This window comes from Microcaecilia unicolor, chromosome 7, assembly GCF_901765095.1.
Source record: "Microcaecilia unicolor chromosome 7, aMicUni1.1, whole genome shotgun sequence".
Lineage (NCBI taxonomy): Eukaryota > Metazoa > Chordata > Amphibia > Gymnophiona > Siphonopidae > Microcaecilia > Microcaecilia unicolor.
The window spans coordinates 253,196,390-253,340,568 of NC_044037.1; the positions used below are offsets into that span (position 1 = coordinate 253,196,390).

The 144,179-nt window shown below is 42.7% G+C and overlaps 1 protein-coding gene across 1 annotated transcript; it reads left to right on the forward strand.

Moving 5' to 3' along the window:
• Positions 1-51,806: 51,806 nt before the first annotated feature.
• On the forward strand, positions 51,807-82,495 carry RND3 (Rho family GTPase 3). Its single transcript, XM_030209420.1, is given in 6 exon segments — positions 51,807-52,152; positions 52,492-52,510; positions 52,513-52,578; positions 70,452-70,561; positions 75,741-75,875; positions 80,788-82,495. Coding segments are annotated over 6 exon segments (732 nt in total). The 5' UTR covers positions 51,807-52,002; the 3' UTR covers positions 81,040-82,495.
• Positions 82,496-144,179: the final 61,684 nt, after the last annotated feature.

Below are 144,179 nucleotides of genomic sequence, written 5' to 3' on the forward strand. Positions count from 1 at the left end.
AAACAGTGTGTGGGTTTTCGGCATAGACAATGTAGGCATATTGTTCTCCACACTCCTTATGAAACAGTAGTCATGCTGCACACTGTATAGAGAAGGCAACTTGATCCCCCTCCCCCCAATACCCTGTCACCACTGCCATCACTACCTGCATTTGTGCAGGAATGGAAATTAGCAAAAAAATAAATGGTAAACAGAGAGCTGGCTAACATCAACAGAGAAAGAATGGTTTGCAAATGATTGACATAAGGCAATATATTGTAGATTAGAGGTTTTCAATCCAGTCCTCAGGACACACCAACCCAGTTTGGTTTACAAGATATCCACAATGAATATGCAGGAGATAAATTTGCATACACTGTCTTCATTGTATTGAGATCTGTCTCCTGTATATTTATTGCGGGTATCCTGTACATACGACTGGCTAGGTGTATCCCCAGGAATGAATTGAGACCTCTGCTGTAGCATATGAATCAAGGATGCTAGAACTGGATTTTACCCTGGTGGAAGGTTCTTTTGCTTGGAAATGAAACACTGATGATATGAGTTAATTAAACTTTTTTTTCTTTCCTTTATCTGGGTCAGTATGCCAAAACCATTTGTTTATTTATACACAGGCCATCTGTGATTATGTTTTCTACTGAATGTGGCAGTAAAACAGTTAGAAGTTACCCTAGGCCACTGTAAATACAAGCTAGGTAGTATCAGTGTGCCCACGGCAAGGAAGACGCAACACTAATCCATTGTCATTTCCTTAGGGAACATTAGTGATGACATCTCATAGTAATTTAGGGGGATGAAGAAGATTTAGAAGCTGAGGTGCTAAAATGCGATAATGAATTTGCCATGCAGTAAATGAGATTACTGTATAGACAATGTATCATCCTGTATACTATTTACTCTACCCATTAAGTCTCAATATACGGTATTACTGCAGTCATGTTATATATTAATGAGACTATCCATGCTAATGTGGTAATTGGGGCATGCTAATGAAGGATAATGAGCTCTTTACTTATTCATACTCTGTCATACTAAACTACCATTAAAATTATTTAGTTATCTTACCTAATCAGTGAGGTTTTAAAAATTTACCCAGTTGCATTCAGGAGCGTCTTAAGCCGGAATCACTTCATGTGTGGCTTGCACCCAAGCGTTCCTGCCCCACCTACTGCCCCAAAGCCATCACAGGGGAGACAGTGGACAGGGGGCCATTTTGCAAAGCTCTCAGGATGGTCCTAGTTGTGTTTATAATAAAAGCACATTATTTATTTAAAACATTTATATGGTGCATTGTTTTCTAACTTGGGCTCATTTTAAATATCTCAAGGTCCTCATGCCACTTTTTTTTTGTGTAGTGGGTGAGTGCATGACTTTGTGCTTTTAGTATGGGGTTAATTTTGATCTTTATGAAAAGGCCTGCAGTTTTGCTGGATGACTTTGTAAGAGGTTATGAAACTTGTAGAGTCAATACACTCATAAGTTGCACAAACTTTCAAAGAGAACATACATATATACTTTTCCATTGGGAGTTATACCACCAAAACTACGCAGACACATTTACAAATTCTATTTAGGCTGGAGAAAATTCTTAGGAAAAATTATGTGCATACTCTTCAAAAATGCAAAACGATGCACTTCAGTCCAAACCCCATCTCAATTCTGTCCCTGGGAGTAATAATTATCCAGATGTGAAATAAACTCTTCAGATGTTATAAGAAAGGGGGGGGCAGGAGTCCCATATGCAAAACCCCAAGTTATATAGAACGTAGAGACTGGAATTGAGACTTCCAGGTCAGGAAATGCTCAATCCCAGTTGTAATTTTAAAAAAGTTTCTAACGACATTGAAACCTGCAGGAGCAGCCATTTTATGTCTATACACATTGAAAAACTGAAAGGTATGGATCCGGCAGCTTCCACATAGCTTTCCCATTTTACAAACCTATACATATAGGGCTAGATTCTATATATGGTGCCTAAAACATTGGTGCTGAAGAAAACCCCATGTAGGTGGTATTGTATAAGCCATACCAAAAATTTGTCACAGTTTAGAGAATTCATGCTTAAGTGGAGAGCTCGTGTGAAAATTTAGGTTGGGCTATTTGCACCAACAAAAATGTGGTACAAATGCCCACACCTAAATTTACACATGGAGCACCATTATTCTACAATTATGAGCATAACTCAAAACCACGCCCCTGATCTGCCCCATATGCCCATGACCCCTCCCATTTCCATGCCCCCTTTTTTGGACCTCGTGTAAATTTTAGGTGCAGATTCCACACCTAACTTTACATGGGTAAGTCCCCAATTAAATCTAATTAGTGCCAATAATTGCTTGTTAAAAAGCCAATTATTGACACTAATCGGCTCATGTTTCTACTACTACTACTATTTAACATTTCTAAAGCGCTACCAGGGTTACGCAGTGCTGTGCAAATTTCTAAGCAAATCAGACACACTCCGAAATCTGAGCAATTGTTTGCGACCTTTATAGAATCAAGGGGCTGACTACTGTCAATTAAACAGTGAGGCCATAATTTTAACATAGTTTCATTTTCAGCTGATGTTGCCTCTACTGCCAGTCCTACTTGTCCAATTAGTCATCCAGTCATTTTTTGAATTCCATTATCCTTTTTCTCTTGACCTCCTCTGAGAGAGAACATTCCAGGCATCCACCACTCTTTCGGCAAAAAAAAAAAAATGTCCTTATGCTGCCAGTATGATTTCTTAACGGAGAAGTTACACAGTGCCTAATCTTTGTTCATGTTTTGATAAGCATCATAAAGTGGTTGTGTCCGAATGAGGCTAAGAAGTTGAATATTTTTATATAGTAGTGAAGTTAGTCTTTAAAACTTGAATAATCAGATGCATATGTGAAACAGATACTTTTGTGTCTCTGTTCAGGAAGTATAAAAAAGAGTGGTGGGGAAACGTTTTCCGGAATAAGCAGTATAAAATGTTTAGTACTTTTTGGGGATCTTGCCAGGTATTTTTTGACCTGGATTGGCCACTGTTGGAAACAGGATGCTGGGCTTGATGGACTTTTGGTCTGTCCCAGTATGGCAATACTTGTGTACTTATATATAACACTAGAGACACCCATAGGAATATATGGGTGTCTCTAGCATTTAGCACACTCTAATTTTAGTGCAAGTTAAAAATGCTAGCACATCTTATTCTTTGTGGCTTGTGGTTATGCAGCTTCAAGCCATGATCTTGACAAATGTATTCAAACAGTCTGGCTTGCATTCTTCACCTGAAAATCATGTGTGAGCCTGGTCTCCAAAAAGGCAGAAGGTGCTTTCATCACTGAAAAGTACCTTTCCCCCACATCTTTGCAAGTCCATCTTGAATACTTTTTTGCTCACTCAACTGTACTTCCTCTGTGCCTCAATCTACAACACCTTCCTGCTTTACATATCCTCAGTCCACATTCCAGGCACCTTCTGCCCACTCTAGGGGGTCCTTTTACTAAGGTGCACTGAAAAATGGGCTGCGCTAGTGTAGGCGCATGTTTTGGACGCATGCAGATCCATTTTTCAGCGTGCCTGTACAAAACGCCTTTTTAAAACTTTTGCCAAAAATGGATGTGCAGCAAAATCAAAATTGATGTACATCCATTTTGGGTCTGAGACCTTAACGCCACTCATTTACTTAGTGGTAAGGTCTCACACATTAACCGGGTGGAATGGTCAACGAGCGTACAATGTTGATTACCGCCCGGTTTTCACTGCATGCCGGAAAATAAAATATATTTTCTGACGCGCACAGTGGACGTGTATAAAAAATGAAATTACCGCCCAGGCAGTAACTCAGAATACGTCGGGCATGCGTAGGCGCTTACGCGGCTTAGTAAAAGGACCCCTAGATAAAGAAACTGTCACTCCACAGTTGTCAAACCACTGCCTGAGAAGATGAGTTGAGGTGAACTTGTGGTCAGAATTATGTAACTCTGATTGGGTGAAGTTGGATCTACTTCTATTGCAGGATCTGATTCTGCTTATCTTTGCAATTTGCTAAGCAGCAGACAATATGAATGGGTATGGGTCATTCATTTGATATATCACCTTTCTGTGGTACAATCAAAGGAGTTTACATACTATATACTGGTACTTTCTTTGTTCCTAGTTCATATACAACATACAAAATTAATTGCATACTGAAGCTTCAAAACAGCATTAAAAGCTGCTTATTCCAGACTTTTGCACATTACTGTAAGCCCGGGCAATGCAAAGCGATAGTAGATAATGCTGAGTCCTAGTTATGCTTTCCAAGCATGTTTAGAGACCATTACCACTAATTTGCATAATAGAAGAAAAAGAAATCACAAAGGCAAATGCTTTGCCCCTCTTATACCACTGTCAAAGTCAATTTATCATCATCTAGAAGTGAAAAGCATTTTTTGTTGTCAAGCTTAGAGCCAGGAGCTTTAATATTACCAAATTATATAAGCGGCTATCTTATCTTTAAGAGGGAAGGCAGATGGCCACTGGGGAAGGTGAATATCTTTAGAGCATGTTTTACCATGGTTACCTGAATGAAATCACACAGCTTCGGCCCAAAAATGAGACTTTAATAGGCTTTGATGAATGGAAAATTTCTATATTACGTAGGAAAGTCAGAAACTGGTTAAGATTTTGTTTCTAGGTTTTAAAATAAAATAACTAAAGCTATTCTAGAAATGCATTGAGAAGGGTAGTTACCAACTTGCATTAAGGGGAAAGCGTGGAATTTTTGCAACTTAGTGCATATTAAAAGGAAAAACCCTGTGTCACTTGCTCTTAACACATATTAGTTCATTGCAATACATGCTACATAATAAAAAGAAGCAAAGCATACAAATGCATGCAAACACCTTAATATTATGCAAATCAAATGATACAGCTTGTGTTGAACTTTGCAAGCTGTGTCATTCGGAGAAAAATAATGCCAGGTTTGAGCTGGTATTATTTTTCCTTTCCAGGAGCATCAGGCTACCAACATGCAGTTCCAGGGGCATCTTAAAGAAGCAGAAGGTAAAGTAAGTGTTTCACAACATCCCCCCACCTCCCAGCAAAGACTCTGCTACCCCAAAAGATACCCATGGATCCCCCCTCCTACCAAGCAAGCATCCCTCATCCCACCAAATATAAACCTATACCCTCTTGTCTCACAACAAAGTCACCCCACCCCCACATAGACACCCCTAGACCTTCTGGCTCAATATGGTGTGTAGTGGTGGTGGGGGTGGGGGGCAGTGGTTAATTCCAATCACTCTTGCCTTCTAGACTTAAAAATAGCACTTGCTGATCCCAAGCAGTAGCCTTGTAGTACTACCACTAGGGTCATGCTGCCAAATAAGGGTACATAGACTCTAGCAGTAGTACCACAAGACTAACACTAGGGGTTTTGACTCCAGCAGCTAAAGGGGTAGGAGTGCCTGGAATCACTCCTATCCCCTAGAGATAGACACCAGTGATTGTACCAGTAGGTCTCATCTGGGGGATGTCTTCAGGGGGAGTGGGAGGTTTTGCTTGGGCTGGGGGTAGGGGTTCTACACAGCACTTACTTATCTCAAGCCCCTATTAGATGGGTAACTGTATTACATTTTTAGCCTTGGTACCTTTTGGTTGTCATGGTGATCAGCTGACAACCAAAAGGTACCAAGTGGAAACCAAATGATATTCTCAAAGCTGGCCTGTCTCATATGTGAAAATATGTGACCATCTGTAGATAATACAGTTTCTGTCTTCACTATAAAAGGACACGATTGAGGTTAATTAAGTAAAAGCATTAAACTTCTGTTGTCCTCACACTTCCAAACTTGAGATTTCCAAGGATGTGTAAACTCTCTTCAGTCTTGGGTTATGAAAGCTGATAAACTTATCATTAAAAGAACCAGACTTTTTTCAGAATGTGTGTATCTTCTCAGTAATTATATACTACTAGTAAAAAAGTCCCGTTTCTGACACAAATGAAATGGGCGCTAGCAAGGTTTTCCTCGGAGTGTGTATGTTTGAGTGTGTGTGAGAGTGACTCTGTGAGAGAGAGAGTGAATGTGCGAGTGTGTGTGTGTGACAAAGGGAGAGTGAGACTGGGTGCGAGTGTGTCTGTGAGAGAGAGAGAGTGTGTGTGTGAGAATGAAAGTGTGCCAGGGGCCTCCCTTCCTCCCTCCCAGTTCCAGGGTCCGTCCCCCCCCTCCGAGTTTCAGGGTCCCCCCTCCCTCCCTCCCAATTCCAGGGTCCCCCCTCCCTCCCAGTTCCAGGATCGTCGTCCCTCCCTTCCTCCTTCCCTCCTTTCCAGTTCCAGGCCCCCTCCCTATGAATTTTAAAAGTCATCTTCACTTACCTCGTTGGGTCGTGTCTCATCACTCATTAACTGAGAGGGCGGCTAATTTAACTCAACTCAACATCAAATTTTAATGGATCTGATTCTTTGTTACAATCAAGTGATTCAAACAACACTAATACAGTGCTTTAAGAGATCATTAAACCTCTTTTACAGGGGTGCTCAATGTTGGTTCTTAAGGTCCGCAACCCAGTTGGGTTTTCAGGATTTCCCCAATTAATATGCATGATATGTATTTGCATGCATTGCCTCTATTGTATGCAAATTGATCTCATGCATATTCATAGTGGAAATCCAAAAAACCCGATTCGGTTGAGAACCAACATTTAGCACCCCTGTTCTATTATCACTCACGTGCCAAAAATTATACAAATAGGAATATTATAAGGTGACATACTTTTCATGCACGAATGTAAAATCCAACCTGTAATTATGAAAAAACCCACTAAATTCTGACCTTCTGAGTGAGATTTATTTAAAAAAATGTCTCAACAGTGATCACGGATTTCTAGCGCTCCTTTAATTACCTTTTACACTGCACTGAGCATCTTTTTCAAGACAGCAAGTGCTCCATACACCCAAGGTTATTTATTCACGTTAAGGTGCTTTTTTCAACACTAAGGACCCTGAGGCAGGCACTTGGACGAAACACGGTGCCGTGTCTGCCATTACTACTAAAGTTTTTTCCACTGTTATTTCGTCTTCCTGTTGTCATTGATGGTGCCTTGCTGGTCACACTACTCCCTTGCTTGGTCTTTTCTCACGTAATGGATCACAGTCTTCTGCTTTTGCAGCCTTCTCCGTTGTTTTGAAATTATTTTTAAAAATATATATTTAGCCCCAAAGAAATAAGAACTACAACCCAAAGTAGCCCAAAACAATATTAGTAATCAAGAACCCTAGTATGGCACAGTTGAACTGCTTGATCGCAAACTTTTGGCCATGACTGTAGATGCTATTGTATAAATTGCTTGAGTATCTCCTACAAACAGTTAGGCACATCCACCTACACCTGTCATTGACACACAGTTTCTCGTTTTGATTATGTTATCCCTCTCCTTTTTCAGCACCATTAGCCCCCTTTCCTTTTCATTTGCAATACAAGATTTTGGTTTTAACTCCCAGAATTCTTCATACTAATCTTCCTGCCTATCTCTCCTCTCTTGTTGCTCCTTATTGGCCTTCTTGTGCCCCTCGCTCAGCTTATGAGAATTGTCTCGCTCTACCCCCTGTGCACAGTTCTTGTCTTCAGTCTACTCGGCACTCTGCCTTTTCTGTATTGCCTTTTCCCTTTGGAAATATCTCCCACTTTATCTTCGCTGGGAATGTTCCTTCCCTAAGTTTAAAGTAGCTTTGAAATCCCACTTATTTGCTTTGCCATTTACTGATTTCATTAGGCCAGGAGACCAGTAGCCTGAGTTGACTTATTGTTATTGTGTGTGTGTGTGGGGGGGGGGGGGGGGGGGTTGCCCTCTCCTTTCTCTTTTACTTTTCTGTGATATTTTGGAGTTCCTTTCCTTTTCTGTTTTAGATTTACACTGCTTTGATTTTATGATTGATAGTTGGTTTAGCAAGAACTCAATAAAGTAAACTACCATTAGGCGCGCCAAAGTGGATTTACGCTACTATTCTATAATGGCTTGGGTACAACCTGAAGCCATTATAGAATTGGTACTAAGGGGTCCTTTTACTAAGGCGCGCTGAAAAGTGGCTTGCGGTAGTGTCGGCACGGGTTTTGGGTGCGCACAAAATCATTTTTTAGCGCACCTGTAAAAAAGGCCTCTTTTTTTTCCCCCTTTCCAGCACCTATTTAGTAGACGGAAAGGGCTCACACACTAACAATGTGCTAATCGTTTGGCAATTAGCACTTGGCATGCCTACTCTCCACCTCCCAAACATGCCCCTGGTGCTAAAAAGTAAAAAAGTAATTTTTAACACCAGGAAAGTGTGTACAGACGCCTGAACTACCATCAAGCATCTGAGCGCGCCCCACGGTAGTGCACTTTGGTGCATAGGAAGCATGCATTAATGCTTACCACTGCTTAGTAAAAGGACCCCATTAGGTGCTACTTTACAGAATTGCCCACCACAGACTTTTATTCTACAAAAGCCAGATGTGTTCAAAGGTTATGCATAGCAAGACATATTTGTAGGAATGTGCTAAATATTCTCAGAGTCAATCTGATTATCATTTTTGTAGTGTAAATAAAAATCATTATGATTAAAAAATCTTCAGGCACCCAACCATTTACTGTATGTCGCTCAGGGGTTTTGTAGGCTGCAATGTGAGTTCCTTGTGCTTTCTGCAAAATTCCTCTGACTATAGAAAGACATTTGCTAAGTGGAAAGGATTTAAAGAATTATAAAAATGTGTGTTTTGGAAACAGAGCATTCCAATTTGCTTTGATCTAAACCAACTTAAATTCTGCTTAATGATCACTGCACAAGTAAGCCCAAACTTGTTTGACATAATTATGAGCTTACTAAGGTATGATCATGTTTAAAAACTAACACATGTAGGATTTAAGCCAATAAAGTTTCTCTACTCAATAGAAAAAGAATGAGGGAAAGTCATTTTTTTTCAGAAATCCTACAGTTTAGGATAGAAAAGCAAATGAAAGTTACCTAAAATGTTTTTTAAAAGCTTAGTGGTACACAAAAGCAAACTATTCTTTCATAGAAGCAGTATATGATGACAGCAGTGCAACACAAAGAGGATCCTTGGATCCGCACCAACAAATAGATACAACACAAAGAGGATCCAATAAAAACAAATATCATTATTAAAATATCACCTGACGTGGTCGACATTTCACCCACACATGGGCTGCCTCAGGGGTATGATATACTAAGGGACCCTTTTACTAAGCCGCGTAGGTGCCTACGCGCACCCAACATGCGCCAAATTGGAGTTACTGCCCAGTTACCGCGTGGCCCTTGCAGTAATTTCAATTTTGGCGCACGTCCGCTATGCGTGTCTGAAAAATATTTTTTATTTTCTGGCACGCGGCAGCTACATGTGTCAAGTGGCATTTGACACACATAGACCATTACCGCCTGGTTACCGCTTGCAGTAAGGTCTCAGACTCAAAATGGACGCGGGGCAATTTTCATTTTGCCGCATGTCTGTTTTCGGCAAAAAAAGGCATTTTTTGTAGGTGGGCTAAAAAATAATTCTGCGTGCGCCCAAAACATGTGTCTACACTACCACAACAAACAATAGGACGATACCACTACATTTGAAACAAATGAAATTTTACCATCCAAAGTGGCTCAATCAATTAACAGTTGCTATTCAACTTTTTTTTATATATATATACACCTATTTTTTGAAATATTCAACTTTTTAAAACTTTTTAATGTGTGTAAAAATAAGGAGGAAAAAAGCCTCTGTATTCCTGTTTCAGTACATATTTGTGTCTGTTAACCGGGATGGAATCTTCATAGGCTAAAAAACCTCCTTATACTTTTAATTAAAAAAAAAACAGATCATTTTTGACGAACACTTACCTTTTAGTGCCGTCCTTGCCGTTGCAATTTGGCTTCACTCTAATATGCCGACGGGGTCCCGTTTCGCCGTGCAGGCTTTCTCAAGGGAAACATCTCTTGCTACGATGTAAATCTGCTTTAACAAATAAAAGCATGAATTAGCCCCTGCTCTAATGCCATACTCCTGCTCTTAATAACACTTCGTAATTTTTCTCTTCTTCTGACCTGCTTGCTCAGCCCTGCCGTGCTCATTATCTGAACATCGCTATCCTTGAAAATGGCGCCTTAACGCTACTCTACTCTGACGTCACTATTCTGTGATTGGCTGGCCCCTTGTCTGAAAAACTTAAGACTAAATCTTAAAGGGCCCCTGTTATAAAAACCTGGCCCATTGAATCATGGTGTTCAAACCATTAGGTTCAAGAGACTTGAGTCTAAAGATCCACCTTTGTGCTGCTTGTAAAAGTAGTTTAGCTCTGTGGCCCCCCCTGATGTCCACCGCAACCTGATCTATTACTATACATCGGAAATCAGCAAACTCATGCTTAAAAGTGTTGCAATGGGCTACCAGGGGGGAACCTAATTGTTTTCTTTTCAAGCAGGATTTATGTTCTAAAAGTCTTGTGTGCAGTTGTCTAGTGGTTTTGCCTATGTAGATATTTCAAAAAATAGGTGTATCTACACTACCACAAGCCATTTTCAGCGCATCTAAGTAAAAGGACCCCTTAATGAGCAAATTACTTATCACTGCCAACAGCTGAATATTTCACAGTGATACTATACATTGACTGCAAATGCCAAAAATCTGGCATACAGGATATCAATCCCACTTCAAAAAGCAGAGGAGCTGCATACAATCAGTGCACGGCTCTATGCTGCTCCTCTGCTTTTTCAGGTGCAAAATTACTATACATTGACTTTTGGCATTTGCAGTCAATCTATAGTAATTTGCTCACTTAGTCAGTGTATCATACCCCTGAGGCAGCCCATGTGAGGCAAAATGTGAACCACGTTGGGTGATATTTTAATAAAGATATTTGTTTTTACTGGACCCTCTTTGTGTTGCATCTATGATGACAGATAAGGCCCATTTAGCCTGCCCAATTTCCTTGTGATTTCAATACTGTACACCCTCCTTGATCTCTTCCTTCACACCTTCACAAGAGTGGCTCACATAGACTTATCTCACACACTCTTGAATTCTGGTACAATATTTGTCTCCACCACTTTGGTAGGCTTTGCTTTGCATCCTCCAACCTTTCTTTGATTAAATATTTTCTAGCATTACTTCTGAGTCTATCCCCTTTGAATAGGGCCTTTTGTTCTTGAACAGACCACTGGGAAATGCAATGCTTGCTTCTTGTGCATCCTTTACAACTTTGTGGTATTCAAATGCCTCTATAATAATTCTGAGCCTCCAGACTAGATTAGCGCATTACCTATGACATGGAGTCAGTGGGCAACATTATTCCTAAATTTAATTTCATGGGGCTTTAAAAGGCAATCAATTCAATAATCTGGCACCTAAACTTAGGCATCAATAGTGCACCTAGTTTATACAACACATACATGCATGATTGGTGTCAATAATTGGCATTTATGTGCATATTAGGTGCTATTCCTTAAACTCTATCTTGCACTTTTCAATCTCTTAATGACAATAGACTTGTTCTATCCCATCCGTCTAAAGTGAGATGGGAATTGACACAATCTAGTGCTTTTTACTACCTTGAACTTGCACTTTGGAATTCTCTTCCTCATCATCTTCGTCTAGAAAACATATTCATACTTTTGGGCATCTTTGACAACCCATTTCTTTTTATCAAGCATTTGACAGCTGTTAATATAGGCTACTGTTACCTGTGTGGGAGGACCAGCCCTGGGTCCAGTGGGGTTCAGTCTGGGAATGTTTGACTTTTTTATTCTTTGTGACTGAATGTTTGTTCTTTCCTGTCAATCAATGGAGTATGATTTTATCCCTGTACACCGCTTTGATTCGATATCAAATGAAAGGGTATAGTAAATGAATAAATGATATTCTATAAATAATACACTTAAATCGTTTTGCACACAACTGTCAGGGGGGTGTATATATTGGTGGGTCACCAAGCAACACATGCTTTTGCAGAGTGGCAAGGTCCTAGTGGATGAAACCAACTAATTTGTGCATCGCCATGGCCAGCCCATCTATAGTGACCCTCAAGTCCCGGATCTCCATTACCAGCTCCCAGGCAACAGAGGGCTGAGCAACAGTGCCACCACGAGGGACTGGGCATGGTGGGCACTGGGATGCCCTTGCCTCTGTGGTTCCAAAGCTAAAGATGAATCCAGATGTCTAGTGTGCTTGTGGCTAATTTGCATATATGCAGCGCACTCTCATCATTAGTTTGTACCCTTTCTATCTGTGCATGTATGCCTGCTTCTGGCATCTAGAAGGTTTAAGGTGGTCTCTCTGCGCAAAGGCAAGCACACATGTTTGGGATGCACATGGCTTTGCCAGTACAACATATTAGGTCATTGCTAATGATGCCTGACCAGCCACACAACTGAGGGGACAACAATAGTGGGACTGCAGCAGTTAGCTGATAGTATGCAGGTTCTTACACTTGCACACAATGGCCTCAATATTCAGACACTGCTGGGTTTGAATATTTTAGCACCCAGGTAGTTAGCCTCCATCCTTTTGCACTTAATATCAAGCTGATTTGGGTGCCTGACTTTTTTGCTGAAGTTCATCTTACTTGTGGAAGAGAGGTGAGGATCCTAAATTATCACCTGACATTTCTAAGGCTACATTTCTGACCCTAATTGATGAGACAAGTTGTGCACATCTGTGCTGAGTTCTAAATTTTTCTTCCCAGCCCAGTCCCCACCCCTATTGTGACTCACTGTTTAAGCTCTTCAGGTGTTTATGCCAATCTTCTAAAGGGACAATTTAAAGGAACATCAATGAAAGTTGGAAAGGAGAATCTCTTGATTAATTGGTCCACTATGATTTACACAACCTGGGTATTGTGAGGCCTAAATGCACACCAGAGGTAAAGGGCGTGGCAATATATTTTACCTCTCAAGGAAGCTCTAGAACCTTCTTCATAATTTATTGGAGGTTCACAGGCCAGCCCTCCGGTTTCTGGGGTATAATTCTCCCTCATGTCAGAAGGTTAGCCTGCACAGCTCCACTGCCTACTCCTGTGAGAAATTTGGGAGCCTCTTTCTCCCAGTCATGTTTCTGCACTGAAGCTGCCAGCCACAGAGGGCACTAGTAGAAAGGCAAGCAGATTCTGCGCTGCATATACCCGATTATATAGCTAATACATCCAGTTTATATACATAGCCAGTTACCCTACAATGTTCAAAGTTGACCAGGCACCATATTGCTGTTTAGCCCCTCATTTTCAGAGTTAAATGGGTTCAAGAATGGCAATTGGAATATTCAGTATAGTGGTTAGGTTAGTTTATGGAGTTATGTATTCTGAGAACTAAGTGGCAATATTCAGATATATAACCGGTTATCTCTGGAGCTTATAATGCATGACCAAGTATAGGTGGTTATTTTTAATCAGTTATCACTGAGCTGCTCACGTTTCTGAATATTGGCTGGATTGTGTCTGGTACCCCCAATCATTTTTACTTACCCAGACGGGCTTCCTCCTTTTTCAGTTATTCAAAGCTCACATGTAGTGAAGGAGAGGAGAGGACCAGAGTCAAATAAATTCTGAAGAGTCCTCCGGGGTATGAGCTACCCAATGGACTATCCTGAGATGAGGTACCGAGTCCCTTACAATAAATAATTTCTCATTTCTAGATTATATTTGTGTAGTTAGTATATAATTGCTTATTATATCCCATTGGGACATTCACGTGTAGAAATATTTTTTCTTTCTGAGTATTGATGAAGTAGCTTTATATGCATCCCTAATCATTTATGATATCATGCTCAGATTTTACAGGTGCTGGTGAAGCCAATCATTTTTTTCCTAACACTGTACCTGCAGGTTACTGTATATTCCTTATAGCTCCTCCTGCTCATATTTCCAGAGGAGGGTGTATGTCATAAAACTACATGGAACTAGGAAACTTAAGGGTCTCTTTTACCAAACCATGCTAGCAATTCCCACTAGCGCAGTTTGTTAAAAGAGGTTCTAACAGAATTATCTATTTTCAACTTTTTTTTTGTTGCAGTTCATATATTGTTACAGTATCATAAATCAGTGGGAATGTTCACTATAAAATGGAAACTTTTTAAGCTACATAAAAGGGTGATAGAGTAACTCTCATGATTTTGGGGTGACAAACATGGAGAATATTAGTAAAACAAACATATCACAAGATAATTTAACCCACACAATCATTTTTCCAAAGAGGCATAAAAAAATTATGATTACCTGTATGATGGTAAAATTGTATATTACGTATGCTTTTCATAAACTCATTTCCTGTGTACCTCATTATGAATTATTTTTTAAAATTTTCATTCCTGATGTTTTAAATATCCTTGATAGGAATTTAATTTCCCTCTTTAGCAAAGCAATCACATGGCAGTCTGATGCATAGTGGGGGTTCTACTCATGAATGATGTATAACACCAGTAAAGTTCATTTATATGGAAATTATATATAAAAAATGGAAGTATACAACTGGCCCAATTTATAAAATAAATCAGCATTCATCAACACTGGCTATTAGGCATCACTGTAGGACACTTAAACTCTGTGGAAAATGTGAGCTCCACAGGGCAGGGACACAAGATTATCTGTACTAATATAGCAGAATTAAAATGTATTTATACAAATATTAGAAAGCTGTCTGGTGTCTGCTATGCATCTTAAAATGCCCCAGGGAGCATAATTGGCAAAACCAGAAGCTTCACAGCAGCACATAATCCATGCAAACACTGGTCTTTAATGTGTTTCATAGGCATTGATTCAGAAATGGTGAACATATTAAAGAAGAAGCCAAATCTCAATCAAAAAAGTTTTTAAAACTATTTTGTGCAAGCAGTATTTCATAATCTCATGTTAGTTCTACTTGTTTTCCAAGTATTAATGGTTATTGTGAGACTCTGGCCATCAATTAACTTTTTTCTTTACCCTGTCCATTAGTCATATTGTGATGTCACAATCCATGTTTTATGACACCCCAAAACATCTACATTAGACCTCAGGATCACTCAATTGGATAGAAAGGAGTGAGTTTCAGATGAACACAATTTTACAATAAAACTTTTTCTCATTTTTGAAATTTATAGATTTATATTTGTCTGCCTATAAAGAGAGTGTAACTAGTTGCTATGCACACTCTATCCCATATGCCATTGATTGAAATGACTGAGCAGGGAGAAGAATTAGAGATACGATAAAGTGTTGCAGACCAGTCATAAAAATATCACAGTGAGGTCAATATATCAATGTGATTGTTAGTTATCATCCTTGCTAAATTACTATTAACTTCCCAGGAGACAGACCTAATCATAAGACTATCAGGGAGCCAGACTCACCCAAATTAAGGATTTTTAACAATTTCAAGCAAAAAGATATTCACCCAGTTTGCGGATTGCAGAGCACATCAGTAATATTAGACTCTCTAAGGAGGATGCTCCACTCACCAAACATTGGCGTAGTAAGGGTCTCATAATACATGGTTTATGTTTTGTTGTACTGTTAAGTGTTAGGGTGGTGATGTCTCCATGAATATTCATACAGAAAGAACAAAGATTTATTTATTTGTTGAATATTGTCCACGTGAAGGGGGTTAAATAAGAAGGTACGTTGGTTTCAATATATGTGGTGGCCTTTTGGCTTGATTTGTTATATTTGAACCAATTGCTAGATAGTTGGGAGTATGATGTCAGCATGTTGAACCTTTTTGACGGGCTTGGCGTTTTTTTGCCTGTTACAGCGGCCGAGACAGCTTTGGAGTAGTATTCCTATAGGTAAATGGCCGTATAAACTTTTGTATTTCCAGATCAGAGCTGAGGATGAGGATGTGAGGGGATTACACATATCAATATAAACACTTTTTCAGCAGACCAAGGACCCTGTTTACTAAGGTGCGCTAGTGTTTTAGTGTGCTCTAAAATTAGCACATGCTAAATGTCATATGGATGTCTCTAATGTTTAGCGTGCACTAAAAACGCTAGCATGCCTATAGTGCAGCTTAGTAAACAGGGCCCCAAGCTTTATGAGGGGTATGCTATATGTTCATACTGCTTGAATCTTATGGCATTGAACTGTCAGCTCTTTACAAAAGAAAAGAAAAGTTAAATATATCTCTATGTCTTACATGATTGACATTGGTTATATCTTATGAATGAGGAATAAGAACACTGTTGTACCATGATGGTTCTCACAATTTAGTCTCACGCTAGTGTGACTGCACTTGGTGGAACTGAGCACATCATTTTATTACATATGTAAACCCCCTGGTGGCAGAGCAAGGTATAACAATGATGGTACCAAATATGTCACAGTGTTTCCCCAAAATGACTCAACACCAGCCAGGGAGTTTAACAATAAAAAGAAAATGGTTTTTTTTTATTATTTGAATTATATTTAAATGCTAATGAAATCTTACCAACTTGCAACTTTTACATATGTATTTCAATTACAGGTTTGCAACACAAATCAGTTTAGTCTCTAGAAATATTAAGAGCATTTTCAGATAAGTATAAATATTAGTTACATAAATCATTTAAGTACATTCAATTTTGCAACACACTAGATTCTTTAAAGTTTCTTTTCTCCTGTCTTTCAGATTTCTGGAGACCTTCAAGGATCTCAACATGTAAGTTTTCCTCTACTCTTTTTTTCCTTCTTTTAGTTATCTCTCACTTATTGTTCAGGTTTCCTTGACTATTTTCTCTTATGTGCACTTTTTAAATAGTTTGTCACTTAGCTGCTCTCTTTGTTTTCTCTCTCTGGCTCTCTTGAACGGTGGGCACCTTTTCTTTCTTTCTCCAGCATCAACTTTCTTCCAGTCTTTTCCTAGTAACATGTTCTCACCAATACAGCTCCTTCCCAACTGCCAGGCTGAGCTGTTTGTCACTCTCCTGAGAGTTCCATCAGCATGCGGAACACTCAGCGCATGCACACAGATCACTCAGTTTCACTGCACTGCTCACTATCTCTACACCAGATCTAGAAGGAGCCAGGTAATCTTTTAAAATTTAACCCATAGGGTTACATTCAGGCTGGCAAAATAAAAAAAAATGTATATAATAAACTTTTTTTTTCAAACACCACCCCCTTAGACAATCCATATATCCAAACACACCATTCCATCTACATTTGTCTAATGAATACATCTTCAACTATCCCCAACTTTACAATTTCCATGCACTTTACCCACATATACATTTAATTTTTACATGCCACCCTTTTTTAACTTCAGTTTTTTTTCACAATTTTTTATGTGGTGAATATGTTTCAATATACTCTTCTTTTATCACAAGCACAATAACTAATTACAAGTTACCTCATGTCTGCACAGCCTCTAGCAAAAACTGACAAGGTTGTTTCTGGGTAACCCCCAGTCCTCCCCTCAGGTCAGAGTCACCTCTCAGTCACAAAATGTCTCTTCTTTTTCCTCTTCTTGAAATCGTAGGACTTTCTTTCCTTGTGTCTTCTTTCATGCTTCTCCGCCTTACACTCTCTGGCTGGATCTCTCTGACTGAAGTCCAATTCTCCATCTGTACCTTTTTGTCTCGCAGGCCAGGAAAACAGTTGCAGTTCTTGCCCCACAACAGACTCTAGCTGCATCTCTGTCCATTTATTCTGGCCCCTTAATTCTCTTTGCTTTATTTCTTTATTGTCTTTCCAGATCACAATTTTCTTCAATTTGTTCTTGTGTTTATTTCCAGATTCTGGTAACTTTTTCTTCAGTACCATTTATTTTCTTACTGAACTGACTGTCCATCCAATCTCTTCTGAATGTGCTGATTCACTTATTTCCGACCATATTAAATTTTCAGGACCATTGCTCTCAGGATTTTTTTCCTTTACCTCATCAACATCTGCCCGGAGTTTTCTGTTTTCCACAAGGGGTTCCAAAATTTCCTGCCGCTCCAACATCTCCTCTTCCAGAGAATTCTCCACATGGAGCTCTTCCTCTTGCACAGGTTCCCTGTGTGGTTGTATCACCGGAGGATCCTCATCTACCACTTCTCCTTCTGGCAGCTCGACTTCTTCAGAGTGAGAGAACAATATTGCTTTAGGAAGTGATTCCACCAACTCAGGAACTGAGGCTTCTTCATTTCCATTCCCCTCTGCCACTGACCGCTCTTCTTCAAACACCAGAACTTGTGACTCCACGTCTTGCTGAACACCCAAATTTTCTACAACTTCCTCTTTTTTCCTTCTTTCTTCCTCAACCAACTTTTCAAACGCCCTCTCAATCTTATCTAATTTCTCTTCCACTAGTGCTAGTAGCTGAGCTTTCTTCTGTCTTTGAACCAATTCCTCAGACGAGAAGGTCAGGACCTCAGTAGTCTGATAGACCTGGTACCACTGTGTTGGACTAGACCTGGGTTGCTGGACCCTTTCAACTTCAGGGCTTGACTCATATTCCCACAGGCCTAGGTTGCTGCTTCTGGTTGCCATGGACCTCGGCATCCTCTCATGATGGAGGTCTTCCACTGCCCACTCAGCTCAGCAGTGTCACCAGACATGACCTGCTTGACCACACTTGTGACATACTAGAGGCCTCTGGTCCTCTCGAAATGAGAACCTCCCAGCATTCTCACACCACTGTCCATGATGCCAAGCTGCATTTTTCCTGCAGTATTCTTCTTCTTCCCAGTAATCATCTCTATTATAATCTGCTCCTTGATCCCAAAATCTCCTCTGTTTTTCCATTCTGTGACTGGGAGTGAACTCAGACCCTTGGGAGACCTAAAAATTAGCCAGAAAGAACCCACTGATACACATTCCACAATACAGTTTAAATTTACATACAGGCAAGGTCATCCCCAGGGTGTTAAATGGGGTGATTTATCCTGTCCGTGACACTAATTGTAAACCCCCTGGTGGCAGAGCAAGGTATTACAATGATGGTACCAAATATGTCACAGTGTTTCCCCAAAATGACTCAACACCAACCAGGGAGTTTAACAATAAAAAGAAAATATTTTTTTTATTATTTGAATTATATTTAAATGCTAATGAAATCTTACCAACTTGCAAATTTTACATATGTATTTCAATTACAGGTTTGCAACACAAATCAGTTTAGTCTCTAGAAATATTAAGAGCATTTTCAGGTAAGTATAAATATTAGTTACATAAATCATTTAAGTACATTCAATTTTGCAACACACTAGATTCTTTAAAGTTTCTTTTCTCCTGTCTTTCAGATTTCCGGAGACCTTCAAGGATCTCAACATGTAAGTTTTCCTCTACTCTTTTTTTCCTTCTTTTAGTTATCTCTCACTTATTGTTCAGGTTTCCTTTACTATTTTCTCTTATGTGCACTTTTTTAAATAGTTTCAGTCACTTAGCTGCTCTCTTTGTTTTCTCTCTCTGGCTCTCTTGAACGGTGGGCGCCTTTTCTTTTAGGTGATGATCTCCAGCATCAACTTTCTTCCAGTCTTTTCCTAGTAACATGTTCTCACCAATACAGCTCCTTCCCAACTGCCAGCCTGAGCTGTTTGTCTCTCTCCTGAGAGTTCCATCAGCATGTGGAACACTCAGTGCATGCACACAGACTACTCAGTTTCACTGCACTGCTCACTATCTCTACATCAGATCTAGAAGGAGCCAGGTAATCTTTTAAAATTTAACCCATAGGGTTACATATAAAAAAAATCTTTTTGGATAGTTTGTGTTTTTTGTATAACTTGTATGCAGCAAGATGGCGAAAATGTCTCAAAAGTGAGTGGACAACGCTCCAAATAATTAAACAGTTTATTAAAAGATAGTTGTGATGATCAAGACTCGACACAGCTGTGTTTCAGCCAACAAGGCTTGCCTCAGGAGTCTCTTAGAATAAAGTCATCCACTTGAAAAATTAGTTGTCAAGATTATGTGAAGATAAAAGAACATGCACTCTGTGCAACTAAGTAGACCAAAAGCTTTGAAAAGCAGTAAAGCTTGAACTCTCAGCAGCCATTTTGAAGCGGCGCCGGGAATAAGTTAGGTCTGCAGCCGCACCGGGCAGGAAAGAGGGGGCTCTTTCCTGCCCCAAAGAGGCCACTAGTCTACCAGGGCACTACAAGAAGGTAAAGGAGGGGAGGTAATGGGAGGATAGGACACCCTGAGGTCCACCTGTCCATCCGCCAGCCTACCCGGGCAGGCTGGTAAAACCCGCCCGGATATCTGGCAGTGTCCTCAAAAAGGGGACATAAGAGATAAGACATAAGCATCGCCATGCTGGGACAGACCAAGGGTCCATCGAGCCCAGCACCCTGTCTCTGACAGCGGCCAAAAGAACAAGCATTTCGTCCTGCCCATCCCAGAAATAGTGGATTATTCCTATGTCCATTCAATAACATTGTATGTCCTTTTCCTTCAGGAAGCCATCCAACCTTTTTTTAAACTCCGCTAAGTCAACCGCCCCAACCACCTTCTCCGGCAACGAATTCCAGAGTCTAACCACGCGCTGAGTGAAGAAAAACTTCCTCTGATTCGTTTTAAATTTACTACACTGCAGCTTCATCGCATGCCCCCTTGTCCTAGTATTTTTGGAAAGCCTAAACAGACGTTCCACATCAACCAGTTCCATTCCACTCATTATCTTATAGACCTCTATCATATCTCCCCTCAGCCGCCTTTTCTCCAAGCTGAAGAGCCCCAGCCTCTTCAGCCTTTCCTCATAGGGAAGTTGTCCCATCCCCTGAATCATCTTTGTTGCCCTTCTCTGCACCTTTTCCAATTCTGGCCAGTTAATAGCAAGCAAAGACAGAACTGCTATTTAGACCATCCGATTTGCTCACTAAACTTAGCTAGCCAGTGCTTGAATATTCACAATATAGCCGGTTAGCCACTATGCACTACTAAGCGCTAATATTCAGCAGAGGTAACCGGCTATCTCGCTCTGAATATGAGTGCTTAGCCGGCTAAGCGCTATTTAACCGGCCAGGAGCCATTCCTGGTCAATTAAATAGTGCTGAATATTTGGCCCAAAGTCTTTATGGAACTGCTCATTAGCTTTACAATGCACTGTACTACATTGCAGCCTTGAAAGTGTCCCACTAATAAAGCAGAGCATCTCCTGCCGTGTCAGTAGTTAGAAAAAAACCCCCAAATCTGACCTAAAATTAGGTGCTGTTTACACTGCGGTTTAATATCTTAAAAGACATGAAAACGCTCAATAGAAGACCTTATAAATAAACTAAAAATATAAAAAAAATTCAGGTCACTTGTGCTCCACTACTCTTCCCCTACTCACACGAATGGCCACTGGTTTGATCTTGTCATCTTCTCCAACTGCTCATTCTCCAATTTTCTCCACCTCAGTTCTTCCCCTCTCTGACTATCATCTAATAACTTTCACACTTAATCACCCCCCCTCCAGTCTCGTCCAATCTCCACCAATACATTTAGGAATTTTCAGGCTAATAACCCTTGTACTCTCTCCACCACTGTTTCATCTCTCTTCTCATCCACTATGTTATCCAAGTCTGTCAATGAGACCATCTCTTGACCCTCTAATGTCTCCAATTTCCCGTTCTGTAAGATGTACCAAACCCCAGTCTTGGCAACCTCCAGAATCCACTACCTATGTTCCTGTGCTTGGTCTGCTGAGCGCTTTTGGCTAAAATCCAGTGCTCATGTGCTGACTTCATACATTTCAGTTTCCTGCTGACCTTCCAATCTGCTCTTTTCCTTGCCAAACAAAACTACTACATCCACTTGACAAAACTCTCTTGGCTCCAACCCTCACCGTCTCTGACACACTGAACTCTCCTCAAAGTGCCTTCACCTCAACCCCCCACCCCTTCATTTTCTCCCCAGACTATGACTGAGCACATCCATGAAAAGGAAACTGCACATCTTCTCTCCTCCTTCAAACTCACTACTTGTTCCTCTTTTCCCATTCCTACCTAGCTATCTACTCAGCACTATCTCTCCTACTCTTATCCCGTCTGTCATATTCTCAATCTTTTACTTTCCACTGCAACTGTTCCTGATGCCTTTATATGTGCTGTGGTTACACAACTCCTCAAAAAAATGTTAATTGAACCCTACATGCCCTTCCAACTATAGCCCCATTTCCTTCCTCCCTTTCTTATTCAAGCTACTGCCGTTGTCTTGACTTTCTTTCATCTCAAGCTATTCTTGATCCACAATAATCCAGCTATAGCCCTCTAGATTCAACAGAAACAGACCTTACTAAAGTCTCCAGTGACATATTCCTGACCAGATCCAAGGGCATTTAGTCTATCCTCATCCTTCTTAATCTAGCTGCCTTTGATATGGTTGATAAGCATCTAATCCTTGATACACTGTCCTCACTTGGATTTGGGGGTTCTGTACTGTCTTGGTTTTCTTCCTATTTCTCCCATTTCACTTTTTATGTATGCTCTGGTGGATTCTCCTACACTGCTATCCCCGTCAGTCAATGTACTCAGGGCTCTTTCTGGGGACCTCTTCTATCTATACTTATTCCCTTGGTGCTCTAAACTCCTCCTATGGTTTTCAGTATCATCTTTATGTTGATGAAACCCTGATGTACCTCTCCACACCAGAAATTTCAGCAGGAATCCAGGCCCATATCTCAGCCTACTTGTCTGACACTGCTGCCTGGATGGCTCACTGCCATCTGAAACTAAACATGGCCAAGACTGAACTTCTTATTTTGCCCCCTAAACTCTCCTCTTCTCTTCTCCTCTCTCTCTCACTGCATATATCCAACAAACTAGTAAAACCTCTCATTTCTTTCTGCATAACATCACCAAAAGTCATCCCTTCCTTTCAGAGCACACTACCAAAATTCTTATCCACACTTATCACCTCACACTTAGATTACTATAACTTGCTTCTCACAGGTTTCCCACTAAACTTTTCCCCCGTCAATCTGTTCAAAATTGTGCTGCATGACCTAGATTATGCCAGTGTTGCTACGCTCATTACTCCTCTCCTTAAGTCACTTCATTGGCTTCCTATCTTTTCCACTTACAGTTCAACCTCCTCTTATTGACTTACAAGGGCACTTATTCTGCAGCTCCTCAGTATCTCTTCACTCTTTTATCTCTCTATACCCTCCCTGGAAACTGTTAATCAGGTAAGTCTACCCTATCTGTACCCTTCTCCTCCAGTGCCATCTCCAAACTCCATTCCTTTTATCTTGCTGCATTATATGCCTGGAATAGATTTCCTGAGTTGGTACATCAAGCTCCATCTCTAGCCATATTCAAATCTAGGCTAAATGTCCACCAAATTGAGGCTGTTTTTAACTCCTATTCATCTGTTCAGTACCCATGTCTGTTTTATTCATTCTCACCCAGTGTGTGGCGGCGGCCAAAAAAGTAAACAGGATGCTAAGAATTATTAGGAAAGGGATGGTAAATAAGACCAAGAATACTACAATGCCTCTGTATCGCTCCATGATGCGACAGCACCTTGAGTATTGCATTCAGTTCTGGTGGCCGTATCTCAAAAAAGATATAGAAGAATTAGCAAAGGTTCAAAGAGCGACCAAAATGACAAAAGGGATGGAACGTCTCTCATATAAGGAGAGGCTAAAAAGGTTAGGGCTGTATAGCTTGTAAAGAGATGGCTGAGAAATATGATTGAGGTCTACAAAATCCTGAGTGGTGTAGAATGAGTACAAGTGAAATCGCTTTTTCAAAAAGTACTAGGGAACACTCAATGAATTACATGAAAATACTTTTAAAATAAATAGGAATAGATATTTTTTCACTCAACGAATAGTTAAGCTCTGGAACTTGTTGCCAGAGGATGTGGTAACAGCGATTAGCGTATCTCAGTTTAAAAAAGGTTTGGACAAGTTCCTGGAGGAAAAGTCCATAGTCTGTTATTGAGATGGACATGGGCGACACCACTGCTAGCCCTGGCATTGGTAGCACGGAATGTTGCATCTATTTGGGTTTCTGCCAGGTACTTGTGACCTGGATTGGCCATTGTTGGCAGCAGGATACTGGGCTAGATGCACCATTGGTCTGATCCAGTATGGCTATTCTTATGTTCTTATCACAGCATACCATACATATGCATGAGGGGACCCCACAATTGGAGACCCTAATATACTCACACAAACCTTTGCTACTTAGTCTGATCTACATTCTGTCTTGTTGCTTCAACTTGGGTAAACAATGATCAATGACCCGCATTTTTCATATTTTTAGTTCATGTTCTGTTGAAAAGATATTAAATCACGGTGTAAGCAGCATCTAAGTGGAGCACTTTAGGTCAGATTCATTATTTCCTATCAACATGACATGAAAGTGTCACGCTAATGAAGCGGTGCACCTCAAGGCTGCAATGTGGTACAGCATTGTAAAGCTAATGAGCAGTTCCTTAAAGACTTATGTGTTTTGTAACCTTTCCAGAGCTCATTTATATGTTTAAAGACACCTTTTGGTACATTTCAGCACACAGTTGAGCAACACATTGAATTGTCTAATGTTTTAATTTGCCGCTTTGTTTCAGTGCTTAGAATCATCCCACATGTTCCTTGCTGTAAGTTAGGATATGCAATTTATAAACTTTTTAGGAGCAGCTCTCTGCCAAGATGGAAGGCAGGGGTTTCTTTTTTTCTTGTTCTGAACTAGAAGGCACTAGGCACAGAAAAGAGAATGGAAATGCATCTACAAATAAACAGCTCGAACTTCACCCCCCAGAGTTCCTGTTTGTACTCCATTTAGCTTGGCAGTCTGAATTCATAAGTCTTACTTTCTCTGTCACTAGGTCCCTCATTATTTTATTTGCTTTGATTTCCACTCATGGCTCCGGCTCCACTTAACTCGTAATTGCTACTGGACACAAAATAGTGAAAGCCAAAAAGCTGGAAACCAGCAGGAAAAAAAAAGGCAGTATGGTGTATAATACTTTAATGACGTACTGTCCAACATTTTATTTATTTATTTAAAACATTTATAACCCACGCAATCTATAGAGCTCTTGGCGCTATACAATAAGTACATTCATAGTGATGAAATGACAAATCATAACAAAAACATCATCATCACGTACATACTACACCAAGGACTCCACACACAGTAAGCAAACTAAAATCAACTATACATTACTTTCTAATTTACCAAAGGAGATATGACTGATAACTAAACAGAGGCTTACTGATCGCCAAATGCTTCTAAGAATAGCAATGTTTTAAGCTCCTTCCTAAATTGACCTAAAGCCTTTGAAGAGCCTATGTACATAGGCTATTCATTCCACAATTTTGGCCCCTGAACTTTAAAAGAAGACTTGCGATAATCATCTAGCTTGATAACTTGAAAAGATGGCACTTCCAAAAGGTTAGCATTAAAAGATCTCAAAGCTCTTGCAAGTTGGTATTCTCATAAGGAAGAGGATAGAAGAAACCAGAATATTTCGCACTTTGAAAACTAATAATGTTTTAAAAGCAATGTTTAATAGGGAGCCAATGTAATGTGTTTAAAATAGGAGTGACATGCGTTTATCGGGAACAGCCATAAAGGACTCTGGCTACAGTGTTTTGAGCAACCTGCAAGGCTTTTAAAATATTCCCATGCAAGCGCAGAAGTAGACCATTACAGTAACTGAAGCATGGAATAACTATAAATATAGAAAAATTACCTTGTCCCCCTTCTCTCTCAGGTCATGCGGGGGGGGGGGGGGGGGGTGGAAGGGGAGCATTTCCAGTAGCTGTGGAAGCTGGGGGAGGGCTCCCCAGAGCTAGCGGGCATTGCAGCAGGGTGGGTTATGGCACCCTCCGGTGCCAAAGTGAAGAGGTGGAGGCTAACCAGCACATCCCCATTAACCTGGAAGAGTCGTGATTTGTGGCTGCACTCCGAGTCATGAGGAGGGAGCATCTGTGGCACTGGGGGGGGGGGGGGGGGCTGGAAGAGGCCTCCAGAGCTTGCAGGCAGAGTGGGAGTGTAAGCCATGGCACCTTCCGATTCCACAGCAAAGAAGTGGGCACCGACCAGCAAACCTTTGCAAACCTGGAAGTGCCGTGGACAGTGACTCATGGCTGCATTCCAGGTTGCGGGTGGGGGGAGGCAGAGGTAGAAAACAGCCACAGCAGCCATGACTCCCCATGGGGTGCCACAGTGAAGGAGGGATTTCGTGCCAATCAGGCACTGAGAAGCAGGCAGCTAATCAGGGGGGGGGGGGGCAGGAAACACTCCGAGCCCTAGATTGGTGCAAAATTCAAGCCAATCTCAGGGCAAAGAGGGGTGGGACAGCCCAGGAAGGTTGTGGAGCCCAGGGACAGGCTGGGACAGAGGAGAACAAGCCTGGACATAGAGAGGTGCTGAAAGCTGAAGAATAAAGAAGAGTAAGTCCAGGCAGGAGTGTGCTGCAGGCTGGGACAGAGAGAAGGGCAAGTCCAGGCAGCAAAGCGGAGATAAGGAGGGCAAAAAAGGACTTTGAGAAGAAATTAGCGTTGGAAGCAAAAATACATAGTAAAAATTTTTTTAGATACATTAAAAGCAGGAAACCGGCCAAAGAGTCGGTTGGGCCGCTGGACGAAAATGGTGTTAAAGGGGCGATCAAGGAGGACAAGCCGTAGCGGAGAAATTAAATGAATTCTTTGCTTCGGTCTTCACCGAGGAGGATTTGGGGGGGACACCGGTGCCGGAAAGAATATTTGAAGCGGGGGAGTCGGAGAAACTAAACAAATTCTCTGTAACCTTGGAGGATGTAATGGGTCAGTTTCAGCAAGCTGAAGAGTAGTAAATCACCGGGACCTGATGGTATTCATCCCAGAGTATTAATAGAACTAAAAAATGAACTTGCGGAGCTACTGTTAGAAATATGCAATCTGTCCCTAAAATCGAGTGTAGTACCGGAAGACTGGAGGGTAGCCAATGTTACTCCGATTTTTAAGAAGGGTTCCAGAGGAGATCCGGGAAATTATAGACCGGTGAGTCTGACGTCGGTGCCGGGCAAGATGGTGGAGGCTATTATTAAGAATAAAATTGCAGAGCATATACAAAAACATGGACTGATGAGACAAAGTCAGCACGGATTTAGTGAAGGGAAGTCTTGCCTCACCAATCTAATGCATTTTTTTGAGGGGGTAAGCAAACATGTGGACAATGGGGAGCCGGTTGATATTGTATATCTGGATTTTCAGAAGGCGTTTGACAAAGTGCCGCACGAAAGACTCCTGAAGAAATTGCAGAGTCATGGAATCGGAGGTAGGGTATTATTATGGATTAAGAACTGGTTGAAAGATAGGAAGCAGAGAGTAGGATTGCGTGGCCAGTATTCTCAGTGGAGGAGGGTAGTTAGTGGGGTCCCGCAGGGGTCTGTGCTGGGTCCGTTGCTTTTTAATGTATTTATAAATGACCTAGAGATGGGAATAACTAGTGAGGTAATTAAATTCGCCGATGACACAAAATTATTCAGGGTCGTCAAGTCGCAGGAGGAATGTGAACGATTACAGGAGGACCTTGCGAGACTGGGAGAATGGGCGTGCAAGTGGCAGATGAAGTTCAATGTTGACAAGTGCAAAGTGATGCATGTGGGTAAGAGGAACCCGAATTATAGCTACGTCTTGCAAGGTTCCGCGTTAGGAGTTACGGATCAAGAAAGGGATCTGGGTGTCGTCGTCGATGATACGCTGAAACCTTCTGCTCAGTGTGCTGCTGCGGCTAGGAAAGCGAATAGAATGTTGGGTGTTATTAGGAAGGGTATGGAGTCCAGGTGTGCGGATGTTATAATGCCGTTGTATCGCTCCATGGTGCGACCACACCTGGAGTATTGTGTTCAGTACTGGTCTCCGTATCTCAAAAAAGATATAGTAGAATTGGAAAAGGTACAGCGAAGGGCGACGAAAATGATAGTGGGGATGGGACGACTTTCCTATGAAGAGAGGCTGAGAAGGCTAGGGCTTTTCAGCTTGGAGAAGAGACGGCTGAGGGGAGATATGATAGAAGTGTATAAAATAATGAGTGGAATGGATCGGGTGGATGTGAAGCGACTGTTCACGCTATCCAAAAATACTAGGACTAGAGGGCATGAGTTGAAGCTACAGTGTGGTAAATTTAAAACGAATCGGAGAAAATTTTTCTTCACCCAACGTGTAATTAGACTCTGGAATTCGTTGCCGGAGAACGTGGTACGGGCGATTAGCTTGACGGAGTTTAAAAAGGGGTTAGATAGATTCCTAAAGGACAAGTCCATAGACCGCTATTAAATGGACTTGGAAAAATTCCGCATTTTTAGGTATAACTTGTCTGGAATGTTTTTACGTTTGGGGAGCGTGCCAGGTGCCCTTGACCTGGATTGGCCACTGTCGGTGACAGGATGCTGGGCTAGATGGACCTTTGGTCTTTCCCAGTATGGCACTACTTATGTACTTATGTACTTATGTAAGAAGCAGCTGCAGGCTGGAGGAGGGATGAAGACTAAGCCCAAACAAGAGTGTGCTGCAGGCTGGAAGAGAAGGACCTTCAGGTAAGCCCAGAGGGGAGAAAGAGAGAGAGATCTACAGAAGGAAAGCTGGGCAGCTAAGAAGTCAGGGACAGAGAGAAGAACCTGTAGACAAGCCCTGAGGGAAGAAGGAAAAAGGGGTCCAGAGCAAGCCTGCAGAAGAGAAACTGAGTGGCAGGGGAACCGGTGAGCTAGAGCCAGGAAGAAGAGTAATAGCCACAGCGACCGAGACCAGCACCAGATGGACAGCGAGGCAGAGAAGCCAGTGGGACTGTGCTGAGGAGCTGTGCTGCGAGGACTAGGGCAGATCTGTACTGGGAGCAGTGCAAAGTTGGGTTGTGGAAACAGTTGGCCGTGAGCAGCAGCACAGTTCCGGACAGCTCACAAATGGGGATAGTGTGTCAAATGTCTGAGTGGGTGCACACCTGGGAAGCAGTGACCATCAAACGGTTTGGTTTGATATGTCGGCTGAAGTGAAGGGCGGCCACTCTAAACTCAAAGTTCTGGATTTCAAGCGTGCTGACTTTAGTAAAATGGGGGAATACCTGAGGAAGGAGCTGATGGGCTGGGAGGACGTACAAGAAGTGGAAGGACAGTGGTCCAGGCTGAAAGAAGTAATAAATAGGGCCACAGATCTTTATGTAAGGAGAGTAAATAAAAGCAAGAGAAAAAGGAAACCGATATGGTTCTCCAAGAAAGTGGCTGAGAAAATAAAGGCTAAAGAGTTAGCATTCCAGAAATATAGAAAATCTCAAGAAGAGGAACACGGGGAGGAATACCGGGTGAAACTGAAAGAAGCCAAGAGAGAGATACGTCTGGCGAAGGCGCAAGCGGAAGAACAAATGGCTAGAAATGTAAGGAGGGGAGACAAAACTTTCTTCAGGTATATTAGTGAAAGGAGAATGACTAAAAAGGGAATTGTGAGACTAAAAGATACAGCGAAACGCTATGTAGATAATGATGAAGAAAACGCCAATTTGCTAAATAGATACTTTTGTTCTGTTTTCACTGAAGAAAATCCTGGAGAAGGACCGAAAGGGACTGGCAAAAGTACACCTGAGAATGGAGTGGATAGAGCACTGTTCACGGAAGAGAGTGTGTATCAACAACTTGGAAAGCTAAAGGTGGACAAAGCCATGGGACCGGACGGGATCCACCCCAGAATATTGAGGGAGCTCAGAGAGGTTCTGGCGGGTCCTCTTAAAGATTTGTTTAATAAATCCTTGGAGACGGGAGAAGTTCCGAGGGATTGGAGAACGGCGGATGTGGTCCCTCTTCACAAAAGTAGTGATAGGGAAGAAGCTGGAAACTACAGGCCGGTAAGCTTCACTTCGGTTATTGGAAAAGTAATGGAAGCCATGCTGAAGGAAAGGATAGTGAATTTCCTGGAAACCAATAAGTTGCAAGATCCGAGACAACATGGTTTTACCAGAGGGAAATCGTGCCAAAGGAATCTCATTGAATTCTTTGATTGGGTAACTGGAGAATTAAATCATCGACATGCTATAGACGTAATCTACTTGGATTTTAGCAAAGCTTTTGACACGGTTCCCCACAGGAGGCTCTTAAATAAACTCGATGTGCTGAAGATAGGTCCCGAAGTGGTGAACTGGATTAGGAACTGGTTGACGGACAGACGACAGAGGGTGGTGGTAAATGGAGTTCGCTCGGAGGAGGGAAAGGTGAGTAGTGGCGTGCCTCAGGGATCGGTGCTGGGGCCGATTCTGTTCAATATATTTGTGAGTGACATTGCCGTTGGGTTAGAAGGTAAAGTTTGCCTATTTGCGGATGATACTAAGATTTGCAACAGAGTGGACACCCGGGAGGGAGTGGAAAGCATGAAAAAGGATCTGAGGAAGCTAGAAGAATGGTCTAAGGTTTGGCAATTAAAATTCAATGCGAAGAAATGCAAAGTGATGCACTTAGGGAGTAGAATCCCAAGAGAGACTTATGTGTTAGGCGGTGAGAGTCTGATAGGTACTGAGGGGGAGAGGGATCTTGGGGTGATAGTATCCGAGGATCTGAAGGCGACGAAACAGTGTGACAAGGCGGTGGCTGTAGCGAGAAGGTTGCTAGGCTGTATAGAGAGAGGTGTGATCAGCAGAAGAAAGGAAGTGTTAATGCCCTGTACAAGTCGTTGGTGAGGCCCCACCTGGAGTATTGTGTTCAGTTTTGGAGGCCGTACCTTGCAAAGGATGTTAAAAAATGGAAGCGGTGCAAAGGAAAGCTACGAGAATGGTACGGGATTTGCGTTCCAAGACGTATGAGGAGAGACTTGCTGACCTGAACATGTTTACCCTGGAGGAAAGGAGGAACAGGGGTGATATGATACAGACGTTCAAATATTTGAAAGGTATTAATCCGCAAACAAATCTTTTCTGGAGATGGGAAGGCGGTAGAACGATGAGGACATGAAATGAGGTTGAAGGGGGGCAGCCTCAGGAAAGATGTCAGGAAGTACTTTTTCACAGAGAGGGTGGTGGATGCTTGGAATGCCCTCCCGCGGGAGGTGGTGGAGATGAAAACGGTAACGGAATTCAAACATGCATGGGATATGTATAAAGGAATCCTGTGCAGAAGGAATGGATCCTCAGAAGCTTAGCCAAAATTGGGTGGCGGAAAGAGGGGTTGGTGGTTGGGAGGCGAGGATAGGGAGGGTAGACTTATACAGTCTGTGCCAGAGCTGGTGATGGGAGGCGGGACTGGTGGTTGGGAGGCGGGAAGTACTGCTGCGCAGACTTGTACGGTCTGTGCCCTGAATAAGGCAGGTACAAATCAAGGTAAGGTTTACACATATGTTTGTCTTGTTGGGCAGACTGGATGGACCGTGCAGGTCTTTTTTCTGCCGTCATCTACTATGTTACTATGTATGTTACTATGTTACAGCGTCAAGAAGAACCGGGCCACAGCGAGAAGCCAGAGGGGAGAAGTGTGGCTGGAGCGCCTGAATACCTGAGAAGTCCATCCTGTGCATTCACCAGGGTGTGTGCCTGTCTATCCTGTGATGGAAAAGCCTGTCCTGAAAGGGAAGAAGCCTCACTAAGAAGAGGGCCTAGCCTGAACTGAGTGCCCTGCCCCAAAGAAAACTGACTTCGGAGTGGCTGTCAGTGTGAGTGCCTGCCTGTGGCAGTACCCAGTGTAACAGCCTGCCAGTTTGCGTGCCTGCATCAAAGAGAGTTTGCCCTGAGAAGAAGCTGTCCAGCCTAAGCTCCCAAACTAGAGAGTGCCTTCACCTAGAGGCCTGTCTCTAGGGGTTTAGTTTAGTTGACAGTTTGAGTAGTGGACATAAAATAGGTGGGGAAAAGGGAAGACAAAAAAAGGGGGGTATGAGTTGGGTGGGCTAGTTAGGAATTTCCTTCGCTCATCTTTTTACTTAAATCTAGTTAGTTCACAAGGCTCTGTTACCAAGGAAAATACTGACCAAGGTTAGATTGCATATGCTGAGGTCAGGGAGTCAGGGTTTTCCCCTTTTTGATTTCTTTTGAGTCAGAATAGTAGGTACCCTGGAGTTACTGAGCCAATGAGCTGACACCATTACCCAAGGAGATATGGATGTGGAGGCAACCAAAGTACCCAACGCAAGACAGCTGTGATGCTAGCGAAGACCTGATATACTGGTAATATTGTGTGCACACAAATTTATCCCAATAAGAAAACCTCAGATCTGAGTACACTTAACACCATACAACCACCGCAACATACTTATCTGAGGGAAGCCTGGTGAATTTGTTGAAACCTGTAAAAGACAATTAAGATTTGAGAACCAAGGGGTCTGGGTTCTTAGGAGACAGAATTTAAATTACATTAAGGGGAAAGAGTAGCTTTGTGTACTTATCTGATGCTGTAGTCCTTTGAAAGTTGCTGGTTTTAGTGTGACTGAGCTTTAGCAGTGGAAATATTGAAGGAGCAAAGTAACAATCAAGTTTGTGTAAATGTCTGGAATGTCTGGTGTTATTGCAGAAGTCAAATTGATATCTTGGTGATTTTAATTGTAAAATTTAACATCTTATTGCCTTTGTAATTTATTGCAAAACTAGTAAAAAAGGCCTGTTTCGTAAACAAATGAAACGGGCGCTAGCAAGGCTATAGAGAGAGTGAGAGTGTGTATATGTATGTGTGTCTGTGTGGCACAGAGAAAGTGTGTGTGTGTGTCTCTGTGTGAAAGAGAGTGTGCACAGGTAGGGTGAAAATGAAGAGACAGCAGTGAAATTTTACATAGGACAGCTGAACCATTGAGGCGTGTTTGTGTGTATGTGTGCGTCTGTGTGAAAGGGTAGGGTGAAAATGAAGAGACAGCATTATAATTGTACATAGCACAGATCAAACATTTGAGGCAGTTCTTGCCTTATCTCCCCTGCCGCCCCCTCCATACCCAACGATTTGTTCCTTGTCTTCCATACCCTCTGTGTCCCGTGTGTATGTGTGTGAGAGACAGAGAGAGAGAGGTGCTAGCAGTCCCTGTGATAGTGGCAGGTCAGTTGCTCATTATAGCCAGTTAAAAGTGATAGTGTGTGTGTATGTGCTGGTTTTTTTTTCCTTCCCTCCTATGCCCTCCGTGTTCCGTTGTTTTGTGTGGAGAGCAGTGATCTATATGGGTCCTTTTAGAGTTGCTGTTGACGTCGCGTAGCAACTGTGTGCTGCTGGTTTTCATTGTTCCGCGATGTGTCTTATTGTCACTTTCCGTCGCTTAGTAACGGGTTCGTGATGCGATTGGTTAAGTGTCATTGGTCCGCCCTCGACATCATGACGTTTGACGCGGGGGGCGGGGCCAGCACTCATGGGCGATTCCGGGTTTCCACCACCATGCATTTAAAACGTTGGGACTTGTGGAGGCTTCAGAATGTTGGATGTGCGTTTTAGTATATAGAGATATTCAACACCTTGTACTATTTCTCTTAATACCATCAAACTTCATAATTGATACCAGCTTAAAGAAACATACCCAGGTGTTTCTATGTATTTATTATTTAATAAACATCTAAACTTTTCTTGTCAAATGCCATGGTCATGTGGAATTTATTTGGGAGCCCTACCCTAAACCCGTGACACTTCTACTCAATTATTATATTTATTATAATTCTCCACTCCACCACTAGGGGGATTACTCTGAATACCGTATTTTTCGGACTATAATATGCACTTTTTCCCCCAAATTTGGGAGAAAATGGGGGGTGCGTCTTATAGTCGAAGGTAGAGATTTAGCAGGCCGCGCGCCCTCCCGCCCTCCCTCTGAGTTCGGGATCGCCCTCCCTAGGGTTACCTCCCCTCCCCCCGGCCCTGTCACCACCTCTCCCCTTACTCACGCGATCTTCCCTGATGGTCTAGTGACGTCGGGGCAGGAAAGAGCCCCCCTCTTTCCTGCCCAGCGCGCTGCTCTGCATCCTCCTGTGACGGTCTCAGCGAGATTCAAAATGGCTGCCGAGAATTAAGTCTCGCGAGGCCACTTCAATTCTCAGAGGCCATTTTGAATCTCGCCGAGACCGTCACATGCAGCATACAGGAGGATGCAGAGCAGCGCGCTGGGCAGGAAAGAGGGGGCTCTTTCCTGCCCCGACGTCACTAGACCACCAGGGAAGATCGCGTGAGTAAGGGGAGAGGTGGTGACAGGACCGGGGGGAGGGGAGGTAACCCTAGGGAGGGCGATCCCGAACTTGGAGGGAGGGATTCGGACAAGACACACTGGAGCACCTAGGTATTAGAGGAGGGAAAAAGTGCGTCTTATAGTCCAAATTTTTTTTTCCTATTTCCCTCCTCTAAAACCTAGGTGCGTCTTATGGTCCGGTGCGTCTTATAGTCCGAAAATACGGTAATTAAATGGACGTTCAAGAACGTAAGAAGATTTTGCAGACGCCCTCGTCAACCTTAGCCTGTAAAATACTTGTTTAATTACTTTCTGAACATGCATCTTCATTGTTAGCTTAGAATCTAACATGACACCTAAATTTCTAATAGAGTTAACATTTGGGATAAACACATTGCCAATGACAAAGTCAGGAGGAATAATATCATGGCCATGCATTATAGGCATGCAATCACATTTATAAACAATAAATGGTTCACATATAAGAATACATTAAAAATTATATGGACTACAAACATTTTTAATATGATAAATAATAATATACATCATATTGCACAATGAAACCATATACAACCCTGGTCCCACTTACCCAGTTTGGATCAGGCAACCCTGGGACAATGATGTACAAAGCAAAGTTTGATGATGTCGAGCTAGGCACAGGCTGTGGTTGGGCTAAAGCCCAGTAGGCCAAAGGGTACTTTTTTCTGGGCACTCTTTATTTCATTCACATACAAAATAGACAGCAGTCTCCATGTTTCAACTTCAACTTGCCTTACTAAAAGTAACTTGAAAAACAGTTCATAAACTTGTCATGTTGGTCTGTAGATATCAGATCTCTTCAATGGTCAGCACAGCATCAAACACAATCTCAAACTGGTATCAGGGCATTCAAAATCATGATTCAGCTCTATCTCAAATCTCTATTTGCAACCAGAACAAATGACTTGGTAATCTCCCCATTGACTTTTTACAGTTTCTCAGTCATCTCCACATGATTAACTCAAGTTCTCTCTCTCCCATCCCGGACAGGATCATTCACACATGCAATGAAAGTCCTGCCAGAAGTGAGGCATGCCCGATCCCACTTCTCTTACTTTGGGTGTCTTTTTCCCCCAACCAATCTTAATCGTTCCCAAGCGGGAATACTCCGCAGGCACCCTCTGCTCTGTACCAGGGGTTTCAATCACCACACACTTCAAACTCCTTCTGCCTTTCCCCCCTTGGTGCTCAGGGTTTTGGTTGAGGGTGGGCAACCAAAGACCAGAATTTTCTCTGTAGTACCTCTTGGCCCTACTGCATGGCTGGGCCTCACAAAACCACCATCAAGCTGGCACTCCTAGCGTGTTGTCTTAGAGGAGCATAATCGAACGGCGCCGGCCAAATAGATTGGCTGGCCATCTATTTGGCCGGCGCCGCAAACAGCGGTCCCGAACTGTATTATCGAAAAGATGGCCGGCAACTTTCGTTTCAATAATACGGTTGGGGCCGGGCAAATGTCAGAGATCGCTGGGTTTGAGATGGCCGGCATTGGTTTTTCGCCGATAATGGAAACTAATGCCGGCGATCTCAAACCCCGCCAAATCCAAGGCATTGGTCGTGGGAGGAGTCAGCATTGTAGTGCACTGGTCCCCCTGACATGCCAGGACACCAACCGGGCACCCTAGGGGGCACTGCAGTGGACTTCAAAAATAGTTCCCAGGTGCATAGCTCCCTACTTTGGGTGCTGGCCCCCCCCAAATCCCCCCAAAGCCCACTCCCCACAACTGTACACCACTACCATAGCCTTTAGGGATGAAGGGGGGGCACCTACATGTGGGTACAGTGGGTTTTGGGGGTTTTTGGAGGGCTTAACATTTACCACCACAAGTGTAAACAGGTAGGGGAGGATGGGCCTGGGTCCACCTGCCTGAAGTGTACTGCACCCACTAAATACTGCTCCAGGGACCTGCATACTGCTGTCAGCGAGCTGGGTATGACATTTCAGGCTGCATAGAGGCTGGCAACAAAAATATATATTTTTTTGGGTGGGAGGGGGTTGGTGACCACTGGGGGAGTAAGGGGAAATCATCCCCGATTCCCTCCGGTCATTTGGGGCACCTTTTTAAAGCTTGGTCCTGAAAAAAAAGGGACCAAGTGAAGCCGGCGAATGCTCATCAGGGCCGGCTTTCTTTTTTCCATTATTCGGGCGAAGCCGGCCATCTCGTGAGCACGCCCCCGTCCCGCCTTCGCCTACCCTATTGACACGCCCCCTTGAAGTTTGGCCAGCTCTGCGACGGAAAACAGATGGCGCCGGCCAAAATCGGCTTTCGATTATATCGATTTGGCCGGGTTTAGGAGATCAGGAGATCGACGGCCATCTCCCGATTTGTGTCCAGAAGATGGCCAGCGATCTCCTTCGAAAATAAGCTGGTTAGTGACCTCCCTGAAAATTCTCTCACCTTCTGCCTGCAGCAAAGGTACGTTTCAGAGGTGGGAGGGGGGGTCACACATACATAATTGAAATAATAAAAAATATTTTTAGTTTATCAAAATATTTCATACACTGAAAATGTAAGTCAGGACTTAACCTTGCTAGTAGCACTATCGTGTATGAGGTGTGGGCCAAGTATCCAACTCACTTCAACACCCTCCTGAAGGTGGTAACTGAGTAACCGTCTCACTTTACCACCCACCTGAAGGTGTGGGCTGAGTATCCATGTATTCTTCAGCAACACAATAATCCAGAATCAAACTAGGTCCAAAAGCAAAAGGATGGTCCACCAGCAAAACAGTAATCAAAAAGAAAGGTCCATCCATGATCCTTCACAGCAACCAATAGCCCCAAAAGAGGTCCACCCACAATCCTTCAGTGCAACCAATAGTCCAAAAAAAAAAAAGTCCATCCCTAATCCTTCACAGCAATCAATTGCCCAAAAGGTGATCCATATGTGATCCTCCATAACACAATCAATAATCCAAGAGATCCAACCACAATCCTCCACAGCAGTCTTCCACTCCTTCTAACATAGTCACCTCTCCTTTTAAAAGCCAAAACACCCTCCAACCCTGTAGATTCAGCAGCCACAGGTCCTGACTTGGCTCCCCCCCCCCCCCTTTAAGTCAGGGTGAGATTACAGTTCCCCAGTGGTCCACCTCCCCCCCTTTAGCCCTAACAAGTCCTGGCAAGGATAGCTTTTTCCCCTGTAGCCTAACAGGAACCTTTGCTTCCTTTTTGGTCCTATTTATAAGAAATATTAACAGTTCATCCATCTATGCAAACCATAGGCAAATGAAGGTACTTGCTCAGTCACTGGGCACCTATCACTTGTCGCCAGTTGTCAGGGAATTATGTCATTAGCTCCCAGAAGGGTTAGTCCCCCCCCCCCCCCCTAGTCATCTCCATCATAGCTTCCCTGATGATGACTTCCACCTTAACTGTGAGGGTGTGCCATGGGACTAACCTCAGATCCAAGTAGCCACTCTATAAGATCTTACTCTAGTGTATTTATTGGGTTGGGATTTTTGCCTCACTAGGTAATAAGCCATAAACCTTATTGTATATTTTTCTCTTTTTTTAAGGACCTTTAGACCTTCTGCTGATTTTTTTTCTTAGATGCTTTTTACCACTCTTCTGGGATAGTCAACATTTTATACTCTCTATATGCTAGATACTCTGCTATGAAATCATAGGCTTGAAAGGCTAGATACCAACCTATCAGTTTAGCATTATCATTCTTCATGAGGCCTAACCGTTTCAGTGGAGCATGGTCTGTTACTAAAGTGAGGTGCCTACCTAAGAGATAGTACCAGAGTGCTTCTACAGCCCATTTCACAACCAGACACTCCTTTTCTGTGGTGGAGTATTTCTGATCTGCCTCCAAGAACTTCCTGCTAATGTACATGCCAGGGTGTTCTCTCCTTTGCTATGGCTCAAGTCTGCTCCCAACCCCACCCATGAAGCATCTGTTTGTAAGATGAATTCCTGGCTAAAGTCAATATTCCTTAGTACTGGTTCCTTACAAAGGGCTTCCTTTAAGATTTTAAATACTTGCTCAGCAGCCCATCCCAAAGCAGCTGGTTTGACCGGGAGTTTTTTCAAAAGGGCTGTGAGAGCAGTGGCTTTCTCTGAAAACTGAGGAATGAACTTCTGGTAATACCCTATCATACCTAGAAATGTCCTCAGCTTTTTCTGTATCCAGGAATGGCTACACCCTGAATAGCCTCAAATTTGGATGGCATTGGCTGTACCCACCCATTCCCCACTTGGTGCCCCAGATACTGAACTTCTCTCTTACCCAAGTAAAAACATGGAGGAGTAGCCTAGTGGGTTAAAGCAGCAGACTTTGATCCTGGGGAACTGGGTTAAATTCCCACTGCAGCTCCTTGTGACTCTGGGCAAAATCACTTAACCCTCCATTGCCCCAGCTACAAACAAGTACCTGTGTATACTATGTAAATAGTGTTGAATGTAGTTGCAAAAACCACATAAAGGCAGTACATCAAGTCCCATTTCCCTTCTCTCCCTCCCTCCCCTTCTTAGGGTTAGTGGTCAGCTCTGCTTTTTTCAAGGGACTCACAGATTGCCTCAATGTGCCTCAGGTGACTCTCACACATGAAAAAGGAAACTACCAAATCATTTAGATAGGCTTTTGCCTTATCACTTTTCCGGGTTGTCTAACTATTCTGTGGACCCGTAACTGTGGCCTAGCAAAGTTGAAAATACGTCCTGAAACTTCAGAACTAAATGTTCTATCTGCATTCTCTGCTCTGGGGTCAGTGATTCCTCTATGTTCACACTTTGTTCTCCCTCCAACCTGGCTGTATCTAGTCCTAGGTCTTCCTCTCCTTCCAGGGTTTCTACTACCAAACCTTTCCCGAGTTATCCAGGGTTTCAACAAATTCACATGAAATATCTGACTTCCTTTGTCTTTTTGGAAAACCTCATAATGTACCACACCCACCCTTCACTTCACTTTACCAAAACAAAGGTCCCTTCCATTTGGCCAAAAGCTTATTAGCAGAGGTGGGTAACATCACTAGGCTGAAACTTTCACTGCCTAGCATTCCTGTCATTGTAAGTTTTTTGCTGGGCCTTCACCAAGTTCTTTCTTGATTCTCTAATTATTTTTTCTATTCTCTCTTTCTGTTCCAGGACATGCTCACTATTTAGTTCACTTGTCTATCCCTTCCTGTCCAAGCTTCTTGTGCTACCTCTAACAGGTTCCTGGGTTGGCAGCCAAACATTAAATAGAACGGGGGAAAACCCCAAAGAAGCCTATGGAACTACTCTATGGGCAAACATACATACAAGATTAACATCTCCCACTCCTTTCCATTGTCCTCATTACACTTCTTCACCATACAGATGAGGCTCTGGTTAAAATTTTCTACTAGCCCTCAATCTGCAGATGGTAAGCTGCTGTTTTCAAGTGCTTCACCCCGAACATCTTCAAAAATTTCCCTAATGAGTTGGATAGGAAATTGATTCCTCGGTCCGTCAACAGTTCCCTGGGAAGCCCAAAACTGGCAAAATATTGCCATCAGCTCACGAGCAATTACTCGGGCAGAAGTCAGCCGCAGGAGAATAAGCCCAAGGAAAACCAGGTCGTGTAGTCATAGTAACATAGTAGATGACGGCAGAAAAAGACCTGCATGGTCCATCCAGTCTGCCCAAGACAAACTCATATGTGTATACCTTACCTTGAATTTGTACCTGTCCTTTTCAGGGCACAGACCATATAAGTCTGCCCAGCAGTATTCCCGCCTCCCAACCACCAGTCCCGCCTCCCAGTCTACCACTATCAGACTATATTGATGGCCAGCAGCACTACGCTCCAGTGACCCTATGGTATCGGCTCCTACCCTATCCACATGTCATTGAATTATGGGAAAAGGGATTAGAGGAATTTTCTTGGGCAGCTGCTGGAGTCCTTTCTGACAATTCAGGACAGGACCGGCAAGTACTCTCTCACTTCCTCATAACCTTTGGCCAAAAAAATAGTTGTATAATGCTGGCTACCATCCCATGCTACCCTGTGTCCTGCTAATGGGTGAGAATGGCTAGGTGTTATGACCTGGTGAATGTGAGCCCTTGTGCCCCGACTGAGCACGGCGAAGATGAAGTGGCAACCGCACTCGATCAGGCAGCCAGACAACCCTAGCTTCACCTGGGACGACCACCGTTCCCTGGGAGTTAGAGCCCCCAGGTGCAGGCGGCCACCAGGACTTCTGGAACCGGCGGGGTTGCACAACCGTCTGACCAGGCTGGCAGGCAGGCAGGCAGACACAGTCCAGGAGCAGAGTCAGTGAAGCAGCAAAACAGAGAGCAATCCAAAAGTCTGGGCAGGCAGCAACACAACGCGTGGTCAGTAACAATCCAAGGTCAGGAACACAGGAAAACACTGGAAAAGATGAAGACCACAACCTCTAAGCGAATAGAAGCCGAAGCATGGAAGGACTGGAAACAGGGCTTTAAAATAGAGCAGGAATTAGGCTCAACCATGAGCAGCTGTTCCAAGATGGCTGCCCCCATCAGCAGAGGTGCCTACATCCAAATATGGGCTTCCTTCCTGACCTCGTTACTCCAAGATGGCTGCCCCCTCCTGAGCTAGCCAAGATGGCTGCTGTCCATGATCCAACCCGGATGACGGCTGCTAGGTTAGGAAACAGAAACCAACCCATCCTGGAGAAGTGTAGCAGAGCGTAACAGTACCCCCTCCGGAAAGATCTCCCCCTCACCGGTTCGGTCTGGGCTTAGCAGGATGATGAGCGTGGAACTCCCGGATCAGATCTGGAGCAACATTGTCCGCCGGCTCCCAGGAGTTATCCTCTGGTCCAAAATGCTTCCAGGCGAGGAGATAGTACAACTTCCTTCCACGACGCTTGGAATCCAGGATGCGATCCACCTCATACTCTGGATCTGGATCACTCTCAGGCACGACCACCTTCTTGGGTTCAGGATGCCACTTTGACCTGCGGAAAGGTTTCAGGAGGGACACATGAAAAGCATTGTGCACCCGGAGTTGACCGGGTAAGTGTAGTCGGTAAGTCACTGCTCCTATCCTGGATCGTACGGCAAAAGGTCCAATGAACCGGGGAGCAAACTTCAGAGATGGGAGCCGCAGTTTCAGGTATCGGGTGCTCAACCAAACCTTTTCTCCCGGCAGGAATGTGGGAGCCGCTTGTCTTCTACGGTCATAGGTCTCCTTGGCCTTGACCGCGGCTCGTCGTAACTGTTCCTGGACCTTCCTCCAAGCTTCCTGAAAGGAACAGACGGTGGACTGCACCTGAGGTGGAACTTCTGCAGGGGCAATTGGAGGAGGTAGACGCGGGTGGCGTCCATAGATGGTGCTGAAAGGTGTCGTCCGGGAGGCCGAATGCAGACTGTTATTATAGGCAAACTCAGCCCAGGGTAGCAGCATAGACCAGTCATCCTGGCGCTGGTTAGAGTATGCCCAAAGGAACGCCTTCACCGTCTGGTTGACCCGCTCCACCATACCATTGGTCTGGGGGTGATATGCAGACGAGAATAAAGTGGTAACCCCAAAAGCTGAACACAAAGCTTTCCAGAAGCGCGAGGTAAACTGCGAGCCTCGGTCACTAATGATCCTCTGAGGCAGTCCATGGAGCCGGAAGATGTGTGTGATGAAGTTTGCGGCCAGGGTAGTGGCAGTGGGTAAAGCCTTCATAGGAATGAAGTGGGCCATCTTGGAGAACCGGTCGATCACCACCCAAATGACCGTGTTGCCCTGTGAGGGTGGCAGGTCGGTGATAAAATCCATGGACAGGTCCCTCCATGGCTGCTGTGGGTACCGGCATGGGCTGCATCGCCCCCCTGCTTTTGATGTTAAGATTTAGGTTCGAAGCGCACACTGGACAGGTAGATACGTATTGTAGAACATCCGGGGCCACCAATACATCGAGAGATCAGATGTAGGGGTCTTATGGAACCCGAAGTGTCCAGCAAATTCGGAAGCGTGCCCCCAGCGCAGCACCTTCCTACGAAGCCTCACAGGAACGGCCATTCTGGCAGGTGGCACTGGCCCCGGGCATGGAGAGAATGCATGCCGGATTTCAACATTGGGTAGGTCTCCTCCTGGTCCTCGGAGCCTCGAAGCTGCGGGACAGGGCATCCGCCTGGACATTCTTTTCCCCCGGTCCTGAAGATCAGACGGAAGTCAAACCGGGGCAAAGAACAGAGACCACCGGCTTGGCGAGGGATTCAGTCTGGTAGTCATTTTGCAGATAGAGCAGGTTCTTGTGGTCGTTATTACAGTTACTGGATGTGCTGCTCCCCTCTAGTAGTATCGCCATTCCTCAAAAGCTAGTTTGAGCGCCAGAAGCTCCAGATCCCCAACCGTGTAGTTTCGCTCCGCGGGGGTGAACTTCCGGGAGAAGAAGAAGCAGGGGATGTTTTTTCCCGGATGCCGATGTTTGAGAGAGAACTGCCCCTACTCCCAGGGACGAGGCGTCCACTTCCACCAGGAAAGGCTGAGTAGATCAGGACTGACGGAGTACCGGGGGCAGAGAGGAAGGCCTTCTTCAATGTGAAGAATGCAGAGAAAGCCTCCGGCGTCCAATTCTTTGCATCGGCCCCCTTCCTCGTGATGGCCGTCAGAGGAGCCGTGATGAGAGAGTAATCCTGGATGAACTGCCGGTAGTAGTTCGCAAACCCCAGGAACCTCTGCAAAGCCCGCAGACCCTGAGGCAACGGTCAGGTCCTCGGATCGCTGTCAATTACCGGGATCCATCTGTAACCCGGTGGAGGAAATGATATATCCCAGGAAGGCAAACTCTGTTGGTGGAATGAACATTTCTCCAACTTGCATACAGCCGATGTTCCCGGAGGCGCTGGAGCACGGTCGGACGGAGTAACATGTTGTGACAATGAAGCGGAAAAAATCAGGATGTCGTCCAGATAGACGATCACTGAGGAGTAGAGCAAGTCCTGGAAAATGTAATTCACAAAGTTCTGAAATACTGCAGGGGCATTGCAGAGACCGAACGGCATCACCCGATATTCAAAGTGGGTGTTGAAAGCCGTCTTCCACTCATCTCCCTCCCGGATCCGTACAAGATTGTAGGCCCCGCGCAGGTCCAGCTTGGTGAAGATCTTGGCCCCTTGAAGACGGTCAAACAGCTCCGGGATGAGTGGAAGCGGGTACCGGTTTTTAATGGTAATTTTATTCAATCCTCGGTAATCAATGCAGGGACGAAGTGACCCATCCTTCTTCGAGACGAAGAAAAATCCGGCCCCTGCAGGGGAAGTGGAGGCTCGGATGAACCCCTTGCGAAGATTGTCCTGGATATACTCCCTCATGGCTCGGGACTCCTCCCGGGACAAGGTGTAAAGGCGCCCCCTAGGTGGGTTGGATCCGGGCAGTAGGTCTATGGCGCAGTCAAAGACCGATGGGGAGGCAGCGTGTCAGCCGCCCGAGCACTGAACACGTCACGGAATTCCTGGTAGTTCTCCGGCAGCATGGGCGAACCTTCCTGTGGGGTCTGCAGCTTAGCTGAGCAGAGCGGCAAAGGTGGCTTGACCTGCTGGAGACAGTGCTCGACACATCGGAACCCCATTTCCCGATCTCCCCGGTGGCCCAGTCGATAACAGGAGTGTGTAGTCGGAGCCAAGGCAGTCCAAGGATCACCGGGTGAATGGCTCGGGCAAGAACCAGGAACTGGATGTTCTCCTGATGTAACGCCCCGACCTGTAGAACCCAGGGGCGAGGTGATCCGGGGTGATGTTTCGAGGAAGACTATCCCCCTGGATTGGAGGTGACCCTGAGCTCCGGTTGACAGGGCCCCGTGGAGCCACCTAGCTGCGACAGGAATTCAGCATCGATGAAGTTCCCTCCGGCCCCGGAGTCTAGCAAGGCCCTAGATGAGCCTGGAAACCCTCTCCTTGGAGCAGTATGGGAACAGAGAGCAAGTTGTCAGGAAGGGCAGACAGCCGGCCCAGAGCCACCCCCTTCACAGGGCTCGGGCTGGAGCGTTTCCCGATCTCCCAGGCTTGTTGGACAGGAGCCCGTGAAGTGTCCGGCCTGCCCACAGTATAGGCATAACCGGTTCTGGAGACGATGGGCCCTCTCCTTCTTGGACAGGCGATGCCGCCCAATACCATGGGTTCCTCCTTGGTTCCTTCCGAACCCTCTTCGAAGGACCAGGGCGTCTCGGGCGACGGGGAAGGCCTCTGGATCCCTGCGCTGCCGGCTGCATGACCCTCTCCTGGGCTCGCTCCTGGAACCGGATATCGATTCTAGTGCAGAGTGCAATAAGGGTCCAAAGTAGCGGGAATCTCTCGGCGGCCAATTCATCTTTTATCTGGCCGTCCAGCCCCTGCCAAAAAATGGCCGTTAAGGCCTCCTGGTTCCACCTGAGTTCCGCAGCCAAGGTACGGAACCGGACAGCATACGCCCCGACCCCGGAGCCCTGCTGGATCCGCAGCAGCTCCCCAGAGGCAGAAGAAGGTCGGCCAGGAACGTCGAATACATAGGCCATCCTTGATCCGCTTCAATCCGGTTTTCGCCCTCTTCACTCGACAGAAACAGCACTTTCTAAAGTCTGTAATGACCTGTTCCTTGCCAAATCCAGACGCCACTACTCATCCTCATCCTCCTGGATCTATCCGCCGCTTTTGACACTGTCAATCATGACTTACTTCTTGCCACACTGTCCTCATTTGGGTTCCAGGGCTCTGTCCTCTCCTGGTTCTCCTCCTATCTCTCCCACCGCACCTTCAAAGTTCACTCTCATGGATCTTCCTCCACCCCCATCCCCTTATCTGTTGGTGTTCCCCAGGGATCGGTCCTTGGACCCCTTCTTCTCTCAATCTACACCTCTTCCCTGGGCTCCCTGATCTCATCTCATGGTTTCCAGTATCATCTCTATGCTGATGACACCCAACTGTATCTCTCCACACCAGACATCACCGCGGAGACCCAGGCAAAGGTATCGGCCTGCTTATCCGACATTGCTGCCTGGATGTCCAACCGCCACCTGAAACTGAACATGTCCAAGACCGAGCTTATCGTCTTTCCACCAAAACCCACTTCCCTCTTCCTCCACTTTCTATCTCAGTTGATAACACCCTCATCCTCCCCGTCTCATCTGCCCGCAACCTCGGAGTCATCTTTGACTCCTCTCTCTCCTTCTCTGCGCATATCCAGCAGATAGCCAAGACCTGTCGCTTCTTCCTCTTTAACATCAGCAAAATTCGCCCTTTCCTCTCTGAACACACCACCCGAACTCTCGTCCACGCTCTCATTACCTCTCGCCTGGACTACTGCAACTTACTCCTCACCGGCCTCCCACTTAGCCATCTATCCCCCCTTCAGTCTGTTCAGAACTCTGCTGCACGTCTCATATTCCGCCAGAACCGATATACTCATATCACACCCCTCTCCTCAGGGTCACTTCACTGGCTTCCGATCAGATACCGCATTCAATTCAAGCTTCTCCTTCTGTACCTACAAATGCACTCAGTCTGCTGCCCCTCACTACCTCTCTACCCTCATCTCCCCTTACTTTCCCGCCCGTAACCTCCGTTCACAGGATAAATCCCTCCTCTCAGTACCCTTCTCCACCACCCGCCAACATCCAGGCTCCGCTCATTCTGCCTCGCCTCACCCTATGCTTGGAACAACCTTCCTGAACCCTTACGCCAAGCCCCCTCCCTGCCCGTCTTCAAGTCTTTGCTTAAAGCCCACCTCTTCAATGCTGCGTTCGGCACCTAACCCTTACCGTTCAGTGAATCCAGACTGCCCCAATTTGACTGCCCCTATCGGACCGACCGTTCACTTGTCTATTAGATTGTAAGCTCTTTGAGCAGGGACTGTCCTCTCTTTGTTAATTGTACAGCGCTGCGTAACCCTAGTAGCGCTCTAGAAATGTTAAGTAGTAGTAGTAGTAGTAGTAGGCGTAGTTTGACTGTTTCATTTGGGGGGGGCAAAGGAAGGGGCGAGGCATATTAGCATATTCATTTGCATATATGTATATGCAATTATGCTAATATGGAGGAAGGAAGGGAGCAAGAGCTGGCTTTTTTGGGAATAACCAGTGTTCGTTTGACGATGGATAGCCACTGAATCGGAGAGGCAGCAGGTTTGGCGGCAGGCAGTGGTGTGCTGGTAAATGTTTAACAACAGACTCTCCCCCCCCGGTCCCCCTCTGCGCCCCCCCCCCCCAAATTGCAGAGCTGGCTTTAGCCGGGGAGAGAGCCTGGGGGGGGGGGGGGTATAAATAAGTAAATATAAACTTTTAATGTTGAGCACCTGATTCTCAAAGTGAACATATTCCAACACTATAATGAAAATAAAATAATTTTTTTCTACCTTTGTTGTCTGGTGACTGTTTTTCTGATCATGCTGGTCCAGTATCTGATTCTGCTGCTATCTGTCCTCTTAACTCAGTTTCCAGTGCTTCCTTTCCATTTATTTCTTTCCTTCCTCCTTTCTTCTTCATTTCTGGTCCTCAGCTTCTGCCTATTGTTCTTCATCCATGTGCAGTTTTTCTCCTCTCTTCCTTTTCCCTCATCTCATCTCCTTCCTCACTCTTTCCTCCCCTCCATCCATGTCCAGCATTTCTTTTCTCTCCCCTGCCCTCCATCCACCCATGTCCAGCGACCCTTCTCTCCCTTTGCCCTGCAAGCACCCATACCCAGCGACCCTCCTTTCCCCTTCCCCCATGCCCAGTGGCCCTCCTTTCCCCTGCCCTCCATCCACCCATGTCCAGCAGTGACCCTCCTCTCCCCTGCCCTCCAGCCACTCAGTCCAGCAGTGACCCTCCCCTCCCCTGTCCCATACCCAGTGGCCCTCCTTTCCCCTGCCCTCCATCCACTCAGTCCAGCAGTGACCCTCCTCTCCCCTGTCCCCATACCAGTGGCCCTCCTTTCCCCTTCCCTCCATCCACTCAGTCCAGCAGTGACCCTCCTCTCCTCCTGCCCCCATGCCCTCCTTTCCCCTGCCCTCCATCCACCCAGTCCAGCAGTGACCCTCCTCTCCCCTGTCCCCATACCCAGTGGCCCTCCTTTCCCCTTCCCTCTATCCACCCAGTCCAGCAGTAACCCTCCTCTCCCCTGCCCTCTCTTCATCCCACCCTCTCCCTGTTCCTTCTCCCCCCCCCCCCCCCCCCGCAGCGAGCCAGTTCTCCTCCCTCCCTCTGGATCCATCCCTCACCAACTTGATCTTCGAATTCTTCGCCTGCCCGCTAGCGCTGACTCTCCCCTGCCGGTTCGCGCTTCAAAATGGCCGCCGAGACTAAGTCTCGCGAGGTCACCTCTGGAAGTCTCGGCGGCCATTTTTAAAGCGCGCACCAGCAGGGGAGAGAGCGCTAGCGTGCCGGGCAGACAAAGGATTCGAAGATCAGGTCGGTGAGGGACGGATCCGGAGGGAGGGAGGAGAAGGAACGGGGAGAGGGCGGGGCGAAGGAAGAGCTGCCTGGTGCCGGCCCTGCGTTTGGGGGGGCATTGCCCCCCTAGCCCCCCCCCCAGTCTACGCCTATGGTCGAATACCATCCGGAACTGCCGCAAGAACTTCCTCCAGGTTTGCCAGAACCGGACTCCGCTGTTCCCATAGCGGGGACGCCCAAGCCAGCGCGGCACCGGAAAGCAGGGAGATGATGTAGGTCACCTTTATTTGTCAGATGGGAAAGCCTCCTGTTGCAGCTCAAACAGGATCTGACACTGGTTCAGGAACCCCCGGCAAGCTGCGGGAGTACCGTCAAAGGGAGGCGGCTCTGGAAGTCGCAGACGTGCGGCAGAAGTCTCTGCTCTCGGGACTGGAACCGCAGCCACTTGCCGCTGGAGCCCTGGTAGCTGACTGCAGACCTCCTGCAAGGTACTGGACAGGCGGGTTAGCTGCTCCTGCTGCTGGTGGAGAACCTGAGGAAGGTGAGACAGCTCAGACCTGTCTGGCGAGCTCATGGCTTCAGCTTACTGTTATGACCTGGTGAATGTGAGCTCTTGTGCCCCGACTAAGCATGGCGAAGATGAAGTGGCACCGCACTCGATCAGGCAGCCAGACAACCCCTAGCTTCACCTGGGGAGCGACCACCGTTCCCTGGGAGTTGAGCCCCCAGGTGCAGGCGGACCACCAGGACTTCTGGAACCGGAGGGGTTGCACAACCGCTGACCAGGCTGGCAGCAGGCAGACACAGTCCAGGAGCAAAGAGTCAGTGAAGCAGCAAAACAGAGAGCAATCCAAAAGTCTAGGCAGGCAGCAACACAACGCGTGGTCAGTAACAATCCAAGGTCAGGAACACAGGAAACCACTGGAAAAGATGAAGACCACAACCTCTAAGCGAATAGAAGCCGAAGCATGGAAGGACTGGAAACAGGGCTTTAAATAGAGCAGGAATTAGGCTCAACCATGAGCAGCTGTTCCAAGATGGCTGCCCCCATCAGCAGAGGTGCCTACATCCAAATATGGGCTTCCTTCCTGACCTCGTTACTCCAAGATGGCTGCCCCCTCCTGAGCTAACCAAGATGGCTGCTGTCCATGATCCAACCCGGATGACGGCTGCTAGGTTAGGAAACAGAAACCAACCCACCCTGGAGAAGTGTAGCAGAGCGTAACATAGGGTCAGAAGAGTCTTTCTAAATATTTTGGTATAAGTAGCTGTATACATTCCCCTTTTCCTTATCTTTTACCCGATACAGGAGACTATTTTTCTTAATAAAGTATGGGCCAGTACTCACCTCCCTCTTCCCTGGATCCCTTTGTCCCAACACATTGAGAGATCTCCTACCTGCTCCTCTGGGAACCCATGAAACCAATTCATAACTTCTTCCCCTAAGGCTTCAATTGAAACTGAAGGAATTAACCCTTTCAATTTCTCAGCTCGTTTCTCAGACCTCAGCTTCTAAAGGGGAATAATCCGTAGCTCGGGTTGACACACAAACTTCTTTCGGGTACAGAACTGTCCCTATCCCTGTCCAGTCTTTCCCTAAAATAAAGGAAAAGGGAACTTTTCCACCACAGATATCTTGAGGGCTGTGTCCTTCCTTCCCAGGTCACCCATATTTTACAGGTAGGTTCCCGCTTATATCCCCATGCACACAACATACCTGTAACCACCCAACTAAAGTGGCCTTCCCTCTTCCCTATATGTAGGAAACTGGCTAAAGTTCTGGACATGAGGGACTGATTACTCTCAGTGTCTAAGAGGGCTTCCAGAGCTAAACCAGCCACTCGTACCCCCATTTTTATGGTATGGCCCTGACCTCCATTGCAGTAATCTAAGTGGCTTAGTACCATAGATTGTATCAGGTTGTAAAATGTTTCCCTCGGGAAGAATTGCTTCATGCGTTTGAGTTTCCACATTGAGTGGAACATTTTTTGTTGTTGTCAATGAAACTTGGCTCTCTAGTGTTAAGTTACGGTCCATTGTAACGCCGAGGATTTTCAAGCTGTCTGAGATATGAAGGATGTGATCTGGGGTGTTGATACTTGTGGGGATGTCTACGCTGTGTTGGGATGAGAGGATGAGACAATTAGTTTTTCTTTATTGAGTTTTAGCTGAAATGCATTTGTCCATGAATCCATGATGTTCAGGGCCGAGCTTGATTTCGTTGGTGATTTCTGTTAGTTTGATTTTGCATATATGAAAGGGTTAAGGCCATGGTTGGATAAGGACTTGGCAAGTGGGGTCATCATTAAGTTGAATAGGAGCGGTGATAGCGGCGATCCTTGCTTTCCACGGTGATGATATGTTTGAATTTGTTTTTACTTGATATGTTCTTGTGGTTAGGAAGCCCTTGATCCAGTTAAGTACGTTTCCACCAATCCCGAATTTATCTAGTAATCTTATTAATATATTATGGTTTACCATGTCGAATGCACTAGACATGTCGAATTGGAGGAGAAGGATGTTTTTGCCTGTTGCTATTTCCTGCTTGAATCTGGCTAGAAGAGTAATACTGTTTCCGTGCTGTGGAGGGGGGCGAAAGCCTGACTGTGATTCATGTAATATTGAGAATTTGTTTATGTAATCTGTAAGTTGTTTGGTTACCATGCTTTCCATCAGTGTTGACCACCAACATAGACAGCAATCATTAGTCTAAAAAAGAGTCCATTTCTTATCCTGCACAGTAGTCATTAATCCAGAAAAAAAAAAAATATTCACATATACTCCTCCACAGCTTTCTTACCTTTACAAGAAAAAAAATAATCTACAACCCTGCACATCCACCAGCATAGGGTCCTGACTTGGCTCCCACCTTTAGGTCAGGGTGAGTTTACAGTTCGCCAGCGGTCCAACCCATCTTAGCACTAACAGGTGCCTTTTCTCCCTTTTCGGTTCCTATTTATAAGGAACGTTCACAGTTCATTCCCCTATGCAAATCATTTGCAAATGAAGGTACTTGTCAGTCACTGGGCACCTATTGCTCATCTCCAGCTGTCAGGGAATTATGCCACTAGCTCCCAGAAGGGTTTGTCGTCGTCGTCCCCCATCACCTCCCTCCAAGCTTCCCTGATGACTACTTCCTCCCACACAGGGGCCCCACATCTTCACCTTAACAGATACAAGTAGTAATTCTGTAGGTCTTATTCTAGCATATCTGCCAGAGTTTCATTCTCTGGGATAGGCAACACACTCTGTTACAAGACAATCACGTTTTTACTTCAAATCCTACAAAGGCAAAAAGAAAAAATTCCCTCAAAACATATTTCCAAATTTTACTCTAACAAAACAGCATAATAACATTATTTCTTACTGTACAATATGTACTTAAAATTAACTCCAGTATTGCCTTTAGCATTCAAACACTAACACAAACCAAATGAAAATCAGGGCCATCAATGGCTCTTATAACAGGAACAATAATTCAGATCAGTGAGTAAAATAAAATGGTAGCACAACAGTACATGACATTATTCTAGTTATCATACAATACACATTCCAATTTAAAATAAAACTTTAAGAAGCGTTTCTATAAATTTTATAATGCGTAAAAGAATGTGTCTAACCCAAAACACCTTGGTGTGTGTTTAATATGTGTACATGTGCCGCACCTCCCTTTTGGTTCTATTCACAGCAAATAATTATTACTTTAAACCTAGCAGAACTTCTCAGAGGTGTGACTTTTTTTCCAAGAAAAAATAAAATAAAATAATAAAACAGCACAGACACTTTTGTCTGAATCAGAGTGCTTCTGCTCCCAAAGAGCAGCATCAACGTACAAATAGACAAGAATCTATTGGAGACACCCTCTTAAAGAAATTTTCACGATGAGCCTGATGGACAGTCGCACAGGTTTCCCAAGAGACAACCTGTAGTTAACCCAAATTAGAATAGCCTAAAGTTAACGTGTGTACCCACAGCTCAGTAAACAAAACTATTCCTTCACTGTGCCAAACAAGTTACTGCCTTGCCGTAAAGTGTAGTAGAAAGCTATACAGTGACAAACCGTTTGCATTTAGTGACATTAAAAACATATGCTATGTATGCTCAAAATCTAAAACGTGCAGAAACAAGGTGGCGATGATGACGTCAGACTGAGGCTTGGAAGCATTGAGAGAGGCTAGTGGACAAGTGGAGAAGCAGAATGAGGCTTGAAGTTCACTGAGAAACGCTATCGATCACCAGAATGAGGCTTGAAATTCACTAAGAGACGCTATTGGAGCACCAAAATGAGGCTTGGAATACAGAGCGAGACGGCCGGAACACCAAGACGAATACCACAAAAAAAAAAAAAAAAATTCCTCGTCTCATGCTGCAGGAAAGTAGGACCAAAAAACACGCAGTCCGCCAACGCCACAAATTTCCCGCCTCCGTCTTCAAAAGTAGCCCAATTTGGTGGAAAATCCGCCCCACTCAGAATACTGACGTCAAGGCTTGTAGGACGCAGTCCCTATAAAAGTGGCGAGCGGGGGGCGGAGCGGAGGAGTAGTTAGTTGGCATTCGGAGCTGTGCGTGCTGGAGTTCAGGGATGTGGCTTGTTGGTCTCTGCCGGCTCGTGTGGTGCTAAGAGTTTGGAGTTAAGCGGTGTTTGGTCTCGCGCCTGGCTTACATTGCCTCTTCTTGTGTGTTTTTGTTTTATTTTTATTTTTTTTATTTACTTTTGCTGAACGTGAAACAAGTTCAGATCAATGAAGGAAAGAAGAACTAGCCAAAAACTATCGGGAAAATCTGTGATGGATCCGAACCAGAATATGAAGTGCAAGATAGTGGTGGTGGGAGACAGCCAGTGTGGGAAGACCGCTCTCCTTCACGTCTTTGCAAAGGATTCCTTCCCAGAGGTACTTCCAGGATCCAGCTTGTTTCCTGACCACACAACCCCCCCCCTGAAGCTTTCTTCCCTTCTTTGTCATCAGCTGCTGGAAAAGTTGATTGGATGTATAGTGGTTGTAACACTGGCTCCTGCTACCCGGGATACAAATGTCCTTTTTTAAGGCATTTGAAGTGTGCGTGTGCTTGCCTGTGTGTGTTTATAATTGGTGCATGAGTTGCTATTTCTTAAAACATTAATACCCTTTGCTTGTGCTATAATCAAACATGATGAATGGTGTTGGATCGATGCACTTTGTGCGAGGTCACTAATCACGGGGTTTGCCCCCCCCTCGTTTCTTGTTATGCAGAATTATGTTCCTACAGTGTTTGAAATTACACCGCCAGTTTTGAGATCGACACTCAGAGAATAGAACTGAGTCTTTGGGACACTTCGGGTAAGAGAGGCACTTAAAAAGCTGCATTTTAAAGCACCTTTTATGTATCCTTCCTCTATCACCTGTGTATGCTGTGGGGTGATGGGGTTGGGGTGGGTTTATTTTCCAGGAGGGTTATTGTAAACTATTTTCCAATCCCATCATTTCTCCCCCCCCCCCCCCCCCCCCATCGCTGGTACATATGGATTGCCAACAAGATTATTTTAGAAATGGATTGCCATAATTTCTCTCGATCACGTTCCTGTAAAATGTGAAATAATCTTCTTTAGCTATCAGTACGGCAGATGGGTAAAGGCGTTTATTAAATCAGATGGCATGATCTCTTGGGGAAAGTTGGTATTTGACAACGGAGACAATTATTTGTGAGTCATTTTTTTGTTTCGGCGCTGTTGCATAAGCTCAAAGTGGAAAGAGGTGAGAGTAGTGCTAGAAATCTCTGGCATTTCAATTACATATTGACTAAGAATTTGAGAGGGATATCCCGTAGCGTTTCCTCTTCAGACTTGTATTAGATCTCACGATATTGCTCTTCATATGGCCTGTTTTACTTCCCAGTAGTGGGGTTGAGTTCCTTGTTCTTTATTGCTGTAATGTCATAGGAAGGTTTGCATGCGGGATAGTATTTCTCCAGTGAAGATGATGCATTCTGTGCAGGTATTACAGGAAACTTTAGACACCTGAATGGAAAATATTTAGTGAAGTTACATGTCTGGGGCAGCTGCAGTAGCTGTTTAGCAGATGAAAGTATGCAATGCATTTTTTTTTCCCTTTGGCTTGTTTAAACAAACTCCCATCCCTAATGGGATCCAGCTAACATATGTTTCATAGTATATGCAGTATCTTGATTGTAATGCCAGTGTTTTGTGCTTATCAATTTAAAGAACTGAGCTTGGTCCGAGATGGCAGTCAGAGTCAAACAGTGCAGTCTTGGCATAACTTTTTTTTTTTTTCTTTTGATTTTTTTTTAGGGTCTATTTAGCCTGTTAACAGGAAAATAAAGGAGTTATGTACCAGTAGTGTTAATGATCTGAAATGTGTGGTTTTACTGATGTGCAGTTCTCTTTTTGCTGCTGCCTTACCTTGTTAGCTTTAGTGCAGGTTTTTTTGTAGCTGGAATTTTACCAGTTCGAAGAACATGTCTAGGAGCCCTGGATTGGGTAATGTAGTTAATATTGAATGATGGTGCAGACTTGTAATTGAAGTGGCTACAAGGAAGAGTGATTGTGGCAAGTTGAAACACCAGCCTTCTCATGCCTGTGGGCAAGTTAATGTGGTTCTGGTATCCTGCCATTGTGGAGGGCATGCTGCTCCCTGGTTTCCTCCTCCCTGCCATAGGCTCAGCTGCCCCTGTGAGGATTCAGATAGATGTGGTGCTTCACTATAGGCTGTCAATCATCTTGGTATTAAAAGGATGCATTGACCCTTGAGAGAGGGGGGGATGGCTGCTTGCCATGTGGTGGTGGTGGTGGTCATTTTAAGAGGCATACATTAAAATATTTCACTTCCTCTGAAGTCTTTGTGGACCAGCATAACCTGAGATCTCATGTATGGCATCTTTCATTTCATGATACTTTCAGCATCTTCACCCCCACCTCCCACTTGTGCATTCCTTTCACCTCCTCCCTGTGACTATTGCCCATGTCTTTGTTCTCCTCCTGTGGCCTGTTTTACTCTGAAGATTCAACTATAAAGCTGGTAGGGTCCTGCAAAAGGCTGGTGTGGGGAGAGGTGTGAAAATGCTAGAGGAAGCTGTAGGTGCACCTGAAGTTGAAGGAGACACAACCTGCTGAGGGCTTTGAGGCCCCCTCCCAAACTTTGCCCTGACTCTGGCATGTTTAAACTTTATAGTGAAGCTGCATGGGACAAGAGCTCTCCTGTCAGCTGGAGGAAGAGAGAATGGTACAGGAAGGGGGGGGGGGGGGGACCTTGTAACACACCAATTCTGAAGCAGTGTTCTAGTGAGTTGTTGGGTTGGGCAAAACATGGTATACAAAAGGACTTGGCTTCCTCCTTTTTTTTTTTTTTTTTTTTTTTAATTAGCTAATCTTTTTGTTAAGGAACTGTAAGCAATAGGAATGGACGCAACAGTTTCTCCCCTACCAGAACTATAGGGATAGACTACAGACATGGTTTCAGGGGATTCAAGAGAACAGAAGCAATTTTGAATGTGACAAGATTTATTTTCAGAACTGAAAACTATATTTGAAGGAGTAAGACTGTCAAAAATCTGTTTTTTGTTTTTTTTTTTTCTTTTGATTCTAGCATTCTTTTCTTACTAGTTTGGTGGCTTAACGTTAAGGGTATTGCCCATGGCTTTTACACAAGTAGAGTATAAAGCTTCATTGTTAATAGACCAGCAAGTATATAAAGCTGCTTGTTAGTGTGTAAAATTTGTGTCAAACAATGCCTCATGGAAAAAAGACCCTGAAATGAGGGATCAAGGAATACTGGGGAAACTGTTTCTGTACTTGGTCTGAGAAATAGTTAGACTTAGAATTTAACCTCACCTGGTGAGGTAAGATTTGGGGATGGTGATAATGAACCTATTGACTCTGGATAGAAGCTTCTAGCAAGGCCTGGAAACAATAAGAAAAAAAATAGCTGTCAAACCTTTTCCAGCTTTAGTAATTGGCAGAGTTCCTAGATCATGTTCCTAACCTGCCCCAACAGACCCGTTCATCTGGAGGCCTCAGAAGGGAAGTGGGACTGCACGGTCTCTTAAATTGCTGTGGCTTTTCCTTCAGAGGACAAGTGATTCATTTCAGTATTACTGGAATCTAAGCGCTTAATGACTTCGTAGAAACAAGTATTCAGAACACCCAGAGGTTTTATAATTTTCCAAAAAGGAAGTGTTTGTATACTTCTGTGGAGTCAATAAAAATGCAGCATCTGTTGGAAGTGTTTTGCTATTTTACAGCAGTGTACTAGGGCTATTTTAAATGCATTTACACCACATGGTGGAAAATACCAGATATAGCACTCAATGTCTTAAATACTATGACCAGGTGAAAAAATGACTGTACAAATTGAAATGTGGGCAAATCAAAACTGGCAATTCTATAAATGTAGAATTTTGGTACTTAAGTGTATGGTAATAGAATTGCAGCCTCATTAACTTGTAACTTTTGAAAGAACAAACTATAAGATTATTTCTGCATCATTGACTTTGTGGCCTGTAGACTGCAGATACAAATCGCCCACACATAACCCTAGTTGCCTCCAGCCAGTTATGTCCATATGGGATTTGTGCAGTAGTTAATCTTTCTGCAGGAGAAGTAATAGCAGTTCTATTGCCTCTCTTGATTGGGAAGATTTGGCCTTTCAAATAGTGTGTTCCACAGAGATATATTAGTGAGTGTCTAATTTTTATATCTAGCTAGAATATTTTAATGTGCCATGATTTAAACTGGAAAAATATTACTGCATAGTTCATTTCCCAGACTTTAGTAATGCATTTGCACATATTACTGTCAGATATTAATGTTGCTGCAGATTTTGTACTGTACATTTTCAAAATGAAATTTGCTAGTCACTGAAACTGTATGAATACTATATTCAGGGGGCAAGTTATCAAGCTGCATAAGGGCACTAAACTACATTATTTGCCCTGCAGTGCCCTAACACTGATAAATCCCTCTACATTCTCATAGGAATGAGATGAAAAACATGCAAATACTTGTAGATCTCCTCATTACTATGTAAATAGCTGTGGTTATAGCTGGTGAAATAACCTAAGCTAAAAGCTGGGATTACTTTACCTCCTGGGATAATCAGTCTATTAAAGGGGCTGGCACCTGTGGTTCAAAGCATGGCTGGAGCCCCACCCTCCACCTGCCCATAGAATCTCCCTCAGGCCTACCCTACTGAAAATCCCAGCAACCCCTAGCACTCTTGCAGTACTACCACTAGGGGGTCATGTTTCCATATAAGGGCATAACTACTCTTATGGGAACATGACCCTCTTGTGGTGGTGCTACCAGTTAAAACAGGCCAAGTTCCCTATTTAAATGTTGGCTGCCGCATTTAATACATAGTCCGTGATGCTGTGCACATATTAACTGCAGTTTAGGGCCTCTTAGAAGAGCTGTGTTAAATGATTAAACTAGCTATATACAGTGGTTTCCCCCCCTCCCCAATTTCTTATTGCATATGCCACACTGAATGGTTCTAATAGTTAAAATGCAATTTTGAAGGGAACCTGTATAAACGAGTTTTAAGTTACTTCGTTTATTTAAGGAAACCAAATTATCCATCGCCCGTATCACCCATGTGAAACTGACCTTAGTTACGCAATCAATTGACCAGATTTGATTAGATTCAGCTGAAACACATTCAGGCTTGACTGCAGCCAGTCCAGTTGAATGTAAACCTCACTATGGACCCTGTGTACTAAGCAGCATTATAGAGGTGTTAATATCTTGAATTATCATTAACCACGTATGTGCCTACAATATACCGGCAAGCACCTACGTGGTTAGCACATGTACTAAACACTAAAGCACTTTAGTAAACAAGGCCCTATATATTTAATTTACCATGAGAGAAGTGGTGGTCAGTTGCTACAAGAACACTGCCACAATCAAAATTCCCAAGGAGATTTCAAAAATTTTTTTAGTCTGAAAACAAGCCATTTCTAAAGCAGTGGAACTTTACTGAACCACAGTGAGAGCCATTATCTCCACATGGAGAAGACTTGGAACATTGGTGAAAGTTCCTAGAAGCGTCCAGCCTGCTAAAATTACTCTAAGGGTGCAGTGACAACTTCATCCAAAGAATCATTTCTAGAACATCCAAAGAACTGCAGGCCTCTCTAGCCTCAGGGTCAATGTTCAAGACTCCATAATAAGATTGGGCAAAAATAGGGTTCATTGGAGAGTAATAAAGTAAAAACCACTGCTGACCCCAAGCCTTTTGACTTGTCTGTCCATAGATCATTATTCCAAAAGTGGAAATCTGTGGAAAACGCAAGCTCCATTGTATCTGAAAAGCAACTATGGCATTCCACAGTAAGAGCACCGTGTTTTAACTGTTGGTATGATAGTGTGGAGATGTTACCTAACTTGGCATTACTGAAGGAACCATGAATTCTTAAGGACTTCATCCATGAGCTAAAGCTGAAGAATATTTGGGTTATGCAGCAAGACAATAACATAAAAGCAAGTCTACAACTGAATGGCCATGGTAGGACCTGAAACAAGCACTTTAAGTAGAACACATGACTGTCTGAATTAGTGTTTCTGCTAAGAGTGGATTAAGGTTCCTAAACAGTGATGTGAAAGACTAATTTGAAGTTATAGGAAGCATTTGGTTGTAATTGTTGCTAAAGATGGTGCAACCAGTTTTATTCAAAGTGTTGGTCATACTGCCCTTCACAAACCATGTCAGAGCAGTTTACAATATATAAAAACTCACTCTACAAATAATTAAAAAAAAAAAAAAAAATTAAACAATTGAAAGGAATGGAAAGCTCCATCAGTATGTTAATAGACAATCTGTGACACATCTACATTATTTCTGTAGAGAATCGAACATAAAGCTGTACTAGTAACAATAATGCATTAAAAGTTGGTTAAAAGTCCTTTAATCCAGCTTTGAACTTCTTACTCCCTTCCTTAAATCTATAGGGAGTGAATTCCAAAGCATTGGAGCTACACAACTAAATGCAGTAGCTTAGGATAAACCTAACCAAATTCTCTTAATTGCAGAACTTTGAATCAATTGTAAACATTTTGGTGACACTGGGGACATCCAATTAAAAGAATTACACTCTCTATTAATCACCAATCTATTCAAGTGTCTTAGTCGACCTTGCTGCCAGCCATTGACTTAGCAGTAAGGTTTTGCGTGTTAAACTGAGCGATAATTGTGTACGCACGTACAATGCCAATTACCACCTGGTTAGCACTGTACACCAGAAAATAAATTTTCTGGCACACATAGTGGACGCGTGTAAAATGAAATTACAGCCCATCCAAATTGGTGTGGCTTGTAAAAGGGCCCCTGACAATCTAAAATGCTTCCTTGCCGAAATTTTCTTAAATAAAATGAGTCGACTATTGAGATTTTTGTAGAAAAATTGTAGGTCAGGATCTCAACTTCTTTCATATGCATTGAAATATTAGCAATTTTTTGAATAAATGGTGGAGGAAGTGGGAGATATCCATAATTTCAACATTTGACTGGATTCAAAAACATAAGATTACATTGGTTGAATGATCAACTTCCCTTTTAAATGTCTTCAAAATTCATCACCCAATTGATCATGAGCCACAACCAACTGAATATCAGCATAAAAATGAGCATAATGCCCAAGGTCCTGAAGTAATAGTACCCATGGTGCTAAACAAATTAAACTAAGCAGGGCTAAAACAGACCCTTGTTGTACTCCAAATGATAAGGTTGAACCTGAGAGAAATACATCATTTACCAAAACCTGAAATTTTTTTCACAGAAAATGACCTAAACCAGTTCAAAGCAACTCCTGAAATCCCTCTCTTCTAGTCTCAATAATATTGGTCAACTACAGCAAAAAGTTGCGGTGTTATCAAGCTGTATAACTGTGTCTGGTTATCTCTGCACTATAATCTCGTCAAGCAGGTCTCGGCTAATGTCTTGGTTCTGAAGCCCTCACAAAAGATGGACTGAAAGGGTGAAGTAAATTTTTGGATTTTAACTAATACATCGCCTGAGACAACAGCTTGCAAATGACAAATTACAAATCGGCCTATAACTAGATAATTCTGGTTTAGGTAAAGATGACTTCTTAGGATCAAGGATTGAAATTTTCAAGGATCAGTATAACCAGTTTTTAAACAAGTATTTAAGATGTACAAATAGATGAGAATCCCAGCAGCCTTTGATAAGGCTTGGTGGGATTTCATCTGCAAGTGAGAATGTCCCATAAACAGAAGCAAACAAAAAACAGCACCATGGGCCTTTAAAAATGGAACAACAGTTCTTAATGAATGAGCCTTGACAAAAGACCCGACACGGGCCGGTTTAGGTGACTAGCACCTGCGTCAGGGGTCACAGTGATGACGTGGAGTACTTGGGGAATACTCGAATATATTCCTCTACAATATATTATTCCTTACCCCACATCTCATATAGTAAAAGCTACAAAGCACCAAGGCACTTTCACTTTCTGTATCCAAATGGATGAAAAAAGGCTATGGTTGTGTGATTGGAGGAAAAAGCCTTCACAGCAAACAACTTAGATTATGAAATTGGGGAAAGCGAGTGAATTTCATCCTTTTCATCAATTATAATAGGAAGCAGTGCAAAAACATTCAAATCCAAAATCTATTTAACCATAAAATCAGAATAACTCTCAAGACTAACATCTATGTTATTCTATTCAAATGTTTCCTTCAGGGGAGAACAAATTAACTATCTGAAACACTTTCTGCATAAATTTCCAGCATTTTATCCTCTTAGCAGCAATCCTATTTTTTGTAGTACTACTACTATTGGATTTGTAATTCTCCAAATACACTTTATACCAATCCAAATCTAATTTTGATCTTTTTTTTTTTTCTCCAGTAGCACTCTAGTTGCCAGAGTTGAATCTTTAGAACCAAGGTCTCTTATTTACACTTCCTCCCCTCGCCCCCATTTGTAATCTATTTGGGTCTATTATCCAATACCTTAACACTTCTTGCCAAGTTTCAACTTTAAATTTAACAGCAACCCTTCCAGAGATGAAATGAGAGCCACACACTGGGCGGCATTCTTTGCTCTTAATATCTGCACCTGTAACAATTAAACAAAAAACGATAAATCTCCACCCAGTGTGACATGTCTCTGAAGAGTGCAAGATTGTGAGGGTATATTTATCCTCGACAGTGGTGCACACTGGGTGGAGATTTAGGGAGCAGTTACTTTTCACACGGGTGTTAACTGTTTCTGGAAGTAATTTTAAAACATGCATTTACTTAGGTTCACTTTGTCTAATATTACATTTTGTTTGAAGTTCAGAAACCATTCAGTGTGATCTATATGCAATAGGGGAACTTGGGGATGGGGATGACTTTCATTTCACTGTAAATAGCAATTCTATACAGTGGGTGACTCCTTAGAGTTGCCCTGATTCCACATGGGGCATGGCCTATTCTGTATGCACATAAGGTTGGTTCTAGATTGCCATCCCCCTAACTCTAGCCTTCTGCTATATAGAGTGGTAGAATAAGTGAGGCCTCCAGTTACCATACAGGAGCTAAAAATCATCAGATAGTGGAGTTGCGTGTTCACAGGCCATCAATGAACGTATATGTTTAAATACTGGCCTAAAACTATTCTAGCACAAGTACAAATGGAATCTATAACGCGTGGAGTTGCGTGTTCACAGGCCATCAATGAACGTATATCTTAAATACTGGCCTAAAAACTATTCTAGCACAAGTAAAAATGGAATCTATAACGACGTGGAGTTGCCTTTCAACCTGACTCCATAAATTGAATGGATTCAAATACTTTAGCAGGTGCATCACCACATAGCCTTAAAAGGGGGAAAAGTAACAGTTTTTTGTTGTGCCTCAGCTTTTCTGCTAGTTAGCCTGTAGTGAGATGCTTTAAGGGGCCCTTTTACTAAGCCACATAAGAGCCTACGCGCACCCACCACGTGCCAGGTTGGAGTTGCCGGCTGGCTACCACGTAGCTCTTGCGGTAATTTCTGGCACGCGTCCAAATATTTTTCTGACGTGCACCAGCTACACATGTCAAGTGGCATTTGATGCACGTAAGTCATTACGTCTAACACGTGAGACCTTACCACTAAGTCAATGGCTGGCAGTAAGGTCTCGGACCCAAATGGGCGTGTGCCAATTTTGATTTGCAATGCGTCCGATTTTAGAGGCCTTTTTTTTTTTTTTTTTTTCTTTTTGGAAACTATACAAAGCAGGTCGTTGATAAACCAAAATATGTTTTAACGTAAGCCAATTAAAATATGCATGCAATAGCCCGACACAGGCTGTGTTTCGCCCAACTGGGCTGCTTCAGGGGCTATACAGTAATTCTCCACTACCAAATTGGAAATATGCTGATGAGCAAATAGTCAATATCCTGAAAAAAACGGCTCATCCAGAGATGCAAAACAATTGGCTACTGACATAAGCTTACATGAGATCGAGCAGACAGCCTCTTATCTCCAAATGCATTAATAAACATATTTGATTTATCAACGATCTGCTTTGTATAGTTTCCATCTTGGAGTTTGCAGATCGTCTGCCCTTTTGCTTTCTTGGACCTCCCCCTTTTTTTTTTTTAACAGGTGTGCTGAAAAATGGATCTGCGCGCACCCGAAACCCACACCTACACTACTGCAGCCCATTTTTCAGCGCACCTTAGTAAAAGGACCCCGAAGAGACTGGAGGCATGCTGGTTCCATCTATAGTTGGGGGAGAATTGGGCAGAGTGGAAGAAACAGAGAACCAGGCATCCCACCTTTGCTGAATCAAGATTGGATTGTCCCAGGAGTAACTACTTGAACCTCACATAGCAAACAAAATGGCTTTTAATATGGGGAGGGGGGGGGAAGGGGAATGAAGTACTTTGCACAGAAGAGACCAAAAATCAATTGTAGAAAAACTGCTCCCAGGCCACACCAACCTTTAACCTTCTGCTTTGATTACTTTGTGAAATTTGTTAATCTTTTAAGTATTTGGATGATGAGCTGTTAGGTCAAACAACCAGTATTTAGTTTAATTTTACCTTATCTTTAATCTTGTAAAACCTCCTGTGGCAAAGCCCTGCTTTTGTTGCTAAAGGGACCTACCCATTAAAGATTAGTTGAGCAGCAAACAGAATTCCTCATTGAGGGTCCTCCCTGAATTTTTTTTTTTTTTTCCGTATTGGAAAAATGTGCATGTCTGGCATTCCTTCGCTGTTCATGGCCAAACTAAGACATGCTTTTAAAAGGTCCATTCTAGAGATTCCCCCCCCCCCCCCCCCCCCCCCCAAAGTAATACACTACTGATCTCATTTTTTGCAGCAGACTCAAGTCACTTGTGCTCTGGCACAAGTTTATGTGCAAATCTGTACTTTTGGACTTGAAATAGTTGCCCTTATTGCATTCTCTTCTAGAAACAATTAAGTAAAAAAAAAAACAGAAGTTCACAGGTCATATTCACAAAAATATTTCTAAAATTGGCCTGACACTTTTTTTTTCTATATTTAATATCCATTGTTGGAAATTTACAGTATTGTCACAAGTATTGGTGAGAAATTACTAGATTGCCAATATGTGATTTTTATCTTAATTTTGAGTAGTTTGTAAATCAAGGCTGAAGTATGGAACACGGATGAAGCCAAAAATGTTGTGGCCATGTCAGGGGATTCTGTACAATTAATCCAGAAGGAGACTTTAGAAGTTTCAGAATAACTGAAGTTTGCAGTGACTTGCACATGGTCTGCACTTTCACCTTCTCTAGAAATGTAACAATTATAAGCTTGCCCCTTCCACTGAAGCTTCCCTGGGGAAAAGATTAAGCTATAAAAATTGATTTTTGCTGTTTGGCTTCCTACTCTGCTGTCTGAGGAGTTTTTGGTTTGCTGCTTCATCTAACTTTCCCAAACCATGAACACATACATCTATTTAGAATAGATTCAATGAAAACTTCCATTGGGTTTGTTTTTTTGTCATAGTTGAGGAAAGTGAATAGCTTTGAAATCTGATGGGAGTGCTTTTCCACCTTGGCTACAAATCAAGCTGAGGGAACAAGCCTTAGGATCATGCATGATAGAAAAAATGTCTAAAGAAATGTCATATTGCTTGCTCTTTCTATAGATCATTACTGGTGACTTAAGTATTTTCAACAATGCTGATGCTCTAGTCTAGTCTTAATGACAAAGATTTGTAGAAATTTTATTCCTGCAGTGATCCTTTCTTTGGTCAAACGGGTGGGTTTACGTGTTTACCATTCTCAAAACAAATACTTTTATTTTTTATTTTTTAGAAATTAGTGATTGCATCACATGTATTTTTGGGTGACAGAGCTTATTAATAAAAAAAAATATATATTTAACATGTCTTTTTCATTGCCCACAACTTAACATGAATTCACGTGAAAGAAAAATGTGTTTAACACCTTAAATCTCGTATTTGACAGTGGTTGAAATCAGGGCTGTGGAGTTGGTCAGTAAAAATGTACCGACTGACTTCAGCTTCAAAACAACCTTGCTACTGGTAAATATTTGTTTTGGATATAAAGTTATATTACCAGTACTTTAATTCGGAACAAAAAACAAAGCCTAATATCATGAGTCGGAAGGTTTGGTGTACAGACTCCACATCACATCCCTGGTTTAAAGAAAAAAAAAAAAAAAAGGCCTTTCCAAAATGGTATCTGAAATTTTCTCCTGGGATATTGGGGACCCTTTTACTAAAGGGGGTTAAGCCATTAACAGAATATGCAAAATGTGGGATACAAATGCAGCAAATAAACACGTGCTAAAAACACTAACAGGCCCTTAACTCTCCTTTGCCCCAAGCACAAAAACTTAGGTTGTGAGCCTTCTAGGGACAAAGTATCTGCATACGTGTACAGTGCTGCATACGTCTAGTAGCGCTATAGAAATGAGTAGTAGTTCCTCTTTTTTTTTTTTTTTTTTTTCTGAGATCTGTTTGGGATAAGCTGTTAGTGCCACACCATCTAGTTATTGGCATGTCCTGAAAACCCACTGCCTGCAACTTTGGTTTAACTGTCTTATATGAAAATGATTCTGTGGCCACTGAGCTGTATGTTGGAGGAAATAGCATTATTGAGATGCCTCTGTAGGCCCACCTCGATGGATGGTCACACTGAGACAGCAACAGGCTATATGAAAAAAGTCGCACAAGAGGATATAGTAGGGTGAAGAGAAGTAAAAGGACTTTCTCAGGCTTTTTTGCCATCCAAACTTTTGATTCCTAGCTAAAATGCTGGAAACTTCATTTATCCTCCCCCCCCCTACCCCCCCCCCCCCCCCAAGAGATGGCGGCAGTTCAGATTTATTTCCATTTTAATGAGTGTAAGAAGTTTGACTCCTGGCTGCCCTCAAAACAGATGGAATACTGCAAAGTTCTGGGCTCCTTGTTAGGCCCATAACAGGCCTGGGTGGGAACTTCCTGCCATATCCTCTCTGAAAGGGAGTAACTTTTCCCTCTGGAATGACTGTACTGATAACACCCTGTAATGGATCAGTGAAACCTGGTTTTCTCTACTGTTCAGGTAAGTATTCTTAAAACGAGAATTCACTAGGATTTTTTTTTTTTTAAATAGAGCAAATGTGTTTCTTGGGCTTATTGAGTTCCAGGAGAAAGTTTGCTATCTATTCTGCCTTCAAATTCATTTAAACTAAGATCATAAAGTCCTGTTCTGAATTATATATATCGTATTACTCTGTTCTATATTCTGAATAAGACACTGACTTCTAAATAAAAGGACAGACTTGTCAACCTGCACCTAAAAATGGAGGAAATGTAGTTAAAATGCTCACACAGAAGCATCACACCTTGTTTCATTCAGTGAATCTCCTGCAGTGATTAAGTCACTGGGCTGAACTTTGGGCATAGTGTAAACACCCTCCTGAAATGCTGCACCTACCTACACCTAGATGTACTTATATGGTCTGTTGGCTGTATAAGTTACTATGACTTAAACAGCCAGGTATGTGCCTGAGAAACTGCCGTTTCTGGGCGAGCACCTCTTCTGTGTAGCACTAGTTTCTCTGTTAATGATCCTGAATGTGAAGAGACAGCTGCAAGTATGAATGATGTGCAGTTTGCCAGCATTATAAATGAGGCCAATTTTAGCTCAGGTCTTCTAGCAGCAACATTAAGCATTTCTTGGCTATTTTACATTTTCTTCGCCCACCTTTTTTTTGAAGTGGTTTAGACGGGCAGAGAGCTGCATGCAGGCACAGTTTAATATGTGGCACTCAAAGAACCACTAAGCTGAAAAAGTTGGGCCTAGAAAAAATGGAGTGGTGTACAGTATCAGACATGAAAATAACATTTTGAATACCATGGGAAAGTTAATTTTTGTTTCCCCCCTCTCAATCTAGCGCACACTGCAAGGAAATTGAGCATCTTGTCTGGGCATGTCCTATCCACATGAGGGTTGTTGTTTTTTTTTTTTTTTTTTAATTTACTTTACATTTCTTAAAACCTGTATCTAATACTGTCCTTCCCCCCCCCCCCCCCCTTTTTTTTTTTAAGCAGTTTTAAAAAAATCCCAACTTTAAAGTAGATTTTTTGGTAGAAGCATTACTGGATAGCCTTTTTGTTTTTACAATGGCTTGATTCACTAAGTTAACCTTATCACCTTGTTTGGTAATGCTTACACTCCCATGTGTTTCTTATTTCAAAAACCAAATTCCTGAAATACTTTTGAATCCTCCTGGCATCTGAGCTGGGAGTTCAGTGTCTTGGGAATGTCATGCACTCTTTCCCTTGTGCCCCCTCCCATCCCCCTGGCTTTTAGTTCTTCTCTGGGCAATGCTGGGAACTGCCAGTGCTTTGTTTTAAATGTCTTTTGTTAGGCCTCCTTCCTGCTAAGCTTTTCAGTATTCAGGTCCTAGCCCTTGGTATTCCTTTATACTTCCATTGTCCTGTCCTGCATGGTTCTCCTCATTCCTGCTTAACTGTTTCAAGAGATGCATTTATTCTTGAGCCATCAGGTAATACTTATCTTACAAATCTTTCTCCCAGATGTTATTGTTGGTTATTAGTACCTTAGTCCTAGTGTCAGTAAACCCTAAGGAATAGAAACTAAGGTATTGAATTTTTTTTTAGTACTTGGGAAGACCTAAGTGCTATCTCAGGATGAATACCTTAATATTTTAGTTTGCATCATTGTGTTCCATCACCATATAGTTTGAGGATTCTTCATTGCTGGGGCAGTTCTCCACCCCTGCTCCCAACTGAACATACTTGGTTTACTCATGGGCTTTGGATCCGTTCTCCACCCCTGCTCCCAACTGAACATACTTGGTTTACTCATGGGCTTTGGATCCGTTCTCCACCCCTGCTCCCAACTGAACATACTTGGTTTACTCATGGGCTTTGGATCCGTTCTCAAGCAAATTACAAATTATGCAGTGACCTGCACCTGCTTCCTCTGAAGAGTACTGGAAAATTGTACATAAAGATCATTTACGATTTGTGTATATCCCTCCCAGGTGTCCTCATGCCTGCTAAACATACATGTCAACGCTAATTTTATATGAATTTCTAGAAAGCTGATTTTAAGATGTGGTTTACCTGCATAAATTTGAAAGACTTACTTTATGTTAAGTATAGTTATTTATCATTGTAGAACTAGTTAAACCTTAAAGATAATGTGAAGTTTAAAGAAGGAACCCATATGATGGTTTTGGAAGCACAAGTAGCACAGATTTTGTTTCTTATATAGCAGCACAGAGACAATATGCAGACACACAAGTGCCTGCTCTCAGAGCTTTTGTAGTGAAGTGAGACCAGGCATGAGTACTGGGGAGAAGCAGGGATAAAATGTCAAGTGTGAAAGGTAGTGCTTTCTAATTAAAGATGTAGGCAAAGTCGAGTTTTCCTCTGGGACTTACATGGCTTCTATAATTAAGGTCAGATGTCAAAATGAAGCTTATGGCTTTCCTTTCAGTATTTCTTTGGAAAGTATCACTTACCCCAAGGAATCACTAGTGACTACCTCAGCTGAAGACAAATGAGAAAGCATGGCAGCAGGTGGAAAAGATCTTTGGATGTGTTAAGTTTGCTTAGCTTGGAAGAACAGAAAAACACTTATGGTTTTGTTTTTGTTTAATATAAAGGTGCATGTTTTAGGCACCTATGCAGCTTTATAAACTGCCTCGCAAAACCTGTACAATATAGCTAGAATGCACCCACATTTCCTACCTGCTTGGGAACCGATGCAAATGTATACATGTAGTCAGGTTTCAAAATCATTTGTACTTTGTGGTGCTCTCCAAACTACATTCTCAAATATACCAACATCTGGGTCATGTAAGAATACGGGCTGCCATAATGCGCATCTTCTCCAGACTTTGTAACTGTATGTATTTACTATGTAAGCCGCATTGAGCCTGCAACATGTGGGAAAGCGCGGGGTACAAATTTAATAAATACCTTGTACATAATCCATGGAGTGATATTGTAAGAAGTCTCTTATGCATGCAAAACACATTTGACACATCGTGATGCAGTACTTAAGAGCTTCATGCAACTGTAGAATGCAAGTCTGTCTCTCCCCCTCCCCCATACTGATTTTTGGTACCAAAAACCATTTAAGGCGCATTTAAGCATAGCCAAGTAGTATTCCATTTCAAACTCTCTGTAGAAGTGCAGTGCTCTGCACAGACTACACCCGTGCAAGGAAGGGCTGAGAAATGGTAATTCAAGTTTTGAGATTCCAAGGTGAAATATGTTTACTGGAGAATTTTTCATTGAATGAGGGAGGAGAGGCAGGAAGTCGGTGAGGGAAAAGCCTGCAGTTGGGTAGATTACATGGTTTAAGGTGATAGGAAGATGAAACATCCTTCCTATCACTGTTTCAAACCTCTGTGCTTTTTATTTTGGATTGTATTCATCTTTTCCCTTTGTTATCTCGCCCTACATTTTGAAGTGCTGTGGTCTTTTGGACTCTTAAACAGGCCCCATTTCAAGAATAATTAAAATAAGAGAAAAATAGTTTTTTAGACCAAAATACAAAAATAGCACACCACCCTTTTATGGAATAATCATTAGGAATCTGCCTCCCCCCCCCCCCCCCCCCCCCCCCCCATGCCATACAGGAAACTCCTCTCTGATTTTATTTTCTCCAAATGATGGCATTACTTCCGCTATTAGCTACCAAGTCCCTTCCCACAGAAGGTTACAATTTATCTTGAGCAAGTCCACTTTATTTTCTTTCATTGCTTAAGGTCAAGTCTCGGAGGAGGTGGGGTGGTTTGAGCCCTAGATGTTCCCCAGTTCTCAAGTCCCTCCTTGTGCTTGATCTGCCTCTTACAAAATTGGTTGGATGATGAAACTGAAAATTGATTTCTAATGAGCAAATAGTAACATACTAACATAGTAGATGGCAGTTAAAGATCTGTACAGTCATCTAGTTTACCCAACAAGATAAAAATCATAGTTTGATATCTATCTTGACAATCGCCAAAACAAACCAACATGAAACTAATAAAATTGTGCCAATTCAAATATTACTGATTTAAAGCAGCTCAAATCGGGTTACCATCAAAAACATTTTGCCAGGATAATACATATGGAAGATAACCCCTTGTGTGGGTGCTGCTGAATTTTCAAACAAATGTATACATACCTCCCTATTTTTGAAATACCCTGACTTGGATATCTTCATGGCTTGACCATGGTTAAAAGCTCACTTTTTTGATCTTGGGATACCCAGTAACAGTGTAGATAGCTCTGAACTGTTAGAACTAGTTCCTGTTCCCTGTTGTATGACCAAGACTTTGGATTTGGTGTTGGTCTTGTATAACTATCATAGGTCATTCCAGACCTTATCTGTTGGTGTGAATGGTAGAACAGATTCTGGGAACACTTAGATCTGTGTACAACAGTAGGAAGGGGGTTGAAAGTTCAGATAAGACAGGAGGTTGGGCTGCTGATGGTTGAGCACAGGGATTATATGATTTTGATTAGTTGACATCACAATTGGTAAAGAGCAGGTGGATCAATTTGGTCCTTTACTATGTTAAGGACTGTATGCAGAAGACAGTATGTTGGTCCCTTCCCCAAGGGAGCATAACCTACTTCATTCACCAAAGCTTTCCTTTGTCAGCATATGTAAGGATACAATTTACCATGTGTGCTATTGGTTTGTGGATGTGTTCACCTATCCATTTTGGAGCTATTTGGCATTTATACAGGATGTTATCAACCCTGTACACAGGGGGATATGTAAAAGCTGAGCATGACTAATGCAGTGCTCCACACACTGGCTTTTCAGTGAGACTATAAAACTAGTTTTGCTTTGTAGGGACAACTTGTGGAGGCTAGATTTGTATTCTAATGTTGAAATGTAATTTTATCTCGTCATTCTTTGTGTGAAGGGTATAGATCAGGGAAATATGCTTGAATTAATTGACCTGCAGTACTTACCATATTTATGAATAGAAGTGGAGAAATTTAGGCCAAAAACATTTGAGAAACCGCCTTTTATGGGTAGCAGCATAGTACAGTGGTTCCCAAACATGGTCCTGGAGGCACCCCAGCCAGTCAGATTTTCAGGATATCCACAATGAATTTTCATGAGTTGGAGGCAGTGCTTGCAGATCTCTCATGAATATTCATTGTGGATATCCTGAAGACCTGACTGGCTGGGGTGCCTCAGGACCAGGTTTGGGAACCATTGCCATAGTAGGAACCACCTCTGTCAATGGCACAAACAGCATCACAAATTTCCTCCCCTCTGGGCCGGTCTTGTACTGTCCAAATCTCAAATGTCTTCTAAATAGCACGAGCTGCAGCATACACTGAGTGCACCCTCTGACTCAACTTCCTGTTTCTGCACAGGCAGGACGAGTTAGAGGGTGTGCTCTGGTTTGTGTACACTGCAGTGTCAGTACTGTTTAGAAGACACTTGAGATTTGGAAGTTATGGGGTTTGGGGGCAGTTGAGTGAGGCAGGCGAAAGACCTGTTGTGTTTGGCCCTGATTTTTATACATGGGTTACACCAATTTTGGACACTTTTACTCCCAAAATGGTTCTTGACTCTTGACTTATGGTCAAGTATATACTGTACATTAGTTCCTAGTATATATTTTTTAACATTGGAAGTTTATAGGGGGAGAAGTAAAAAGTTAAGCTAGATTGGACTCTTAACATTACTGCTGCAGATTTATACTTGTCACTAAAATACATTTTTTTCCCCCTCTAGGATCCCCTTATTATGATAATGTGCGCCCGCTTTCATACCCAGATTCTGATGCAGTCTTGATTTGTTTTGACATCAGTCGTCCAGAGACTCTTGACAGCGTATTAAAGAAAGTAAGTTTTAACACTGCCTTACTGGTAAGAGGTAACGTTATAGCACTGAAGTGAGAGCCTCTCATTCTCATAAGGGTAATAACAAGGTGCCTTCCTTTTTATGCCACTTGCATGCATACAGTTAGACTAGTAGCGCTGTATTTATGCAACTTTATACAAGTTCTATGAGTGCTGTAAGTAACCACAAGCATGTAAAGGCGCTTGAATGCAGGTAATGCTAGTATTCTGCAACAGAATCCAGGCACCCAGATACCATTAATTGAATAGGCTCTCATTGTGTAGCATCAGGCTCCCAACAAATACTAATCATATTTAGCTCTTAAGGATATGTTGGAGTATAAGTTTACATCACCTTTCTGAAAGTTTCACCCGGCATTGGAAATGCAGAAGCTGAAGTATGATTCATGGACAAATGTACATTTTGTATGCAAGTTCAGGCACCTCTGCTCAAATTGTATGCTCAGTGAATCTCTTAAGTAACAACTGATACAAGGTACAAAGTGAAATGCATCTCATTTGTAATGTATAATTATAATTTATTTGTAGTTTAATTACATATTCAAAGTGAAAAAAAGTATGAAAATTTGTAGCACCTAAATTGTCAGAACAGCTTTGGTAGCTATTCATAATGAGCTGATGCTGTGCATAGATACGTTTCTGCCCAAGATTATGCCAAACTTCCACCTTAAGTAATGTCAACCTTTTTTCCTTGTTCTTACAAGCCAAGCTGTGATAGAACTGTCACCTATGTGCAGCAGCCCAAACTTTTTTTTTTTTTTTTTTTGCAACAAACCTGGAATTGCTCTGAGAACTCTTATTGGGTAACAGACTGCATGCCCTTCCCTTATGCACAAATGATTTACCCCGGGGGAGTTCTGTCCAGTTCAGAACGTTTTTTTGTACAGGGAGGAGTCAACTGAGGGTAGTGTGGTTACTCTTCCTCCTCCACCACTTCTGTGCTGCATCATATTCAACCACTCACCTGGCAGGCGGAGAGCAATTGGTCTTTCTCTGCCACACAGTCAAACAGCTGAATTAGAACTCTATTTAAAATTCAGCAGTTGGGATTTGGGCAGCAGAGGAGGATGCTCTTTCTGAGTGGTGCCGCATGGGTGAATGGATAGTAAGGTAAGGGCATTTGTTGGGTAAGAGAAGTGATGAGGCATGAAGAGAACTGGGGGCAGACAGCCCAGGAGGAGAGAACACTTGGAGGAGAAGGTTGGTGGTCAGGGTGGGAAGAACAGGGAGGACAAAGGGCTAGGGTGTTTGCTGGTGAGAGTAGAGAGAGCAATAGGTCTTCTTGGTGGACAGGGATAAAAACAATAGAGGGAACAAGCTGGTAGGGGGAGGGGAGAACTGTGGAAGCTGAATCTGCCAGATGAGTGAGAGAGTATAGGAAAGAGTTCAGATTTCCTTGGAGAGAGAGAATTATGGAGGACTGAGCCTGAGGAAAGAGGATGTTTGAGAGGGGCAGAGGAACCATCCCTTAATGATGGGGCTATTCGGCACAAAGTTATAATGATGCAGGACTGAGTTTGAGCAGACCTTGAAAGGGAATTTTTCAGATCCATAATGTAGGGTCATGGATGCACTGGTGATCCAGTCTGAGGTCAGCCTCTACCGAAGAGATATGTAGAGCAGGGATGTGGACGTTATTTCATATTACACACTATTTGTATGAAGATTCTTGACCTGTTAGCACAAGAGGAGGAAAGGCTGACCACAGACCAAACCAACTTGGGGGAGAGTGCTGTGAAACGGCCTTTTGATTGTATAAAGGGCCCGACACTGTGTTTCGACGCAAAAAAGCACCTGCCTTAGGGGTCACGAAAGGTATTGGTCTGTGGTCAGCCTTTACTCCTCTTGTGCTGTGTGGATATGTCGTAGAGGTTTCTCCTGTTTGCTGTTTCTGATTCTTGACGTGACAGCAGAATTGGGAGTCTTTGCTATTCCTCTTGATTGCCTGAAATTGAGTTAGTTTAATCAAACAGCCTCTTAATGTTTCACCCACCTCGTATAACGTAAACATGCTATAGGTAAATCTAGACAGGCAATTCTCTAGTAAGACTAATAAAAGCAATCAAAACCTGGCCAAAAAAAAAAATCGGAATTCGGTAGCTTTCTATACATCAACATAGTGGCATATGAAACCTGTTCTAAGATTGCTACACTCCAGAGCAATAGACCCATAAATCTGAAAGCCTTCCTCCTTTTTGAATACCAATATTACATCTCTGGAGAGTGGTGGCACATCTAGGCCCGTTTCTATTGATTCTAGTTGGCTTATGTAAAAATGGAGAGGTGTGCTGGCAGATGGTATCGGGGCTGCTGGGTTAGATAAGATAAGTATTGCCATACTGGGAAAGACCAAAGGTCCATTGAACCCAGCATCCTGTTTCCAACAGTGGCCAATCCAGGTCATAAATATCCGGCAAGATCCCAAAAATGTACAAAACATTTTATACTGCGTATCCCAGAAGTAGTGGATTTTCCCCAAGTCCATTTAATAACGGTCTATGGACTTCCTTTAGGAAGCCGTCCAAACCTTTTTTTTAAACTCCACTAAGCTAACTGCCTTTACCACATTCTATGGCAACGAATTCCAGAATTACACGTTGAGTGAAGAAATATTTTCTCCGATTTGTTTAAATTTACTCCATTGTAGCTTCATCGCATGCCCCTAGTCCTAGTATTTTTGGAAAGCTTGAACAGATGCTTCACATCTACCCGTTCAACTCCACTCATTTTATAGACCTCTATCATATCTCCCCTCAGCCGCCTTTTCTCCACGCTGAAGAGCCCTAGCCGCTTTAGCCTTTCCTCATAGGGAAGTTGTCCCATCCCCTTTGTCATTTTTGTCGCCCTTCTCTGCACCTTTTCTAATTCCACTATTTTTGAGATACGGCGACCAGAATTGAACACAATATTTGACGTGCGGTCGCACCATGGAGCGATATAAAGGCATTATAACATCCTTTTCCATTCCTTTCCCAATACCTAACATTCTATTTGCTTTCATAGCCGCAGCAGCACACTGAGCAGAAGGTTTCAACGTATCAACAATGACGCTTAGATCCCTTTCCTGGTCAGTAACTCCTAATATGGAACCTTGCATTATGTAGCTATAATTGGGTTCCTCTTTCCCACATGCATCACTTTGCACTTGCTCACATTAAATGTTATCTGCCATTTAGATGCCCAGTCTCCTAGTCTTGTAAGGTACTATTGTAATTTTTCACAATCCTCCTGTGATTTAATGACTTTGAATAACTTTGTCATCAGCAGATTTAATTACCTCACTAGTTACTCCCATCTCTAGGTTGGGAGAGGCGGTATTAAGAGGCCTTATGGGCATTGGAGAGGGATGGGGGCTGCACTGCTGGGAGAGGGAGAGAGCAAAATAGGTGCATGTGTGGACATGGAGATACTGGGTAGGGATGGGAGAGACAGTGATTGGCAATGAAGGTGAGATGTAAGGAGAACTCTGTCCATTGTGGAGTGATGGGGCACAGAGGTTTGATGGATACAAGTTTGGAGATGTGCATTTCATCTTTGCCTTTGGTCTTGTATCATAAGAACATAATAGCCCTGATTTTAACTTATTCTTAAATGCCCAGTACATAAGAATCTGCGCCATACAAAACTCTGCAGATTTCTGAATTCCCTCCGTGTAACAGTACCAGATATGATTGGTCTGCTCAAGTTTTGTGAATTTTAGGTAGCATGTAGGTGCTCTAAATATGTACATAGGGGTCTCTAGCAGTCTGTGTTGTCCGAATAGGACATTTAATTGTGGCAGTGCTAACATTCAGAAGTAGGTTGTTTGAGTTGTGGAAGCTAGTGCTGCTACGGTATGACAGGTTTTGAATTTTCAATTGTGCTCAGTTTTTGCTTGGACACCAAAACCTGACCCCCCTTTTGTTCTAGGTCTGTTCTTGCAGCCAGTGTTAGTGATGGGGGGGGGGGGGGATGGAATGGTTCCAGAGTATTACATTTAAAACTAATTGATGGTCCTGTGTGAGGTGTCGCTTCACTTTTTTTTTTTGTTAGGTGGATCCTCATAGAGAACAAGTTGAGAACCATTGCTTTAAGGAGAGCCATACTCTAGTTACTTCTGCTACTAATCCATTTATATAGCGCTACTAGATGTACACAGCACTGTACACATATGTAGGTATTTTCTTTGGCCCTAGAGGACTCACAATCTTTGCACCTGAGGTAATGGAGAGTTAAGTGATTTGCCCAAGGTCATAAGGAGCTGCAGTAGGAATCAAACCTAGATCACCAGGATCAAAGCCCGCTGCACTAACCATTAGGCCACGCCACTCCGCAGTTGCTTACGTATAAGCAGACAACAGTTCACCAATTAACACCGCCCCCTCATTAGCTTAATGGACACTAGAAGCAGATAATGCGGGAGCTGTTGCACATGCTCCAAAAGGTCTTTGCTGGAAAAGCTGAATGTTTATTGACACTGTTGCCCATTTCCGATTGCTGAGCACTGCCTTCAGTCACTGAGGTCCTTTTACTAAGGCGTGCTAATGAGTTTAGCGTGTGCTAAATAAGAATGTTATAGCCCTATGGGCATTAGCACGCACTAAATCTGTTGGCACACCTTAGTAAAAGGATCCCCTAAGTGACTTGTTGCAGATACAAACTATTAATGTTTCAAATTCATGTGCATGTGAAATCTAGGATTAACATATGGCTCCAGATAAAGGACAGATTGAGCCAGTACAGGGTTGATTTCCATTTCTTTCAATGGAAGTAAAACCTGGACTGGTTCATTCTGTCCCTTTTCTCAAGACATATGGTAACCCTATGTGAAACCTACTGTACTCACTTTGAATGAAAAAGATTTAAGTCCTTCATGTATTACAGATTCCCAAGTCCTCTTTCCAAACCAACTGTTTAAACATTTTTGAAATATTACTTGGGACAACACCCAGTATTACATCTTGAAGAAATAAGTCAATGAGTCAAAAAGAAGAAATTCTGATGTAAACCAGATCTGTCTGTTTCAAATTAGCCTTGAACACACTTTTGCAACAAACTTAATTGATTCTTCCCCAAATCCTACAATTGGATGGGTATCTGATGTGCTTTTCGTTGTTACTTTTTTAGTGATTTTTATTTTATTTTTTTTACACATTCTTAATGTTGAATCATTGAATTACAGTGGAAAGGTGAAATCCAGGAATTCTGTCCAAATACGAAAATGCTGTTGGTGGGCTGCAAGTCAGATCTACGTACTGATCTTTCTACGCTAGTAGAGCTATCCAACCACAGGCGGACACCCGTTTCTTATGATCAGGTATAACCTATGACTTCTTTATGCAAATAGATTGAACAGTCATTCAAACTGACAGATTTACAGTAGGCTGCTGCTGGAAATGGAGCTGTTTACTGCCTCAGGCATAACCTAGCTGTTGGCTGCTTGTCCAGTCTTAAATATAATTTTTTTTTTATTTTAGATATGTATTGCTTCCGTATTTGACATGGACTTAAATGAAACATTTTTGAGTTTGGTTTAAATTTTTTAAACACTAAGTTCAAAATGGCTTAAGGTCTTGTTTTCCTTCCCCTCTTGTCAGACTGTAGGTAACTGACCTGTCTTACACTTTCTGATGTATTTTTTTAGATGTTTCTGCTGTTGCTACTCGAATTCCATTTATCTTTCCAGTCAAATGAGTTTCTTTATTCTGCTGGGCCATTCCATAGTGGGTTGTATCCCCTTAATCAGCATATGAGAGAGAAACTGGATTCTAATGATATCACTGATATGAGGTGGGATACCCATGATTGTCAATATTTTTCGGCGTCCAGCGGATGGTGCAGGTCAGATCAGTGCAGTAGGTTATTTATGGTAACAAGCCTGACTCCCTGAACACACCACAGCCTGTGTCCAATGGTTGAGGCTGGCCAGTGTAGCTCCCAGGAGTCAGATTATGATCCTTCTAATTAAGCCTGGAAGGGCTCACTGCCCCTAGACCTTGGACCAAGGCTTGGGACATACATTCCTCCAGAACCTTGACAGAGGGTATATCCCCCCCCATCCCCATTCTATGGTATAGCTACAGGTGGGGCAGGGGTCCACCCAGTGGCGTTCCTATGTCGGCTGCCACCCAGGGTGGATTGCTGCTGCATATCCCCCCTGGCGCATCACCACCTGGGGTGCAGGGAGCAGTCACGTGGTTGACTCCCACTTGCAGCATGTACCGGGGGGCGGACCGTTCACAACCCCACCCTTGGTACGCCACTGGGTCCACCCAATTTAATTTCAAGCCCACCCAGCAGCAGTATAGCCTAAGCCCCACTAGCTGACGCGTCCTCTCTGGAAGCCCCCTTAAACTGTCTCAAATCAGGGCAGTCGGTGGCGCACCTCCCAGCCACTGACACTTAGAACCCCACACAGTTCATGTGCATGAATGGAGCAAGTATGTATAGTGGACAGTCAGTGTTGTGCCACCAACTGGCCCAGGTTTGAGACAGTTGGGTGGGGTGAGGTGCTCCAGAGAATACCCTACAGCTGATGGACCTACAGGATCCCTGTCAGCCATGGTATTTTTTAAACCACTTTTTTTTTTTGGGGGGGGGGGGGGGGGGTAGCAGGCAGAGAAGAAATGAGTGTCATGTCCACCTCCACCTCCAGAAATTGATCTCCGGCTATGCTACTGCCTCCCATTTTCGCCCTTTAACTTTATTCCCTTGCTAAAGTAATAGTTTCAGATAGGTCAGGCAGAGGGATTGAATTACAACAGCAGCAGCAATCTCTAAACAAGAACAGGAATTTTCTGGCCATCTTACAGCATAAAGGCCATTTGAAGTATCTGCAATTTTTAAGGGCATCTTCATTGTAGCCAAAGCTGTCCTCTTGAGCAGCAGCATCAGGGGAGGCCTTTGTTTCCACCATGGTAGCTCAATTTTTGGCAGGGACAGCAGCTATTTTAAATGCAATTTTCATCATGTTCTAGCCTATCAGGCACTTGCATAGGCAGGCTCTTCCTTGGTTCTATGACCCAGGCCCAATCCCTCTGTGGGGCTTCTAAGTCCCAAGGTGTCTGGCTGGCTGGAACCAAGGATACTCTTGATGGGCTGCCTTGTCATAGTAAACATACCAGGTCCCATAGCTTGGCGTCCAGACATTGCTCAGCGCTAGTCCCATCCTTGTTCTTGTAGAGAAGTGTAGAGTACAGAATGCCTTTCCTTGAACACCTCAGAGTTCTAGAGAACTGTTCCTAGAGAAAGGGATTAGTTCATTGGGAGGAGTTTGGTCCATCTATTCTATGGAGATATAGATGGAGACGACTTCTGGTGATTATCATGAAGGGTTTGAGATCCTGCTAAGACCTTCCCTTTCAGAGCTTTCTCACACATGGCCCTTTGCTGAACGGGAAGTACCTGATTTGGCCCTCTTGGAGTTCCAGATTGATAAACTGTACCACCTTCCCCCATGCAGATCTGGACTGGCTTTATCAAATCTAGAAAATTGATCCTTTAGTGGCGGCAGTGACTAAAAGAACCACTATTCTAGTTGGAGGTTCTTCCTTCAGGGATGCTCATGATAGGAAGGTAGAGCTCTTAAGTAGGCCTAGGGGTCTAGATGGCTATCTAGTACACTGGATTCAGCAACTCCTGGTTTTGTTGATTTATTACCTCTAGGCTGATTCTTAAGACTTTTGGGAGTTGCCTTCTTTTTGGGGAAGATACCAAGTCTAGACAACACCTTCCAGAAGACATGTCCTATTTCAGTATGGCATCTGATAAATCATATGCCAAGGATTAGTCATTTCCAGATATCTAAAGATTCTTGTTCCTCCACTGGTATGCAGAAAGGGCATTCCTTTTTTACAGGGCCAAGAGATTGGGTAGCAGTGCTACCTCCTCTCCATCTGCTGCTCCCAGAGGTTCCCAGTGAAGGTCAGCAGAAATGTAGGTAGGAGACACTTATCTGTGTCTTCAGGTGACTGTTAAAAAACCTCAGTTCAGTGGGTTTTGGCAACTGTTAAAATGTGTGTGCAATTTTTGCAGGTCCTGTTTCTTTGTAGTTTTCCCAGCAAGTCCAATGTTAAGTGTAGGGCAGTGCAGGATCCCGTACATCATTTCACTTGTATGCAGTCCGTGGGTTTTTTATTTCCTTCCAGAGCAGAGTCATGGCTGGTGGTATTTCTATTTTGTGGTCCCAAAGAAAAGAGGAACTTTCAGCTCTTCATGGATTTGAAGAGTCAATATTGCTTTTTGGATTTCCCATGTTAACATGGAAATCTGATTCTTTGCTTGAACTATGGGCATTTGACTCCTCCTTATGTAAAACACATTTTCACAGGAGAGGCTTATAGGAAATACCTGAGATTGTGTGCTAGGGGAGCATCATCAATTTGGTTTGACAGCAGCTCCAAGGACATTTTCCAAGGTGGTGGTGGTGATTTCCTCTTCCAGCACATAACCTGCATACACATTGCTTAAATGTATTTTCTTTCTCTAACATTACCAAAATTTCTTTCTCTAAGCACATTACCAATCACACTCGTATCCCACTTAAATTACTGCAGCTTGCTTCTCAAGGTATTCTACTAAACTCTCCTCTTCAAATCTGTTCAGAATTCTGCTCCATGACTTACCTTGTGCCAGTGTCACTATGTTCACATAACCCCTCTCCAACTCACTTCAGTGGCTCCCTATACGCTTCCATATACAATTCACTCCTTTTACAAGTGCATTTATTCTGCAGCTCCTCTGTATCTTTCCTCTTACCTCTCTATACCTCTGCCCAGGAACTCCATTAGGTATACTACAGTTATCTGTACCCCCACAACCAACTCTAGACTGTTCTTTCTATCTTGTTGTGCCATTTCTGGAGCTGACTTTCTGAGTCAGTACGTCATACTCTCATCGCTGTCCTTATTTAAATCAGGCTAAGTGTCCACCTTTTTGAGACTGCTTTAACTCCTTGGTCACCTTTTCAGCACACATGTTTTAATCTACTTCATTGATAAATGTAACACTAGTTCCTTATTTGTCCTGTTTGTCTGACAGTTTATAAGCTCTTACATGTTTATATACAGTTCTGTGTTTAAGTAGTAGTCGTAACAGTCCATTCTTCAGCTGCTTTCACATTCGGCTCTCCAGATAAGGAGGCAGCCTGCTTATTTATGTATCTTTTTATAGCTTCTCTCTGATAGTTGCTGAAAGTGGCATACAGACTGTGCACATCATACTGCTTATTGCCAATCAGAATAGATCTGAACATAGGACAAGACACCAAAAATGATACTAAAAAATGTAATAGCTGAGTGCTATTCTACAAAAGATCTGCGTCCTTGTAGAATAACGCTAAGCGTATAAGTGACATGTAACTTTAATTGCCAGCAATTATGCCTGATGAAAGCAGGTGTAAATGCTGGAACTTGTTAGGTGCCAATCGAATCTATTTTATAACAATGCATATAAATGCTGGCAACACATGTTCCCCTTGAAATTATGTGCTATAGGAGTTCTGCATATTATAGAATACAATGTGTGAGTAACTCATAATACCAATTAATGCCAATAATTAGCAGCCCAATTACAAATCTACGCATACTGATTTGTGCACACAACTTAGTCGCTGTATATAGAATCCGGGAGATAATACATAAAAAATAACTAAACATAAACTAAACATAAAAAATAACATGAACAGCTATAAAGGTAAAAATGCCACCTTATCAGAGTATATACTTCAAGATTTCTGTGTGGCTTTATTAGAGGCCATATACCATGACTGCATAGTAGATAGATTTTATGGGTTGTTGGGGTGGGTTTGTTCCACAAGTATATGAAAGGGACCTTTCTTGCAGTTCAGAATTTCTTGACACGCTTCCCTTCGGAATTATTGTATGTCTCCCATGAACTGCAGCAGAGTTCTATCCTGTGAACCATATCTACTAATCAAACTTTGTTAGGATTCTACTGTGTGGGTGAACTTTGATTTTCATTTTTTTTTTTTTTTTAAACACAAAAACGGGAGTTTTGTTAACGATCCATAGTGAAATGAGGAAAGTTGCATTATCAGGGAGAATAAGCCTGATAAATCTAGAATTTTGATTCAAATGGTTACTTTTCAGAAGATGAGTTTGAAAAAATAGTCTAAATGAGAAGGCTTTGACATTTCATTTTATAAATGTGGTGGTCAGCTTGAAATGGCCAATATTAAATGTTTTTTTTTCCTTTCTTTCCTTTCTTAGGGTGCGAACATGGCCAAACAAATTGGAGCTGCTACTTACATTGAATGCTCAGCCTTGCAGTCAGAGAACAGTGTTAGAGACATTTTTCATGTTGCTACCTTGGCATGTGTAAACAAATCAAATAAAAATGTAAAACGGAACAAGTCGCAAAGAGCAACAAAGAGAATTTCACACATGCCCAGCAGGCCAGAGCTATCTACAGTTACCACAGACTTGCGAAAGGATAAAGCCAAGAGCTGTACTGTGATGTGAAGGCTCTGGTTTCATTTTGAGATGAACAGGACAACCTATTAGAGGAAGAGTGGGTGAAGTTGGTGAAAGTGGCTCATAATGTGGGTTTAGTCAATGCTTTAAAGGACAGTTTACAGTGTGTTTGGTACTTAAGGATTCAGCATGTAGACCAAGCGAGAAAGATGTCAAAATTATGTGAAAGATGCTTAAGACTGGGTAAGGAACGGAAAACACTGGGATCCCAGAAAACATCTTGGCGGCGCTTGTTTCCTAGCGATTAATAATGGCCAGCCACTTGTGTGTTTAGTCTGAATTTTTAAGAATTCCATGTTAACATACCCTTCCAGTGGGGAAATGGCATCAGATTCAGATTTTGAACAGATTAACTTCCTTTATTATGGCTCATTTTTAGAACTGAAATTGTAGAAAGACCCTTGGGTTATCCAGAGGAAATAACTGAGGCTTTGAAAACTACCTTCCTGACATAATTGCAGAAGCAATATTTTAGCAAGCATGCCAGAGAGCCTTTTAAGGTTTCCTATTAAAGGACTAGATTAGCAGAAGGTACTTTTTTCCTTTCAGTATTTAGTATTTTTTATGGTTTTAATGTTTTAAGCCCTACTTACGAATGATAAAAATTCAAACGGGTCAGATGAGAGGTGCTATTAGTGGTATCTTAACATGAAGTCCCATACACGAGGGATCCTCCAAGTTCTGGGCTGCCACAATTTCCTGCAAGATAAACAGATGAGAGCAAACAAAATAAAATTGAGAGGTCATATCTGAGGAGTATCTAAATATTTCTCATTTATTTTCATTTCACAGCAGAAGGTGAGGGTCCCGAGAGAACAGGATACTACACTAACCATAAAGGGAAACCCTTCCCATGCAGACACATCCCCTGAATTCTATATATAGCACCTCAAATTGAGTAATGAGTTAACTAGAAATGGCAACCAATTATGGTAGTTGATTTTGTGCACACATCTTGTTGGGCACTATTCTATAAACATCTGTATGCAAACAACAAAAGGGGACATGGCCATGGGGGGGGGGGGGGGGGGGGGGGGGAGGGCAGATCAGGGGCATTCACTAAAGATGTGTTCAGTATTAGAATTCAGGGAATCTGTACCTAATTTACATGTCAGGATTTATACCAGGTTTCAGTTGGTGTAAATCCTTACATTCAAGTGCTATTCTGCAAACAGCGTACAAATCAAAGCACTGTTTTGTAGAATAGCACTGCATAGTTTTTCAGCACCCAAATTTGGGTGCCATTTACTCAAATCTAGTCCCATATGCAAAGCATTGCGTTGACTAGTAGAATTTGGGCAGGGCTGTCTTACCCATTGTCTACTGTGAGAAGTTTGAAACTTTATGTAACTTTTCAAAGAAATAACTAATTTCAACCTAATTGCTAAAAATTAATCAATTTTCAGTCCCCCCCCCCCCCCCCCAAAAAAAAAAAAAAAAAAAATCAGACCTCTTTACTAAAGAAATAATTCTACAACTGGGCACCTCCATTTAGGCACCCCAAGGACATGGCAGTGGGAGTCCTACTATAACAGCATCTGGGTGCCCAGATTCTGTTAGAAATTTAGGAAAGGTACAGAGAAGGGTGACAAATGATAAAGGGGGTGGGATGACTTCCCTATGAGGGGAAGGCTAAAGCATAACCAAGACATACACTCCTGCAGTTAACCCCAGCTATAGACCTTGCATAACTGCAGGCATGTAATGTGGGAGCCCACCCATGTATCCACCCCTTCCCCTCAGCAATTACTATCAGAGTAGCACTTGGTGCCTTACTGGCACTCTTCACAAGTACACTTGCTTGCATAAATGCTAGTGTTCTAGACATTTACATGTACAAGCGATGCATAAATGTGGTGCCAAGTTTAGAGTTGCCCCTTTAAGTGTGCTAAGGTTTTGCAATAACAGCCAAATTAGGGGCCCTTTTACTAAGCCACGTGTCTATGCGTGCCAAAATGGGAGTTACTGCCTGACTACCGCATGGCTGTTGCGGTAATTTCATTTTTGGTGCACATCTGATATGTGCGTCTATTTTTTTAGTTTCGGACACACGTATCGGATGTTCACCAAGTGGCATTTGGTTTGCGTAGGTCATTACTGCCTGAATGCTGTACCGCTAGGTCAATGGTTGGCAGTAAGGTCTCAGACCCAAATTGAACGCATGGCAATTTTGATTTCGCCGCATGTGCATTTTTGGCAAAAATAAAAAGACCTTTTTCATAGGCGCGCTGAAAAATGGATTGTTGCACACCTAAAACCTGTGCCTATACTACCTCAAGCCATTTTTCAGCACACCTTAGTAAAAGGACCCCTTAATGCTTTAACTGTAGAATTTCTGTATTAAGTTGGCTGTTCTCTGCATTTTTGGAGGGCTGCCATACAGTTGGAAGTTTCTACTGTATATTAAGTGGCTGATACCTGAAGAGGTGTAGCTAACTTCTGTTAACATGTAATAAACATCTCCATGTTAACTGGAAGGTATCTTCACCCTAATATAGCATTTTCCATGTTAGCTGTACACAAATTGTTGCATTAACTGTGAACACCGCTGACAGCTACATTAAACAGCTAACATGTCTTGTCGGCCCCTTAGAGCACTGCTTCCACAAGCACTTTGTTTTTGTTTTTTTTAAAGATTCCTTTTTTTAAAATCTGTTTTCATCAAATTGTCACAGGGTAGATTAAAACATTGTTTTGATGAGTACTTAAAAAAAAAATTGTCACTTCCCACAGACTTTAACTCTACAATGCTTTGCTTATTGCAACAATATGCTTTGGGCAGTATTACAACATAACTGGCAAGTGCTTTCTGTATTTAAATATTGTACAAAATAAGTTAAACTGTTACAACCATTACTTTGAATGTTGGAGTCATCTTGTATGTTTTGTTAATGTTTCTGAAGTATTTATTAAATTTTTCTTTTAAATTGGTTGCTGCTCTTCTGTGTAGCTTTTTCATTTGACGCAGCATGCATTTCGTATGGGAAGTTGCTGCACGAGGAGTTATTTTGCATGTGCTTGTTCTTTCAGGTAAAGATCTTTATAGTGAGGTTGGAATTCAGGTTTGATGCTTTAGTATTTAAATCACTCTACTAGATATGTGCAGTACTGTATGGATTCACAGAACATGTCTGCTCTATATGGAGTTTTTAGTCTAGCCACCATGCTAGTTATAATCATGATTTCAACCATATTTAATATGGGAAAGCTAGGGCTAAAGTTGTGGAAATTTTGAAAAAAAGGTAGGCTCTTTAGGGAGGATCTGGCTATCTTCTGGGAAGATGCATGATACATCAATTTCAGGAAAAACTCCAGACAAATGGTGTAACAAAATGAAAAGTAGAGTTGGGACTTATCTGTATCCTTTCTCCATTGCTAAGAACAGCTTACTCATCGCATAGAGATTGTAAAGATAGGGTGATGGGTGTTGAGGTGCTATATACTGAATCTCCTAGAGTAGAAGCTTAAACTGTATGCCAAAGTGTATGAGAAGCCAATGCAATGACTTAAGGGTTACATATGTCATTTAGAGCAGTATGATAGCTGACTTCTGACTAGTACATGGTTTACTTGAAGACCTTTCAAACTGCAGTCCAAGAAGAAATTGATTTTATTGGTGGTTCTGAGGACAAGCAGGATAGCAAAGACTCAAACATGTGATGACCTCACAGAGCCTGATGTCAGAAATGCTACTCCAGCTTAGTTTCTACAAGTATTCTAGTCACCACATCTCAAAGATGTAGCAGAATTAGAAAAGGTACAGTGAAGGGTGACAAATGATAAAGGGGGGGGGGGGGGAGTGGGATGAATTCCCTATGAGGAAAGGCTAAAGAGGCTAGGGCTCTTCAGCTTGGAGGAGAAATGGCTGAGGCGATATGATACGAGGTCTATTGAGTGAAGTGGAACGAGTAGATGTGAATTGCTTATTTACCCTTTCCAAAAATACAAGGACTAGGGGGCAAACTGAAGCTACTAACTAGTAAATTTTTTAAAACAAATTGGAGAAAATATTTCTTCACTCAAACGTGTAACTATAAACTAGTTGCCAGTGAATGTGGTAAAAGCAGTTAGCTTGGCAGGGTTTTAAAAAAAGGTTTGGATAATTTTCCTAGAAGTGCATAAGCCATTAAGATGGACTTGAAAATCCACTGCTTAAGCAGTGTAAAATCTGTTTTATTCTTGATCTTGTAAGGTACTTCGGTCTGTCCCAGTATGGCAATGTTTTTGTTAAGCTTATGTTGGCTTGCTACTCATGCATGCCACTTTCACCTGCTATTGTCACAGGGCCACTTCAGTTTTCTGCAGAGCTGGTCAGTTGCATTTCACTGGAACTCACAACAGTTTTGAGGAGAATGTTGACATTTTTTTTTTTTAAATAATTCCTAAGTCCTGTCTCTGCTGTGCAGTGATTGCTTCCTGTTTAGCACTAGGTTTCTCAAGCATTTAAGTTTTTCTTCTTTTGCAATGAATTTGATATAGGCCTTATCAAGGCCTTGGGATCATGGTTAGGACTTTCATCAGGTTATTTGATTTCACATTGGCTTTATGATGACATCCCAAAAGAGCCCCAGTGGCTGTTAGAAGTGCAACACCACCATATCTGATGCCTGGGATACAAACATGATAGCTGTTTAGGGACCCAAAGGAAGGGTTCATGGGTGTGGAAAAAAGCATGAATGACATTTTATGCAAAAAATCTGGTTCATTCACTTCAGTATCAAACATTAGTCTCTATGGGTCCCAGAGCTGCAACACACAGGTTCTTCAGCAAAGTGATTTAGTCCTGCTGGCTTCTATTGATGCAATACATGAGGGTGATTGAGACAGTCCTGACCAAAGAAGAGGGAGGATTTGTCCTTGATTTAATCAGTACAGAGGAATTGTGTCAAGGCAGAGGCTTGTATCAACATTCTTCTGAGAGCATTGAGGCGCAGAGATTATGGCATCCTTAAAGTGCCCCTCACATGAGGACCATTCTTCCTCTGATAGAGCAGTTTCTGAGGACCTGAGCCCCCATTTCCAATACTCGAGAACATGACTACACCTATTACATGCCCCCACACATTTGATAATGGCAGCCTTCAAGGAGCAGCTGGTGAAGCTGAATGGAAAGAATGCTTCTTTGCTCAGTAAAATTCTGTGGCTTTGACGTTGACTATGTCAACACAATCTTCAGCGCTATACATGCCTTGCAGAGTGCACATAAACACCAAACCCTCAAATGGTCTTGCGATTGAGGCCTAACACACCTGTCTCATCTCTAGCCCATCAGGTGTAGAATGCTTCACTAATAATGCATTGGCGTTCCTTGGAATCTTGACAGATAAGTCCTGATCCTACTGTCAGTCAAAATAGGCAAAAGACAGACTTCTATGTAGTTTGTGGGTGTAGTTTTTCCTGGGTCAGATACTGAGCACTTCTGCGATTCTAAGTAAGCCAGATTTATTCTCTGAAAAGGGTTATAACCTGGGTGTGGTCAGATTCCTCCCCACCAGATGAAATTTCCACTGGAGTTCATGTTTTGTGTGTCAGGGAAAATGATTCAATTTTATAGATGGAGGAGCTCTGGCCAGAAAAACTGGATATCATCCTTGACATTACCCCCCCCCCCCCCCCCCCCCCAGAAGGCTGTGATCATGCTCATTTTAGAATCCTGAAGGATAAACAGATGAAAATGTGGGAGATCTTCTCTGTAGCACCTTCCTATCAAAGTCAGCTCTAAATCGATTCCAGAAGGCTTCCATGTTTGTGAAGCAGGAGTTTCCTCACTGGGTTTTTTGGTGGTCAAATCCACTCTAAAGGGCTAAACATTCTAAGAGATTTTTAGGGAAGGAACTTTAGACATTGGAGTCTTTAGAGAAGAAAGTGTTTCAGAATGCTGTGCTTATTCTGCAAAGCTGCTTATCAGTTTTACATGAGCATGTAATTGTAAGGGTGTTGTGTGGAGTGTCCTGAGTCTCCCTCAGGAAAAGACTCTTCACAATGGGCAAAGGAAAGAAGTGCAGAAAAGGCATAGTCCAAGCAACTTATAGTTTTGGTACGGTATTGAGCATTTATAACGGGTATTGGCACTTGGTGATTTGCCTGTGTGCAGGAGAAGCTGTGCTATGCTGTGAAGAGAATCTTCTCAAATGAGATGCAAGACGCTCTCTAGAGGATGGCAAAGGTGATCCTCTTGCTCAAAGATTAGGTATACTCATGCCCAACAAGGCAGGGCTCTTGCTAAGGGCAGCAGAAAAACTCCATCAGATAAATGTCCTGAAATTGAGACCTGTAACTGATGGAATGCTAAGACTTAAGGATTGGTTAGCCAACAATCTTAATTCAGACAAGCAAGTGACTATGTACAACATCAACAAACAGGTAGGAATGAGAATTCTATGTCCTGTGTTGAGAAACCGTCAGAATATGGAACTGGGCCATTCTCATATGATCACTCTGAACCACATACATGGCAGGCAAGGAAAACTGCCTGAGAAATTGAGTAAAATGTTAGTCACAAGTGATCCATGGTTGAGGTGGTGGCTCACTGGATTTTTCAAGAGTAGTATACCCACTCAATAGATCTTTTGACCACACCTCATAGCAGGAAAGTTCCTCAGTTATTCTTCGGGTTAGAGACATGGCAAACCTAGCCTCGGAAGCCTGCCCTCTAGATGGGGAGAGGGACACCTCTATTCATATTCTTCCATACTGCTCATAGTGAGATCACTCCTAAAACTCAAATAAGACCGGGGAACCATGATTGTTATAGCTCCTTACTAACCAAGCAAGATCTCTTTCCTGCTAGCATGTTCCGTAGTTTCCATGAGGCTGGAGTTTTCTCCAACAAAGATCATGAAGTTGGGATGCACCATCATTCCCAAAGCTGCAAGTCCATAACCCTCATAGCTTGGATATGGAGAGGGTAACCTTAAAACTGTCTAGGCCATCTTTTAAATTGAAGAGATCTGAAATATTTTGAGACTGAAAGGCCCCATGTCTTTTGTCTTGTCCCACACAAACTGATAGAAAACCTTCTACATCTATCACGCTTAAAAAAAAAAAACTACTTGGTTAAGGTACATCTTACTGCAACTGATGCTTATCACCTTGTCAAAGGTAAACACTTTGTTCAGCCTTTCGTTTGCGTTTGCTCTTTCAGCAGGCTTTTGGTATTTGATGAGTGGGCTGCTTCTTGTCATCCTGAAAAGAGATGTATAGCCTGTCCTGGTAGTTTAATGTTATTTATGCTGTGTTTTAGTGTGTCTGGACTTCTTTCCTGTTAAAACTGGAGTTCCTTTTATTTGTGTTAGCCTGTAAACTGCATAGATCTGCCTGACAGTTAAACATGGTATATAGTAAGTCACCCCTAAATACAATTATATTGGAATCGCCTATGAAGCCTCCTGCTGTATCTTGGGACCTCTGGTGTTGTATTAACCCAGCTGATGAAAGCTCCTTTTGAGTCACTTAACACTTGTCATCTGAAGTACCTGATCTGGAAGATCTTAGTTTTGGTGGAGGTCACTGCAGCAAAGTTAGTTAGCGCCAGGGTCAAGTAACTAATTCACCTTAACACAAGGTTTTACAGCAAAGTAGTTCTGCATAGTCATCCACAGTCTGAAGGTACTGTTGGGGGTTCAATCTTAACCAGTAAATGATCTTACTACTATTTTTTTTTCTTGGGTTTCATGCCCACGTGCACTGCAAGAGTTTTGGCTGCCTTTCTGCGGTCAACTAAAGTCCACTCAGCTTTTTGTTGACAGGATGAGGGCTGCTGTCAGTAAATGCACTTTCTAATTGGCCAATGGACTTCATTTCCTTCCCTTATGCCTAGCCAAGTCTGACTTAAGGGTCATGTTGCAGCTAATTCTGGAGCTATGGCAGCATCAGTAGCCCACTTGTGGTCAGTCTCCATGAAAAAGATTTGCAGATCTGCAAGAAGATATCTAGTCACGCATTTCACAGCCTACTTTTTTGGAATAGTAGACTGGGCCAGTCAGTCCTCTGATGATTAGAATCCAACTTGTGTCCCTAAGACCACTTCTCTCAATTCCAGGCTTCCTTCTAAAAAAAAAAAAAAAAAAAAAAATACTAAAAAGGGCTTGTTACCAACAAACAATATTTGGTGTCTGCCTGTTGCAGAACTATTAGTTCTAGTTATACCCTTTTTTTGGGTAGAAAGCAAGCCTGTTGCTGGGGAGTCCTGTTTGTGAGGATTTGCTATCCTTGTCCTTAGAGCAAATCAAGTTACCTGTTGCAGGAATTCTCTGTGGATAGCAGGATACAAGCCCTCACTTATCTGCCTACCTCCCTATAATGTATGCCATTATAAGCTATAAAAATAGATTGAAGCAGTTCTGCATGATGGTGGCAGGTGAAGTGATGTGCCTTGTGGCGAGCCTATTGAAAAGCTTCTGGAAACTCTAAGCTGGAGTAGTGTGAGGGCTTTGTATCCTGCTATCCACAGAGAACACCTAGTACAGGTAAGTACCTTGGTAATATGGATGGCTTACGGAGAAACAAATGTTTGCAGTGTGTACATCTGTGCAAAGAGAGATGCTGAATATTATTTTAAGTTCCAGACTGAGAAAACTGAATACATGACTTATGGGGGAAGCTGTGAGAGTAAATTATGTCTTTGTACATGTTTATGGTAGAAATGGGACACACACACAACAATGGCTTCTTGGTGAAATTTTTGATGGAGAAAGGTAGACTTAGGTTTGTCAGCATAAAATTAGTACTGAAAGCGAAGTGTAGAGATCAGCATACTAAGAAAATGAATGTTACAGTTATGCCAGAGCCATGCTTAAATAAGATGTGATATCAAAAGATAGAATCAATCCCTCTGTATCTGTTATATCAATAAGAGGAAACTAAGGAGCAGCTAAATTTGAAAGCAAGGAAAGTATAGGGGAGGATTCTGTATCGGTGGTATATGAATCAGCTGAGCTTGCTTTTAGTGAGAAACATTGATGATTTCGGCTCACTTAATTAGCTCTATATATCATGAGCTTCCCCTTTTAAAAAACTATTTTTCCTTATTTTTCAAAAAGTTTATATCTATCTATCATATTTTGAAGTGATGTTTTAAAACTTGTTTCAATAAACAAAAATCAAAACAAATGCCAACTCCCCAATGTCCAACTTGTATATCAATCTTTTAAAACAATCTGATATTGCCATTATGATTGCAAACAGGGTGCTCTGTTGGATGACGAGGGGTAGCAGTTTAGCGAACCAACGATTAAGATAAGTTGATGGCATACTACTTATCTACTAATGCTGCATAAGATGGATAGGTGAAGAGGAGTGTCATTTTGACTCCTGATTTCCTAATGTTGATTGAAACAGATAACAGAAGACAATATGTGCTTCATTAATTTATGGAAAAAAAAAACCAATACCACCCTCCCCAAACCACCCCTACCCATCCTCCCACACCGAAACCAAAGTGGGTAGGAATTAAAAATAAATACTAAAGCATCTTAACTATTAAGAATACAACTCACTACAGAAGTTAGAGTCAACCCTAATGGTTCCCAGGTAGCCTGAAATTGAACTCCGGATACAAAGTCAAGATCATGAATATAACACCGCTCCATTGTTAAGATCCTAAGCATCTGGGAATGCCACATCTGGGTAGTTGGTGCAGAAGGAAATAGCCACTGCTATAGTATGTTTTTTAAGATGAGAAGGACAGACAAGTGCAGAAAACACATGGACCTTTCTTCACGGAGTGCAACTTGGGAAAAGCCCCAAAAAGCAGACAAAGAATTGAAACAGTCCAGATAGTCTGTAAAAATCATGGAACACCTCTCCAAAAGGGCACAATACGTGAGCAGGACCAAAACATAAGGCCAAAAGTGGCATCTGGTGACCTACATTTAGGACAGTCCGCATTAGTTCAAAGTCTCACTCTATAAACCTTTTTTAGGAGAGACATAGGTTTGCATTAGCAGCTTATACTGCATCTCCCAGAAAGTGATATCAGTATGGAACTGGAGATGTTTAAGGCCTACAGTAAGCCATTTGACGTCCACTGGTACACCAAGATCAGCCGACCTTGCGGGCATCAATTTAATATAATCCACTGGAGCATTCTGATCCTGAAGATGACAATGGTAGAATCTCAATGGGACTTTAAGTTGGGAATTAAGGGTGTAGGCAGACTCTAGCTGATCATAACCATCAGAGTGTAAAGAAGCAGGAGGCACAGTGGCCGAATAATGTCTCAACTGAAGATAAGAAGACACCTTGGTAGGAGCCAAATCGTATTCCTTTCATAAAGCGGCAAAGAACTTCATGTGACCATCATCTTCCAGTACTTGGGGAAATCCACTGTTTCTGGAATAGGCAGTATAGAATGTTTTGTACTTTTTTGGGATCTTGCCAGGTATTTGTGACCTGGATTGGCCACTGTTGGAAACAGGATGCTGGGCTTGATGGACTTTGGTCTTTCCCAGCATGGCAATACTTATGTACTTATATTTAATGCCACGGTGTTCCCAGGCCACAAATGATGGCGAGTCACTTCCAGGTATAAAGGCTCCATTATTCTGAATAGGCAGTAGGGGTGTCCACTTGGCAATGATATTGTGAAAGCGATAGACCCACTTTCATGCCTATCACAAAGGTTTGTAGAGGTTATAGGAATGTACTCTGGAGGGGTAGTAAGATGGCACAGCATGTAAATAAGTACTGAAATACTTATGCTCAAATAAGGAAAGTTCAATAGAGGTAGCAGAAAACACATCTGTATCCCTAAATCAGTCGTTAATATGTCACATTCCACAACTAATTGTTAAATAGTAAATATTTAAGATGCCCAAGCCCCCCTTATCTCTGGGAGAAGTAATAATACGCATGGAAAGGCGAGCTCTCTTGCCTTGTCACAAATATGCCTGCAATTGTTTACATAACAGTTTCTCATCTACAACTGTTAAATAGAGAGGCAGCATCTGAAAATATACAATCATTTAGGAACAATTAACATGTTATAAAAGTGAATATGCCCCAATAAAGTGAAAGGATAGGCGCGCCAAGAATGAAGACGAACCACAGTTTGATGCAATAAGGCTTGTAGATTTACAGAGTACAACTGAGACAAATTCTCAAGGAGAAAGATTCCTAAATATTTCAAGGTCCCATCTGCCCACTGAAGAGGAAAGCCCCCCTCCCCCTTCCCACTGATCCTGTAGCATAGGAGTACAAGGTAAAGCCAAAGACTTAATTTAAGGTGAAACCCGATAAGAACCCAGACTCCTTTATAAGTTCTAATGCAGCTGGTAGAGAATCCCGAGGGCTAGTCAAAAGTAAAAGAAGATCATCAACAAAGGCTAAGATTTTTAGACACACAGAGCCAACCACAAGACCCTGCACCACCTCCTCAAAGTACACAATAAGGGTTCTAAGGGTTCAATCTTCAGTAGGAGTCTACGTGTAAGGGAAAGGGGATAGGATTTGATATACTGACTTTCTGTGGTTATAATCAAACTGGTTTACATATTATATACAGGTACTTATTTTTTGTACCTGGGGCAATGGAGGGTTAAGTGTCTTGCCCAGAGTCACAAGGAGTTGCAGTGGGAATTGAACCCAGATCTGCTGTTTTTTAGGTTGCTGCACTAACCACTAAGCTACCACTACACTCCCTTTTTCTCATTTAAGTGTGATTTTGTTCTCTTTGGGGACAAAGAAAAAAAATATCCTGGAAGGTTTCCATATCCATTTGTCCAAAACACTCCCTTAAATCCTTGCATTGTGCAACAGGATTAGCCAACCATTTTATAGTGATTGCGACATCTTTACCAGCAGCTTGAACTGTATAAAAAACTTTAGAAGCTATGAAAGAGCAGGATATGGAAAAAATGAATGCAGCTTGTATTTTAATGAATCTGAACTAGAAGTGACGCTGAACCCTGGCCTGGGCTAGAAAATGTGCCAGTGTCTGCTATAAATAGTAGAATTATGTTGTGTATGTATGTACTTGAAGAGCTTTAAATCTGCTAATTCTAAAATCTTACTTTCAGGAGCTAAACCACATAAAATACAGCAGAACCAAATAACACGTGCAGTCCAGTATCTTAACCTGAAAATTAATATCTAATAAGGTAAAATAAAATTTTAAGCATGTTTGATTATTTAATACCAGTGTAGATGTGCTTGTCTCTAGTTATCTCTCTGACAATGGTCCCGTTACAGAGTATTGTATACAGTAGCTCATGTCCTTGTGGGAGTGCAGCCCCCACAGCAACTGTACAATTTGGGTATTGCTGCATAATTTCAAGTGTTCAAAACCTGCAGTTCCATACCAATGATCTCAATGGAGTTACAACATGCAGGCATTGTTCATTAATGGAGTAATTCTGTAAAGCATTTTCTGCATGCATGCGTGTACATGCAGTAAATGTCTCTTCCAAAACTAAAAACTGGTATAATCTCTGTTAAAAAAAAAAAAAAGCAGTGAAGCACTGCTCCTTCTTTTATGTGATCTGTTCTAGACATTTGTGAGGATGACATTCAGTCAGAGTTCAGGCCTATATTAAGGCATAGGAAATGTAAGTAACTGCCCCTGGTGTAAACTTCTGATAGGTGGTGGAGTGTAGCTGACTCTTCTATGCCTCAAACCCGGGTGGCACTGTTGTCTTCCGAAATGGCCTGGTCCCAGTTTCATCCTTATATGGTGTGAAGCCCCGCCCAGCGCATCCCAGTAAGCACTGGGCAGGGTTGGGTGCCACTATTTTCGAGGTGGAGCTGCTGGAAGAGGAGGGAATCTATCTCTCTCCTCCAACAAAGGTACGGGGGGCAGGGAAGAGGGCCGCTAGACCACCAGATCGGGGGGGGGGGGGTTGATTTACGGCCCAATGGGCAATAAGGGCTTTATTTGGGGGAAAGGTAGGGGGGGTTAGGGGGCTAGAGACCCACCGGATCTCCAGCTCCCCCTGAACTTGTGACGGGGGGGGGGGGGGGGGTTCAGGGGGACTGGAGGTTCGCTGTTCTCCAGTCCCTGTGTTGCTGGCTCAGGGTGGGGATACTAGGCCACCAGGGCCATGTGGCTGGGGTCTGGTGGTCCCACAGACCTCCAGCCCCTGTGTTTGACAGGTCTGGGCTTTTGACAGCCCAGACCTGTCAAACATGTGTGGAAGGATTCCCGCACTTTATCCTGTGATCAGAGATAATAGCGCACATAAATTTGCATGCTATTATCTCTGATCATAGGAGCGGTAAAGCCCTTCACTGTTCCAGTGCTATTTTAGAGTGGTGTGGAACAGCGCAGGTCTTTCGATCATCTGAGCGTGAGGATATGAATCCAGCCTGGGCAGAGTAGTGGTGTATGTAATCCCCTGTTAAATTGGATTACTAAAGAGAGTAAGTCCCTGTGAAGAGTCACTGAGGCCCAGATGCACTAAACTTAATGAGCCAGCAACGTGGTTTTTAAACTAGTTCTAACCGGTTTAGCGAGCAAATAGTAAAACGAGACATGCACAAAGGGGTTCGCCAAGCCATTTTCCTGTCACGGTAGCAGATAACAAAAACAGAATGCAAAGCTATTATAATGAGCTAATTACTATTATAATGTGCATGCAAGGCGATGCACAGCCGTTTTCCGACCCCATGCATAAAAGCAGTCCCTACCTTTACCGTGAAAAATCTAACGGAAGGTCTACAGCTCTCATTAATCCCTGGTTGGGCTGCTGGTGCAAGGAAGCTGATCTTCAGGAGCTGCTTGGTGCCCATTGAAAATCTCCCTTGTGCCCGTCTCTTCAAGAAGCCCAGCTCTTCAAGAAAGTGATTTCTCATTTTTTAAAGGTCCGGTTTGAACACAATTGATCTCCTACAGAAACCATTTTTTTTCATTTCCCGACCCATTTTCACAGTCCTGGTCTCTCACACCAATCACAGCGCATTTAGCTGACACCAGTGTTAGCTAAACATGCTGTGATTGGTGGGCAGGCAGGCACTTCAAGGCAGGCAGGCAGGCAAGTGCTGTAGATGGCTATTATATACGCAGCTTGTCTGCCTGTATGAAGTCATCTGTGACATGCGCAGAGCAGCTACACTTAATGCCTGGCTGCTCTGCACATGCTCAGTTGACTGACTGGGTGAAAGGAGATCGCATGCAAATGTGCTAACAGCGAGCACCTCATTTGCATGCAATTTCCTTCATGCATACCCATAGTTTACAAAATCGGTAAGCAGTAACTGGGGATCAGTAAAGGAAGGGCTTTTAGCGTGTCCTTAGTGTGTCTGGGCCTGAGAGGAGTGACTGGGAGGTCCCTGGGTGGGAGGAAGCCCATGAGACAGCCTATGTATAACTGCCAGCATTGCTTCCCACAGAGGGTTTGAATCCAAGACTAACTTTCCTAGGGGGAGAAGAGAGTCTTCCCACCCACTAATGCTTCATTCCCCAGGTGGAGGCACTGTGTGCCAATTGAAGGAGTATGCAAGGGTCCGATGGAGACTACTTTCATGGGGCTTGAGCCCACTCAGACCCCGAACCCTGAAAGCACCCAGATAAAGCGGCATTATAAAAATGGAGGCACCGCTGGGATGAAAGTGCATGAAAAGTAAGGCTTTATCGCTAACTAGAAATTGAAAATATTGGAAAAAAGTACTTAAAGTGACTGTGGGAAAGTCTGGAGTCAACCATTGAAGAAGACCTGGGTCAGGAAAAGGGCAAGGCAGCTGAAAAGGGTGTGGGGGAAAAAGCCGAGCAGACTGATGTGGAATTGTTGGTGGAAGATGGTGCAGATATGGGTCAAGTCCTCTATTCAGATTGCCTTTACCAGAGTGACTTGGCCCCAGGATAACTGCTGTTCCAGGTGTGGATGGAGAATTTATTGGTGTGAGCCACCGGAGGAGATCCTCAGAGCAAGGGCCCAAGTGGCGGAGCAGGAAGACATGGATTCCGAGCTGATCAGTGTCTCAGGGTCTGACAGTGCTCAAGATACTCATCAGACCGGTATCGGGGTTGGGGTCTGATCTCAATAACAGCTGCTTCTGCCCCTGACGAGATTCCTCAGGGAGAGTTGACCAATGAGGAGTGTATATCTGGCTTGGCACATCTGAAAATTGAAGGTGAGTCTTACGGGGCGGCTGTGGCAGGGGCCATGTTGAGAGGAGAGGTGAGCAACAATCTGTTTGAAAGTGCTTGTCTCCCATGGACCCTACGATACTGAACATAAGAGCATAACATAAAATAAGAACATAACAATAGCCATACTGGGTCAGACCAATGGTCCATCTAGTCCAGTATCCTGCTTCCAGCAGTGGCCAATCCAGGTCACTGTGTGAGGAGAAAGGAGCCTCGGAATAAAAGATTAATGGAACTGGAGTTTGTGGCCCCAATGGAGGGAGTGCCACTTGAAGTGAAGGTGGTACCTAGAATAGAGCCCTCTATAGCTGACCTGAGGGCCGACGATTCTGTGGAAAATACCCCTGGATAGGGAGACAGGCCTTCCAAAACCTGTCACTCTGCTGCAATACATTTCTCTTGCTACTGGAACCTGTGAGATGATGGTTCCCAGGGTTCTGGGGACAGAATGGACAGTGAGGAGACCTGAGATGGAGCGGTTACTACAATGACTCAACATTAATGTACAAGTTGTTGGTGGACAGGGTGTAATATCTTTACTACCTGAGAACATGGTTGGGCATTGGCTGGGAAACCCAGTGCCAAGGGAGATATTGGAAGAGCCTTGGGTTGACCGGGGGTGGGGGAGGGAGCTAGAGGAAAGAAACTTCACGAGTAAGCTGAGCAGACATGCACTTGAAGCAGCTGGTATGGGGCATGTGGGGAGTGGGGTATCCTTATGTGCCATTGCCTGTCATCAGTGTGGTAGCTTGGAGAGAGGAATGGCTCCAGGGAGCCATATACCAAAGTTTGGTCCAAACCCAAGTTGTCCTATTGGACCAAATCGTCTCAGAGTAAAAGACTATATTGACATGCAATACCAGGAGTGGATCGTGATACCCCAAGACTGATACATGGGGGGCTGATTGTGAGAAGACCCAATACTGTCACGGTTGTGTCCGTGCCTTTATTTCCAGACCTTCTGATTCTCTGTATATGGCTCTGTGACCTCTCCAGGCTCTTTCCCTGCTGTTGATGTTCTTACTAGCCAAGCCTCGCTTTGGTGTCTCTGAAGCCAAGCCTCGTTTTGGTCTCTCTGCGTCCAAGCTTCTTTGCCCAGTGTGACATCATCAGCCTTCTCCTTTATAAGGACCTGGAGAACTTTCCTGGGTTGCCTTTGTAATAGGTCTATTTCCCTGTTCTGGTTATAGTTATACTGTGTTTGATTCTGAGGGAACTGGTTGTCTTGTTAGTTGTGCCTCATGGCACAGAACATGAGTTCTGTTCCTGCTCTTTGTTTTAGCCAAGCTCTGTTCCTGCTTTCTGTAAGCCCTGGGGTGTGTGTGTGTGTGTGTGTGTGTGTGTGTGTGTGTGTGTGTGTGTGTTTCTGGTTAAACCTGAATGGATTACGTTCATGTTAGCTATGCTCTCCAGCAAGCTCTGTTTCCCAGTGTGTGTGGTTCTTGTTTGTACCTGAATGAACTACCTTCCAGTTAGCTTTGTTTTCAAGCTCTGCCTGTACTGTTTCTGGGCATGTGTAGTTCTTGTCAGTTTGTTCTGAGAGTCTGTAGTGCCTGCCCTGTTCCTGATTATTTCACTGCTGTGCAGCTGTGTCTGCTGCCTCTCCGTTCCCTTCCCGGCTGTGGATGCTAGTAAGCACATTGCTTCTTTGTTTGTTAGTCTTCCCTGTAGCCTGCTTTAACCTTGTGTGCAGTGTTTATTCTTTGGCTCTTGTGAGCTCTGCCCCTTTCCTGACTTTTGTAGTTAGAAGCCGCTTTTCCTTTTAATCTGCTTTTTCCCTTTCTTTGTTGTGTTTGTTACCTGGCTCTTTTGAGCACTACTGTAAAAGCAGCCTTTCTGTTTAGCTTGCTTTAACTCTTTGTCTGCTGTGTTTGCTTCCTGGCTCTTGTGAACTCAGCTCTTTGTCTGACTTGTGTGTTGTAAAAGCAGCCTTCCTTTTGCCTGCTTTTTCCATTTGTCACTAGTGTCTGTATTTGACTCTGTGGCCTTGCCTTGAGTACCTTTTGTGTGTTTTCCCTTTACCTTAGAATGACCATGTGGCCCTGTCTTGAGTTACTTCTCTGTATCCTTTCTGTTTGAGTCCTCTCTGTGAGGCTTCTGTTTGAGTTTGAGTGAGTTGCTCTTCTATTTAGATATGACTACTAGTGTAGCACTGAACAGCCTGGCTCTGTGGCAAGAGTGGGTTGTTCTTCTGTATAGCTGTGGCTACTAGTACAGCCCTGAGTGTTCTCTCTGTGAGGTTTCTGCTTGAGTTTGAGTGAGTTGTCCATATGGCTGTGGTTCTAAGCACAGCCTTGAGCTATATCCCTATGTGGATTCCCCTTCAGTCTCTTTGTGTTTGTGTGTAGGGTCTTTTGACCTCCTGTTTGTGGCTCTGTTTGATACACTATCCAGCTTATAATTGAAAAAGAAAAACGCCTACAGTGGTGGAAATAAGTATTTGATCCCTTGCTGATTTTGTAAGTTTGCCCACTGACAAAGACATGAGCAGCCCATAATTGAAGGGTAGGTTATTGGTAACAGTGAGAGATAGCACATCACAAATTAAATCCGGAAAATCACATTGTGGAAAGTATATGAATTTATTTGCATTCTGCAGAGGGAAATAAGTATTTGATCCCCCACCAACCAGTAAGAGATCTGGCCCCTACAGACCAGGTAGATGCTCCAAATCAACTCGTTACCTGCATGACAGACAGCTGTCGGCAATGGTCACCTGTATGAAAGACACCTGTCCACAGACTCAGTGAATCAGTCAGACTCTAACCTCTACAAAATGGCCAAGAGCAAGGAGCTGTCTAAGGATGTCAGGGACAAGATCATACACCTGCACAAGGCTGGAATGGGCTACAAAACCATCAGTAAGACGCTGGGCGAGAAGGAGACAACTGTTGGTGCCATAGTAAGAAAATGGAAGAAGTACAAAATGACTGTCAATCGACAAAGATCTGGGGCTCCACGCAAAATCTCACCTCGTGGGGTATCCTTGATCATGAGGAAGGTTAGAAATCAGCCTACAACTACAAGGGGGGAACTTGTCAATGATCTCAAGGCAGCTGGGACCACTGTCACCACGAAAACCATTGGTAACACATTACGACATAACGGATTGCAATCCTGCAGTGCCCGCAAGGTCCCCCTGCTCCGGAAGGCACATGTGACGGCCCGTCTGAAGTTTGCCAGTGAACACCTGGATGATGCCGAGAGTGATTGGGAGAAGGTGCTGTGGTCAGATGAGACAAAACTTGAGCTCTTTGGCATGAACTCAACTCGCCGTGTTTGGAGGAAGAGAAATGCTGCCTATGACCCAAAGAACACCGTCCCCATTGTCAAGCATGGAGGTGGAAATGTTATGTTTTGGGGGTGTTTCTCTGCTAAGGGCACAGGACTACTTCACCGCATCAATGGGAGAATGGATGGGGCCATGTACCGTACAATTCTGAGTGACAACCTCCTTCCCTCCACCAGGGCCTTAAAAATGGGTCGTGGCTGGGTCTTCCAGCACGACAATTGTTGGATTATTTGTAGTAAATAATTAGCAGATTTTAGTACACACAGCTTCAGCTTTAGAAATGTTAATTTCTTTCTTCATCTCTCTCTCATTCACCCCTGAATGATTCACTGCTGAGTCACTTTAAAGTTGAAGTAACAAAACATCTGTTTACTCACAGTTTGTAGTTAGATTATAATCAGACAGGCTTATATATACATATTACTATACATTTGTATTATCAGCTCCTTCCATGTGCTTAGATGGTAATGGATGCTCACACCACCATAGATCCTCTCAGGTTAGGAGAGATCATGAGCTCCATGTGCTCCATGTGCTGTGTCTGCTGCATCTATCCCCCACAGGAAGTTGCATAGGTGTGTGACCTCTCTAAGTAATTCACATCAGAGGTCACAGAGTAATCACAGAGAAATAATAGGTGACAGGCAATGCATGTAAAATACAATACATTCCAACAAACCCCTTCTCATGCATAACTGTCATGCAATTATTTATTCATACAAAGTCCAAGCTTTATACGCAGATTTACAAAATGTTCTCTGGGTAACGGTTTGGTCATGATGTCAGCTGTCATCTCACTGGTGTGACAATAGTGTAGACTGATGACCCCTTCTTTCGCCAACTCTCGCACGTTGTGGTATTTCGTTGCGATGTGCTTGGTGCGTGACTGAACCTTGTCATTCTGTGACAGTCGGATGCAGCTCTGATTATCTTCCATTATCTGGATTGGTCTCTTTTCAGCTATTCCAAAATCCAGCATAAGTTTTTCAATCCACATCAGTTCTCTGCACGCTTCCGATACAGCCACGTATTCAGCTTCTGTAGAAGACAGACTCACAATACTTTGTTTATGACTGGCCCATGAAATTTGTACATTTCCATACATAAACACATATCCACTTGTGGATTTATAATCAGAATGATCCCCTGCCCAATCTGAATCACAGTAACATATTAGTTTTGGATTACTATTGGCTGAAATCTTTAATTTACAATCAATGGTACCCTTTAAATACCTTACCATCCTTTTAACTGCAGTCCAATCTGATTTGGTAGGTGAGCTGACCCTTCTGCTCAAAATTCCTACTGCATTTGCTATATCAGCCCTGTATGTGGTAGCTAGATATAAAAGCTTACCTATGGCTGATCTATATTGGATGTTATCTGGTAAAGGTTCTCTTACTGTTTCATCCTTCAGAAAATCAGTGATCATGGGAGTGCTTACAACTTGGGCATCTTGCATACCTAAACTTTCAATAAGCTCATTTATTTTCTGCTTCTGGCTTAGAAGATAAGAACCATCATTTTGTTTCTCAATTTCTATACCAAGATAGTATGACATATTACCCAGTTCTTTTATCTCAACATTGAGGTTTAAACACTTTACAATGTCCTTGTACTCTTGCTCACTTTTGCTTGCAATGAGCAGATCATCAACAAAAGCTAAAATGTATGCATATTGTCCATTTGTGCACCTAGTGTACAAGCATTTATCTGCTTCACCTTGCTTAAATCCTAAATTTGTCAATATTTCATGCAATTTTTCATTCCAACATTTTGCACTTTGCTTTAATCCATAAAGACCTTTGTTTAATTTACACACTAGCTGTCTTTGTTTTGTATTTATGAAACCTGTTGGTTGTTCCATGTACAAGTCTTCAGTTATATCTCCATGAAGAAACGCTGTTTTCACATCAATGTGGTTGACTTGCATGCCTTTTGAGACTGCAATGCTCAGAAGTGTTCTTATTGTCGTGTGTTTCACTACAGGTGCAAACACTTCATCAAAATCTTCTCCATATTTTTGAAGATATCCCTTTGCGACTAATCTGGCTTTATACCTTTCCACTTTTCCTTGTGCATTCCTTTTTAACTTGAATACCCATTTGCATCCTATAGCTTTCTTGCCAGGAGGTAATTTTGTAAGAATCCAAGTATTATTTTTATCCAATGCATCAATTTCTTCTTGTGCAGCTTTATGCCATTCAGCAGCTTCTTCTGCTGGCATTTTCTCAATCTCATCCCATGTTAAGGGCTCTTGAGCTTCTGCTGACTTTGTTAGGTAAGACAGTCTTGGGGGTGGAACACCTTTGTTTTCCCTGGATGAGCGTCTGACAACAGGTTGGTCTGACCTTTCCGCATCCTCTAAATCTGAGAGTTCTTCTCCAATTGATTCCCCTTCTCCAACTGTACTGTCTTCTTCAATGATCCTTTCTGTGTCTGCTTCCTCTGCCTGTTCCTCGTTAGATACAGATGAGTTGCTTTCAGACATCTGCCTTGGTATGGCATTTATATACACTGGCATGTCTATTATGGTTCTAGTTTCATATTCTGGATGATAAGGCTCATCTGGGATAATCCAGCCTTTATCAACCCTTTTGTTTTCATCAAAATATGTAACATGTCTTATGCCAACAATGCCAGTTTTCAGATTCAAAATTCTATATCCTTTGTGTCCTGGAGCATAGCCAACTAAAATGCCCCTTTCTGTTGTGGAATCCAGCTTATGCCTTCTTTGCTTTGGTATATGAGCATATGCTGTACTTCCAAATGTTCTTATGTGTGACAGGTTTGGCTTCCTACCATGCCATGTCTCATGTGGTGTGCGCTCCGCGCCTTTAGTTGGCATTCTGTTTTGTAGGTACACTGCTGTGAGAATGGCTTCCCCCCATAGTCTTTTAGGGAGATTGCTATCTGACAGCATACATCTGGTCATTTCCACAAGTGACCTAAATTTTCTCTCTGCAACAGAATTTTGTTCTGGTGTATAAGCTACTGTTGTGATATGCTGAATGCCTTCTTGTTCTAGAAATGTGCGCATGCTTTGTGAAGTGAACTCACCACCATTGTCGGTCTGAAGAACCTTTGGTTTTCTTTCAAATTTATTGCTCACCATGGCTACGTATTTCTTCAGCATGTCTGTGACTTGACTTTTTTCTTTCAGCAAATAGGCCACACAATATCTAGAGAAATCATCCAAGAATATTAGCACAAATCTGTTATTTCCCAATGATGGGATATTAAACGGTCCACATAAGTCACTGTGTATTAAGTCCAGTACTTTATTACTCCTATTTCCTGTGTATGCAGGAAATGAGGGTCTCACACCTTTTTGAGTAACACAGTCTATGCATTTCTCCATTTTACCAGCATCTGCACTTATCTGAATGCCGGTGGCCAGTTGCTTACTGTAAAGATCCTGGATCACCTTAGAATCACGATGTCCCAGGCGGCGGTGCCAGATTTCCGGACTACATTTACCATCATTCTTCCTTACTTGCGCCATATGTGAGGCTTCACCTGAAATGCTCAGTTTATAAACATCATTATGCATAAAAGCTTCAGCATACACTTCATCATTTTTAGAGATTGTGCACTTACTGTTTTCAAAATGAATCACAAATCCCTTCTTATCTAATGTAGATACACTAAGCATATTACAAACTGCTTGGGGAATATACAAGACATCACTTACAGGAATTTCTTTAACTTCATTAGACACTTTGCATTTTAAGAATCCAATTCCTTTTGCTTGGATCTGAGCAGTCCCTGCGTTTGCAGTTTTAAGAATACCTTCTTCTGGACACATTTCCTGAAAGAAATCCTTACAATTGGTTAAATGGCATGTGCTCCCTGAATCCAAAATCCAAGTACTTTCATTTGAATTATTATTTACCATAGTCAAAGATTTTTCTGCCATTAGAAAGCCCTTGTGTTTATCTTTGTCCTTCATACATTTCCTGGTTTGAAAATTCTTTAGTTCCATTGGCTTAGGTGAGCTAGAGGGAGTGTTTTGTGTTTCCTTACACCATTTAGATACATGTCCCTCCTTTCCACATGAGTAGCAAATCAGCTTGCCCTTGGGTGGAGTTTTCCCATAGCTCCGCCTTCCTCTGTTCTTTGCCAAGAAATTTGTTTCATTTCTCTCTGACTTGCTTTGAGAACACATCTCCTCAGAATCATTTATTATGCATTCCTGCCTTAGTTTTGATGTTGTCTGTTCAAAAGATTGCCCTTCAATGGCCTCATTTACAGACCTAAAAACATCAAACTTCTTTGATAGCGAGGTAAAAAGAAATGCTCTTTTCAATGCATCACACATGGGAATTCCAGAAAGTTCTAACTTTTGAAATGAAGACATAAGATGCATAATGTGATCATTACATTTACTTTTATCCCTTAATTTGGTTTCATTCAACTCTGCCAGCCAAATTGGTTGCTGCTTTGCATATGTAGTTGCATACATAGTTCTCAGTTTATATAAAATGTCCTTTGGTGTATCTTTTCCCTCCACTAATATGGCTTGTTTCTCTGAGAGAGCTTCCAAAAGCATGCACTTCACATAATAGTTTGCATTGTCCCATTCAGCCATATTTTCAGCTGTTCTGTCTTGGTCTAAGCATATATTTAATCCTTTTGCTCGAAGGAGACATATGAATCTTAGTTCCCACTGCTGATAATTAAACTCAGTTAATCTAGGCACCTTGAGAGAATAGAAAAATAGTGAATTTCTTCCCTCAGCCATTTTCTTAGCCTTCTGTCTGCTGTGTGGGGGGAGAGAGAGACAGACTGAATCTTTCCTTTAAAACTTAAGAGAAAAATGTGGCCTTTTTTTCTGCCTGGTAATATTTCTCTTCTTTTTCAATTCCTGAGCCCCTGGGCCCATAACCCTTTTGTTGGATTATTTGTAGTAAATAATTAGCAGATTTTAGTACACACAGCTTCAGCTTTAGAAATGTTAATTTCTTTCTTCATCTCTCTCTCATTCACCCCTGAATGATTCACTGCTGAGTCACTTTAAAGTTGAAGTAACAAAACATCTGTTTACTCACAGTTTGTAGTTAGATTATAATCAGACAGGCTTATATATACATATTACTATACATTTGTATTATCAGCTCCTTCCATGTGCTTAGATGGTAATGGATGCTCACACCACCATAGATCCTCTCAGGTTAGGAGAGATCATGAGCTCCATGTGCTCCATGTGCTGTGTCTGCTGCATCTATCCCCCACAGGAAGTTGCATAGGTGTGTGACCTCTCTAAGTAATTCACATCAGAGGTCACAGAGTAATCACAGAGAAATAATAGGTGACAGGCAATGCATGTAAAATACAATACATTCCAACAACAATGACCCAAAACATACAGCCAAGGCAACAAAGGAGTGGCTCAGGAAGAAGCACATTAGGGTCATGGAGTGGCCTAGCCAGTCACCAGACCTTAATCCCATTGAAAACTTATGGAGGGAGCTGAAGCTGCGAGTTGCCAAGCGACAGCCCAGAACTCTTAATGATTTAGAGATGATCTGCAAAGAGGAGTGGACCAAAATTCCTCCTGACATGTGTGCAAACCTCATCATCAACTACAGAAGACGTCTGACCGCTGTGCTTGCCAACAAGGGTTTTGCCACCAAGTATTAGGTCTTGTTTGCCAGAGGGATTAAATACTTATTTCCCTCTGCAGAATGCAAATAAATTCATATACTTTCCACAATGTGATTTTCCGGATTTAATTTGTGATGTGCTATCTCTCACTGTTACCAATAACCTACCCTTCAATTATGGGCTGCTCATGTCTTTGTCAGTGGGCAAACTTACAAAATCAGCAAGGGATCAAATACTTATTTCCACCACTGTATATTGCGACCCAAATCGGGAGATAGATGTTTATCTCACAAAAACGAATAAAGCGGTATAATCGAAAACCGATGCGGACAAAGTTGATGGTGGCGTGTCAAAGGCGTGGTGAAGGCGGAACTGGGGCGTGGTTATTGGCTGATCAGAGATAGGCGCCTTTCGCAGATAATGGGAAAAAAATATGCGTTTTTAGCGAGAATTTAAGGCACTTTTCCTGGACCCTGTTTTTCCACGAATAGGGCCCCAAAAAGTGCCCTAAATGACCAGATGACCACTGGAGGGAGTCGGGGATTACCTCCCCTGACTCCCCCAGTGGTCACAAACCCCCTCCCACCACAAAAATATGCCGTTTCACAACTTTTTATGTTCACCCTCAAATGTCATACCCACCTCCCTGGCAGCAGTATGCAGGTCACTGGAGCAGTTATTAGGGGGTGCAGTGGACATCAGGCAGGTAGACCCAGGCCCATCCCCCCCCACCTGTTACACTTGTGCTGGTAAATGGGAGCCCTCCACACCGTCCCCCAAACCCACTGTACCCACATGTAGGTGCCCCCCTTCACCCCTTAGGGCTATAGTAATGGTGTAGACTTGTGGGTGGTGGGTTTTGAGGGGGATTTGGGGGGCTCAACACCCAAGGGAAGGGTGCTATGCACCTGGGAGCTCTTTTACCTTTTTTTTTTTTTTTTAAAGTGCCCCCTAGGGTGCCCTGTTGGTGTCCTGGCATGTGCACTACGAATCCTGGCCCCTCCCACGAACAAATGCCTTGGATTTATTCGTTTTTGAGCTGGGCGCTTTCATTTTCCATTATCACTGAAAAACAAAAACGCCCAGCTCACAAATTGTCGAATAAAACATGGACGTCTATTTTTTTTCGAAAATACGGTTCGGTCCGCCCCTTCACGGACCCGTTCTCGGAGATAAACGCCCATGGAGATAGAAGTTTTTGTTCAATTATGCCCCTCCACGGGGCTCATTTTCAAAGCACTTAGCCTTCCAAAGTTCCAAAGAAACCTATGGAACTTTAGAAGGCTAATTGCTTTGAAAATATGCCTCTATGTGTGCCCTGCTTGGGTAGTATCTACTCAAGGAATTCTGTTCTGTTTCTTTTATTTTCCCTCTGGTACATGTGGGTTCCAGTTCGGCCTTGCGGCCCATATGAGTATCCTTCCTTTGTTCCTGGTTCTCCTTTTCTCTAGCTCCGTTCCTGGGTTTTGCTTTAGCAAGGCTCTGTTTCTTCTTTGCCTTGAGTGTGCACTGTCTTTTGCTATGTCTTGTGTCTTGTCTGGATTCCGTGTCTGGCTCGCCTCTGCTTTGTACCTTCTCAGAGGACTTGTCTGCTGCAGCCTGGCTGCAGTCCAAGGGCTCACTTTCCCTGTATCTGTGACAAATCCAAAGTAGTATGGTTGAGCCCTTGTTGAACATGCAGAACTGGGTTGAAGTTTGTGAACTGATGTTGCATTATGAAAGAAAAATTAAGTAAATGGTTGGCCAATAGGCCCAAGGAAATGTTATAGATTATGCTGTGAAACATGTTGATAGAAAATGTTGGGGGTTGAGAAAGAGAAAATGTGTTGAGTAACAGTTTCTTAATGTTGAAAAAAATGTTTCAATTGCAGGGATTCTGAATAAGAAGATGATGGCTGAACTGGGTGTCTCCTTTGGCAGGTTCAGAGGATCCTTTTCTTAAGCCGGTTGAGAAAGGAAGTAAAAAGAATCCAGTTTAGACAGGCTGCCAGCTCTGGGGCTGCTGGAGAGGCACTGTCTAAATTAATTGTGTTAGAGGCTGCCTAACCCACTGAGAAGGAGAAAGCTCCCTGAAGGAAGAGACAGATAGGGAGAGAGAGTAAAAGGTTCTCTCTGTAGGAAGAGATCCTGATAACAAAAATCACTGAAACATGTCCAATGATTGATTAAAATGGAGTATAGAATAAATGGTAAATTTACTGGGGATATATGAAGTTAAATCTGATTGAGTAAAGAGAAATGTGTTTGCATAACCAGAATTATGTGATGATGATATTAAGTGTTAAAAAACGTTTGAATAATGTTGTGTGAGGTTGCTGTTGATCCCAGATGAAACAGAACAGAATCCAAGGGAATTCTTTGAGGGCAAGGGATTAACTAACTGAGGGGAGAGAATAATCCCCTGTTAAACTGGGATTACTAAAAAGAGCAAGTCCGAGGTCCATGGGTGGGAGATGTTTATGAAACAAGTTGCAGAGGAAAAGTGCCCTGGTGCAGAAGAGTAACAGAGGGTGGAGTTGTGAGATAATAAAGGTATGTGTTTGCTCTTTAGGGGGAGGGTCTTAGTTTGGTTTTCTTTTTTCTTTGTGGATTTTGGTGCTTCTGGCTAGCAGAGCTGGAAGGAGAAGCTTGAGGAGTTAGGGGTCTGGAAGCTAGAGAAGAGCATGTCTCATGGACCAGGGTGATCTGAGGAGAGTGGACACCGCTGGAGAAAGGTTCAGCCAAGAGGGTTGAACCTGCTGAGAAAGTGCTCTCTAAGAGAGAGAGAGGAAGAAGTATTGATGTCCAAAAGTTGCTCAGTGCGAACTGCACAGACTAGGAACTGTATATAATTGTACATATATCTAACTATACTGAGTATCCCTATAAATACACCTGAAAGAGAGGAGATGGGATTCCCAGTGGGGAACCATGGAAGAGAGAAAAAGAAGAAGATTATCTGCTGGACTGTTTTCCTACTGAATTGACTGAAGCTGCTGGTTACAGAATTAAAATAATTCCAGTTATTGGTTATAAACTGCTGACCGTGGGTTGGTCATTTTGGACTGAACAGTTTGTGGCTGCCCTGAGACAGCCTATGTGTAACTGCCAGCATTGCTTCCCACAGAGGGTTTGAACTTGAGACTGAGTCTCCTGGGGTTAGAAGAGGGTCTTCCCACCCGCTAATGCTTCATTCCCCAGGTGGAGGCACCGCACACCAAGCGAAGGAGTAAGTGAGGGTCTGACGGAGACTGCCTTCACGGGGCTTGAGCCCACTTGAACCCCGAACCCAAAATATGCCCAGGTAAAAGGGCATTACAAAAATGCTGCCTTCAGGGGGCTCCAGCCCACTCGGACCCCGAACCCAGAAAGAGCCCAGGTATAGGGGTGTTACATGTATATACATATTTTATAAAATATGTATTTATTTATTTATCTCATTTGTACCCCACAGTTTCCCAACAGTGTCAGGCTCAATGTGGCTTACAACGGACCACAGAGGCAGACGCCAATGCAGTAAAATGAAGCTAATACAGCAGAAAAACCTACAAGAGATATTAGGGAAGAGTAGGAATGGACCGAAGGATATACGAGTATGCATGTATATTATATGCAAGGTGAATAGAGAAGCACAAAGGGTCATCAAGAATGAGATAGTCAATAGTTCTTTATTAGTGAACCTGACATGGGCCGTGTTTCAGCTTAAAAATGCCTGTGTCTGGGGTCTAACCAAATATAACCAGGCTCTTGAAAACATTAATTGAATAACATAATGTTGCAGCTCATTCAGCCCAAAACAAAACAGAATCTTTGAAGTTTATCACAGAAGAAAAGCTAACATCAGTGCATGACCTGTTAGAGACAGGATAGGGAACAAAACTGTGGGAGCAGCTGTGAGGAAGCACTGGGTAGCCTCCCCTGCGCTGTCCTTATTCTTCTCTGCACCTCACAAACTGCACAGGCCTTTTCCAAACAAGTGTTTTTCTATAAAGAGCGCTCAGCCTAGAGTGCCCCTTATAGAATAACTCTGAGTGCAAATTTTTCCTGGCACCTACTTTTCGATGTCATTTACTGAATCCAGCCCTTAATGTCTTCCTTGCTTCTTAACTAGAAATGTAATACATAAGCTTTGCAGAGAACATACATATGTTCTTTAGATGCAATTACTTTGAAGAAGGTTCCGTTGTGCTCTGGAAACCTCATGTGTAACAGATAACACCAACTCTGGATAACCTTTAGGTTGGTCCAAGTCTCAGAGTCAGCAACAAATTCACTTTTCTTCATCACCAACAAGGACTCCTACTGGAGCTCTGTACTTTAGGGAGCTGGGCATTGATCTGTTGCTGTCTTCAGGACAATGTCTTGATAGCACCTCTGTTGCAGAAAGTGGAACTGCATGTGAGAAGAACATGTCCCAATACCTCAGTGATTCTTAATTAACTGCAATGCCGAAGTGCCCTGGAATCCTGATCCCATCAGGCTGGCATAACAAATCAGGTTCATGCTATGCCTTCAGAGATGCCAAAGGTGGACCATTCCACACATTAAAATTTAAGAACAATGTGAAAGATTTTCAGATAGTTAAGCTCTGGAACTCTTTGCCAGAGGATGTGCTAACAGTGGAGATAAGAGGCAGCTGCTTGCCCTGGGAGTGTAGTATGGAGTGTTGCCACAATTTGGGTTTCTGCTAGGTACTTGTGACCTGGCTTGGCCACTGTTTGAAAAACAGGATACTGGGCTAGATGGACCATTGGTCTGATCCAGTATGACTATTGTAACCCGGGGGTTAAAGGAATTAATTTTTATACTTACCTGGGGATGGAGATGTGCTGACCAACATTCCGTTGGTCAGCAGAAAAGATTGGAATGCTGAAAAGGACTTTGGAATAGCTAGCCAAAGCTCCGTAACCTGGGAAACGGTGATGCTGGCAGTTGGGCGGAGTGAGTTTGGTACCCAGTGAGAGAGGATGTGCGGTGCTGGTTGTGAGTGTTAGAGGGGTGATTTGAGTAGGAAAAAGGAGAAAAAATATTTTAAGAGAAGTTTTAATGATTGAGAGTGGCAAAGAAACACTTTAGTGGAAGTGACAGCTTAAGGAGAAGACTGCTTCCACTAATATTTTTGAGTTTGGGAGTTTAGGGGTGAAGGGCACGAGTGAGAGAGCTATTAAAATTTGATTATTGTAAGAGGGAAGTTGCGTAACAGTGGTGGGTAGGATTAAGACATTTTTGGGGGAAATATACATTATAAAAGGGAAAAGAATTTTAAAAGATTGTATGTGTATAGCGAGAGCAGTGAGATAGAATGTTAGGAGCTGAGTGTCAGTAGAATGTTAGGAGCTGTGCTGCACTGCTGAATGAGACCAATCACTCTGATGGAGTTTAAGGAATAAAAAACATAGAATAGGCACTGAAAAGGAAGGGATTTTTATTTAATTTGATTTTATTTAGATAGCGACCCCAGTTTAGCGGTTAAAAGCCCTCATTAGCCTAGATCCCTGGAGAAAGCATAGGAAAGTTAGGGTTTTGCTTCCGATTATTTTATTTAAGTGTGAGGTGTAGGAGGAAGATTGCGGAAAAGAGTGAAAACAGCCGGACAACCCACGAGCTCCAACGGGAAAAGAAAGAAATCTACCACAGCTAAGTAACCGTTGACACTGAAAAAGAAACATAGTAAGAAAGAAACATACAAAGACATACATGAGAGAAAATAAAAAGAATATACTTACCCAAAGTCCATGGTGAAGAAAGATTGGCTGGAAACCTGAGAAAAGAGAAAAGCAAAACAAAAGAATCAAATTCTTGTTAAACTATCCTTACATGATTTACACACAATAACATCTACATTTCTAAAGGAAAGGTCAAAGGAAAGAAAACACTTATCTGACAGTGCACTGGAAGCAAGTTGATGTTTGTTCTTCCTGTAGAAAGACAAAAAGTTATTTGAATTAGAAAGTATTAGATGTCTTGTTAGGAGGTTTTACCCAAAGTTTGATTACCTGTGCCAAAGAGCTGAATTGATGTTATTCCAAATTCTTAAGCTACTATATTAAAATTGTTTTAAACAAAATTGGAAAACTGAGTTTGTTCTCCTTCTCCAGTAAAATCCTGAATTTTAGTTTTAATTCCTCTTCTGTTCTTTGAGAGCGGAAGACGAGGATAGTATCCTGAACTAGTCCTCTATTCCAAATAGGTGTACTCCCAAATGGTTGCCACGATTACAACATCACTGTTCTGGGAAATCACATCTTTTGGAATTAACCCTGTTTTCGGGGGGGGGGGGGGGGGGACCAGTTACACTATTCTTATGTCGACAAGCACAGAAGAGCAAGGAACCGCCGCACAGGTAAAGTCAGTAGAGTTGTTAACTCTTTTAAAATAGAAAAAACTCATCACTTGCCCTTCTCCTTGCCTTGCCTCTTCTCACTCTGTCCCACAGACTAGCTTTTTAGTAGAGAAGCAAAAGAATGCGTTGTTGAAAACCATTCATAACCATTAGATTACTGCAACTTATTTTGTTTAGTGATCCTAGAAAAATCTTTGGCTACCTTGCACCTTACTCATAACACTATCACAAAGATCATTGTAGAAGTGAAAGGATGGAACATGCATACCCCAGCTTCACTGGTAGCCATGGTATAGGGCGGATCATGGGTATTTCTAAAATCTATGTGCATTGTTATAGATAGCGTTACCATGTGGCTCCAGAAAAAGGAGAACAGATTGAGCCAGTCTGGGTTTTACTTCCATTGCTTTCAATGGAAGCAAAACCCGGACTGGATCAATGTGTCCTCCTTTTTCTGGAGCCATTTGGTAACCCTAGTTATAGAATACACCTGGTCTGTGCGTAATTTAGTCGTCAGCATTTTCACCAAGGTTTGTTTGTGTTATGTTTTGTTCAGGGTATGAACCTTTGGTATGTAGATGAAGTCTATGATAGACTGAATCTTAACAGCAAACTAGAACAGGTCCATAACAGGATTAAAGTCAAGACTGGATAGGGATCCTAGGTAGGCTAAATAAGCTAAGCCTCAGTAACTGAACAAGCTGGTAGCTTCTCATGAACCAATGCACATGATAAGCAGAAGAGTGCAGGAACCCACTCACGCAAGCAGCAGACTGCTTTGCTGGAACCCCCACACACAAACAGTAGACTGCTGCACTGGAATCCACACATACAATCAGCAGAGTCTCAGGTCTCACAGGAATCATGAGGCTACTGGAGCAGCTGTCGATACAAGAGCATCCCAATCCGGAACTGTCAAGGTTAAATGCCCCGCTCTACAGGGTGTCTGATGTCATTGCGGGGCATGCTGGCAGTTGGAGTACAGGTCCTGCAATGCTTGCTGCCAGATGACTGAACCTCCTGCTGCTCGTCGGTGGCGTCTGCTGCAGAGTCACAGTAGGCCTGTGACAACTTGGTGTAACTGCCTGTAACTAAATTTGGTCACGTGGATGGGCATTTGGCGTACTCTATAAACTACGTGGAATTTTTGGCTTATTATAAGGTATGCCTAAATTTATGTGTACTTTATAGAATACGCCTAGGCATATTTCATTTTGGCACCGATCTTTTAGGCGTGATATATAGAATTTAGTCCTATAAGTGCAAAGTCTACAAATTCAGAAGTACCTTTGTGCCATCTGACCCCCACATTTTCAAAAAGAAAGTCTATAAAGGGATCTTCAATCCTGCAAGTAGTATTCAGACTTCTTATAAGGATCATTACAGATTCCAACTAGGGCATTAGGTATGCTGCTTCTTTAAGAAGCACAGGTTTCTGCATGCAAACTGTATGTGCTACAAAACCTTCTTAAAGAAGCCCTGTGGCTTTATGGGGCCTCTGTACATAGCAGAACCTTCTTTTACTCACATCTCCTGGCAATCAAATGTCATTAGGTAGGATTAGTCATGTGCAGCTCAAGGTGAGATGTTTCACTAAAATAAATAAGGAATGAAGGTGGAGAAGAGTCTGCAACTGGGCAGCTTCATTTTTCCATACATTTTCCTCCTCCCTGATAATTTATCAGTGTGACTCAAAACCTTTTTCTAGGAATTTCTCACGGGTGCTGGATCTGTGGATGCTTAAACATCCTCAGCATTCTTTTCTGTATTATGCTAGATAGGAAGCAGAGAGCTCCTTGCTATAAGACAACAGGAGAGGGCAGGGAGGAAGTGCTTCTGTTTCTCAGCTATTGCTTCTGCCAAGGAGGTTAGATTGTGAACAGGAGACAGAATGAGCCTATCTAGCCGACTTAATGGGCTGAAGCCAGTAGGCGGAGATTGCCACCATTTTTGTTCACCTGAAACAATAGCAAATGCTAATAAAAACAATAGCAAAAGATTATTAGAAATAATGGACTGCCTATGTGTGGTTCATCTGTAAAAAGTCAAAAGCTGTTTCAATTGGATAGGCAGTGCCTTAAAAGGTGGAGGACAAAAGATTTTTTTTTTTTTTTTACTTATTTGGCTGCTTTTTAATTTATTTGAAAGCTTTCCATATGCAATATAAAGATTATGAAATAAAAATGGAATATCACTAAAACAGCTTAAAAACTATTGTAGCTGGTAGAAACAGCAGTTATAAACTCTGTATTTTGTGCTCATTTTTCTACACTGTTCTGTATAATACAGATGGCCAAATTTCAGTGAGGATATCCTGTTTCCTGAAGGGTTCATCTTAACTGTTGTTGTAATCTGCTTTGGGAAGCCTGTTGTTACTAAGATGGAATATATTGAAATTAAATGGAAGTAAAATTAAACTCTCCTTTCATTGGGCACATGGAATCACATCTTCACTTCATCTCTTTTGTAGAAGTTTACATTTTAGATACACAAATAGATTATTCTGTTTTGCATGTTTTGTTTCATGCAGATCTCTGTTGTTTAAACATAACTAAATGGGCTATAAGCCCCTAATGCAGTCCATTGGTTTTCTTATATTTTCTTCTTGTGATGATTTATACTCAATACTCAGGTTTCGAAGGGGGCGGACAACCAAAGACCACGTTTTCACAAAGTCAACCTCTGTTATTATCTCCTGGCTCTGCCCACTAGAGCTGGTCCCTCCCAGATTCACCCACCAGGATGGCAATCCCAGCCCTTGTTGTCATAGTTACCCTTAAAAAATCCTCCCCCCTTCTGCCTACAGCAGAAGCACTTTTCAGGGGAGGGGGTCACATACAAATGTACAGTTGGGTTTTGAGTATGCCAGTGTATGTATGTTAAGAATGAATTCAGAATGATGTGCCTGCATCGGTAGATAGTGACTAGATGGGCTTTTTACTAAAGTAAATTGAGTACAGTAGTTAACACAGGAATTAACATATACTGTCAGTGCACAGCCATCATAACAGGGGGGTTGTTATCAAGCTGTATTAGGGCAATTCCCCTCCAGCCAGTTTGATCCCTTCTCTCTGTCTTTCCAGGCTTATCCCTTCAGTCTTTTGCACCCTATATTCAATCACTCGTTCACTCCATCAGATTTGGCTTCTCATTCCACACCAGGCTTAGCCCTCCTTTCTGATATCCGCAGACTCCACCACTCATCTACTCCACCAGTTCAGCTCACCCTCAGGCTCAGCCCTTAACTCTTTTATTTAAAAAATGTCCTATTTATGCAACGTTTTTAACATTTCACCCAGTAAATACACTTGTACAGTAAAGGAGAATTCGAAAAAAGAAAAGAAAAAGAAAAATGTATATAGAAATGAAATTCTCCTCAAGTCCACTATAATGGGGGAGTATCTAGTAGATAAGGAGAAATATTATCAATCACAGCACAACAAAAAAAACCATTTTCATTTGCTACTGGGCAAAAACCATTTGTCCTATACTAAATTCAGTGTGCGTATTCCAAATCCGAAGTCAGAATTGTAGTAACACGTCAGGAAATTTTGTTATGCATAAGTTTGCCCAAATGAATTAAGCACTTGGAAAGCATTGAATAATTTTTTACAGAACGAGTTTTACTCCAACAATTACCTGATCTACATCAAAATTTTCATAGTAAACAGTATATGAAAATGTAATGGAATAACAACATTTCAAAAAAGGCTCGTATTCCAGTTTAAAAGTCTTACTTCAGCAAGGCCCAGTACTGTTAAAAGAGCTTCAGGCATCTACTTTTGCATTTGTGACCGGTCATATTTTCCCATTACAAAAACCAGCAGTAGTCCCCCATCATGTTGGGATTCCAGTGGCCTTGATATCTGTTCTCCATTGTAGAAATGTCTTTATGGAACCTCTCTCCATGTTCGTCACTTACGTGTCCCAAATTGGGTGGGAAAAAGTCAAGATGGGAATGTAAGAAATGCATTTTCAATGACATTCGGCAGCCAAGTTATTCAAATGCTTTAAGCATGTTGTCTACTAGTTCAGCATAGTTTTCATTTCGTCTGTTCCCAAGGAAGTTCTGCACTACTAGCACAAATGCATCCCAAGCATTAATATTATAAGTGAATAGGCTTTGCATATATAACTTAAAATCTAGACGTGTCAGGCAAATTCGGAGTTCATATTTGGAATCGGTGGGTTCAATTTAGTATAAATCACATGTTTTTCTCTCAGTAGCAAAATCATTGTTGTGTTGTGTATTAATAGGAAAAACAAAGAAATCCTGAATAGGCACAGATAATTAACAGAATGGAGACTTATCGGACATTTTCAACAGCCCTAGTCAAAGGATCCTTGGTCCTTCTAGCTGACAAAAATGCTGATAATTGAGAAGGTACAAAAAATACATATTTCTGAGACTGATATTCGATTACACGCTTGCAGGGAAATTTTAACATGAAAAGCACTCCAAATTACACCACTCCAGGTTGCATCAGCAGAAATTGCTTTCATTTTCTTTGAGTTTCCTTTGAGGCATCAGGACATGCCTAGATTTTTAAATTGTAAAACAACTGCTGCCAATTGCAATACTACAGTTTCAATAGCTATCCTCAGTCTGCCACCAAAGCAAAGCTTACTAATAAAGTAGCCAGAGTTATAGAATCTGAAATGGATGACTCCAATACAGCTGTAATACCTCCAACTTCTGGACTAACAATAGATCAGCCCTTAAAGACTGAGTTTCAGATTCAATTCTATCCCTAACTGAAAAGTAGAATACTTTCATAGAAGGAGGTAACATCTTCAGGAATTATCAAAACTTCAGTCATATATTTCTGAAACATTTCTCATGGAGAAACCATTATAGATTGAGGAAATTTTATGAAACAAAGATTTCCAGATCTAGCAATATTCTCTAAGGGGCCCTTTTACAAAGGTGCGGCAAGCCTACCGCGGGCTTTCTGTGCATCAGTTCTGCACTACCTCAAGAGCCTGGTGGTATTTCCTACCCCTACCACATGCAATTTCTGGCACTTACAAAATATTTTAATTTTTTTAGCGCTGGGGGTTTACCCGGGGGTAGCGTTGTGAGCTGCCCAGCTACTGCCGGGTTAGCGCAGGAGCCCTTACTGCCTCCTAAATACGTGGCAGTAAGGGATCCCTCAGGAAATGACCGCACAGCAAGTGTTTAACTTACCGCATTTTTAAAGTCATGTTTTTAAAGAAAAAAAACTGAAAATCAACACAATACAAAATCAACCCACCTCACTGACTGTCTCCAGCATCAAACAAGTAAAAACCACATTAGGCATTTAACACTCTACTGAAGGCTATCAGGGCTAAGGAATTCCAAAAGGGCTCCCAAATGTGGGTAAATCTTTGTCCACACAGAATCACGTTTGCCCATGCATAGCTTTTCCATCGTCAACAGGTGTATCATCTCAGATCTCCAATGGATAAATGTTGGTGGAGTCTCCAAGATCCAACAAAGAAGAATACATTTCTTCCCCAGCAACACTGTATGCTTAAGAAAACCTGTAAGTCCTCTAGGTAAAGGATGAGCCATTACAAAACTATCAAAGAGCCCAAGTGATGTGGGTCTCCAACAAACATTCCACATTTACATGGTCTGACACACTGTTCCAAAAGTGCTGAATATGGGAGCAGTTCCAGAATATGTGGCTCAATGTTGCATTTGCCCTGGAGCATTTCAAACAAACTTCATCAGAGTGCAGCTTAGCTTTGTACGCTCTGTGGCAACAAACAGATACCCTCATGAAGAGTCCTGTTGGAATAAAACCCCTCATCTATCAGAGCCAAAAATTGCTCAGGTCTCAGATCTAATCTGCTGCTTTCTGGGCCAAATCAAAGGCCAACCACTGGCCCTCATGACTCACCTTTAGAATGGCAGGATATAGCAACATTAAGCGCTGGTTACGCTCGCTCAGTTTTGCACACAGTGGTGTAAAAGCTTTGCGTTTCTCCATTAAAGCCAAGGAGTAGTCTGGAAAGATTTTCACAGGCACACCTTCATATTTGACTTCCTCTCGCTTACATTTACAGCACCACAATAAATCCACTTTCTGAGAATAATAGTGAAACTTCACTACTTATCGGTCATGGGTGTTGCTCTTCTTCCCGTCTACAGCTGACTAGATGAGCCTGGTTCAGGCAGATGGCGTATTCCTGCACAACAGCATCACAGAGTTACTGGATAAGGCCAAAAAAGGACTGAACCTCATGGAAAACTGGGCCACAACTGTCAAACTTAAACTGAACCGAGACAAAACCAAACTCCTGGTTTTATCCAGCCAGCACAATTCCACTACTTACTAAAACCTTATAATACACAATCGAAACACAAATAAAAATACTAGGAATCATTCTCGACAAGCATCTGACCCTTGAAGACCAAGTTGCTGCAATCACGTCAAAAAGCTTCAAAACACTACGGAAACTGAGAAAAATCAGAGACTATTTCCCCAGACAATCATTCTGTCTTATAGTACAGATACTGATATTGTCCCAACTGTGATACAGCATAAGTAGGCTGCAAAGGAAACCTACTATGATCATTGCAGACCATCCAAAACACAGCAGCGAGACTGATATTCAAATGTTGAAATATGATAGAGCAACCCCACTAGTCATTATGCTACATTGGCTCCGGATCAAAGCCAGACTATTTTTCCAAACCAGCACAATTATCTTCAAAATACTGTTTGGCTTGTCACCGGACTACATGCTAGACATGATCAAACTATCACCAAGAAATGCAAACCCAGGGACCAGAGGTTACTTACTACTTCACCTGCCCAACTGCACAAACGTACTATACAAGTCCACCTACATGGTGGGATTTAGCTACCTAGGCTCAAAATGGTGGAACTCAATTCCCTCCCATAGTCATAAGAAGCATCATGAACTACCTCCAGTTCAGAAAAGACCTAAAGACCTACAATTAATCTTTGCACTAAACCTCTGACACATGGTATCATGTGTTAGAGGTTTAGTGTTCAGGAAATTCTATGAGTAAAATATGCATTAATCATTCTGGAACAACAATACACAACACAGCCTCTAACTGTAATGCATCTTTTCGTTCAAGGAATGAACTAAGATATATCTTCTCAAGAAACCCAATGACTATTCCATATGCACTAATAGTTATCTTGCCAACCACTGTAAAACACAGCATCATACAACCTTGTAAATGTAATTGAGTCAATGTGATCTCTAACAACTATTAAATGAAAGCCACATTGAACCAAAATTCGTTTTTGGATAATTGTGGAATACAAGTATTAATAAATAAATAAATAAAAGAAAAAAGCATGTCCCTTAATCTTTGTACTTTTTGAAAAAGTAAGCCATCAATTTGTATTTAGCCCTTCTGTTCCACTCAGTATTTTATAGATCTTTATCATATTTCCCCTCAGATGTCTCTTTTCCAAACTGAAGAGTCCCTATTTTTAATTTTCAGTTAGACCCTGTACCTTAAAATTAAAAATAGCCCTAGAACTTCTTACTGACATTATATTGACACTGTATTGATTTCAAGGCTTTCATCTTAAAACATGAATGGTAAAGTGATTTGAATTTATAAAGTAACCTTTATGTAAATCTGACTGCAGTTGGCTGTGTAATTATATCATTGTAGAGAGATTCATGTGCTTCATGTGTTTGCCTCTCGGATTGGTGACCGTGCACAATGGCATTCGAGCTTTGAGTCTGGAGACAGCGTAGTAGGAATATGTTATCAAGTTACAGCTGAATAAACTGAAGCATCAGGAGGTAAAGTCAAAAATGTCCATGTTAAAAAGGAAAGTCAGCTGAATAGCATAGCAAATATATCTTCCTTCAAAATGACATTCAAATGCATGATAAAATTACAAAAATGTCAGCTGTTCAGAACTGGTGGATAGATCTTAGAAATAAAATACTGTTCTTTCTGTGTAAAGCATATATAGATATCCACACTGAGATCATAACAGTGCAAAAATGTTGATTGATATTACTTCTCTCACATATCACTGGCACAAAAGTGAATATGTGTAAAGAACACTGAGATGTCATGTGTATACATAGTTCCATGTATAGCAACTCTTAGATTTTACAAAATAAATATCTAGTTCGAAAAGCTATAAGTTAAATAATTAACTTAGGGGTCCTTTTACAAAGTCACGCTAGTGGTTTTAGGGCGCGCTAATCATTAACATGTGTTAAATGCTAGCGACACCCATAGAAATATTTGGGCGACTCTAATGTTTAGCACATGCTTACTTTTTGTGCATGCTAAAAACACTAGCATGGAATTATTGGATGTGGGGGTTATATATGGCAGGGTTCAGCATGAGGGTGATTCTCCCAAGGCAATGAAAATCATCTTGGAGGACTGATTGGGGATGTGATGATCGACTCTGCAGGGAAAGTTGGTAGAGGTTATTCAAGGTTTGATGCCATATTACTGTTCCTAGATGATTATGTAACCTGCTCCTTTCTTAGCACTGTTCATCCTTTGGGCTGATGATCAGAAGCAAACGCAGGCGCTAGAGGCTGTTAACGCCATACTAGTGCCTGCGTTTGCTACTGCCCCATGATCAGAGCTCCTGAGCATGTGAAACAATGCGCTTGCAGGCTCTGAACACAGCTAGCATTCAAATGCATGCAAAACAGGGCTCTTAGTGCAAGTAGCATGCAAATGCATGCTAAACCTATTCCTCCCCAATCATCAGCAACCAGCGTGACAAACATTGGCCCGCTGGCCGCGGCAAACCCTACACCAGCTCGGAGCTGGCATTAAAGTTTGCAGACCATTGGGGAGGAATGGTGAGCCCTGTCCAGCAAGCATTTGCATTCTAGCAGGCCCCCCATTCCCCCAATGCAGCAACCTGTGCCCCCCCCCCCCCCGCAAGAGCAGGAACCCTGACTTGACACCCCCCTCTCCAGTGACATGGGGGCTGGAGGTCCGGGGGACCTCCAATCTCCCCAACCCCCTCCCCGACACAAGTTCAAGGGGGCTGGAGATCCGGTGGGTCTCCAGTCCCCCCTAACTCCCCCTGGCATCCCCTGCCATGAATGGAGCCCTGGTGGCCCAGTGGGCCATGAGTCAATCCCCTCCCTACCCCACCCCTGGTGGTCTTAGTGGCCCTTCCCCACCCACTACCTTCGGTGGAGGAGGGAGGTGGCCTCCTTCCTCTTCCATCGGCGCTGCATTGAAAATGGTGGCGCCCGGTCCTAACCAGTGCATCCTGAGATAGAAGAGGAGGGAGGCCAGCTCCCTCCTCCACCGAAGGTATGGGGGTGGGGAAGGGCCGCTAAGACCACCAGGGTTGGAGTGGGGAGGGGATTGACTTGTCGCCCACTGTGCCACCAGGGCTCCATTCATGGGAGGGGATGCCAGGGGAGGTTGGGGGGGTGGATACCCACCGGATCTCCAGCCCCCCCGAACTTGTAATGGGGGGGGGGTTGGGGAGACTGGAGACCCACCAGACCTCCAGCCCCCCGTGTTGCTTGACTCAGGGTGGGGATACTTGGGAGTCTGGTGGTCCCATGGACCTCCAGCCCCTGTGTTTGACAGGTCTGGGCTTTTGACAGCTTAGACCTGTCAAACAAGTATGGGAAGATATAGACCTGTCAAACAAGTGCAGGAGGATTGTGCCCAAGTGCATACTCAGGCACAATCCTCCCACAATTTTACCCTATGATCAGAGTGAATAGCGTGCTTAAATTTGCATGCTATTATCTCTGATCATAGGGGCGGTAAAGCCCCTCGCTGTTCCAGCGCTATTTTTAGAGCGCTGTTTGGACCAGCATGAGGTTTTCAATCATCTGCCCAATAGAGAGGTTATCAACTCCACCCCACACTGAGATTCCACAAATCAGATCATCCTCAAGTGTGAGATGGACTCAAGACTTTTACATGCTGGACTCCTCCTACTCAGGGCTCCAAAATAACAAAGGGTTACAATTGCAGTCCCAAGAGCATTAACCTGCCAATGCATTTGGGAAAGGTTATCAAAACCTCATGAGGTGTAAATTAACTTTCCAAGGCTCTGCACTGATTGCAAAGTTTATTGCGCAATAAGCTTGTTTTTAAATATTTATGATATAATGTGTATGTAAACAGTATTGCCTGTTCTGTGGCCCAAAGGTTTCTGCAATATGAGTAATGCAAATGAAAACATCACTAATATTGTGATTTAATGTATTTTTAATGCATATTAAATGCAGACTTCAGCATTTATTGCATATTGAATGCATTAATGCTACTTAGTAAATAGGCTTAAATCAGTGCCAGCTGGTTAAGTCCTTTAACGATGTACCCTGATCAGGCCATCCTTACTCCTAGCATCCTCCATGAAAGGCTCCCCTAATCTACTCATAGTGCCCCTGGAAAGCTGAGCTTGTTCTTGAAACTTCTCTCTAGAGGAGTAGTCATTTTGTTCTGTTGTTGTTCAAACATGTTTAATTGAAGTTCCAGCCACCGTATTAAAGTTTACTAGTTATGATTAGCTTGCAGGACTTTCCTTGAAAAAAAGAACTCAACCTCCAGTAAAAGTCAGTAACAGAAAACATACAGTGAACACACATGAGTTCCTTTACACTTTACACCTAAGACCTGCAAAAATTAGGGCCAGCTTAAGCATTAAGCTGAATATCAGCCAGTTATTATTTAGTCCCACCCTAGCCCAGCCCAATATACCCCCAGACCACTCCCCTATGTCATGTGCATGTTTTCAGATGTGTATATTCCGGTTTTGTAAAATTGTGACTTAAATGTTTATACAATATCAGGGGCCCTTTTACTAAGCCACATTGGTGCCTACACGTGCCAATTTGGAACTATCACCCAGCTACCGTGTGGCCCAGGTGGTAATTTCATTTTTTACGCACGTCCGCTACGTGCACAGGAAAATATATTTTATTTTCCAGCATGTGGTGCTAATCAGGCAGTAATCGAATGATAAGTAGTAGTAGTAGTAGTAATCGGCATTGTATGCGCATGGACAATTACTGTGTGAGACCTTACCGCTAAGTGAATAGGTGGTGGTAAGGTCTGAGATCCAAAATGGACGCATGCCAATTTTTGTTTTGCCATACGTCCATTTTCGGCCAAAAAAAGGCACTTTTTACAGGTGTGCTGAAAAATGGATCTGTGCGCGCCAAAAACACATTCCATTTTTCAGTGCATCTTAGTAAAAGGACCCCGCAATGTTTAAATGCTGGTTTATGCATGTCTAAAATGCAAATAGCACTTCTAAAATAAGCACCATGATGTCCAATTATGCATTTGTTCTAGTTGCTATTGGGAAAGGTGCTGTTATGATAATCATGAATGTTGGGTTTAAGTTTTGGGAGGAATCTTAGGACTCTGACAGTTCATTGAGAGGGATTCAAGTCTGAAGGTTTGCCTAGAGTGCTAAACGGCCTTGTACTGGCCATGACCCGAATTAGTGCTATCAATCACTACATTCTGGCATTCAAGTAGTTTGTAATCTCAGTGGTTTTCATTTATTTTATTGCCATTCTGGCAGTTTTATTAGTCCCCTTTCTGCGGCACTGTGAAAAATGTTATGGCAAAATCTAGATTGTTGATATGTTCCCATCTATATCTCTGCTAATAATCTCAAAGGTATTTATTAGGATGGGTTGACTTCCTGCATGCCCTATAAGCATCCTATAACTGTAATATCTCAGTTTCTCTTTGAATGGATTAATGTTTACTTATAGATTCTATCATTTTTCAAGTACTACTATCACTTATCTGCTTAAAGAATTCCACTTGGACATGACACAATTTTGAACCCAGCGCTGGCAAGGGCAGGATTGATTGAGATCACTCCTGCCCAACCCTACTAGACATCAGGGAATTGACAAGGTAGCCCTGGGGGTTCTTTGAGAGGATAGGAAGCCTTTGATACCTTGGGGGGGGGGGGACTTCTGGGTGAAGGATATTCAATAGGGGAGGGGCTGTGGAAGGTTTGGATTGGGGGAACTTTTGGATGGGGAGTTTGGGGGGGTCTTCAAAGGGCAGGATTGTGATTGAGTGGAGCTTCAGGGAATAGTTTACAATGCCGTTTGGCAGTCTCTTTCAAAAATGGCTAGGAGCATTTGGAGGCAGCTTTCTGCCTCATTCACCTGAGACAGTACAATAACCCTAGGTTTTGGATGGGGTTATTTTTCCTGTGATAACAACAAGTGGTGTGTGTTTGAATGTACATACTAATGAGCTGCTTTACATGTATTTGCATGCTTTGTATTTCATTCATGTGTAACTCACAGAAACTTAATGTACCATGCATTAACATTACTAAAACATGCCTTAGTGTTCTTTAACATATATCAAGGGGCATTTAACAAGCATTAAAACTGTAATGCACCTTGATAACTACCCTCCCCCATCTTTGTGTTTCTTAGCTCTAGTTGCATCATGGCTTTTCTTAGCCAATATTGTCTTAAATTCATGTATTTTATTATTTAAGCTCCTCACATTGACATATGAACATTATTCCTTCTCTGAAACCTCTTTGTTAGTAAGAATTTTCTTTTCAAGAGCATTATGAGACATTTCTTTCTCAGCTATATCTTGTCTGAGATTGTGAGTACTATGCACTCTTCTGTCAATTTTTCATACTGTAATTATATACCTCCCAGTGGCAATTTTCTTTCCATCCCCAGACTTAAAGACCTCTTTTCACACTTAGCAAATTCTTACTATACACCAGCAGACAGCTTAGCTGTAAATAATTCAAATTTAAATAATTTCACCAAGTCTAGTCAAGGTTTGACACAATGTGAAACAGTTGTTTGCAGTGGAAAGTGTTAACCGATGAAGTGACAACATGAACCCAAGGGAATAGTATTACCCTCTTGTTCTTTGGGCGTTTTCTTGGTATTTTGGTAATGTTATCATCCTTGAATTAATTATTACCTAAGTAAAAGCTTCAAATATATATAAAAATGGAATTTTTGTGTGCATGCATTATGAGGGGAGTTTCAGTTAGCAAAATAGAAGCTTTACTTTGAGATTTATCCACAGAGAACTACAAAACAAGTACATAAGAATGTAAGCATTGCCATACTGAGACAGACCGAAGGTCCATCAAGCCAAATCTCCTGTTTCCAACAGTGACCGATCCAGGTCACAAGTACCTGGCAAGACCCCAAAAATGTACAATACATTATATGCTGCTTATCCTAGAATATGCAGTGACTTATGGACTTTTCTTTTAGGAAATTATCCAAACCTTTTTTAAAACCTACTAAGCTAACTGCTTTTACCACATTCTCTGACAATGAATTCCAAAGTTTAATTATTCATTGTGTGAAGAAATATTTTCTCTGATTTGTTTTAAATTTATTACTTAGTAGCTTTGAGGGGAATAATCGAATGGTGCCGGCAAAATTGATGGCCGGCTATCTTCGGGCCCAGCACCGTAAGCGGGTGGAACCAAGCACATTTTTGAAATACGCTTGGTGCCGGCCAAATCGCTCACCGGGTTTAGAATAGGATCGCCGGCGGATCGCCGGGTTTAGATGAGATGGCCGCCTCCAATTTTCAGCCATAATGGAAACCGGATGCGGCCATCTCAAACCCGGCAAAATGCAAGGCATTTGGCCATGGGAGGAGCCAGCATTTGTACTGCACTGGCCCCCCTGACATGCCAGGACACCAACCAGGCACCCTAGGGGGCACTTAAAAAATCTTAAAAAAAAAAAAAAAAAATTAGCTTCCAGGTGCATAGCATCCTTCCCTTGTTTGCTGAGCCCCCCAAATCCCCCCCCAAAAAAACCTACTACCCACAAGTCTACACCATTACCATAGCCCTAAGGGGTGAAGGGGGGCACCTACATGTGGGTACAGTGGGTTTTGGGGTTTTTTGGAGGGCTAAACATTAACCACAAGTGTAACAGGTAGGGGGGGATGGGCCTGGGTCCACCTGCCTGAAGTGCAGTGCACCCACTAAAAACTGCTCCAGTGACCTGCATACTGCTGTCAGGGAGCTAGGTATGACATTTGAGGTTGGCATACAGGCTGGCAAAAAATGTTTTAATTTTTTTGTGTGTGTGTGGGAGGGGGTTAGTGACCACTTGGGGAGTAAGGGGAGATGATCCCCGCTTCCCTCCAGTGGTCATCTGGTCAGTTGGGGCTCTTTTTTGGGACTTGGTCCTAAAAATACATGGACCAAGTCCGCCCGGCGAAATACTCGTTCGAGCCGTCATTTTATTTTTCATAATAAGGTGAAACCGGCCATCTCGTAACCCCGCCCCGCTCTGCCCCTTCCTGCCTTCGCTACCCTACCAACACGCCCCCTTTAAGGTTGGCTGGCGCCGCAACGAAAAAGCAATTGGGGCTGGCCAAAATTGGCTTTCGATAATACTGATTTGGCTGGGATTGAGAGATTGGCAGCGATCTCCCGATTTGTGTTGGAAGATCGCCGGCGATCCCTTTCGAAAATAACCCTGTTTGTTGCGTGCCCTTTAGTCCTAGTATTTTTGGAAAGAGTAAACAAGTGATTCACATCTATCTGTTCCACGCCACTCAGTAATTTATAAATCTCTATCATAACTCCGCTCAGCCATCTCTTCTCAAAGCTGAAGAGCTGTAGCAGCTTTAGCCTTTCTTCATTGCTATTTTAGATTATATGTCGATGAGTGAAATCATGTTAGTGTATCAGTTTTAATCAGAATATTGAACTGAGAGTCCCTAGAATAAATATTATATTTCTAAAGGAAAATGTTGTCAAGGTAACCTCTACAATAGTATCAGCATTTTAACGTGCACCGGTATTTCAAGAGAATGGGAAAGTACTCGGTCCAGAGGTTGTTGACATCATCTGGGTGTGTTATATAGTAATAGAAAATGAAGGCAGATAAAGACCAAAGGTTCGATATTCAGCTGGCAATACTGCTGACTGCTGCCAGAGTTATATCCAGAAATTCAATATCGGGCCATATCCATTCTTCAGCATTGAATTTCTGGGTTTGTGGAGCCAGCTAAAGCATTGCCACTTAAATGCAATAGGTATTTATTTCATTTATATCCCACATTTTCCCAATCAAATTGGGTTCAATGTGGCTAACAGATTATCATACTAGCAATACAAATTAGTCAGTGAATACATCAGTATAAATTCAACACTTAATCAGATACTAAAGGAAAATTTAAGACAATCCAGAAACAAAGACCTTTAAAGTCAGAATGATGACATATTTTGACACCTACTATAAGAACATAAGATTAGACATACTGGGTCAGACCAGTGGTCCATCTAGCCCAGCATCTTGTTTCCAAACAGTGGCCAATCCAGGTCACAAGTACCTGGTAGAAACCCAAATCATGGCAGCATTCCATGCTACAAATCCCAGGGCAAGCAGTTGCTTCCCCATGTCTATCTCAATAGCAGACTATGGACTTTTCCTCTAGGAACTTTTCCAAACCTTTTTTAAACCCAGATACACTAACCGCTGTTACCCCATCCTCCAGCAAAGAGTTCCATAGCTTTGAGTGAAAAAATATTTCCTCCTATTTGTTTTAAAAGGATTTCCATGTAACTTCCTTTAGTGTCCCCTAGTCTTTGTATTTTTGGAATGAGTAAACAATTGACTTAACAGAACTTAATAAAGATCTGGGCTTTCTATCCCACTATAAACCATAAAATTCTACTGCTTTGTCACTCTCTTATCAGCCATCCATCTCTCCCTGTCTCTCATCCACCACCCAGCTCCTCCTGTTTCTCACCTTACCCACCCCTCCCTCTTCCTGCGAGACTGTCATTGGAATGCTTTTGTGTTTCACTTATATATACTGATATTTATCAACATTAGCTTATTTCCGATCTAAAGAAGAAAGGTTACCTTCGAAAGCTAATAAAATAATGTATTGTTAGTTCTTTTCTATATTTTCAAATCTGTTTCTACTTATTACCATAACACTTATTCAGCAATGGGGCACCATGTGAAGATAGGACTGACTTTTATGTGGTCCTATTTATGCAGTTACATTGGCTGGTTAAGTACTGAACATAGGAGCCAACTTTTCAAAATTATTGGGGGTGCTAAGCCCAATGGAAATGACCCCTCCCTGGACACATACAAGGAATTTTCTCAATACTGGGGGTGCTCAAGCATCCACAGCACCCACAGAGTCGGCTCCAATGGTACTGAATATTGGCACTCAACTGGCCAAGTGTCAATAACCAGTTAAGTGCAGCTGAAAATGACTGGTTAGCTTTGAACAAGTGATTTAATCGGCCAGAATCTGTTTCTGGCTGGTTAAATTGCTTTGGATATCAACCTGAAAAATAGCATAACAAGTCTGCCACAGATTTTCTCAAATGAGATTATGCAATGAGAGCCATGGGGATGTTGATAAAAACATGTAAATGCACCTTTTTGACAAGGCTGTTTATAACATGTTTTAGAGCACAATCTCAAACGGAATACAGTGTGTGTCTCTTGTAGCTTTTATTTTCTCACTGCCCAGAGGAAAATGTCCAAAAAAGGTCATAAAGCACCATTTGGACAGATTTCTTCTCAAAACATCCAAGTCGGTATTATCGAAACCTATTTTGCAGATGCTTATCTATGCATTTCATCTGTAGTGCATCCAATTCACAAGGGGGAATGTCGGGGGTGTTGCGGAGGTGGGATTAGGGCAGGTTTAGGGTGTGCCTAACACTTGGATGTTTTACAGCCATAATGGAACAAAATGAAAGTATCTAGGGTGAAAACTTAAATGTTTTGGTCTAGACCTGTGTTTATAATGAATAAGGCAGAAAAAGGTGCCCTAAATGGCCAGATGATCACTACAGGGAATGAGGGATGATCCACCCCTTATTCTCCCCAAGGTAATTGACCCCCTCCCACCTCCAAAAAATATGAATAAAAATAGTACTCGGCAGCCTCAGATGTTATACTCAGGTCCATTAGATCAGCATGCGGGTCCCTGGAGTAGTATAATGGTAGGTGCAGACAGGTGGACCCAGGCCCATAGCGCCTCCTACCTGTTACACTTGTGGTGGAAACTGTGAGCCTTACAAAACTCACCAAATAAACCCCCCTGTACCCACCTATAGATGCCCCCTTCACTCATAAGGGCTATTGTAGTGGTGTACAGTTGGAGGTAGTGGGTTTTGGGTAGGTTTTTGGAGGGCTCAGCAGACAAGATAAGGGGGCAACGGTGAGATGTGTACCTGGGAGCATTTATATGACGTGCACAGCAGTGCCCCCTAAGGTGTCCACTGCTCTCCTGGGATGTCTGGGGGACCAGTCTGCTAAAAATGCTGGCCCCTCCTACAATCCAATGGCTTGATTTTCTAAGTTTTTCCATTTGTACAATTTTTTTAATGGCCTGAAAAAAATAAATGCATAGCGCACAAAACCTTGTCACAAATGGTATTTTTTTTTTTGGGGGGGGGGGGGGGGGAATGGCCATATTTCTTATTTGGACATTTAGCACAAAACATCCAAAGTTCGACTTAGGCATCATATTTTATTTATTTATTTTGTTACATTTGTATCCCATATTTTCCCACCTATTTGTAGGCTCAATGTGGCTTACATAGTTCCAGAGAGGCATTTGCAGACTCCGGTGAGAACAAATACAAAGTGATGTTGTGGAAATGCCCCCTAAGGCTCTTATTTTAGAAGCATCACCATGTCTAAAAGGCAACATTTAAATGTGTAGAGAGGCCTATACATAGGGCCATATGCGTGTAAGGAAGCTGAGTATTTATTTTCTTTTTATTTTATTTATTGGGATTTATTAACCGCCTTTATGAAGAGATTCACCCAAGCCGGTGTACAGTAGATGCAGTTTCACATATGAAATGGATGTAAAATATCATGTTGATCCAGATATTTTTCCACAGATGTGTGACATAACCCTCCATAATTTTAACAAAAAGTGTTATGGAAGCACTGACCGATAATTAATACTTATGTACTTACTAGCCTCTTGCATATTGCCTTTAGGGTTTTTAGGGATTCATAAACATAATGTAGTTTTAGTCTACCTCTGAAATGAAATCATGTTTAAATTGCAGCCTCACTACTTAAACATCACCACTTGTCATGTGTTGGTTTGCAAAATGGGTCAACCACACGTGGAAGTGTCAGCATTTGCACATGGAAGTTACAACATTGCCATTTCCACATGCACGTGCTGACACCTCCACATGGGAGCTGTTAAATCCGTGCCATTCAGTTTTTCAATGTATATATTTGTAAAATGGTTGCTACTGCTGGCAAAATACACATTTACTCCTGCAGGTATATTAGAAAAGGCTTTGCATCCAGGGCAGGATTAAGACAAAAGCAAACTAGGCACATGCCTAGGGCCCAAATGTTTAGGAGGGGTCCTCTTAGCTGTGCTAATTTATTTATTTATTGCATTTATATCCCACATTTTCCCACCTATTTGCAGGCTCAATGTGGCTTACAATTTTCTGTCATGACTTATGCCATTTCAGAGTAAAGATATAATTGGTAATAGATGTATAACATGGATGATAAAGTGAACAGTCAAGTAACAAAGGGAAAAACATACAATAGGTATTACATATTGAACATGAATGACATAATACAATTAACCAATACAGTATAGGGAGAAAATTCTCCGATTGTTAAGTAAATGATGGTGAATTATGGTTCAATCATAAGTCTTTATGGTATATCAGGTTAAAGAGATGTGTCTTCAGTGCTTTGCGGAAGTTAATTATGTTGTGAATTAATTAATTAATTCAATAGCTCTTAAGGCAGATTTTTCCCCTGTTAAGTTAGCTGCTGACAGAAAGAAGACTTGGAGTGGGAGGAGGGACCAGAGATACTGGGCCCGATATTTAGCTGGCAGCGGGCAGCATGTTTGCTGTCCACTGCCAGCATTAAACCTGGATTTTCAATGCCAGGCTGTATCCGGCAACTGGAAAAGTTAACAGACTATGCCAGTATTCAGCGCTAACCAGTTAACTTTTTAACGGTCAAAGATAAGCATGCTATTTAAGCGTCCTATTTTGACCACTCAACATAGCCGATTTGGCACTGAATATCCGTGCCTAACCAGCTATGTTGCGCGATATAGCCAGTTAGGACTAGATTCTGTATATCACGCCTAAAAAAAAATCAGCGTCAAAATGAAATACGTCTAGTCGTATTCTATAAAGTACGCCTAAATTTAGGCGTACTTTATAGAATAAGGCTATGTTTTTGCACGGTATATAGAATGCGATGAGCGCCTGTCTGAGCGATTAAATTTAGTCGTGGACAGTTATGCCAAATAAAATTTGGTGTAAATGCTGACACCTAAATTATACGCTGATTGGGTGTATTCTGTAACCACCCGCATAGATTTTAGAAATGCTCATGACCCACCCATTCCACACCCATGGCCACACCCCCTTTTCAACTATATGACTTAGGATTTATGCACAACACATTATAGAAAATGCTTAGTTCTGTGCATAAATTCTAATTAATGCTAATTAGTGTCAATAATTGCTTGTTAAGTGGCAGTTATCAGCGTTGATCAGTTTCTTAACTAATTAAGTTGCATGCACAAAACTAGAATATGACTGGATATCTATGCGCAACTTAAGTTGCGCTATATAGAATTCAGGGGTTAACGGCTAGCCGCTAATCAGGATATTCAGCGGGAGATAACCAGTTATCCCCCGCTGAATATCCGCTGTTAGGCACTTAAACCCTTTTTAACCGGCCAGGAGTCATTTCTGGTCAGTTCAATAGTTTTGAATGTTGGGGGACTATTGTTTGCAGAGTTTTGTCCTTCCCACCCCTTTTGCGATATCTTCCAGTCAGCAGGGGGAGTCAGTGAGCAGTGCTTCTTACCTGCTACTTCTTTCTCTGCTAGTCATCCTCTGTTTTTAGAACCACATAGAGCCATATTTGTGTCAATGTTTAAATGTATTCATATTAAGACTGGCCGGGGAAGGCTCAATATGCTTGTATGCCTAGTCATCACCAAAGGATTAGTCCTGCTCTGTCTGCGCCAGCAGGTTGTTTTCGAAAATACCACCAGAGCTAAGCACATTTCACCCTGGACATCTCAATTCTGATCTCTATGGTCTATGTAAAATGGAGGTTTACAGCTCTGAAATGAAATTGAACTGTCTAACAATATCAGCCTTTTAGAAAATTCTGTACATTCAAAAGTTTATTCATAGTTCAAATGCTGCCATAGCATCTGCTTTCTCTCCTAGATGGAAATCAGGTTTAATAACAAGAAGATCTATTTTGGAAAGGCTCCATCTGAACAAAAAGCCCCACCCCCCACCACTGATTTCCATAACAGATGTAGTATCTGATGCGTGACAGCTCAGTGTAGAATCGCTCCATTATTCCCCTATACATCTATCTGCAAGGAAATGTTCTTGCATTTTATTAATTGCAGTAGAGTGTTATACATTATGTTGTGTTGCTTGGATAGCATGTTTTCTGTGCTTCATGCTACACTAACCACGATAATAGTTTTCTTAGTGCTTAAGGTTATTAGCCTTCCGCTTTCATTCTTGCTGTATTGCATACTTTTAAGTACGGATGAAGCCTTTGACAGCCAAATGCAATTTCACTTTAAGGTGTGCGAGTTTTTCATCAAAGCATTAACCCTCACTCCCATTACCATATACTAGTTTTCTATTAACTGTTAGTACTTTTGTTTAGTTTCAGAGATCCTAAAACATGGAGCAACTTTGATTGCCAGGCTTCAATCATTTAAACATTTTCAGGGCATTAGGATATATTTATGATACTTGTTGATTCACAATAGTACAGCTTGTCATCTATTATTGCCCTTACAGATCCCCCTCCTTCTTTGCTGTTGATTTTGATTCATCACTTTGCTTCTTCCTTGAAGTAACTTCCCCTTCCCTTTACTCTTGGGGCCTTTTACCACATTGATGACCCCTTTGATTCTTCTTCCTGAACGTTTCTTGCCTTAACCTCCTTATTTGATTTGCAGCAATGCTCTACTACTCCCATTCACTAGCGTGGCCACTGCTTGACCTAGTTTTTGCTCTGTATCAGGCATCTGCACCTCTATTCTTCCTCTTTCTGACCATCATTTGATAGATTTCATCCTTAAACACCCTCCATTACAGTTTCATCTAGTCCTTACCAACATCTTTAGGAACATCCAGCCTATTAATCATTTCATCTTCTCAAGCACTATCTCATCTCTCCTCTCCGCTGCAGCCTTGCCAGACTATTTTGATGAGGCAGTTTCTTGCTAAAACAGTATAATTTCAGCTACTTTGGATGCTCTTGCCCCACCTCTCCTCTATTCTGTAAGACCTCAGTCTTTGAGGGTCGCAATCCAATTGGGTTTTCAGGATTTCTCCAATGAATATGCATAAGATCTATGTGCATGCAATGCTTCCATTGTATGTAAATAGATCTCATGCATATTCATTGAGACACTGAGCAGTGTGGAATGTGCATCACGTGGAGGGGCATAATCAAATGGAAACGCCTATCTCCATGGGCGTTTATCTCCGAGAACGGGTCCGTGAAGGGGCTGGCCGAACCGTATTTTCAAAAAAATGGACATTTTTGAGCTGGGCGTTTGTTTTTTTTAGCGATAATGGAAACTAAAAATGCCCAGCTCAAAAACGTCCTAATCCGAGCCATTTGGTCGTGGGAGGGGCCACGATTCGTAGTACACTGGCCCCCCTGATATGCCAGGACACCAACTGGGCACCCTAGGTCAGTGCGGTGGACTTCATAAAAAGCTCCCACATGCATAGCTCCCATACCACGGGTGCTGAGCTCCCAACCCCCCTCCCCCAAAACCCACTACCCACAAATGTACAACACTACCATAGCTCTTAGGGGTGAAGGGGGCACCTACATGTGGGTACAGTGGGTTTTGGGGGCCTCCCATTTACCAGCACAAGTGTTACAGTTGGGGGGGGGATGGGCCTGGGTCCACCTGGCTGAAGTGCACTGCGGTACCCACTAAAAGTGCTCCAGGGACCTGCATACACACAGGCCTCTACGACTGGTTGCTGCTATATAACATTGGCACACCAGTTGAAACCTGAAGACTAATCTCTCCGAAAATGTCCTTTATTGGAATAACCATGTTTACTCACAGTTAACTGCAGATCAGAGGTTGTGCCCCACTGGCAACGAGTCTCCCTGGTACTGAGATGAGCAGTAGGTCAGAGCTGGCAAAATGCTGTACAATGCCCTCTTTCAGCCACATTCAAGGTAAGAACTAAGTTGTCTAACATGGCTAACGTGGCTAACACAGGAAAGGGAACTAAAACTGGCTTACAAAAATGGCCACTACCACATGGACTACAACAGGAAACACAACAGGGCACACTCTGACCCAGTAGGCAGGGGGAAAAGCACCATGGGAGAAGAGCCTACCAACTACCAACATCGTGAGACTGTAACACAAGCTAATGAAATCTCGGAGCCCAATACCCTACACCCACCACAATGCAATGCTGATGTGACCCTGTACTGCACCCGAGAGCCACATCTGACCCAGGGAAAGGCTGTGACAGGATCGAACACATTCTGCTGTCATGGAGGTGGGTACGGCATTTGAGGCTGGCATACAGGCTGGAAAAAACGTTTTTAAAGTGGGGTTTTTTTTGGTGGGAGGGGTTTAATGACCACTGGGGGAGTCCGGGGAGGTCATCCCCGACTCCCTCCAGTGGTCATCTGGGCAGTTGGAGCACTTTTTGGGACTTGTTCGTGAAAAAAAAGGGTCCAAAAAAAGTGACCCAAAATCGCGGTAAAAACGCCTTTTTTTCTTCGATTATCAGCTAAAGACGCCCATCTCTCCTCGACTGATAACCACGCCCCAGTTCCGCCTCCACCACGCCTCTGACACGTCAACTTTATTCTTTTCCGCGACAGAGTGCAGTTGGAAACGCCCCAAATCGGCTTTCGATTATACCGATTTGGGCGCCTTTGCGAGACAAACGTCTATCTCCCGATTTAGGTTGCACTATAGGCGTTTTTCTCTTTCGAAAATAAGCTGGATAGTCAACCACCATTGGGTGGTATGACACTGGATTTGAGTAAAAGAATTTCGGAGATATGAAGACAACGGAGGCTGATTATGGACTGTAAGAACATATGTACATTATTGAATAGAACGGGTAGTTAGTATGGAGGTGTATTAGTGAGTTCATCTGTGGTATTTGTATTGGATTAATTCAGTATGTATGATGAGTGTGTATGAATGTGAATATAAGTTATATACAATAATATGATAAGGGTTTTGTATAATTGCAATTGTAAAATAAAAATTTTTCCAAGTATAACTGTGTATAGGGTTTAAATGCATATTCATTGGGGAAATCCTGAAAACCCGACCTAGTTAGGGCCAATGTTGGACACCCCTGCTGTAAGACATGTCAAACTCCTATCTTGACATACCTCCGTTTGTGTTCTGTTGCTGAAGTCCCATCCCCATGCTAATTTCAATCATTTTAAATTCATGCTTACCTTCTTTTGCTCTGCTATTACACTCACTAAGCAAGATTATTATGCTCGTCTGGCAAATATTCTTGTCTCCCACTCCTGTCCACGCTTTGTCTTACTTACCTCCCTCCTCAAACTGCTTCTACCTCCAATTCCCCCTTCACTCTGACCAGACTTTGGTTAACTTCTTCCATGACAAGACTAACCGTGAATTTTCTACCAAACTGCCTCATTCTCCCCACTTCGTTCACTTTTCCTTCCTCTTGCCACAGCCACGCTTTGTTCCTTTCCTAAAATCATGGAGGAGAAAACTGCCCATTTTCTCATCTCCTCTAAACTCTCTACTTGTTCCTCGGATTGCATTAGAACATAACATTAAAAATGTCATAGTGCAACAGACCAAAAGTCCATCAAACCCAGCATCCTGTTTCCATTAGTGACTAATCCAGGTCACCAGTACCTATCAGGATCCCAAAAAGTACATCCATTCTTATTATTTATACTTAGGAATAAAGAGTGCCTTTCCCAAATCATGGTTTGTTGCCCCTTTTTCCAGGAATTTGTCTACTCTAAACCTTTTTTATACCCAGCTATGTTAATTATTTTCACCACGTCTTCCAGCAACAAATTCCTCAGTTTAATTGAGTGTTGGATTTTAAAAAAATCTTTCTCCAGTTAGTTTTAATTCCATAGTAGCTCTATGGAATCCCCTAGTCTTAATACTATTTGAAAAGGTAAACAATTTTTCACAATCTGTATGCATTTTAACAACTTTGAATAATTTTGTGTAATCTGCAAATGTAATCACCTCACTCATCATTCCCATTTCTACAACATTAACAAATATGTTAAATAGCACCAGTCGCAGTACAGATCCCTGGGGCACTCTACAAGGGCTGCTGAGAGGCTGGGCCTGACCCTCCCGAGGTCATCGTCATTGCCGCCCCCTCCATCCACCACCGAGCTGGGCCCCCCTGAATTCAAATCATAGAGCCTCTCCTCGATCTCGCTCTGTGTGAAAGAAGCGCAGCAGCGGCAGTCTGCAGATCGCCTCCGTTCGGGCCTTCCCTCCATCTGTCCTGCCCTCGTCTGACGTAACTTGCGTGAGGGCGGGACACATGGAGGGAAGGTCCGAAGGGAGGCGATCTATAGACTGCTGCTGCTGCGCTCCTTTCACATGGAGTGAGGTCGAGGTTAGGTGCTATGATTTGAATTCAGGGGAGCCCGGCCCGGTGGTGGACAGAGGGGGGGGCGGGTGGAGGGGACTGCGGCGCCGGGCCCCCCTTGGAGGCCCGGGCCCGGGGAATTTTGTCCCCCTTGCCCCCCCCTCTCGGCGGCCCTGCACTCTACTATTCACTCTCCTCTACTGAAAGAATTGGCCATTTAACCCTACAGTCTGTTGGCTATCCATCAACCAATTTCTAATCCACAACAGAACATTGCCTCCTATCCCACAGATTTTCAGTTTTCTCAGGAGTCTCTCATGAGAGATGTTGTCAAATGCTTTCTGAAAATCTAGATACACCACATCAATCAAATTAGTGAGGCAAGACTTCCCTTGGCAGAATCCATGTTGACTCTGTCCCATTAAACCATGTTTGTCTATTTTTGAAATGATTTTATTCTTTGTAATAGTTTCCACTATTTTGTTTGGCAGTGACCTCAGGCTTTTACTGGTCTGTAATTTCCTGGATCACCCCTGGATTCATTTTTAAAAATAGGTGCTATATTGGCCACCTTTCAATCTTCAGTTACTACAGATGATTTTAACGACAAGTTACAGATCACTAATAGCTGACCTGCAATTTCATATTTAAGTTATTTCAGTATCCTGGGGTATATACTGTCTGGTCCAGGTGATTTACTACTCTTAACTTATCAATTTGGCTCAATGAATCTTCCAGTTTTACTGAGATTTCTTTCAGTTCCTCTGCACTGTCACCCTTGAAAACCATTGATTAGACATGTGTATTTCCAAATCAGAATCACCCTTGTCCCACCTCAATGATTCAACTCAAAAGCAGAAAGCTGAGTTGCAATTGGCTTGAATTTTAGGGATCTGGGACATTCAGGCCTAGAACAAATTGAGACATATTAGGTTGAGTTGCTTATGGATTAGAGACATATTAGGTCGGAGTTGCTTATGGATTGATTAAATTGGATTAGAATCAAATACCTTCATAAATGGAGAGGGTCTATTCAATGCAAACTGGCATACTCATCTGTAAAGAACAGCTCTGTAGATCTAAAAATGACTTGTTTTATGTAGGAAAAGAAGATTCAACTTGTTTTTTTAAGCTTATATAATCTCACTAGGATATATGAAACCAACAAATAGGCCAATTATATAATATGCTGCTTTAAGAAAGATTACCATGTTGATAGCAAATGGAAAAATACTTTTTATTTGAATGCTTTAATTTATTTTTATAAAAACCTGATTACACTTTTTACTGCTGCCTGCCACAATATATATGACACTTTTCAGTTTGTTTTTTTGTTCTACTTTTCAGCCATTTAAAGTAATAATTATGGGGTGGATTTTAAAGGTAGGTTGGCTGGCCGACTCCTGATGTTAGCTGGTTAGACCTGTCATTGGGAATCTAGCCACGTTAAAGGGAGCTGTTCAGGAAGAGGGTGATCCCAGGGGTGGGGCTGGGATGGCGAGAGGAACTTAAGCAGCTGAATCTAGGTGCACCTATTGTAAACTATGATTTACCCTACTAGACTAAAGCCTGTTATTTAACAAAATAAAAATGAGCTTAATATAGCTGGCCAAAATAGAGCTAGTTATTTTAAGTGCTCTGCCCCATATTCATTTGGTTCCTATTTTATAAGATAAGTAACACAAACTGGGACTTATTTAATTAATTACTAATCTTATAGTTACAATATAAAGGGCCTTTTTACTAAAGGGCATTTAAATCTGAACGTAGCTTGTCTTAATGCCGGACTTGTGTGCTAAGCACAGATTCAATGTGGTAGTATTTAGGGCTTTATTATTTTTATTTCTTTGAAGGTCCCACACTAGTCTTTCAATAAGATTTGGACGACTTATTAAAGAAAAAGTCTATAGACCATTATTAAATGAACTTGGGGAAAATCTACTATTTCTGAGATAAGCAGTATAAAATGTTTTGTACTTTTTTGGGATCTTGCCAGGTATTTGTGACCTGGATTGGCCACTGTTGGAAACAGGATGCTGGTCTTGATGGACCTTTGGTCTTTCCCAGTATGGCAATACTTATGTACTTAATAGCATGTGGGATTTGCAAAAAAATTAATGTGGGAGCACTTACTGCCTCCTATTTAAGAGGTGTTAAATGCTCCTATGTTAACTTGGCATTGGTCAGTTAGCATGTACTAATGTGAACATGCTAACAGGTTAACGCTTCCATGCCCATTTTTCATCCATGTGGTCTCCTTCTTCAAAATGGCTGCCATGAACTCAGACTAGTGCCCTGAACTCACTACTGGACCACCAGGGCTTGTCAGTTACCTGACCATCAGTTAATCCAGAATGTCGGATAACCGAAGGTCGGTTAACTGGAACACTACTATATTCCAGTCATTTGCATGCAAAAATGACCTCATATAGATTACCGACTAGCAGAAAAGTACACACTATGACAGACCTGCCAAGTATCCCGGTATCTTAGCAGGAGACTTTCCCGCTTTGGTGGGTCATCTCCTGCACTCCCGCCAAAGTGGGAAAGTCTTCTGCTGAGATACCGGGTGGGTGGATCATTTTTTCCCACTCTGGCACCACCGCTGTTGCTTCTTCCAATCAGCAGCAGTGATGACAAAGCAACAAAAAAAGCAAGCACGGGGCTGCAGCAGCCTTCTGACTGCTGCTGGCACTAAACTCAGAAATTCAATGCTGGGCCATGTCTGGGTTCCTGCACTGAATTTCTGGGTATAGGGAACCGGCTAAAACATAGCCTGTAGTGTGCGATCTTTGGCACTTAACTGGCTATGAAGAATCACATAAAGATAGGACTGCATTTTATGTGAATATCAGTAATTAACCGGCTAACTCCCAGATTCAATATACAGTATGGTGCACAGAGGCGTGTGCATAGATTAGCGTGCATGCCTAATCTATGCATGCACCTTAGTTGATCTACGTGCCACTTATATTAATTGGCCAATAATGATCAATTAGCAACACTAATAGGCCTTAATAGGAATTTACGTATGCGCTTTGCCAGGCATATTCTGCAAAGCGTCGTGTGTAAATTCTGACACGCACAGTCGAAATCCCCACGCACACAGTCAAAATGGGGGCATGGTCAATGGCAATAATTAATAGAACATTTTAATAGATAGCGTAGGGTATAAGCAAAGATGGAACATATAGATAGGTAAGAGAGTAACTAGTTTAAAGAAGGTTGCACATGAGGTCAGAGAGATTGTTATATATTATCTCACTTAGGGTAGAAGTGGATAAATATGTCCTGCTACAGTATGTACAGCCTGTGTCAATCCTTGTGTTTGTGAATGAGACTAAGTTAGTTACTTCTTCCATTAAAGACCTAGTTGAAGAGACAAGCTTTCACCTGCTTCCTGAAGTAGAAATAGTCTTATGTTAAATGCAGCCTTTCAGGGACTGCATTCCAGAGTGTGGGGGCTACTCTGGAGAAGGTTCGCTTGCAGGTATCACATTGGAGAGGATGTGGTTAGCAATAGTCTTTGAGAGGACCTTAGTGTCCTTGGAGGTGTGTAGAGGATCATCCTATTCTTCAGGTACTCGGGACCATTTCCTTTAAGGGTCTTGAAGATCAGACAGAGAGTTTTAAATTTAGTCCTGTATTGTACTGGTAGCCAGTGAAGTTTTTGCAAAAATGGTGTGATCTGGTCACGTCGCTTGCAAACTTCTATTAGTCTTGCTGTAGCATTCTGTATCCATTGGAGCTGGTGCAGGCCCTTTGTAGTCCCTTTGTAGTCAGACTGTTATAGACTGTATTACAGTAATCCACTCTTGATGTTATCATTCTTGCTATCATCTAGAACTGGAAATTTACAGCAGCTCTAGGGCTGGTGTAAGTGGTTGCACCTTAAAATAAAGCTTGCTTTTGGCCAGTTAAGTTAGTATTTTATAAATAGAAGTAGGCATCTAGTTTTCTTTCTAAAGAGGGTTAAGATAGGTGCCTTAAAAAGTGCTTTTAGTAGGCATCCTGTTCTAAAATGACTTTCCACATAGATTATCAAGTTTGGTTATAACATTTTTAATAAATAATTCAATATATAATGAATAAGAATATGGAGGAATGTAAGGAGTTCAAATAAATTCGGATAAAAAGAGGAAACTATCTGCATCTCTTTGACCTCTTCAAAGCCTTCTTTTCATTATTTCTTTCTTCACTTTTTATACTAAGGTGGTCTTTTACTAAGCCGTGGTACCATTTTTAGCTCACAGTAGAAATCAACTGGCAGTAAATGCCGAGACACCCATAGGAATATAATGGGCATCTCAGTGTTTACCACCAGCTGATTTCTACCACACGCTAAAAGCACTACCACAGCTAAGTAAAAGACCCCCTACGTTTCTAGTCATTGAATGCTCCCACAGGACTTGCAGAATTCTGTTAACTTCTAATAAGTGAGTAACAACACGGGGACCTTAGAATCAGGGGCTTAGCCAGACTTCGGTGGGAGGGGGGTCCAGAGCCCGAAGTGAGGGGGCACATTTATTCCCCCCTGGCGCCGCCAACCCCCTCCCACCAACTTTGATGACCCCTGCCGACGACCCTCTCGACCCCCCTCCCATCGCCAGCCCTCTCCCGCCAACCCTCTCCCACTGTCACCTACCTTTGCTTGCGGGGGACCCCAATCACCACCAGTCGAGGAGGTCCTCTTCTTCCCGTGAAGGCTTCGTTCTGTTTCTGAAGTCCTGCACGTACACCTCCTCGGCTGGCGGCGATTGAGGTCCCCTGCCAGCAAAGGTAGCCCACAGCGGGGGAGGGTTGGCGGCGGGAAGGGGGGTCGAGAGGGTCGTCGGCCTCTTAAAATCAGAGATAACCTTTGACACAGTTGCATTTCACTGTGGCAAGTGCTGAAATGAGATAATTGAGAGCTGACAGAGGGTGGGGGAAATCTACTCTGTAAACAATGAGAAGACTGGCACCTACAAGACGTCATGAGCAAGATTGTTGTGATTATGTAGAGATAGTACTGGGTCATCTGCACCTCGGGTGAGAACATCCAAAGGGGGGGGGGGGCTAGAGGAAGGTTTAGGAACATGTGAAGTCATTCTGATCAACTGATAAGGGCCAAAGAGCTCTGGTGAAAAAGCTGAGGTCCATTGGAATCAGTGGTGCCAAAATGGTATAAAAAAGGCAGTCTGAAGGGTACCGCGCGCTAGAAGGCTCTAGACGGCAGAAGAGAGGGATCAGATTGCACCTGCTGTGTGATCCAGAGCTGGATGCCTGATTTGCCTGTACTACTGTTGGTGAGATTGTAATAAACTAACTTCTTATATCCCAGCGAGTCCTTCTGATTATGGAGTTTGTTAATTCCTGGACTGTGTAAGGAGCAGTCTGGGGGAGTATAAGATCAGAATAGTTGGTGGGAACACGCAAATTATTTACAAAATTCAGCCATGTATAGAATCCCAGGGATAGCACCTAAATGCTGTAGCGCACAGCTATAAAGGGGCATGCTCATGGGTGGGTCAGAGGTGTGTCTTGCACTTGTGCACATACGTTACAGACTATTATCACTCGTGCAACTGCCAACTTTGGGTACCAGAATTTACACCAGCCTTTGACGTGTAAGTCAGGCTTGTCCAACCTATGCTCTGCAGGTCAGAACCTAGTCCGCCAAGTGCCTTCTCTTGGCCCGCAGAAGCTCAGTATTTGTTTGGAAGAAACACAGATTCTTGCTCTGGGATCTCTGCTTCCCTGCCATGACTCATCCATCCATGAGCTTGAGTTGTGCAGCACCGGAAGTTCAAGTTGGTCTCATGGTTTCAGGCTTGCAAGACTTGAAATCGTGAGACCAACCCGAACTACTAGAGCCGTGCAGCTCAAGATCATGGATAGAGGAGTCACAGCAGGGAAGCAGGGAGCCTGTGGCAAGAATCTGCTGCTGAAGACAGATTAGAGGGTTACATGAGAGAGAGAAAGAGATGGGTTGAAGGATGGGGGGAGGGGTACATGAGACGGAGACAGAGACTGGTTGAAGTTACAAGAGAGAGAGAAAGGCTAGGAGGGGGCATGGAAGAGAGAGAGCACAAGTGTGTCCTGGCCCTCTGAATCATATGAAATATTAAATGTGGACCCTGATTTTTAAAAAAAGGTTAGACAAGCCTACAATTAAGCATGTGCTTGCTGACTGTTTAGACAAGCCTACATAAGTACATAAGTATTGCCACACTGGGACAGACCAAAGGTCCATCAAGCCCAGCATCCTGTTTCTAACAGTGGCGAATCTAGGTCACAAATACCTGGCAAGATCCCAAAAAAGCTCAATACATTTTATGCTGCTTATCCCAGAAATAAGCAGTGGATTTTCCCCAAGTCATTTTAATAATGGTCTCTGGACTTTTCCTTTAGGAAGCCATCTAGACCCTTTTTAAACCCCGCTAAGCTAACCGCCTTTACCACATTCTCTGGCGACTGATGTCCTATTCTATAACAGCAAGTTCACTCTTAATTGCTGTTACAGAATTGACACCTAGTGTTCCATGTTTTTGGTGCCCTTTGTAGAATCTATTCCTGAGTGTGCATCCTGCTAATCCTGTTTTTATCTTTCCTTTGCACTCCCCTTTTGTTCAGTGCTCCCTCAACCTGCTTTCAGTTTAGCATCGTCTGTAAACCATATCACAAGTGCTTTGTATGGTTACATTATCTCCCTAAATTGTGAAATTTCAGCATAGCAGTGCGCTGGGTCAATGGCTATCCTGCAATATATTTGTCTGTAAATCCTTAAAGCTATAGTCCAATTTGGCTAAGGTCCTGTTTTATTTTTCAGGATTATTCCCCCTCTCATGTCATCACTTCAACTCATATGCTAGAGCTCTGTGTTAGATTCCCTCTTGGAAATGATAATAATTTCTCTGCGGAAGATGTTTAGGGCTTCTTTCTGCTTTTCAGGTAAATGGCATCAAACTCTGGCTTAGAGGGAAGCCCAAAAAGGACCATCATGTTTTCAATTCATTACCTGCTCACTGACTAGCACCTCTTTATGTGTTAGACTCCGTTTACTGTAATAATCCTACTAAAGTAAATTACAGGAATTTTTCTTGCACTTCTTTAGGGACTATAACCCCAATTGTATAATTATTCATGTAAGAATCTGTGTTGAGCACCTGGCCTGATTCCTTTTAGGCTACCCATCATTTTGCATGTTTATTTCCTATTCTAGTAATGGATCAATGTAGCACTCACCTTAAACCTTTTGCCAGAACTCCCACCTCCACAAAGCCAACCAGGCATCTTTGAGAGCTGTGAATTTTTGCCTTGCATGAGCTTGTCTGCTCTAAGTTTCAACATGCCTCTGGTGCTTGAGATTATAATGAAAAACAAAAAAATGGAAAAGAAACAGGAAAAAAAGTAGGAAATTAGAATTACTATTGGAGAGGGTTAAACATCATCCCCTGGATTCTATAAATGGTGCCCAAATTTGTGCACACTGATGAGATGTGCACACAAATTAATTGGCTAATGAACTCTTAACCATTATGAATTGGGTACTGTCATGAAATGCCTAGCCACCCCCCTGGGGTTACTCTGCATCCACTTAGAGGGTTTATCCCTAGCACAGCTCAGGTCCGCCTGCACCTACTACTTGTGCTGTACACTAGGACCCTCCTCCCACTGACTGGATCACAACCACCTCTGGGTGAGTTTCCCACTCTCAAATGATCCCCAGTGATTTCTAGGTTACTGGAGGCCACACTCCCAGTAGTCCCACAGTTCCTAGCAAGCACTGACAGACCCAACACACAAACCACCAGGATCCTTTATCAGTCCAGACAGACAGAGGCAACAAACTAAGATTGTTTATTTTCATGAAAAAATTAGAACAATGAACAAAAAAGGTACAATCAGCAAACAGTAACAAGTAACTGAAATATGGATCAATTATAAAACTATCTAATCACTTGTTTACTTTCTAAAAAAGTACCTGGGGAGATCATGAAATATGTTACTCACAAATTATCTAATATAACTGATCACAGGGCCTCAGCAAAGAGATCTGTCTGTCTTTTCTCCATGGCTAAGACTGGAGCAAAAGCCAGTACAATCTACAGGAAACTGAGCTCCTGGGCCAATCAGAGCCCAGAACAACAACATTTGAAAATTGCTGGTTACATCACTGCAGGCATTTCCTTTATCTGTGTTAACTAAAGAAGGAAAGGTCAGTTCTTT